This window comes from Vicugna pacos, chromosome 25 (assembly GCF_048564905.1).
Source record: "Vicugna pacos chromosome 25, VicPac4, whole genome shotgun sequence".
Taxonomy (NCBI): Eukaryota; Metazoa; Chordata; class Mammalia; order Artiodactyla; family Camelidae; genus Vicugna; species Vicugna pacos.
Genome location: NC_133011.1, coordinates 33,325,970 through 33,468,787, shown reverse-complemented (window position 1 = coordinate 33,468,787; position 142,818 = coordinate 33,325,970). Strand labels below are relative to the sequence as shown.

At 50.4% G+C, this 142,818-nt stretch overlaps 1 protein-coding gene and 1 pseudogene across 2 annotated transcripts; one reads left to right on the top strand and one right to left on the bottom strand.

Moving 5' to 3' along the window:
- Positions 1-14,700: 14,700 nt before the first annotated feature.
- LOC116285427 (small nucleolar RNA SNORA11) lies at positions 14,701-14,791 on the bottom strand (annotated as a pseudogene).
- Positions 14,792-58,065: 43,274 nt separating this feature from the next.
- ST3GAL1 (ST3 beta-galactoside alpha-2,3-sialyltransferase 1) lies at positions 58,066-142,610 on the top strand. 2 transcript variants are annotated; one of them, XM_072949751.1, is made up of 9 exons: positions 58,066-58,355; positions 76,204-76,355; positions 107,597-107,650; positions 125,767-126,686; positions 132,453-132,649; positions 133,635-133,814; positions 135,040-135,085; positions 136,203-136,322; positions 138,126-142,610. In XM_072949751.1, exons 4-9 carry the CDS (start codon positions 126,375-126,377, stop codon positions 138,297-138,299), a joined length of 1,029 nt encoding a protein of 342 aa, XP_072805852.1. In that variant the 5' UTR covers positions 58,066-58,355; positions 76,204-76,355; positions 107,597-107,650; positions 125,767-126,374; the 3' UTR covers positions 138,300-142,610. The 2 variants fall into 2 exon arrangements, with proteins under 2 accessions (XP_072805852.1, XP_072805853.1); XM_072949752.1 differs by lacking the exon at positions 107,597-107,650.
- The last annotated feature ends 208 nt before the right edge of the window (positions 142,611-142,818 follow it).

Sequence of the window (142,818 nt, the reverse complement as noted above, 5' to 3'; positions counted from 1 at the left end):
CAGGAACAGTATTTTAGAGCAGGATGGAAGAGGCGGCTGACGGGGAAAAGGGCCTGAGTTGGGGAGGCTGAGTCAGTCCTGGATCTATACCAGGGAGGCTCTCACTTTAACTGAGCTATGTGCTAAATACCGTAATAGGTGCTTTAAGTGAGATGCTCTGTGAAAACGATAGTTCCTTGAGAAAGCTGTGTGGCCTTGGAGTTGTCACTGCCCCTCTCTGAACCTCAGTATCTTCTTCTGGAAAGTGAACATAATCCTCCATAATCCCCAGAGTGGTTGAGGATGTATTGGTTCTCTAGGGCCATCATAACGAAGCACCGCAGACTTGGAGGCTTAAAGAACAGAAATTAATTTTCTCATAGCTCTAGATGTTTGAAGTTTGAGATTGGGGGGAAAGGGGAGGGTGGAGGGATAAATTGGGAGTTCAGGATTTGAAGATACTAACTACTACATATAAAATAGATAAACCACAGTGTCCTACTGTATAGCATAGGGAACTATATTCAATAGCTTATGATAGCCTATAATGAAAAACAATATCAAGAGGAATATATATATACATATACCTGAATCACCATGCTGTATACCAGAAATTAATACAACACTGTAAACTGATTATACTTCAATTAAAAAGAAAAGAACAGAAAAAAAAAAGTCTGAGATCGAGGTCTCTCCTGAATCCTCTTCCCTTGGCTTGTAGATGATCGTTTTCTCTGTGTGTCTTCACGTGGTCCTCCCTCTGCACACGTCCACATCCAAATTTCCTCTTCTTGTAAGGCCAACAGTCATAGTAGATTAGGTCTCATCCATGGGACCTCATCTTACCTTGATTATCTCTATAAAGGTTCCAAACGCAGTCACATTCTGAGGTACTGGAGGTTAGGACTTCAACAATGGGGGGACAAAATTCAGACCATATCAGAAGTTTAGGTGAGATATTATGGTTGAAAATTCCAAGTCCCTAAGAAGGAAACTATGTATGGCAGCTGGATGTAAAGAAACATCACTGAGCACTCATCATCGTGATAACATTTACTGAGAACATGTTACACTCTGGCCACTGCGATGAGCGCCTGACATCATGCATTATGTAACCTGTGAGTTAGGCAACAGTCTAATCTCCATGTGATTAATAGAGGCTGAGGTACATACAGACTAGGACAGGACGTTGTCCAATTCCACAGAATAAATAGTGAAGCCAGCATCCACAACTCCATCTGTCTGGTTCTAAAACCCTGTGAGCCTCATCATTCCACTGGCTGGCTTTCTAGAATGATTGAGGGCCAACGTTGGAGTAACCTGAAGGTGGCACAAGCCCTCTGCTCCCCAGATCTCTTTTTCGTGCCTGAATCCCTCTGAGACCTCTTGCTGTAACAGGAAAGAACAAATCTGACTCCTTATTGGACCTGTTTCTTTTACTTTAACCTCTGTATTCCATTGCTTTTGCTATAAGAATGTTGCCTCGGGCCTGAAACGTACAGGAGAGCCCATTCTCAAGGCTCTGACCTTTCTTTCTTTCTTTCTTTCTTTTGATTTTATTGAGTTATAGTCAGTTTACAATGTTGTGTCAATTTCTGGTGTAGAGCATAATTTTTCGGTCATACATAAATATACATATATTCATTTTCACATTCTCTGACCTTTAAAGGTATAACACATTTCCGTTTATATAGAGATAAGAAGTTGCAGAACTGAGAATAATATTCGCCTTGTTGGAGGTTTGCAGGAACACCATGACCTGACTTAAAGCCACAGGAACAAAGGAGTCTGACACCAAGAAGTTTGCAACAACCAACAACAACCCCTCCCCTTTTAATATACAAGAAGCCCGAATCCTAACTTGGGTAAGATGGTTCTTTGGGACAGTATTCCACCATCGTCTTGGTCTGCTGTCTTTCTGAAGAAAGTCACTATTCCTTGCCCCAACAATTTGTCTCTTGATTTATTGGCCAGCTGTGCAGTGAGCAGCGGGAGCCTGGAGCCGGGAACCGTGCCGACCAGCCAACCTGCTCCTGTCTGCGCTCTTCTGGCAACAGGGCACTCACTCCCTGACGAGGCAGCCTGTCGAATTTCTGGACAAGTCTCGTGGTTTGAAAGTACTTCCTCCTCCAGGCAAACAGATTGATTTCAGATTCAAAATCAGAACCGAGGAGACTCATTCTCGATTGTCACTTCCAGGAAGGGACTCTTTGACAAGTTCCCACTGCCTTTAGAGGTAAGATAGTCATAACTTGCTCTTCTTAAAAACTGCCAACAGCGCGAGGAGAATCAACACTGAAGACCGAAATTGCTTTTCTCTCCTCTTGCTAACACTGTCAGCAGGGAACAGGCTGGCTGTGGAAGAGCTTCAATCAGGGCTAAATTTATATTCATTCTGGTGTCACCGCACTGTGCTTTCTTGCGTCTCTTCTCTGATCAATGCACTCATTAAAGACCAGGTTTGGCAATAGATTCACCTTAATGTTTGTCACCCTCGGGTTTCAATAACACAGGCTCTGAAACTCTAACAAGGAACTGAAGAATGAAAAGCAAAAAAAGCCTTTCATTCCCTCCTTGGATGGGAGCCCTGAAATTGTTTCTCTTTGTCTTTTAAAAATGATTCTGCTGACTTTATTAATTTTACTGAGGAGTTTTGAGGGGTGCACGAGGGAAGAAGAAGGTTGGGGAATTTTTATGCATAGCGGAAGGTGTTCATGGGACCCTTGTGTATTTATTCCAAAGCGTTGAGAAATACACACAACATTTGTGTCTGTTTTCCTTAATGTGAAAGATTTCCCTGGACACTTAAAATACAAGAACGTTTGTTTGCCCCTTATCTAATTATTTTCTTTGTCTCTTAACAGAAGCACGTTTTCATCTTTGTGCACCCCCTTCTAGAATCTGTCCACATGTGCGTGCATTTTCACAGTTCCAAGCATGATGTACATGTCACGTTCTTACTGTTATTTCCACTAAACAATCGTAAGTATTTCATACTTTGCCTCACTCCTTATAATTAGCATCTTGAGGCTGAATAGTTTATGAGGTTCTTAATCATTCTTATTAGAACATTTCCCTTTCTTTCATGATTATATATGAGACAACAATAAATATCTCCAGGCACACTGCTGTTTTCTTCCGTTAAGCTATTTCTTTAGATTTGAGCCCCATGGATTGTCTCGCTGGGTCAAAATATATGAACAGTCTTACGACTGGCTGACTGCACTCATGTACACATTTTTAAAAAACAGAGTTTAGCCATTTACATCACATCTGCGTGTAAGGGTGCATCCGTTTTACCGCTGCTTTAATACGTACCTACATGATGAGCTGTACCTGGTGGTCTTTGCATTAGTACATTTATTTAATTTTTATGAGGAAATGCTAATCACTCTGCAAAGCCATCATGTCTATTTCTAGTATGAAGATCAACTACATTATTGGAAATCAAACCACTGCCATGGACTCAGCTAGCCACTTTGGATGCCACGGTACCCAATGCCTTTCAAGAGTCAAAGCTGTGTGCACCTCTGTTCTTTCGCAATAAGCAGTTTATGAGCGGTAAGCCAGCTGCTGAGCTCAGGAACTGGATGTTCACCATGTGGTGGTCGCTGAGCCTGGAGCTGCCACGGTCATGTTTGTTTGACAAATGAGGAAACTGAGGCACAGCCTGGCAGGCATTCAAGGCCAAGCTTTCCACCTGACGTTCCAAGCGAGTTCTTCTTTCTTCTCCCAAGCTGCAACTGTGCAGAATTCAGCGGAGGAGCTGGATGCATGCGATGCTCTTAGGCTGCTATTATAGGTGTCAACAGAGCCGGAAGAGGATCTGAAGTATTTTTCAAGCACATGGGCAGGGAAGTCACTATACGAACTCTCTTGATACCATTAAACAGCGACTTCAACTAGCCTATTTCTGAGCCTCCGTTTGGTCAAACAATAGCTGAAAATTACCGTGTGTCTTTACAACAAGCTTTGTGCTAAATGCCTTACGGGTGCTATCTCAGTGTCACCATCACTCCACTTTATAAACAAGGCAACTGAAGGCTATGGAGTTTAAGAAACTACGTATCTAAGGCCACACTGGTAGCATGTGCTGCTGCTGGAAACTCATCTTTCTAACTGCAAAGTCCACTGTCCTAACTACAGTCCAAACACTGGGCTCTCAAGCTGGGCAAACCACAGGATATACCTCATGAACCCTCCCATTTCTTAAAAAACACCTTTATTGTGGCATAATTCCTGTACACATATTTCAGATGTGCAAAATTTGATGAATTTTGATAGATGTATATATACACTTGTGAAACCACCGCCACAATCAAGACAGCCGACATTTCTGTCACTCCCCAACAGGTGCAAATTTCAAACTCTTGATCTACCTCTTCCCACCCTCTTTACCCTCTGGTAACCTAAGTTTGTTCTCTATGTCTGTGAGTCTGTTTCTTTTTTGTAGATAAGTTCATTTGTGTCCTTTTTTTTTTTAAGATTCCACATATAAGCAAGATCATATGGTATTTTTTGTTCTCTTTCTGGCTTACTTCATTTAGAATGAATCCTCTCACTTTATAGAAGGGAAACCTGAGGCCAAGAGAGCTTGAGTTACTGGCATAACATCATATAGTAACAGATCTACCATTAAGGTCAGGCTTCCCAAATCTTCCTTCCAAAATTCCAAATAATGTATCATATCCCCCATCGGTAGGCAGAGATTAATTCCTCTCCTCTTGATTGTGGGCTAGACTTAGTGACTTGTTTCCAAAGAATAAGGTATGTAAAGGGGAAAACAGTAACTTTATGCTGGAGAAACCTGGCAGACGTCACCTCGACCAAGCGATCAGAGCTCCCATCACCAGTGATAACTTATCTTGACATCACATCCCCTCAGTAACATGCAGCCAGAAGGACACTTCACCTCCGTGATACCTTCTCAAAAACCCTTGACTCTAATCTCATCAGACAAATCCAAATAGAGGAACATTCTACCAGCCCTACATGAAAGGGCATGAAAGAAAAAGAAAGATTAGGAGTTTGGGATTAATAGACACACATTACTGTATATAAAATAGACAAACTACAAGGACCTACCGAATAGCACAGGGAACTATATTCAATTTCTTGTCATGAACTATAATGGAAAAGAATCTGAAAAAAAATATATATGCATGTACATGTAAAAAAAAAAGAAAGAAACTGTCTCAGATCAGAAGAGACTAATGACATGACAATTAAATGTACTGACACCTGGATTGAATGGATCCCGAGACAGAAAAGGAACGAGTAGAAAAATAGTTAACATCCGAATGAAGTCTGCTAATGAAGAATGCTCTACCAAGGCTAGCTTCTTAGTTTTGATAAGTCCACCAGAGTTATACAGACGATGTTTCTACACACCAGACTTACCCATACGTTAGGGGAAGATACGAAAAGTACAAAGAAACTCACTGCAGTATCTTTGCAACTTTCCTGTAAATCTCAAAATATTCCAAAATGAAAAGTTTAAAATACAATAAATACATACAGGTTTCCTAAATCCAAGCTACGTGTTTCATGGACATTCCTTTATGATTCCCCCAAAAAGAGGGGTTCAGAAGGATGCCTGGGGAACACTCTCCATTCTAAAATACTTACAGAGGTTATTCCTAGAAGGTAGACAGTCTTAGAATGTAGACTGTCTACACACACACATGCACGCATGCGCGCGTGCGCACACACACACACACACACACACACACTCACTCACTTCAAGCTGCTAAAACTGGTTCCACACATACAACAACATTCTCTCTTCAGGCTGAGAGCCTAGGGTTTCATGCGGTACTTTGAGGGGAGAATTGTCCCACATTTTTTTTTCCTTTCTTTATAGAGGCAACAATGCTGCAGCTGAGCTTCTGCAGAAAAAAAAAATGACATTTTTTTCCCACTAAAAAAAAGAAACAGTTAAAAATATGCATTGGTACATGCTGCAATTATCGTTCAGAATAAATGCAGGAGCAGTGACATTAACTAATGGGAGTGCGGTGGCTGCCCGCTAACTGACACCATCCCTAGAGGCGTCCAATGCTAATTGCTCATTTAGTCTGTCTGTCTGATGTCAACAGGGAATCCACAGAGCAGGAACCGAGGCTCTTCCCCCTTCTCCCAGCACAGCCTAGAGTTGGCTTAACCGCAATAAGGTGTTTGCTGGAAATGAAGGAAAGGTTGTAACATGATCATGATTTCATAAACTTAATGTTTGCCTTTGATCATGGAGATTCTCCAAAGGAAGTGGCTCCATGAAAACTGGTAACAAAATGCTCAGTAAAGGGGCTGCTAACATTAACAGAAAACTAACCACAGTCTAGACAGCCCTGAGCACTAGATCATGTCTTGCATCCTCCAAGTAACCTGCTGGCAGGTAGCACTAGGCCCTTCTCTAAACAGGGCCCAGAGCTGTGAAGTGACTTGTCAAGTTGACACCCTGAGAAGTAGGAGGCACAGACATCTGTTCTCCATCCCCGCCTCTCTCACGGCCTCAGAGCACTTATGAGTCAGGCATCATGCTTGGTACCCTGGGTGCTAAGAGGGCTGTTTCCATCACTTACTCATTTCTGTATACCCCCTTATTCCAGAAGGAATTGAGATGTTTGACAGAGACTCAATAAATAAAACTGGATAGAAAGCCAGTTGCATCCTTCCAAGTATCTGTTGGTGGGGAGCTGGGTGCTGGAGATTTTTCTGAGCATCTAGTAGTCAGTGTTGTGAGACCCTCGATGTCCATAAGGAAAAACCAAACAGGTGACAGGATAGGGGAGAGGACAGCGGAGACATGGTGAAGACATGTGTACCCCCGTCTTTAGAGCCTGCCTTATGCTTTGGGATGTTTTCTTAACCCTCCATTGGGTTATGTGTCTTTGAGAGCCGTAGACCGTGTCTCCAATCATTTTTTCATTCTCCATGGTGACTTGCACACACTGCCTCGCACGTGACTCCTTCACTCATCTATAAATGATAATACTCACTTCAAAGGAATACTGTGATTTATCAGACAACGCATGTCCCCTACTGAGCACATGCCTGATGCACGTGAGGTTCAAGGATGGCAGCTGGGGCCTCGGTGTGCGCTTAGTGAAGGGGTATTGATTTGAGTTAAATTGCTTAAGGCAGGTGAAAATTGCTAAAGATTGTGCAGTAATGGGAGGACGTATTTCAGTGCCGCCCACCTGGAGGGGGGGCAGGGGAGGGGAGAGTCAGAGAGGAGGGAGGGGAGGGGGATGGAATTAGGAAGAAGGGAGGGAGGGGAGGGAAGAGGGGAACAGAGAGGAGGGGGAGGAGAGGGGTGTGGAAGAGGAAGAAAGAGGCAAGAGACTAAAGGAAGCAAAGACAAAAAGCAGAGGGGGGTCATCAATCTGAACGGAAAGAATGGCCATCGCACTGAAGCATCCCCGGGGTGGGGTGGGGCTGTGGCGAGGGAAGTCCCGCATCTCCCCTGGGCCTCTCCCCAGGGTCGCAGGCCATACCCCTGTCCACTCCTCTAGGACTCCATTACCCTTCCCTTGAGCACTGCGTGAGCGTCTCTGCACGATCCGGAAGTCGTCCTGACCGCTGCTTCCCCAAGGCTCGGGACGACCAATCCCCAGCTCTCCGCATCTTCACTGACTCAAAAAATGTCCGTGGGGACTATGGAGAGCACACTGAGAAACTGGGCCTCCCAGGAGAAGCTACAAGTCGCTGAAGTGCCTTGTAAGGAATGTTTAGGGCAGGTCCTCTGCTGGCAGGGTGGAGGAGGACCTGGCTGGAGCGAGAAGACCCTATGAAGGCAGATGCAAATCCAGAGAGAACCTCTGGTGGGTGTCGCAGCACTGGGCAGGACATCCAGCAACTGATTAGACAGGAGATTTGTAGGACCAGATGGGCAGTTGGGGGATGGGTTAAGGGGAGAAGCAAGGCAGGTCAAAGATGACTCTAAGGTTTCTGGTCTAGACCCATGGATGGACGGAGGGGCCTCTGAAAAAGAAGGATGAGAAGATAATTTGGCCAGTGTGGGGCTGGGGCTTCTTGGGAGGGACAAGTAAACTGGATAGAGAACTTGAATGTTTGGATCCAGAGCAGGGATCAGAAAACTTTTCCTGAAGAGGCCAGGTAAGAAGCATGGCTTAAGAGATTTATCGGCAAATCTCAAATCTGTAGGGCAATCCAGCAGGCCAGAAACTCAGGCAGGAGTTAATGCTGCAGTCTTCTGGCAGACTTTCTTCTTGGGAAACAAGATTTTGCTCTTAAAGCCTTCAACTGCTTGGATGAGGCCCACCCACACCATCAAGAGTAAACTTTATTGCTTAAAGTCAACTGATTGGAGATGTTAACTGCATCTACAGAACATCTTTCACAGCAACACCTAGATAAGGTTTGATTAAATAACTGGATCGTATCCCCTAGCCAAGTGGATGCCTAAAACTAGCAACGCAGGAGTCGTCTTGAATTCTGTCTACTCCACTTTTACAAGCAGCTGTGTATTCTACTAAAAACCCATGTTGCAGCTGTGATCAACCAAGACCCCGGGGGTCCTGGTACTGTTGCTATTTGTGTCACCTGTGTACACTTCAGTATGCCTGTGTGACATTATATGTCTTTCCAAGAGCAGAAGAGCCCTCCCCTTGCCTGGAAAGTCCCATTAAATGCTTCTCATAGAAGCCAGCATAAGGTAGAGTTGCCACCTGCTAGAGGGTATACACTGCCCTACCTTACTCGCATCGGCGACAGGGCTGGCAACCAGCTGGCCTTTCCCGGAAGACAGTGCTGTGTAAACTACTGGGCACATACTTTTTACTGCAAATTACATCTGAGCATCGAAGCAGATAAGACTGTCACTCTGGCTCGCATTCTCAGCCTCCCCTTGGATTTCAGCTGCAGCTGGTGTAGGCATTTCTCGGGGCCTTTGGCTGCCTTTCTGCCCGCAGAATCTGGCCCACATGTCGTAGGTGCACTGGTCCTGGGTGACACTCTCCTGGCCTGTGTACAAGAACAGCTCAGACACGGAGGGCTGTGGGCGACCCTGAGCAGTAGCCTCCACAAAGCCCAGAGCCTCCTGTCCTCCCTGCTGATGATTCTCATCGGCATCCTGGATGTTTCTCAGAAGGTCCTGGAAGAACGGAGCCCCCACTGCCCACAGCAGCAGCCTCGCAACCCCCCTTTCATGCTTTTCTTTTCCCTGGTTCACTTCCCCTGCCTCCTCACTCTTGCACCTTGAGATCAGCTGCCAAATAAACCAAGCAAATACAATTCCCTGTTTCAGCTCCTTCTGCTCTGGGCAGAACCCTAGCTAAGGACATCACTGGAAATGATACCCTCTCACTAATGATCCCAACATCGGCTCAGTCCTTTCTGAATAGTTGGTGCTAATTGTCTGCACCCCAGACTCAATGAGAACAACCTTGATGGTGAAAAAGATGAGTTAATAAACTTGACTGTGGAAAGGCAACACGTCCCTGGGAAATTCTTGTCTCCGGAAAATTAAGAAACCACAGTAATCCCTTTACAAACTCCAGCTCCCGTGGGGGAGCTTATCATCCGTGCACCTTTACTTTTTTATGTTCTCAGTGAAACTGGAGGTCAAGTGAATTGAGGTGGATGCATTTACAATACTTACGGTACTTACAAAGCTCACTGACAGCAGTGACACTGAAGAGACTGAGGTCTGGGCTGGCAGGTCAGACAGCTGCAACCCTGTATCAGCTGCACACCTGTAGCCTTCCAGTATCCTGCAAAACAAAAGCTGGAGAATAGGAGGGAGGAAAACATGTAAACTTCCGAGTATGTGTAAATAGGGGGCAGTGACAATGCTCCCGAGGAGACCAAGGGCTCTGCCAATAATGGTGATGGCGTTGGGGTCTCCACCCTGCCCCCTTCTCACCTTTGCCCTCTAAATCCTGGAGCTCCCCCACCCAGCAGCAGGCCTGCTCTCCCGCAAGAAACAATACTCCACCCCAGCAGACGGTTTCTAATTTCACCTTCTTGGAGTTTTCATTCCAGCAGTAAATCTTCTCCAATGACTATTGCTCCAGAAGCATTTTCAAAGAAGAAATGAAAATCGTGATCACCGGGGTGAGGAAACAAATGCACGTTATTCGGTTAAGAGGTAAAGAGACCCAGGTCATCCCCACACAGAAAACACGCTCCTCTGGCTCCAGTCCCTGCCGTCTGCGTGTCTTTGACTTCTGGACCCAGGCTGTGGAAGGGTCTGTACCCAGCGCTTCCCAGCCGCCCTCTCCCCACACCCGGTGTTGGTCCTCCTCTCTCTCTCTCTGCCCCCTCATCCCCGGAGTGCGTGCCCTGGAGGAAGGAACGTATCTCCCAGCCTCCATCATTTCCTCCGTCAGAGGATGATAATAATGTCTGACCCGTGGGTGGTCACGACCATTAAACCTAGGTGCCCTGCAAAGCCCACCGGCGAGCCTGGAGCCCTGGAGGGGCACCGAGGATGCTAGCTGACTTCAGATCCAAGTGGATCTTGAGAGTGAATGTGTGTACTTAATGAGCACCAATAGGGCGAATTCTGGGTACCCTGTGTTGGGTTAGATGCAGCCTGGGGCGAAAATGCATCCCTTCACTCAGAGTTTACAAACTACAACAAGACAAACACACATCAAACTAGTCCTAACTCAGACCCAGGCTGCCTTGCCTTGTTAGTTCGGACACAGACAACCAGAGTGGCTTCTGCTGTGTCTGCTGGACCCCTGGCAGGCCCTGTGAGGAGGCGTGAGGACTGTCTTGAAGGGTCAGGTGCTTGGAGAGGCTCAAATGGCAGAATGCAAAACTCCAATGGAACCAACGCACACAATTACACAGTAACAATTCCTTTTTATAGAGCGTCTCCCACGTGTCAAAGACTGTGTACATATTAGCCCCACACATCCCTGTTGGTGTTAACCTTATTAAGTTTCAGTTGCAGAGAGCCAAGAAACAGAGCCTTTTTGTCCAACAGTTGGAAAAGTGGTAGATCCAATGTGCCTGACGTTCACTCCATGTGACAATCATTGGTGCCTTTTCCCAGGTGAAGTGGCTGGTGTGGTCACACCAGGGTGGTGGCATCTGGTCCATGTATTAGGTCCTGCCACCTCCAGCCCCCACTGTATCAGCTACTTCTCATCAGCACACTCAGCCCGTGACGCAGTTCCAGGACCCTAACACGTGCGTCAGTCACACTTCCCGCAGCCCGGTGGCTTGGAGATAGAAATCTGCCACCAGAAGTCAGCAAAGATGCCACTGTGCATCCGGGAGCCCTCCTCACAGATCAGCGATTAGGAGTCCTGGTGCTGCTGCAGGAAGAGGGACACATCCGAGGGGCCCCAGGAATGTAGAGGGAAGAGCCGGGACCGAGGAGACCAACGCGAGGGATGCAGAGATTGACCTTGAGTGGCACGTGTGGGAATGCGGACTCTGGCTCCTCCTCCGTAGGGAGCCACGTGAAGCAAGGCCTGGTGGGGCTGGACTGTGGTCTAGAAGGAGTTCTCTGCTGGCTCTTTGGAGGATGGACAGGCTGGAAGGGAGGGAGCTGGGTTTGCATGGAAAAGTCTCGGTGACCCCAGTTTGCAGGAGGTGATGGGGAATGAAGAGCTTAATGTTGCCTGTCACCAATATGTCACTCACTGCACAGACATTTATTACTCATCTAATTTGCTACTGATGTATCCCCAGTGCCCAGAACAGAGTCTGGTCCAGAACAGATACCTAACAAATATTCATTGAATAAACATACAAATAAATGGGGACCCACTGAGGGCCAGGTGGGGGTGAAGTGTAAGAGAAGCCAGTGACAGGGTTCCAAGTTGGAGCTTTCCGAGGGTTTCTCCTGGGGCCTGGGCAGGCCCCACTCAGGTGTGGGCAGTCAAAGAGGCCTGGCTCCTGAGACCTGTCCCCAGAGACAGGGGGCCGGGGATGGATGGTGGGATGTCAGGAAATGCCGTCTCTGTTAGCGCAGATCAGTCAGGAACCTCTGAGCTTTTGAACTGAGAGAAGGTCCTCCCGGCCAGCCTCGCTGAGCCGATCTCTTCCCTGGGGCTCTCTGGAATATGTGGAAATGACCCTCCCTGGCTGGCTGAGCCCAGGCCCCTCCAAGGATGTCTTTGTCCTAATCCCCAGAAACTGAGAATAGGTCAGTCTATGTGGCGAAAGTTACTTTGAAGGGTCTTGAGATGGAGACATTAACTTAAATTACCCAGGTGAGCCCAGTATCATCGCAGGGTCCTCACAAGAGAGACAGGAGGCTCTGAGTCAGAGGAGGCAGGCTGACAGCGGAAGCTGAGGTCAGAGCCATGGGATTATGAGCCAGGGAAGGCAGGTCACCTCCAGAGGATGGAAAAGGAAGAAAATGGATTTTCCTCCGGAGCCTCCAGGAGGAACACAGCCCTGCTGACACTTTGATTTTAGATTTTTCACCTCTAGAAGCATAAAAGAATAAATGTGTGCCTTTTAAGCCACTAAATTTGTGGTAACTTGTTATAGCAGCCGTTGGAAACTGTGAGGCATCCCCTCTGCCGTAGCTTCGCTGCCCACCTGCTGGCCTCAGGGGAAGACTGGGAGCCCCGCCTGTGCTTCCCTCAAGTGCTGCTGGGACAGCGTAACCAGGAACTAAGAGGGGAAACAGAAAATAAACAGTCTGACTTACAAGGGCCGAAGGTCTGCTGTCACCACGTTCTCTTTCCAAATACTGTCTCCAGGTAGTGACATCCTAGTGAATTCCGAACAACTTTGATGCCAAGTCCAGTTCACGCACAAACGCACGTATGCACACACACCCCTGCACACACACACTTCTGTCTGACCCCAGGGTCCAGGGGCCTGCCTCACTCCCGACCTGAGCCCGAGTCCCCGACTCTTTTCTCTGCTGCCATCAGAACGACCTGGGCGCAGACACTCTGGCAGAGGCTTTAAGTGCTTTCCGTAATTAATTTCACTGACTAGACACATTTTCTTATCATGGCTCCATTATTAAATACGCAATGGACCCAAAAGGAAAAAGATCCTTTTTCTCTAGCAATTACACTCGCAGAAGGAAACTCAACAGCCGTTAAAGCGACATGTCAATTTCTGGCATGTCTGGCATAATGGCCCAGATGCCTTGCAGGCAGGCCTGATTTCTTCCACCTGGTGATGTTAGGGGGCATTGGAAATGGAGTGGATGGGGCTGGAGGAAATGGAGAGGGGGATGCCAACCAGCCCCGGGGGCGGTGCCAGTCGGAACAGGCACAGGAGGGCAGGGGGACGGAGTGCCCGTGGGGCGAAGGCACTAACTCCTTCTTCCATGCCTCTTCCTCTCCTAGGAACTGGAGGAAGCTAAAGCAATGGACAACAAAGAGGAGGAGAGGGGCGGGTATAGCTCAGTGGTAGAGTGTGTGCTTACCATGCACGAGGTCCTGGTTCAATCCCCAGGACCTCATTAATATATTAAAATAAATAAACCTAATTACCTTCCCCTGCAAAACAGTCAAAAAAAATAAGCAAAATTTTTAAAATCACCTCCTCCCCATGCTATTAAAAAAAAATTGGACAGAGTCCAGCTATCATGGGGATGGCAGAAAGTTCTAGGTGCCGATTTCCTAGAAAAGTTGGAACAGGAAGAGGTTGAGGTTTAGCGGCTCTTTGCTCTGCGAGTCAAGTCGTGTTACAACAGGCCCGTCCTGTCCCACTGCTGTCCTGTCAACCCTGCAAGTCTTAAGTCTCCCCGCCCCCCGGTGGCCCAGGGGAGGCACTTTTACTGCAGCATTTACTACCCATTAGGTATTTCCCGATTACTCATTCCCCTCCCCTACGAGGCTGTGAGCTCCCAGGGCGAAAACGAGGGGGTTTACTCATTTCTGTACCTCCAGCACCTATCACGGTAAAATTGTAATGAGAGAGGAAGTAACTAGATGAATCAACTAGCTTCAGTCAGATGAATCTGCCTAGGGTTGCAGATGGAAACAGGTCAAAAGGACAAGGGCACATTACGCTACATTTACCGCGTCAACGAGTCTGGGTTTTATTCAAGGGTCAACAGAGCTAATGAGCGTGGTGGCAGGATAAGTTTCTGGTATTAGAGATCCCTTTATATAAGTATATGGACTACAACTTTTTTAGGTTAACTTTTGCTTTTATTTGCCAGTGTAACTTAAGTACAGTGGCTTGCAAACTTTTTTGACCTAAGAATAAATTTTTCATCACAATCCAACACACACACACACACACATATGTGTATATAATTGAAACCAAACTTTTGCCAAAAATGTCTACCCTGACTTCTCTTGTTTTTAAGACTTTTCTTAACAGTTTTAGGTTTACAACAAAATTGACAGGAAGGTACAGAAATTCCCCCACATACTCCCTCTCCACACATATTTACCAAAGTGGTACTTTTTTTTTTTTAATTAAGGATGAACATACTTTGACACATCATAATCACCGAAATCCACGGCTCACCTTAATTTGGACAAAAGTATAATGACAGATATCCATCATTATAATGTCATACGAAATATTTTCACTGCTCTAAAAAACTTCTGTACTCCAGATTGGCATATGGAATCTCTTTTTTCCCTTGAAAAGAGATTCAGAGACTTCATGTCTACAAGACCACTCATGGCCCAGCCACGCATGGACTGGACAGGCTTTAGGTGGCAAATTCCCCTACTAAATACTGTGGCTTTTCTTCCAATATTGCACCCTGTCCCACTGGTCCTGCCCAGCAGCCACGTGGAGGTGCAGGGGGACACGTGTAGGGCTTGTGCTCATAGGGAGGCCCCAAGTTTTGTGCCCCTCATCACAATGAACCCAGATTCCTGTTGGGTGTGTAGTGCACTGCGATTTTTAAATTCATATGCAATGTCTGGAAGTTTTGTGTTTTGCTTTGGGTTTGGTTTTCAGTGAAAAAAAACTCGGTGCTGAATATCATCTGACAGTGAATTTGTCTTCATAGCATCTCCCACCCAAGACCTAGAATTTACCTGTGCTTAGTAGGTGTGATACAGTCTCAAACATGTAGTAGCACATGGAAAATGCAATAAAGAAATGTACCACGATATTCCAACTGGTTCCCTCTGGGAGGCAGGCCTGTCTGCCGTCTCTACATCTGTTCTTACCGCCTTTTGTCTTGTCCACATATTCTCTGGGGCACATGTGTATTGAAGCTTTATGGGATTGCCCGCCCTGCCTTTGGTACTTCTTCTGGAACCTTCCACCTCATGATCCAGAACTGCTGTGTGTATGAAACAGGACCCCGCCCCAGGCTTCGATGTGGACCCTTGAATAAAATGCACCAGATCACAGTTGTTTCCCAGAATTTTGGAAATGAAACTAAGCTGTCTCTCTCCAAGTGGCTGGAACGTAAGATGTGGAGTCTTGAGAGTTGATGGCAACTGGACAAGGCTGAGACAGGGAAGAGAGGACTGTTTTCCAGAGAGAAATGGAGCCAAGAACAGGCTAGAAAGAGCCCCTGTGATCAGACTCCCACATTCCTGGGTGGCGCCATATTCCCCTCTCCTGCTTCTGGGAACGACCCCGTCTCATCCCAGTAGTTCTCCCTCTTGCATAAACTGGTGCCACCAAGATTCCTCTCACTTGCTCTCCAACTAATTATAATTAATAGGATTTACTTTAATTTTTCAATCAGGAAAAAAATCTTGAGAATATGAGTGGATATAATTTAAATTTCTGTACATTCTTCTGTCACTTCAAATTTTATATCTATACTTTGGTAACTGTGACAAACCCATCAAACTTTCCTTCCAGGGCCTTCCCTAAGAATGACAAAGGGAAGACCAGTGCTTCCTGGGTCTGCTGGAGAGTGATTTGCTCTAACAAATCTTACCACTACCATCTCCCTCTCCCGGCTGTCCACGCCAGGAGCTACCTTTAGATCAGCAACCCTGCACGTAGCTGGCCAGGAATCCACTTGTATGAGTTAGAGTGGGCAGATGCTGATGTGAGAGACACATGTATGAATTATAGCTCTAGTGTGTGCAAGCTATGTGAGTGAGCAAGTTACTAACCGCCCTGCCCACAATGTCCTGATTTTTAATGTGTACCTAATAATGGGCATCTGCCTTCTAGAACCTGAGGGAATCTGACTCAGCAGAGCTACTGGCACACAGGAAGCACTAGGCAAATCATGGCTCCATTGTCAATAGTGTATCTCATGCTCTTTTTTAGCATGTTCTGCGCTTGCTTCCCCACAACAGCCACGTGTCCTTAAACTTCATAATTTGAATGTTTTATTATGGTTTTCCTGATCTTCAGCTTTTAGATCTGCCCTGGGTGTGTATATGTGTCTGTTTCGCATTACACAAAAGGTGTATTAGTCAGTATAGGTTTATGCTGCAGTAACAAATGGCACCCCCCCCCAAATCGTGGTGGATTACAAAAGCAAAGGTTTTTTTCTTCCTTACAACCATGTTCATCTCAAGCTATGAGTAGGGCTTATCTCTACTCCATACCTATTCATCCCAAGATTAAGGAACAGCCCCTATCCAAGACAGACCTGACTCATGACAGAAAGAAAAGAGAGATAAACACCTGAAAACATTCACTAGAATCTGTGCATATTACTTTCACTTTTATTTTATTGGCCAAAGCACATGGCTAACCCTTCTATTAGAGTATAATTTTCTTGCATAGATGAATTCAAGAAAATATTTTGAAAAATTGTAGTCTTTTGTAGACTTTAGTAGTCTTTAAGTCTTAGGGGTTCTCTGGAATCCTGGACATGATGGGAAACATTTGACTTTGTTGTTGGAAGTCCTGATTCCCTCTGGGTAGGGAGGTGGGAAAGACAACTTAGTCTCTCCATTTGGCCCTTTCCTTTGATGTTGTACCTCTTTGGGTTTCAGTGGCCCTCCCATGCTAGTAACAAGTGATATTTAATTCCAGCTATCATAAAGATGTTCACATCACAAAAAATGGGGAAAAATTGCCCAAAATTTAATTTTTGTTTTTCTCTGGGATGATTTTTTTTGCATCTTTCAGCTTTCCTAGAATGAGTATGCATTTATGGAATAAGAAACTGAAAAACAGATTATTTTTTAAAATTAAAAAGTTAGACTAGCAGCAAAATGGAAGACCAGTTTCAGTGGAGAGATCCTGCAGGTAGAGAATCAGGGAGCAGAGAGATGAGACTGAAGCAAGTCAGTGGCCTTAAGAACCTAGAAGAAGAGTCATATCTACTTGGACTTGATAGGACTGGTGGGGAGGGAGGCTTCTGTTAAGCACCTACTTCGGGTCAGCACCAAGGGATGCGGAGGCCCTTTCTGACCTGCAGAAGTAAAGGGCATCTCCCTGTGAGAAGTCTGCAAGCATCATTTAGGGGTACACAAAAGTCAGAAGGAGTTGCTTCCTTGAATTTCACTCCAAACACCATTATCTCACCCCGGTTCTGCCCTGGTAAGTAGGTCACAATCTAATCTTCATATATTGTTTTATTATTTGGAGACCGTCATGGAACTGCCACCATACTGCTTTTCGAAAACAGAGGCTTGATGGACAACTGATGGGTCCGCACCATTCAGCCTCCTGTCATCATGGGAGAAGAGTGCATATTCACACCTTCCTGACACCACAAAGAGCACACGTTCTCAGGGCAGAAAGTTGTATTCAGCTGATATAAACTTGAGTAAATCTATCGGTGTCTCTGAGATTCAGCATCCTCATTATGTAAATGGAAATTTTAATACCTACTCCAAAGAGATTGTAAGAACAGAAAGAGCTCCTCTTTGAAAACATCTAATATGACAATGCCTAGCACATAATTAGTAATTATTATAATGACAGAGCTGCACTGGTACCACAATGTACATAATGGTACAAACCATTTTGCAAGGAAATGGCTCTGGCAAATCCCTATAGTCAAAATTAAAACAATAAGTAAAAATCATCTGTAATTTAACCATACATTCCGCCATTTGCATCCAACCTAAATTTCTCCACTGCAGCTAAACCCATAAAGCAACCACCTGCCACGTCAGCGTAATGGCCCTGGTCTGGAATCAGAGTCCAATGTCATGAAAGAGCACTTACTGCAGAGAAACAACCGCTTGGCCCCTGGGCACGTCACTAAAATCTCTTAAGTTTAAATTTACCCCTCTTTAAAATGGGAGCTATATAATCTACCTTAGCATCTTATTTTGAGAATCATTTTGAGAATTATCTATGCAATGCATCTATCCCATAAAAGGTGTGCATCGAATGTGAGCGCCTTTCCATTTATTTCTAATGGATTTTACCATTTAAGGAAAAACATATTTTTTAAACTAAAGAGTTGTTTTTTTGAAGCTCATTATTTTTATCCAGGACCATTATAGCTATTAAATATTTGGGGCTTCTCTCTCTCCAGAGGCTTCTTTATGATGCCACTTACAAGTGTGAGTGTACTCAGATTACAGAGTAACGACTACCAAAATGAACAGTGATCTCCCCTCGTGACACCCAGCTTGCTGCTCCTGAAGCTCATTTCCAAATATCTAACTCTCAATGGGGGGGGGGGGGGAAATGCATTTCTGGGGTCAGGGGAATATCACGAAGCTTTTACAATTCAGGATCATTTGAAGGCCGTCAGGGGAAAGGGATGCGCTATCTAAGCAGGGAAACGCGTTTACATTAACACCGCACGGACCGTATTGCTACTGCTTGTTAGGATGGAAATCTGACAACATGAAAGGAATAGTCACATCTTAAAGAATTGGAAAGGTTGGATCATTGATGGAGAGACAAAGACTGGATCCGATTTTCCATGCATGGATCTCCCCACTTTCATTATTACATGCAAAGATGGTTCTCAGCAAATGTGTGAATTCACTGATGAATCCGTGCTTATCTTCATGAAATTGTATTTCCATTGTCCTTCCAGATTTATTCTCTTCTGCCTCTTTGGCCCCTTTTTACCTCCTCCTCCTCTCCAAAGACCACAAAAATAAGAAGAATGAAATGATCTAATTTAATTGGGGACCACGGATAATTTCCTGTTCTTTCTGAAAATCACATGTTCCCCTCTGCAAATGGGATGAGTAACGCCTGCTTCTGAACCTCATCTGTTCCGTGCCCATTACCACCTCCTTGGCTCAGGCCCATTCTCCTTTCCAGATTAACGCAGCTGCAGCCCATCTTTTTTCCAGACTCTAGAATTAGCATCATTGCTCTCCTCCCCAGCCCCCGCTTCGTTCTCCAAGCTGTTGCTGCTGTGTTCTTTCAGCCACGCCATCTGAGCACGCCAAGCACCTTTATCTTTCTGTCTATGATAGAAAGGACTAATCTACCTTCACAAGAAGCAAGTCTTGAGCAAGGCCTAAGGGAAGCCATGGAGTCTGCCCCATCTCATCATTCCTGCGCCTTCTCATTTCTTTTCCCTACGTATTCCATTCCAGCCATGTGGTGTACTTCTCCCAAACCTTCCTGGCCTCTGCACCTCCAGGTCTATGCCTGTGCTCTGCTCTCTTCCCTGATAATTCCTCCTTGTTGAAGAGGAATCAGCTTAGGAACCCACTCTTTCGGGAAGCCTCCTCTGCCCACCCTACTTTTGGTTCAGGACCTGTCTTCTGAGACTCAAAAGCACTCTGCCCTTACAGGTGTCCAGGTGCTCCTGCCTCCATTGGATTGTAGGTCTCTCGAGCCAATCTGAGTTCAGTGGGACAGACACTGCTGCTCTCACCTCCGCATCCCCAATGCCTAATGCAGTCAGTTACAACAGTGAGCGCCTAAGTCATGGTTCAGGAAAGAGTAAAAAATACACACTTTGCAAAATGATGCATGTTTTAACAGAAATACTCTAGAAGATTGCATATCTCAGAGTCTAAAACTGGAAGCAAACAGCAAAATTGCTCTGGGAGGATGCTTTTATGATCATCACTTTTTCTTTCTTTCTTTTTTTTTTTTTTGGTAATTACTCTATTGAACGGCTAAATTTGGTAGGGTACAATTACAAAACAGCCTGCCTCAGACAGTTTGTCATCTGTCCCTTCCCCACCCCCAAATGATACCTCAGATAGAACCATATGCTTTAAGGTCACTTTCTGGAATAATTAGGGACCCAGAGTATTTCAACTTCCATCCCACACCAATCCAATCAGTCAGGGTCGCCCCCTGACTTGGGATCCATTAGTAAGAAAACAGAACCAGTGAGTTCTTGAACTCTCCAGGCTATGCCCCCGACTCTCTCTGCTGCTCCTGGACCCTCCAGGATCAACAGTCAAGAGGACAGAAGATGGACACAGAAGCAGAAGTCTTTACACTTAGCTGATGCTGCATGTGTCCCTCTGCCCTCCAGGCATCCAGTGCCGACTCCTGAACTGGTTCGGTAGAGACCCTTGTAAGCACGCCTGTACCCAATCATGCCTTCAGCTCCTGTCCCAGACAGACCCCTGCAGCCACATTCCTCTGGGTTCCACGCACCTCCCAGGTGACTCTGGAATGGGCTGTTACAGTCCTGTGACTTCCCCCAGGGAAATCCATCTGTCCTTGCCTTGCGCAGCTGACCCAACACCTCCTCTCTCCTCCTCACCGCTTCAGTCTGTCTTCTACCTTCTCCAGGTGAGAGGCTGTGTCAGCTGGGGACACGTCGCAGATCCTCTTGGTCTTCCTGCTCTAGCAGCTGTCCTTACAGGGTTTCACAAGCATCTGTCCAGATGGTAAGCTGCCTCCCTCCTCTTCCTACATGCTCCTCTCCCTGGTCCCCGCAGAGTGTTCTCTTGGAACCCAACTCTCTTGACCTCTTAGCTCCAAAACCCTCATCCTGTTGACCCTTCTGCATGAGTCGCCAGGTCATGGAGGGGAGCTGTACTTCTGTTTAGAATTCGAGGGTCCTGACCATCGTTTTCCTCAGCTCTGGGGTTTCATCCAGATTCTGAGACAACAGGGAAAACGCTTCTCTTGTTATTATAAGTCACCTTTCAGTGACATCAGGGGGAAATAGACACAGAATTTGTTTTAATATCAGGCATTTCTGCCAGCCCCACACTCCTGTGAAGTCCTCTATCTCTGTGCACACAGCTTCCACCAGGTGCATTTCCACTGAGGTTAGTGTCGTAGGGCAGGTGATCAATGACCCTTCTTGAACTGTGATTGTGTCCACCTCATGTAGGGCCTCATTGTCCCAGAACTTAACTCCATCATGTCAGACTTGAACGTGGGGGAGTACACTGGGCAGAGTCACTTTGTGAAGGGCTTGGACTTGGTCTTTCGGGCCATGGGGAGCTATTGATAATTCCATGGTCCGCTTTGGCCATAGACTAAACACTAATAATGGAGAAGAAGAGATGCGTGTCCTTGATCTCCAAGGCTAGGGAGGAGAGACAGCTCATCACTGGTTCTAAATGAGTGCACAAGCCCCTTGGAGAACCTGTGGGGCTAATTAGTATTAGGAATGGGTTTGGAGGACAAGCGGATGTTCACATGCTCTTGAAACATTCCCACTGGATGCATCCTTGCTTCTGAGTGTTAATTAGAGCTTCTGCATGGCAGCTTGGAATTTAGTGAGAAATAAGTTGATGTAGGTTAATTCAGTGGATGAAAGAGACTGTCCCTCCTTGAAGACTGTCCCTCATTTGCTTCCAGATTTCAGCAGCTGGACAAGTTCTGGGGGCAGCAGCTAGAGATTTCAGAGTGCCTTCTCCATATCGGGTAATATCCCCGCAGTCTCTTTCCAATTAACAATGCTAGTATTTCCCTCCCAGCTCCAAGATCTCTTAGGTTAATTGAAGGGCAGAGTGGTGAGGTGAAGTTTGAAGATGGCTTCTGGAATTCCTGTTTTGGCCTTGACTAGCTCTGAGACCTCAGGGAAATTACACAACCTCTCTGAGCCTCGGGGTCTCCATATGGAAAATGGGACTGAGAAGAGTTAGATGCCTCACAGAGTTGTTGTGAGGATCAAAGGACCGAGGATGGAGCATGGGATGGGGCCTCGGGGAAGTCTTGTTTCAATATGCAAAGCTCTTGAGTGTGGTTCCGTCACTGTCGTCTGGACACACCTGCTTTGGAAACATGCTCCAGCAGAAGACACAGGTGTGTCCCCAGTGCCCTGGGGCTGGGTCTCTGGGCTGCAGAGAAATGAGGTCTTCTGTCACTTTGCCAGGGGAGCCTCTCCAAGAAGAAAGTACCAGACGCCAAAGGGAGAGCCGGTGGGATGAGCTGGGGATTGGACTTTGCTCTTTGACTCGGTCCACAAAGGCACAGGTAACAAATACAGCCCACTTCTAAACCATGCCAGTATCTTTTGCAGATCATCGCATATTAGAATTCTGTAGCAGCCACTGCCAGGGTTCTGCTTACATCCCCCAGGGAAACTTAACCATTTCCAGGCACCTGGCTCCTAGTGTATTTTCACTCCCAACAGCACCTGTGTCACTCCATCACTTTGTTGGAGGGCTGCCCTGAGGCAGCTGGAGCCCACTTGGCTGGTGTGTGTAGAGAACAGAGTGCATGGGAACAGTCTGAAGCTGCTGGGTGCGGGAGTATCAGTGCTCCAGCTCCCAGGCCCCAGGGCTGGTCAGCTCTGAAGTATGACCTGCACTGTCCCCGAAGTTCTCCTTCAAGGTTGAACTGAAGCCATGCTCTGTGGGACTTTGCTTGACATCGCAGCCTGGTCTGACTGGACTTCCCTCCCCAGGGCCACTTTTCCACAACCACACGAACGCTTTAAGGCACTTACTTCCTAATACACCGCTTTCACATGGCTTATTCCAGAGTCTGCTTCTGGGGAACCCAACCTAAGACGGAGTCAAATTCAGATCCCCAGTATTTAGCACCAGGCACTGAGTTAGGAAGGTTTGGGTTTGTTTTTTTTTTTAAATACACTATCTCATTTAATTCTCACAATTAACTTTGAGGATGTTAAAAGTAAGGAAAGCAGGACTCAGAGATTTAAGCCACTTACTCCAAGTCACCTAGCTGGCAAATGATGAGTCTCTCCACCTGGGAGTCCAGTGCTCTTACGTCTGCCTCTTTCACATGGGAGCGGGGTCAGGGGTGCGGTGCTGAGGGAGGTAGGAAGGCAGAGGTCACCAGGTCTGCTGAAACCACACTGCAAAACTTTCATCTGTTCTCGATATTGTAAGTTCCATAGAATATTTTATTTTCAAAGAAGGTTCTGTTCAAAAATTTTAAAAAGAGCACACTGAAAACCATTGCATTGTATCTTCTCTGTGGACTAGCTATGAAGATGAAATGAAATGCCAAATGTAACGTGCTTGGCGCACTGCATACAACAGAAAAGCGTTAGCAGGCAGGATTACATATTTATAACATGCACTCACAGTTTATATGTGCTTGTTGTAAGTATACCATCTATAATTTAAAACAACAGATAATTTATATCTTTTCAGTGGCTGCGAAGAGTACTCTCAATGTCTAGTTAGTAGAAATAAATTATAGAAACATACATATATGCATTAGTTTCATGTATATATTTAGGGTGCGTGGATACAAATGATTTAACACTAAGCCGAATGCCTGTGGTTTCTGGGTACATCTTAAGAAAAGCAAAAATTAGTTTGATACTCCCACCCCATCCCTACATCGGCCCCAGCTCTACTCTCACCCTCATTGCCTGCGGTCTCTGCATTTCTCAGGAAGTGGAAGGAATCTAGCTCCCCATTATCAGCGCATCCCAGCCCTTGCGCTGTGCATCAGCAGAAAGGAGCAAGAGTCAGCTATCACTGCCCACGCAGAGGCCAGGTGCAGGCGACACACGCCCCAGTCCCAGAGCCTCCCTTCTCATTCATTCCCTGCACAGTAAATACTTGGGAAGACCTACTATGTGCCAGTTTCTGTGATAAGGTCTGGGACAGATATAACAGAGAAACAACAATAACAATTAAACAGATGTGACCCCTGTCCCCATCATGAGGAAGAGTGACACTAGTCAATCAGTTGGACAAATAAGTGTATAAAGGCAGCAACAATAACTCTACGAACACTCTGTAGAAAACTGCATCAGAGTCTGAACAGACAGAGATTTCTCTGCAAAAGGGATGTTCGAGATGAAATCCAAAGGACGAGCAGGTGTTAGTCCACTAAGTGAGAGAATATTCAGGTGGACAAAGTCCCCAATGCTGAGACTCTAAGGTAAACAGAGCGCATAGAATTTCCAGGGCAGTGAGAGTATTACCATGATGGATACATGTCATTTTGCATTTTTCTAAACCCATGGAATGTACATCACCAAGAGTGACCCCTACAGTAATCTATGGACTCTGGGTGACTGTAATGTGTCAATGCAAGTTCATCCTTGGTAAAAACTGTACCATTCTGGTGAATGATGTTGATAATAGGGGAGGCTATGCACGTGTTGGAGCAGAAGGTATATGGGAAATCTCTGTACCTTCCTCTCAATTTTATTGTGTACCTAACACTGCTTTAAAAAAAATAAAGTCTATTTAAAAAATCAATTATCTCTTGTAACTGAATTAGGAAGCCTGCACTTATAAGAGAAACCATTCTCTTTGACGGCCTGGGCTGCTCTGTTGCTTCTTTAACAACTTCATCTTGAAGGGCCAAGAATTTGAGTGCCTTCACCTGGGTGACAAGAGCTGGGGTGCTGAGATGATTAGCCAACCCCTTCCCACAGGAGCTCACAATCCAGGGAGGGACACGGATCACGTTTAAGCAGACATTTGCCATTGGGTATGCTGGGCACTCTGGCTCCCCCTGACTGGTGACTTCCCCCACCGTAGCCCTGGCCATACGGTGCTGTAACTGTCTATTTGTTTATTGCTCTAGGAGTGAGAACCATTTGGTTTTTAATATATCTCTATCCTCAGTGCCAAGTTGTTTTCTATGAATATTTGCAGGGAGATTAATGGCCATTTGGGGATGGGTAGAGGGTCAATGGTGAGAGAGAGGATAGGCAGGGGGCAGTTGGCACAAGGTGCGGTGACAATAGACGTTGAATATACTTGGTGTGCCTGGAGAGGTCAGAAAAGACATCCTAGAGAAGGAGTTATTGGAAATGGCTCTTGCAGACTGAGTAAGAGTTTGTTGATCAGAGAAGAGGAGAAATGGTGATACAAGCCAAGAGACCGGCATGTTTAAGGGCAGAAGTCTGAATGATCATGACTTGTCTGGGACAGGGATGTGGGGAATGGCTAGAAATGAAGTTCGGTTGGAGGCAGGCTGCAGCCAGCTAGGGAAGACACTGGTAAAATAAGGATAAACGCTGAAACTCCAGCCTCCAGCCTGCAACAGCAGTGGCCAAGAAGGATTTGCTGCAGGAGATTAATGACTGGTAGGGAACTAATTAGGTTAGCAGGTTGAGGAGCTAACGGGGATAAGTCAGGCCATAATCCCTGGGGCCGAGGACAAACCCAGGCCAGTGTTCATCATCTTTCTAGCTGAACAGGTCACAGGTGCTCCCAGAGACAGGCTGGACCAGTCAGCTCTCTCACGGCAGGTTTACCAATTATCTCTCTCTGTTGCTGACAGACAAAATCCCTAATTTTTGTATGGGTCAATTATGACAGAGAGAAATCGCACAGTAGGGGCATGGCAGGGAAGGGTCTCAGAAGTCCCCAGCCATTGCAGCATTCCACCTGACCAGAGTCAAGAGTCTCATGGTTTTCCCAAGAACACACCAAGTGGGTGGCAGAGCTGAAACTGGGACCCAGTCTCAGGACCCCCACTGTGAGGGTCCTAGAGCTCTTGCCTCACCCCCTGTCCCAGCCACCTGTGCTGAGGGTCTTAGAAACAGCGCTCTGGACTTGAGTGTGGAGGGCTGGGGCTGCTCCCTCCCCATAAGAGAAGGGACAGATGATGGTGTTTGCTATCTTTTCCCTAGAGGCATAGTTCAGTAGAGGATGCCCTCATTCTGAGACCAGCTAGTGGCATGAATTAATTTCAAGTTCTGCTGGAGGTTGTTGATATCCATGCACCCCTGCTGGACTGGGCTGGGAACTGGGATGCCAGGGACCGAAAATGGGGCCATCTGCCCATTGAGCCATGGGAAGATGGGAAGGTTTCCAAGCCAGGAGCTGCCCGTCATTCTGCTGTTCAAAACAGAAGAGCCTGTCCCATCACTTGCTCATTGATCTATGATTTAGGAGATTGGAGCCCCCACCCCTGAATCATTAAACAAGACCCACTCTCAGTCCCAACTGGTGCCATCCAAATGTAATTCACTAGTGAATACTTAGTGGACAAACATTAATAAATTACTCCCCCACTCCCAGTTTTCCGTTCATTATGCTTTGAAAAAAGTGAAGTCAAGTTCAGAACATGGAAGAGCTTATTAAAAACATAAACTCACTCTTTGGCTCTGTGTGTTTGAAATAACAGGCATTTTTTAATCAAAGGGAATTTCTAATTCACTGCAGGGCTCAGCTGGCTGAAGTTAATCTGTTTGAAATGCCACTTCTCTAAATGACGCGGGCTGGTGTCTGGCAGAGAGCAAAGCAGCCCCCTCAGCCTGCCCTGCATGGACTCTTCGAGAAGCCACGCACACTTGGAAAGACGTCAGGACTGGAGAAGTCCGCTGAGGCCCAAAAAAGGCGTCTGGGTGAGGTGTGTTTGAGAATAGAAGAACCCACAGGAAACTCACCCAGGGGGATAAAGTGAGCTGATTTCATTCATTCAACTGTGCAGGCAACAAATATTTATCGGGTACCATCTATGTACCTGACTTTGTTTTGGGGATGCAGTCTCTGAAAGTGACTCATTTGTGGCGCTTTCCTCAAGGAATGCCCAGACTGGTGAGGATCCGATAGGCCGAGATACATTACCACGCAGTGATGAAAGCCATCACGGAGAAATTTGTGAGGGGCAGGGCAAAAGGAGAGAGCGAGCGAAGAAAGCGGATGAATATGTGCCATCATAATACGTGCCAGTGCATCTTGACTCCAAGAGGGTCTCTGGGGAGATGGGGAAGCCTCGCAGAATCAGTTACTCTTCCTAATCTTCCTTCCCAGGAAACTTGCAGATATTAAAATGACCACTCAGGGGGAACGTGATTTGATTTCAGTTTTAATTGAAGGGCATTGTGCAAATGTGGTGAAGTAGAGAGAGAGGGGGAAGAGATGTTTCCCGGAGATGGTTTAATTTCCATTTCTTTTTCAAAACACGGCAAGCTGCATATTAAAAACGCTGATAGAGGATATTGCAAACAGATAACCATTTCTTTCCCTTTCCGGGAAAGGGCAGATGACATTTGGGATTCCCTTGGCAGGTGATAATATTAGCAAATGTGGGGGAAGCTCTAAAGTTGGCAAAGCACGGTCCACGTGTGTGTATCATTAACACAGCAGCAGCAGCAGCAGCCACAATGCACTGGAGTTTTACTCCACACTGAGTGCGAGGCCCCAGCGTCTTGGGGAACCAGTCCCACCCGGAAGACACTTAGGCAACTCAGCAAGCATGCAGGGAACCCCAGCAGTGTGCCATACACCTAGCCAAGCTTGGGGGTGACTTGGCTTCTCTTATATACCGGGGTGGCCTTAGAAGCCAGAGGACATGGACCCAGACCTCTAGGCTTGAACCACCATGACAATGACCATGACCACCAGCTCTGACCCCGCTGTATGTTTGCAGAGCCTTTCACGAGGTGTCAAGCATTTTGTCACGGACTAATCCTTCTTGCACTCACGGCAGCCCTGCCCAGCGGGGACCGAACCACATCTATGTGACTTTGGTGTTTTGGGGACTAGGACTTGGCCCTTGTGTTAAAATTCTGGGCCCCCCTATAATGCACCTCCTCCTACCATCCTTCTCAGCTTCTACTCTTGGGCTGAAAACTGTGTTTTCCAGGCACTTAGTTCTCAGAATAGCCTGAGAAGTAAGTAACGTTACTATCCCTGTCTTCAGATTAGGACACTGGCTTAGATTAAATGAAGTGTGTCAAGGTCACTGACTGGACTTGACCCCAGGCAGCCTGGTTTAGGAATCCACAATTAATCTCCCAGCTCTGTGCCTGGCATCTGAGGTTGAGTGAGTGTGAATATACACACTGGAAGATTACTTTTTGTCCTCACTGCAATCACTGCTAAGCTTTTATTACAGCCCCATTCTCAGATGCGGAAATGGAGACTTGGAGACACTAACCCAACACGGACGTCAGGCCTCCCTCACTTAGGGGGTGCCAGAAGTGGGATCAGAACCCAGCTTACCCACACTCAACCCGCTGAACTGGTGTCCCCCACGGGACCTGGCACCCACTGGAGGTTCATCATAATACGTGCCAGCGCATCTTGACTTCTTTTCGCCTCCAAGAGGACCCCACCGGTACCTCCCTGAAGTTCTGGCCACCAACTCCTGCTGATCCTTCTTGACATCCACCAGGTCCTCCAGAACCTAAAAGGCGCTGGGAGAAAGGAGGTCACCAGGATGTCTTCATCTGCACAGGCACAGCCAGTCAGAGCGCAATGCAGTTAAGTGGCTACGGTGTCAACCAGGGAAATGACAGCTGAAGAGTGTGTTGATGGAAGGGACAGCCAAGCTGGGGTAAAATCAGCGCGGCTTGAACAACCGCTCAGCTCTGTCTGGATGTGGGGGGAAGATGCTTCCTGAGGTGGAAAGGACGCAGGACACAGAGTGGAGCACTTGGCTCCCACCCTGGTGGTGCTACTTGTTTGCCCAAGTAACAGAAACTCTGCTCCCTCAGCTGTAAAACGGCCATCACCCCGACTGAACGGAGGTCACGAGCCTCAGTGAGGATTAACGTGCGAAAGGGCTTAGCACAACATCTGCTCTCAGTGTATGTTCACAAAACACTAGTTAAGTCTACCAGCTGTATCCGAACATAACTGCTAAATTTTATTAGCTCATGAGGGAACATGCATCAAAGTGGCCATTACCACTGTGTAGATAAGAGAAGCATTGAAACATTTTTTTTTAACTGTCCTTGACTGTCCATGTTTGTAGAAGGGCCTTGTGAAACCAAACTTGGCAGCCGTCTCTTCGGCTGTATATGTGGTTGGCTTGTAGATACGGCTTTGAAATTTCACGAGGAAGCTCCACTGCAGAAATCCCAGAAGCCACCTGATGACTTGCCACTTCCCAGTGGGCTGTTTTGAGCCCTTTAGATCCTTGAGCTCTAGAAGGAGGAAACTACTGCCAAGAAGGGGACCCAAAGGGACCCCAGGCTGAGTGGTGGGAGCCTTGGGAGGGGTCGGGGTCAGGCAGGACCACCTGAGACAGAAAACGCCCTCTTCCACTAAGTGGCTGTTTGGCTTTGAGAAGCCACGTTCTTTTTCCCTCTAGACGTTCCCAGTGAGGAGAAGACATAAGTTAGAAATCTATCCACCACAGTAATTAATTAGAAGAAAACTTTTTGAGCGCAGAGAAGCCAGTCATTGTTTCAAAGATGTTGCATTCGCCATCTGGTCTAATTTTTAGGACCATCCTGCAAATGGGGTGGGGGGATCCTCCCTATTTTATAGATGAAGAAACCAGAAGGGAGATTAAATGGCAAGTCCACCATCACAGTGACTGAAGTGGCAGAGACTGCCCTGGGGGCTAATCTGACTGGGGTCCAATGTCTGCGCACTTGACCACTTCCTCCCGGTTCTTCCATCAGGATGATCTCTGAGGGCCAACTGTGACATTTTAGGAGCCGATGTTTCTCACCAAGCTTGTGTCACAGTGTCTGCAACACTGAACACATTGGTTCAGCTTTCCAAAGATGACAGGCGTCAAGTGCCACCGCCTTCTCTCCCCCTCTTGGAGAATGGCCCCATAACCCCCCCAACCACCCAATCAGCGTCTGCCCCACTCCTCCCTCTTTCCCATCAAATCCAGTGGACCCCTCACTCTTTCCCCGCCATGGGACCCCATTCCTACTGCCCCTGGGAGGACCCCCCCACCTCCGCTCTCGCAGGCTCTTACTGATGTCCGCTCAGCAACTGCCCGGCCCCTGGTTTGCCCCGTAAGCAGATCGTCCCTTGTCTCCAAGGTATTCCTTAAAAAGGTACGTCAAATATTATCGCACCCCTGCTAAAGCCCCCCCCCCAACGGCTCCCAAAGCCCACAAAGTAAGGGGCCAGCTCCCAGCGGAGCTTCCAGAACCCTCCAATAGTCTGGCCGCCCCTCCATCTCCAGCCCCATCTCACCAGACAGCCCCAACTGGGGGCAGTGCGGAGCTGCTGTCTGCAGGCCTCACAGGCTTCCTGCCTCCAGCCTGCTCTTCCTCTTCCCAGAACACTCCGTCTAGCCTGGTCACATGCTCACCCTTCTTCAGGACTCAGCTTGGCCTCACCCCCCAGGGGGCCTTTCCTAAGCTGGGGTGGGGAGGCGCCTCCTGTGTAGATGGGTGAGGACCTGAGGACTGCAGGCAAGGCACCCACCCTGAGGTGACGCCTTCACACGTGTCTCTCTCCCATCAGCAGTGATTTTGAATTCAGTGTCGCCACCAGGGCTTCCAGAGTGGAGCCCGGAATCTGTGCTTTTAACAGGTGGTTCCTGTTTCCTCTGGAAAGCATTGTTCTAACCTCGCAGGGGTTAGAACCAGGGACCCCTGGTTTAGACCAGGGTTTGGCTCAGAGTAGGTTCTCAGCAGTGGGCTGTGAATAGGACTAAACCAAACTGACAAGTCTCTTTGGGTCCCCAATACCTTGCACTCTGGCTGTACCAGGTTCTCGCCATAAAAAAATAAATAAAATTTAAAAAATTTTTTTAAAGGAGGACTGGCTTTTTTCCTTCAGGTTCACAGTCTCCACTGAAGGGATAGAGCCGGTGTGAATAAGTGAGGAAAAGAATGGAGAAACTCAAAGCCCGGTGATTATGTCATTATTGCGACTTCCTGCTGTCTGTTCCTGGCCCTGCTTGTTACTCGTGTTGTCCTGGGCGGTTCTGACGCCCACAAGCCCTCTCCTCGTGGAGTCAAGAGGGCAGATGGAAGGACAGCAGCCACAGAGCCATCTGGTCCATTTAGAAGGGTGACTCTTGTTGGGGGAAGCACAGCTCGGTGGTGGAGCATGTGCTCAGCATGGACGAGGTCCTGGGTTCAATCCCCAGTCCCTCCGTAAATAAACACATAAACCTAATTACCTTCTCCTGCTAAAAAAAAAAATTAAAAAGAAGAATGACTCCTTCTACAGTCGGTGATTTCAGGAAGGAGAATGCAAGTTCTGTGGCCACAGAGACGCCTGTGACTAATTGTTTTTTGACAAGTCTGAAACTGCAAGGTCAAGTGGAAAATCTCACTAATAAAACTTGAGGTGCAGTGAGGAAGAAGCAGCAGGCTTTGTCAAAGACCCACTCAGTGCCGGCCACGGGCTCCGTGCTTGACAAACACTGTTTCACTGAAGCCTCTCAAATGCCCTCATTTGATAGATGACGAAACTGAGTCTCAGAGAGATAAGTATGTTGCCCCAGAAGACATGGCTGTTACATCACAGGAGGATCAGGGTTAAAGGCTGCTTGCTCAGCTCCTCCTGCCTGTGAGCTTTTCATCGATCTTGTCTGAGCTGGGGTGGGGGTCAGGGGGCAAAGGTCTAGAACAGGGCTCACCATCCAAACCGTTGGGGGAGAGGCCTCAGTCGACTTCTGGGACCACAGTTTCTTCTCTTGCCTGTTAAGAGGCTGGATTTCTGGGTGCTTTCAGGAAAAGAGCCTCGTTGTAGGGAGCAGGAAGTTAGGATTTTCTGCTCCATTAAGTCACTTGGTGAAGTTTTCCAGCTATGTTCCTGGGAAGTCCCGAAATACCATGAAAGCTGTACTGAGGTTCAAGGTAGATGAAGCGCGTGGGGTCCTACCAGGTTCCCCTCCTACTCCGCTTTGTAACTCCACTTTGGCTGGTTGACATATGGCAGTTACATAAGATTCTTTATGAAGGAGGTTCACTACTACGTATGAACGAGTGAATAACTGACGAAAAGAATGAAGAAACTCAAAGCCCAATGATTATGTCGTCTCTAAGACCACATCTCTCTTAAGTTCAACAGCTGGGGCTTTTGTTGACCAATGGCAAGCTCTACACACGACTGCGGTGTCAAGAGTGGGAGCATCTCCACCCACAGCCACACCCCCATGGACGGGCTCAGAGAGCCGGAACGCGCCAACGTGCAAGTCACTGCTTCTCTGCTTGGTCTTCTCGTTGGTCGTCTACAGGGTGGGTCAGCTTCTAAGGCACGTTCATACCCATGGTCGTAATGTGATGTGTTTTACCAAGACTGAGGTTTCAAGGTTTGGGAAGCTCCATTTGAAGGGCCCCACTTTCTCCCTAATTCTCTTTGAGGTTCTAGAAACTTCCATTTGCCCCTAAAGGCCAACTCAAGTGCCACCAGCTCTGGAAAGCCTCACAGCTTCCCTTGTACTGCTGGGCCTTTTCCCCTCTGGGGTTCCTCCCACTCTGACCCTCGTGCACCACGTTCCGTGTGTGTCGCTGGTTAGCTGTTACTCATCTGCCCGCCCTGCCGGAGCATGTGCCTCTCAAGAAATAATGACTCTGCTCACACCCGAGGGGAAGAATGAATAAATGAATGAATGAATGAGTAAATGCCGGACTACCCAGCTTCTTGTATTAGCCAACTTCCTCCACTTCCCTAGTTTCCCACATAAAGCCAGTCCCACCCTCATGCTCAATATACAGCATGTTTATGAGGTCCTACTACGTGCCTGGGGCCATACCAGGCACAGGGGACACAGGGGTGAACAGGAAAGTCAAGGCTTCTGTCCTACTGTTTCTGCTTTCCGTCTACACAGGCAGAGCACTTCTCGCATGGAACGGGCTGCCCCCATACTGACGTGTGCGTCTCTGAATCTCTGTGGGGACCAGGACTACGTCTGGCTTTTCTTCATACCCCTAGCACCTACCTCAATGCCTGGTGACTGTTGGGTGTTCAGCAAATGATGGATGAGTGTGGCACCCATCCCAAGCCAGGTCCTTCACTCGACCCTATTTCTGGGTCATATTCAGGACCTATGACTTACCTGTCAACACACTTCCCCTAACATTCTGGAATCCCAGGCAGCAGCCTGAGACGTGAACACTTTAATTCTTCAATACTTACACTCTTCGCCCTCAAGACGGGGGCATCCATAACACCCATTCAACATGCTGTGTGCACTCACACACACACACACACACACACAAACCCCCACCATTTGAAAGCAGTTGTCACCTTATGGTCTAAGACAAACATCATTTCATGCCAAGGAAATAAAAACGAAATATGTCTTCTCCTTTCTCAGAACTGCCCTGGAGGCTGCGGAGGCAACAGCGGGAGGCAGTGAGAGGCTCGTCAGGCCAAGGGTTTGCTCAGTCACCTGCATAAACTCCGGGAAGTCACTCCACCTCTCTGAGCCTCAGTCTCCTCACTAATCCTCACGTGAGCAGCCCTTTAATCCAAACGGGAATGAAAGAGAAAACCATTTTTCACCCATTTGCCTTCACTGAGAGTTTTATGCAGGAAAGTGAAGCCTGGGGCCAAAAATCTTAAAGGCAGGCAGGGGAACTCAGGAGCAGCAGACAGCGGGGCAGCCCAGGAGCAGAAGGGAGAAGCCGCGTGTCCAGCCTGGAGCCACTGGGGCTTAGGGGTCGGAAAAATCTCAGTCAAATCCAGTTCCTGCCTCCTACTAGCTTGTGGCCAGAGGCACGTCACTTCAGCTTCCCGGGCCTCACTTTCTTTGTCCGAAATAATAAAGTTCTGTCTGCCCCCTGGTCTGTTAGGATCTCCCCCCACCTCGCATCTGATTCCCCACAAGCCACGTTCCTTCTGTCACTCAAATTGCTCCGTGCCTTCCACGGTCACCCAGCATCTCCAGCTGTGGGAGTTGCATCTTTGCCAAAATATCAGTGAACTGAGCTGGGGTTACACCTGTTCCCTGACCCCTACTTCCTCAGCCAGAGCAGAGGGCAGCCTCAGGAGCCACGGGAGCAGGGCCTCACTGCAGCCGGGCCGCAGAAGGAGGGGACCCACAGAGGCCCCTCTGATGTTCCAGACTACCCACTCTTTAGTTGTGTCCCCACGTTCCGCCCCTTTCACACGCCCGGAGCGATCACGGAGCTGTGTCTGCCGAACCACAAAGTGCTACGGTGCAAAAGCAGGGATCTGAGATTCAGGCAAAAGCTGGGTCTTCTTGGCCACCTAGAGTTTCTAAAGTCACCTCAACCCCTCTAAGCCCCAGCGGCCTTCGCTGTGGGCAGAGGTGTAACTCCTGCCTCCTGGGGCTGCGGCGGAGATCTGTGACGTGCCCATGTCCGGTGCGGGGCAGGCCCTCAGGAAACGCCAGCATCCTGCCCTTGTCCGCGCTGAGTTGTAACAGCAGCAAACACCCAGCGCCTCACTTGCAGCCTCCCGGCCTGAGGCCCAGGGAAGGAGGTGCTTTGGAGAAGTTCAAAGCCCAGCGAGGGCAGCCTTGGGGGTTAAAATCGCCATCTGTGCCTTGGAACTGATGCGGCTTCTACAAAGACAGAGCAGAAGGCTAGAAAAAAAAAATAGGAAAGAAGACATTCAAGGATATTAGGCCTTCTGTTTGCTTCTTGGTTTGATAGGATGGTGTCTGAATCTCCAGCCACTGCGTAACCACTCCACTTCTTCTATTTAAACTGCTGAACTTATTCTGGAAGAGTCTCTGTCATTTGTTCATTCATTCCTTCATTTCCTATTTGTATATTTAAGTGAGCATTGATTGACCAGTAGCAATGTAAGGTTGACACACTATTGCCATCAAGGGCGAGACACTAAATATTTCAGGCTTTGCAGGCCGTGGCGTCACTGTCAAAATCACCCAGCTCGGCCGCTGTAGCAGGGAAGCAGCCACACAGACAGGATGGAAATAACTGAGGGAGGCTGAGTGCCCTGAAACTTGATGCACAGAAGCAGGTGGGAGAGCAGGGGTGGCCACGGGCCACCCCTGTGCCGGGACAACCAGTTCCCCTGGAGAAGCTCACGGAGGAGGAAGCAGACAAATGCAGGGCCCCGTGATCAGGCCCCTCACACAGAAGGTCCTTGGAATACAACAAAGGAGGAGGGGCAGACACTTCCTGAGAGGCTCAAGGAGGACTGACATATGGGATGACTTTGACCGGGGCTGGAGAGGCAAGTAGGTGGTCACCAGTCGAAGGGAGAAGGAGCACAGTGTACACAGAGGCTCTGGAGGCCGGAGAGAGGGCCAGCGGCTCCATCTCAAGGTCACCATCTCAGCACCGTGGTCCTGCCCGCCTATCTTTGGGCGTCTCTGATTAGAACTTTGGCACATTTTCTGCTTGTTTTATTTAACTCACTCGCTGACGGGTGGGCCCATCACTGGAATGTGACTCTTCTGAGGACAGGAATGACCAGAAACCCGGGATGAAGTGTCTCCTTTATGTTTTCTCAGCACCATGCCTGCTCCCACCCCGGAAGTCACCTACCGGGGACAACTGTCTGTGCACAGACCTACTGTCCCTCTGCAGTGAGCCACTCCAGGACAAGACGCAGGTCTTCTTAATCCACGTGTGTCTCCCTCACACCCAGATCCTTGGCTGGGGCTCAGAACATGCATGCTGTGGGACAGACTAATGGAAGTCACTCAGCCGGGTGGAAATGAGGTGTAGGGGACCAAGGCAGGAGAGGAGATGATGCTGGGGCAGTCAACCCTCAGGCCATGGGGACCATGTGGGTCACAGGAAGGTGCTGGGATGTTGTCCTGGACCGAGACACAGATTAGTTCCTGTGCAGAAGGAGCACACGGTTGGGGGACAATCCAGTGCAGGTGACAAAGCTATGAATAGCACAGAGGTGGGGCTACTATACCACAAAGGAGGGAGCTGGACCGTTTTGCGGGGAGGGTGTTGCTATAGGGGTGCTGTAATGCTGCGGATGCCTGTGAAAGACTCACTACTGAAGAACGAGTCTTTAGAAAAACGTAAAGGTGATGTTTCACCCCTAGTGACGGGTCATCTCTGCCCTCACAGAACCCACATCTAATTCCCCCTCAGCTAGGAGGCCACCCTGTCCCTTGGGGACTGAGTACTTGCAAGCTGTGGCTTGGGGCAAATCACGTCACTCTTTAGCCTCTCTGTTTCTCGTCTGAAAAACAGAAATAGCCATGACACCACTCTCCTAGCCTGGGCTCCCTGGGGAGAAAGCTCTGAGGAAGAGATTTGGGTACAAGAGTTACACTGGGGCGTGGCCCCCATCCATCCCCTGGGGATAAAGAAAGGGTGGGGGCATCGAGGAGAGCCGGACTGTGATGCCATCACAGTGAAGGTCTCAGGGTCTCTGGGCTGCATGGCCTTGCAGGGCTGAGCTGAGCCGGAGTAAGGGGATCTGGCTTTGGGCTCCCACATGGGCGAGTCCTTGGGTGCCCCCTCTAGCCTGGGGGTGGGACCACGACCTTGGGAGAGGCGGATCCACCTGACCAAGGACACTTCTTGGGGAGGGATTAAGCTGGGAGCTGAGTCATGTGTCTTCCCCCGAACGGGTCCTGGGCAGCTGGCAACCACACCCCCTACACCCGCCTCAGGTGTGCTGAGTGGAACACAGGGGTGGACGTGCTGTGACTGACCCCATCACTGTCAGTTGGGGGGATTTTGTCATATTCCTTGTCTGACAGTTTTTTAGGTGACCTCGTGGGATGGGGCTGTTTTTCAGATAGTGAAATGATACCCTATGGTTCCCTCTTTAAAAACAATGGGGATCTCCAAGAAAACCAGAGAAGCTTAAAGTTCTCATTCTTCAGTAATGGGTCTTTTACAGGCACCCAAAGCATTTCTAGCAACCAAGCAATCCAGCCCTCCCATTGAACAGATGGGAAAACTGAGGCCCAGGGAGACAAATGGCAGAGCTTGGACAAGGGTATCAGTCTCCTGACTGTCAAATGACTGTCTTTTCATGTCTGCCTGCTGTCTCCTTCTGCCAAGATTCTCTCAAAGCTAACAAGCAATCGTGGAAACAAGTCAAACCCAATCCAGCAAGTCTTTTAAAAATGTTTAGGGTGTGGTCTAGGGACTGAGCTCTCTGGTTTGGGTCCGAACAGACCTTCACACAGATCCCAGCTCATTCACCCAGATCCCAGCTCATTCACCCACCAGCTGTGTGACCTTGGTGAAGACCCTCACTTTCTGCATCTGTCTTCTCATCTATAAAATGGGCACAGTAATACATACCTGCATCACTGAATTGTTGCAAGAACTTAACAAAATACTGTCTGGATAATGTGCTTGGTCTAGAAACCCATTCTCTAGAAGCACCTCAAAATTATTTGGGGGTTGCTGGCCAGGGACTGGGAAGCTTGGAACACATGATATGATCCCTCCCTCCATGGAGTTTATGATAGAAAGCTAAGATTTACAGTTTAATTTTTTGCAGTTTTTACAAATATTATATTTATTTTCATAAAGCTGATACCAATAATGTCCATTTAAAACCCATATCCCAGGCCAAAAAGTACATATAAAATAAAAAATAGCAATATTCTATTGGGGATGAATACCTGAAGGCAAATTTCAAGGGGGGTGTAATTAAGTGACTAAACGTGAGATAGTGAGTAACACGGAATTTATGAGAGAGAGGGAGGAAGTGTAGAGGGTTGACTTCAGACTGACATAAAATGTACAACTGACGTCAAGCAAGGGCTTTCCTTTGAGAGTAATTTTGGACCCAGTACATATACAAATGTGCTGTACATCTTTACACACGTCTCATTTAATCTTCCCGCTAGCTCTGAGGAGCAAGTATTTATTTTCTCTACGAATAAGGAAACAGAGGCTGAGAACCAAGATCATTTGCCGAAGTCACACTACCGACAGGGGACAGACCCAGATTCAGACTCTGTAAATCCCAGAGGTCATTTAGCTGCAGGGCATTGTGCACACGGGTGTGAAACAGAAATCCTTGTGACTCAAAGTGTGGCCCATGGACTCTGCATCCCTTGGGAGCTGGTTAGAAATGAAGAATCACAGGCCCTGCCTTAGACCTGCTGAATCAGAATTTGCATTTGAACAAGACTCCTGGGCCACCTGTGTAACAGTCTGGGAAACATTTGTCTGTGATGTATCATTTCAGACTTCCAAGAAGAATTTTTACCGTCAAAAATTAAGATAATAAAAATAATCATCACACTTAAGCTTAGCATCCTGAACCAACCACAAACTTCCCTGAACTTTTCAAAATATCATTTAACCGGAAAAGATGATAATCTGCTTTGCTTATCAGCGAATGGCTTGTGCGTAAAACCTTTGACAAGACAAAATGTTCTGCTCCCCCCGTGAGATCAACAGACCGTTTCTGGTGGTGTATTTATTTAGTTAGCATATCTCACATATATTATGTAAAACCACCCCCTTTGTTTGAGCTATCTCTGATTTATTTGAATTTCTGACTTAGCTGGACCCGAGCATACACTGAAGCTCGTGCAGCAACCCAAGTGTTTCTCTTTGGAAGTCCCCTGGGCCCCCGCGGTGGCCTTGGCTCCCGTCCTCATTCCATAGATAAGACAGCTGTGTCCCGCCTCCAGTTCTCCAGGTGAGTTGGGATCCAGCACTGGCTGAGTCCACACCGCTTTCCATTTTTTGATGATTTTCTGGGCTTAGCTAAGGCCCTTTTCAGATATTCTTTCTCAGCTTTGCTGGGAGGAGAGATGCTAGGTAATTAGAGGCACCTGAATCAGAGTAAGTGCAGGTAATGCCAGGCAGACTCTCCCCCCCATCCATGATGGCAGAGGAGGAGGGTCGCTGGTGGGCTAGGACCCAGGATGGGACCCCAGGGGTCAACTAGGGAAGGCAGAGGTCAGGAGAGAACAGTGCTGAAAAGCCAGTGCTCTAAGGTTGGACAGAACTGAGATCGAATCTGGCTCTGTTTCTTATTTGCTGGGTGATGTTGTGTAAATTACTTACCCACTCTGAGCCTCCCTGTGCTCATCTACAAAATGAGATTATGATGTCCAACTCTGGAGGTTGAGCTAGATAATATAAGCAAAATACTGGACGCCAGGTCTGTCCTGTGCAGGCGTCCAGTAAGAGAGAGTCTGTAATTTGATTATAGAGTAGGTCACTGAGGGACAGAACTCACAAATGTCACGAATCCACCAATTCTTACAAACAGAGAGAGAGAGAGGGAGAAGGAGAGAGAGATGTTTCTCTGCATGAAATTCAATAAAGGATAACTGAAAAAATTAAAAGGTATATGACTTCTTTGGATATTTAATGCCATAATGGCCAAATCCACCTGAGGTGTATTTTTCTTATGGTCCACAAACAAGAATACACTTTATACTTTTAAAGAAAATTTAAGAATAAGTTTGCTGGTCCTGGATCAGAGAACAGTCCTAACACCCCCTCATGTCGAGTGTGCGCCGTGTGTGTAGTTACCTTCACAGAGAGCCGGGCCGGTCTTCCCAGTACACCAGTAACATGTCCATCTTTGTCTCGTTTTACAGATGAGGAAACTGAGGCTTAAAAAGCATGAATAATTTGACCAGAGTAACACAGCTAACGAGCGGCCGAGCCAGGATTGAGTGTCACTGCTCCAAACAAATTACTTTCTGTGGATCTTCTGAACGGATTTGACAAAGAATCAAAATCAGGAAAGGAAAGTCCATGAATGCCAAGGGTCTGCTTGGCAGCCCGAGGGAGAGGACGTGGCTAGTGGGGAGATCCACCCCTGGGGCCCCGTCAGGGAGGCTAAGTCAGCGGAGTGGGGTGTGAAAAAGTCTGGGTCATCCAGGAGCAGAGAGCAGGGGAGACCTGGCAGGCTGCTCCACACCTGGGCAGGCAGGTGCGCAGGGATGTTAGGAGACAGTGGGTCCCTGTCCACCTGTAGTGTGGTGGGCTTTGTGGATTATGTACTCAACTCGATTTATCTCCACTCAGTTATCAGTGGTGGGGCCCCGCTCACGTGTGAGGAAGCACCAGGTGCCTTGGGACTGCAAAGGTAAGGAAGACTTACTCCCTGCCCTGAAGTCGCACTAGTGGCTGGAGGGGAACAGACTGCAGACAGGAGGTCTGTGCCAATGAGCTGCAGTTCAGGTGTGATGGGGACAGTACAGGTGAAGCCTGGCTGGGCGAATGGGGAGGAGAGGGATCCACGGACTTGCTCGTTGGCGCCTACGGTCCTCCCTTTTGCTTCTTTCCTTTCTTTCTTCCATCTTTTCTTTCCCCTGCCTTCCCTTGCCTTTCTCCCTCCCTCACTAATATTTTTTTGAGCACGATCAAGAGCCCAGCACTGTGCCAGGTGCAGAGGAAAACATACAGAAGCAGCCTACCCATTCTCTACCCCCACATCTCATGGAACCCTGAGGGGAAGACGTGGAGCAGGACTCCGGAGCAGCGAGGTGGAGGGGTGTGCAGGCCCTGGGCAAGCTGGAAGAGCCTTTGGGTGGGGTAGTCCCTAAAAAACCATGTCAGGTGGAGTTGAAAAGACTTTACTAACAAGATCCCATGTAATCTTTATCTTAAAATAACAGAGTCAGAGCAAGGACTCTATTAAATGCAAACACAGAGACAGCAGCAGACTCTGTGCGGGGCGGCCATGCACAGTTCTGCAAGATGCGCACTGCACAAAAGGGCTGAACTCCAGCTTACCCTCTTCTGGCCAACTTGTGTGCTCTGGTGCAAGACTTCATCTGTCCAAAGCAAGTGGGCTTTTCTTCTAACAAAGGGGCCACTGCTCCCCCTCCAAGCTGTGGGACTGCACCCACCCTGCAGGTGCACCTTTTTCAAACCACATGGAGACTCCATGTGAGCTAGCAATGTCCCAATTCTTTCTGAGGATTTGGGGGAAGCCAGGCCTGAGTGGTCTTGGGGACTGAGGCATTTTCACCTTTAAAGCACAGAGAAAGACAAAGCAGGTATCTACCCTGAGGTTTTACAGACGAGGAGTCCTAGGCTCTGGGAGTCAGCCTGAGCAGCCCGGGGCCACACAGCTTCCTAGTAGCACAATTCTGAGCAGAGCAGACCCTCATGCTTGGCGGGCTGCCCTCTAAGCCCTGCAGTCTCCAAGGGTGTCTCCCCAAATGCAGGAAATAGTACAAGGAGAGATGGGGCCAGGGATCTTTCCCCAGCTTCACAAACAGTGCCTGGGCTGTGGGACGGCGCCATGGCTTTATGGTTTCTTGGAAACTCGAATTCCCTGTAGTCAGGAGTTTCCCAAGTTCTTTATAAATAGCGTCATATTATTGATGACAACATTCAACACATGCCCAGTGAAAATACTAACAGCAGCATCAGTAGCAGTAAATGGGGGTCATTTTCTGGTCAACCTCTATGTTTCCAATATGGTGTTATATTTTAAAGGTCTTTTTATTCCTGTAAGTTGGGAGCCAGGGATTATGTGTGTTGGGTGAAGAGCAATTAAAAAAAGAGAGATTTACATTAAGGGTCCCTAGAAGGGAGTGAGTGGGCTGGGTGCTGGGAGCATCTGATGGAGGGGGTGTTTCTGAACACAGATGTGTGCACATGGAAAATGCATTGAGCTTTGCACTGAAGATTCGTGCACCGTGTGCAGGCATATCATGTAAAAACGGTAAGCGTCCCTTGGTTGTGTCTTTCCACCATAGGCTGTTTACATGCCTTGTCTGACTTCATCCTCACCGCACTCCTGCATAGAATAGGTGATGGGTTTACAGAGGAGGAAGCACAGCTCTGCCACTCGTCAATGCAAGCTCAGAGCATCTCCCAGAAACGCCTCGTCTTTACCTGAAGATGGTTGCTGCTAATTTAGATTACTTGGGATTGGCTGTGAAGCCTTGGTTGGTCCCCACGGAGGTGGGCACATTGGCGTCCTGTCCTCCCTTCCAGCCCTGCTCTGCCTGCACATCCCGCTAACAGGTGGATGCCGTTGTGCGCGGATGAACTGGACCACAGGCTGGCTGCTGGGACTTGAGAGCGGACCCCACCTGGAAAGCACACATGTCCTCCTCCTGCCTTGGCCCAAAAGCAGCTTGAGCACTTAGGAGGGTGTGCAGGGCACGTATCTCTTGATTGTGTGAAATGTTCTCTGGCAGACCTCAATTCAGCAGTCATAAAACTATCTACAAACCCCAGCTGGAGGGACGAGGCAGACCCACTATTCCCATGCTACTTGAAATGAGATCGCTTCCTCGTAACCCTGGGAAATGTCACATGGACGTACATGAGTGAATGTGTGTGCGAGAGAACGAGAACGTGGTATGCAGACATCCCAAGTTCCCTTTCATCTCGGAACCCATGAGCTTTCTTTTTCTGCTGAGTTGTCGGTACAGGCAAAGGACACGGACAAACGTGTACTCATTAAAAATGCTTCTCAAGTGGCTAATTTGTGCGGGGCTTTGGAAGAGCTGGCATGATGAGCCCAGAAATGAGGACAGGGCTGTGCCGAGAGCATCGGGCTCTGCCTCTTCCCACTTCAAGCTCATTGTGGATGTAAATGAAATGTTTGTTGAATTGAACCGAGTGCAGAGAAGCTGAGAAATAATCCTTCTCGACTGTGTTCCCCTGGAGACCAATCCGGCACGTACAGGTACGACCAAGTCAAAGCTCAAGCCACCGAGTCATTATTATGGATTATCAGGGACCAGAAAAGATTGCATTCAGCTCTTCACTTGTTTATTCAACAGACATGTATCTATTAAGCTCCTGCGTTTGTCAGAAACCATGCTGGGCTCTGGGGTTGTTACAAAGAGGTAAACCCAGAAGCCCCACCCTCAAGCAATTCAGGAAGAGGACACGTTCCGTGATAAATATAACACAGTGTGCTCACTCCAGTGGCTCTTGGGACAGGCAGGAGGGGCATTTGGCTGGGGGCACGTGGGAGGCGTGCAGCTAAGTTCCAAACTAATCTCGCTTGAAAGTTCAAAGAGGAAAGGGAAGGAAACGGGCAATGGCTAAATTCCACCGTGTTCCTGGCGTTGAAATGGAGGTTTTTACACAAGTTGTCTGGTTGTATTTCACAAGATCTTGCAAGGAAAGGGACTTTTCCCCTCATTTTGCAGATAAGGACATGGAGTTTCAGAGCAGTTCAGATGACTAGTTCAAGGTCAGAGAAGTGGAACATAGCTGATCAGGGTTTGCAGTGTAATCTTCCAGGCAACACAGAGGGTCATAGAGTGGAAACAGTTGGTGAGGCTGGGGAGGCCGGCTGGGTAGTCCACCCTGCAAAGAGATGGGCTCTTTAATGTACAGACAGGGCTGCTGCTTGGCAGCCCAGGGGCCAAATTTGGGTCGCGCTGGGTCTTAAATGGTAGCGAGTTGAAGTGTGGGAATAGAAGTATGGACCACGACGTCCAGAGCCAGATGCCTGATGGGTAAGGTTAATTTCCCCTCGCACAAGCTGTGTGACATGGGGTCACTTACTCAACTTCTCGGAGCCTCATTTTCCTCATCTGTTAGCATAGAGATATTTACGCCGGTTCCCTTCTCCCAGGGCTGCTGGGAGGAATGAATGAGTGGCACATTACCCTGCATTAAGCCGTCCCAGGAACACGGAAGTGCATAATGTATGTTAACAATTCTAAGGGATATTCAGCACCAAGCACAGTCTCCAGTACCTAAGAAGTGCTTAATAAATGATCATTTTTCTAACCTCGTGTTTTATCAAAATTATCAAATATCTTCCATGCTTAATTGACTTATATCAGAATAAGGCAAAGAAGGGAGTATTGGTCAGATACTGATGCCATCTTGAGGCAGAGGCATCATTTATAAATTGAAAATAAATCTATTTTTTGGACAACTCAGGAGTTAAGGGCCAAAGAGGACTCACTTTCTTGACTTGCCATGTATTTCCATGTGTGGCCGTGACGTGAGGGACATCTAAGCCTTGGTGTTCAGGATGTGAAGAGTGGGCTGGCTGCATTCCTGGCAATGGATAGATTACTGAATGGGTGTCCTTCTGAATACTTGATGGCTCAGGATAAAAAAGGGTGACAATTGCCCAGTGTTCTAGGGGCAGATTGTGAGATGAGATGGATTGATAGATGAGCTGTAATTTAAGGGTTTAGATAAGGAACAAAGCATGAGTTTTGGAGGGAATACAATTTGGTTAGAATTCTCTCGTTCGTTTATCTGCCAGATCACGTGTTGAATCCGGGTGGTGGTGGATGCCCAGGACAGGTTTCCCGGGGGCTATTTCAGCTTTCCCAAACAAATTTGGATAGATGAATGATTGGTTTGGGGTTTAAGGGAATTTTTTTTTCTTTTGCAAGATGTTGTCTCTGTGTTACTATAAAACATTCCATATTTTATTAAAGGAACAACTGCATAAAATAAATAAGACATGGTTTCTTTCGTCACCTTCTTAGAAGAATGGCAATGGCAGAAATTCAGAGCCTAGCCTTGAAGGGGGACAAGCCTTAGAGGCCATCAGGGGTGGAGAGGCAGGCATGGGGGAGGGGAACCATGCACCAGGGAGACCTCCTGGCTTTAGGTCTCATTTCTGCAGAAGCCCCGGCATCTCCCTTCAGTCCAAGCTAACAACGGTTGCTGTGAGTTTATTTTGACATTGTCACACCGTCCCCAAAAGGTGGCATTGACATGCTTTCTTTTCTTTTTGCCTTGGTATCACAGAGCCTGATATACTGCTCACTGAGTATCAGAATCATCTTGACACCAAACCCTGGCATCTACAGATTCCAAGGAACATGCTTCTGCCTCTTGAAGAAGCTCAGATAGGTCTTTGAGCTGGGGTGAACAGGACTTGACAGTCCATCTGCTTGGTGGAGATTATTTAAGGGCAGGGTAGGCTTGGACTCAGAAAGACACGCAGAATAAGTGGATGGGTTACTCGTTGAGATAGGTGGTCAGAGCCGTTGCCGTCCCCTAGTGCCTGCAGGCTTGTCCTAATCCACTGCTTGAGCCTGCTCCCAGGGAGGCCGGGGAGACTTCAGCTTTTCTATAAACAAGAGGCAGGGGGTGGGGCACAGGGTCCTGCTCCCTCTCAAAAGCACATCAGAGAAGGACAGCGTGGTCTAGGGTAGACCCTGTTCAGTAAATCTCCAGGACCACCAGCTCTGGGTCAGGGACCAGGCTGGCAGTGGGTAAAAAATGATGGAGAGACACACACCCTGCCCACAAGGAGATCCCATCTGATGAGTGCAAAATGGGGTTGTGTTGAAAGTGCACAGGGCAGTAGGAACAGATATTCGGCAACATGCTTGGGGGAGGTCAGGGACTGTTTCAGGGAAGACACTGTGTGATGGGAGGCTTGAAGATGAGTGGTCAGTGCCAGCTGGACAAGGTGGCAAGGAGGGAAGGACATACACAAAGATATGGAGGTGAGAGAGAACACGGAATAAATAAGATGGAGAAGCAGTCTGGTGCTTATGAAAGATACGCTACGATGGGAAATGGAGAGAAGGCGCAGAACTGGAGATGGGGGTGCAGCTAAAGGCAGTCCCGGCAGGTCTGCACACCAGGCTGAGCAGCTGTCACCTTTATCCCGCAGACGAGAGGGGCTCCTAGGAGATGACACTGAAGGGGCCAGTGGAACTCAGGCAGTCATGAGATGCTGGTGGTGCTTTTCTTCTTCCCCTTCCCCATCTCCTTCTCCTCCTCTCTACTTCTACATCTGATCCTTGTTGAGTTTATTGTAAAATTATGAGTTTATTCCTCTGTCTTAATAAGAAGAGACTCTCGTGAACATCATAGACCTTCATTAGATATTTGTCCAGAATTTGAGGTCACTATTCAGCACATGATCCTTATAGGCAGGATGGCAGGTGTGACCGAAGAAGGAGCTCGGAGCACACAAACTGGAGGAGGAGCCCTTAACACGACCAGACCCGGTGGGTTTCAGGTATGTCGCTTGATGCCTGTGATCCACTGAGGTGACCTTATGCTGTTACAGCAGGTACAGGGGGTCCAAGGGGCCCTTCCCCCTGCACTGAGGGTATCTTTTTTTCACACTGGGTTTATTTCAGCCAGAAAACGTTGTTTGCCAGAAACAGAAATAGTCCTTAGTTAAAAAGTAAGGAGGACAAAATGAATCTGATGGAAAAATGTGGGTTCATTCATACAACTGAAAGAAATCTAGGCAACTAGGTAATAATAATCATAAACATATATTGAGCACTTACTGTATGCCAGTCACCATTCAAGAGATTTACATGGATTAATGCACTTAATCTTTACAACAATACTAAATACTAAAGGGGACACTGTTATGATGTTAATTTTATACACTAGGAAATTGAGACTCAGAGAGGTTAAGCAATGAACCCAAGGTCACACAGCCAGGTAGCATGAGAGCCGGATTTGAACACACAAAATCTGGTTTCCGAATCTGCTTTTTACTCCTGTGCTAAAAAACAAGAAGCAGGGAGGTAAAATGGAGTCTTCCACATAGAAGGAGAGAAAGAACGATGGGTCTCTGCAGAGAAGTGGCAAGTGCGGTGGAACCAGCCTGCTGTCCTGAAACTGAGGACGGGGAGGGCTCCCTGACCGAAAGGCTCCCCAGACTGCTTGGAATGCAGGGGAGTCATTTCTCAAAGGCCAACACTGGATTCCACATAAGATTTAATTTGAAGCAACAAAGAAACAAACTGAAAAGAGTTCCACTACTAAAAGAAAAAAGAAATGATCCCCAGAGCCTTCTCATTTGTATATGAATAAATAAAATTTTTAAAAGTTGAAGCTGTTAGTGTTTTTTAAAATTATATTATTATTATTATTATGCAGCTTTTGCACACAGAAAAATATTTAAGGTTGATTAGTTTTTAGTATATTAATAATTTAGAAATCCATTTTTTCCTTAGGTCTTTCAATTCAACTTACAATTCTCTTTAAACATAGACTATGTTTTAATAGTTATTTTCAGAGACTCCCTTGTTCATTGTTTAAATAAATCTAAATAACTTTAAACAATGGGCTCAGATAACGGCTCAATTCATTAAAATCCTTCCAGTATTTATACTGATATGATAAGCAAAGCCTTTCTAAGTATTTGAAACATCTAGTGAAGCGATAAACTTACAACCAAGTTTAAAGACTCTTAGATTCTTCTAAACATGGCAAATTTTCTTAAATTTTCCAATGAAAACTTACAAGTCTATATTAAACTGCTACTCGGTTACATTTTCAAGTGGCTGTATCAGGCTCTAATACGTCAAAAACATTTTTTATTATACCACATACTTCAAATACCAAACATACGCTGATTTCCTCACAAGTATTATTTCTGTGATTTACTTTCCCATCACTCAGTATATTTCTAAATTTTCCCAGCGAAAAAGTGTTTAGCACCAGGAGAATAAACAAGTCATTTTAACATCACAAGCCAGTGCCGTCTTCAGTTTAAGAGCTTATCAGCCAGAGGTTTCCGGCTAGAACACAGGGTCTGAGGTGCAAGGACAATTTTTGTCTTCATGCCATTTGGCATGTTCAGTATTTTCTAGTTACTATGGCAACAAGCAACTTCAAGTCCACACTTTGCACATGGGATTAGTTTCTACACTCCTGCCCCTCGTCAACAGTGAGTGATCTAACCCCTTTTAATCCTGCAGCACAGACTGCTAATTGTCCCCAAAAACCTACTCTTCTTAGCACACATTCCCAAGATAAAGACTGCATTACCAGTGTCTCTTGTGAGGTAGCTGGAAGTGGCCTAGGGGGTGAGATGTAAGCAGAGACTGGTTTGGGTAATACGTTGGAAATGTCCTAAAAGGTAGAGGGCATGCTTTTCATCTCTTTCTAAATGCCTGGAATAAAGATTTAATGGCTGGAACTGCAGCAGCCTACTTGGACTAGGAAGTAAGCTTATAGACAGATGGTGTGTACTTTTGTGGAACAAGGTTGATGAAGCCTGGGTCCCTGAAACAGTAGAATGCCATATCAGCCATGTCTACCAGGACTTGTAAAAGAGAGAAATTAACTTCTATCTGATTCAGCTCCTGTTATTTCAGGTTTTCTGCAGCCAAGCCTAATCCTAACTGCTACAGACACTACCATCTGATTTGAACAGGTGAAATTCTGAATCTTTCCTCCAACAACAGAATTATTCACCAGTCAGCTATTTTACTGCCTGGTGGAATTCTGCCTTCTCCTAAGTTTGGCTAGTCCTAAGGCACCCTAGTGACAAATTTTTTTACCAAATTAGTAAAATTTGTAGTAGCAGATGTCACATCTCTTAAAATTGATGTCATTTTACACATTTACACAACCTCAAAGTAGATTAAGCTGCATCCGGGAATCATTAAATGAAGATCATTAAGTGCAAGAAGTTACCATTAATTTATATTTTATGCATTTACTGTTCAAAATATATGTCAACACCAAAATATTTAGTAACTTGATACACTACAAATAGCAGTAGCCAACTTACTGTGCACCTACTATGTGCCTGACCCATTTGATAATCACCTTATTTAACCTTCCCAACAATCCTAGAGGGTGGATCCTATTATTATCCTTATTTTAGACATAGGTATTCAGAAACTGAATGTTCTGCCCAAGTGCATGCACGCAGCTCCATTCCATAAACCACTGAGTTATAGAAGTCCTCCATCCCTTGTGCTTTCTCTGAATTGTTTTAACTACCGAAAGGGAAAAAAAAAAAAGATGTTTGCAGGTTTAGTCTCAAGTGAAGTTAACCTAATAAACTACAAAATATGCAAAGAAATCATGTCAGGGCCTCTTTTTTATTTCTCAACAACGTATATGAATCTCATCTTCATTCTTTTTAGAACATGGAACTCTTATACCCCAAACTTGAATATTTAGGTTTGGTTTCAACTGGGCAAAAATAACTTGCTCTCCTTTGGGGAAAAAAAAATTGGCAAATTCAAAAATTTGAAGGCTACCACCATGGGCATGTAGTTTAAAAAAGAATTACACGGCTTTCTTCCCCTAGAAAGATGCTGTTGGCCTGACAGAGCCCAGATATTGGGCAATTCTTAAACTGCATGACTTTCCACTCTCATTTATAGAACATTTTGCAGAAATGCTGACAAGTACCGAATGTATTAGAAAGATATTTGTTAATAACAGCCATCATTTATTGGATGCTCACTAAGTATCGAGCAGTGAAAAAGTAATTTTTAATACACAGTCTTTCTCTTTAAAACAAACCTGAGAGGCAGATACTATATACCCATTCTGCAGATGAAAACCAGAAGGCTCAGAATGTGTAAGTCACCTGACAAGCAGCTCCACCACACAAATCCAAGTCAAGAGTCCCTGCCCTGTGTCTCTGTGTTTGGCTGCCTCCTCCAACAAGCAAGGCTGCATTTCACCCTTCTCTGTCTGTTCAATTTCCCAGATTAAGGTGCTGGTTTTGAAATGTCATAAAACTATGACATAGAACATGTTTAATCCCTAAAGAGCTCCACAATTTCTTTTCAAGAATGAAGACATTAACCTTGGGGTCTTGGACAGCCTTCAAATCCAGTAATTGCGTTCTGCCTCTTTTGACTTTACTCAGAAGTAAATCATGCAAAAACATCCTAGAACAAAAGGTTTCTGTTTGCAAGGGCCCTAAGAGATCGCCTGAGCCAGTGGTTTTGTTACCAAAACTCAGGTCCGGCTGCTCACTGCTCTAAAGCCAATACTAGAAAGGCAAGTGTTCGTAGAAAGGAAAGTTTGCTTATTCCGGAGGCTGGCAACTGGGCGGGAGAGGGCAGACTTGTATCCAGAGGCATCACTCCCCTGCTGGTTAGTGGGCAAGGGCTTCTGAAAGGGGGTTTCAGGGGTACACAGGCGGAGGGAGGGGCTGCACGCAGAAGAGCTCAGGCAGCTCTGACAGTCATTTTGAAGTTAGTCATGCAGTGTCTGATCAGCCTCATCTTGATGTTTTAAGTACAGTTTTTTTTCAGTTCCAGGGCCAGTTTTTTTTCCCATTTCTTTGAAGCCAGTCCTCAAAATAACGGCAGCTTCTGTCATGGCTACAGTTTGGTCATCATGCAGTTAACTTCTTCCACCTGGTGGGGGTTTCAGTCGCTACAAAACAGCTCGAAGGACATGGCTCAGAATATCATCTACAGAACCTTGAGGAGGAACTAAAGGTCTTTGACTTTGTTGAATGACTGACTTTCATTATTTTGTTTTGCTTGACTGTTTCCCTTTGTTTCTGTATTTTCTTATTTCTCTGATTAAACTTATTCTTTGACTAAAGTTATTCTATGGACAAGAGGCAAGTGGAGGAAATAGGGGGTGGGTATCTGCCCTGGGTAGGCCCCATAAGGTCCTGCTCCATTTCAACTTCAGTCCTGGGAACGGCTTGTCCAAATGGCAACCCAAGGAAGAGTGCGCACAACAATTTAAACCACCTTTGTGGGTTCCCTCTCTTATCCCTTCTTTGCTTCTCTTTTGAGGTACCTCTCCTAACGATAATCAATCACTGATTCTGTCATAACCCAGTATCCAGGCCAAAATCCATCCCAGAGCCAATGTCCAATGAATATTTCTTAAATGGATCAATGCAGGTGGGAACCCAATGTGGAATCCCCTCATGTCCCATGCAGCACAGTTTGAGAACATTGTTTTAACTCAAACTCCTAATTGTACAGATGAAAATTGATATCAGTAGAAGGAAACTGTCAGAAGTCAGGTGGTTACAAAATAGCAGGGCCAGGACTTGGAGACAGGACATCTTGACAAAAAGACTGTGTCCGTGGCTTCACAGGGATTTACGGCTGAGTGGCCGAGTACTTTGTGGTCCACCCACGTCTACGGCTGTATTACAGACAGAAGTTGTTTAAAAAGGCAAACTCTGGGACCCTCCTGCAGGTCTGCTGAATTCCAGATCTCTGGGAATGGAACCCAGGAGTCTATGTTTCAAATAAGCCTCCTAGAGTCCTCCTGTGCACACTGAAGTTTGAGAAGCAAACTCTGAAGTTTCCTTATTTGGCTCCAGGACGAAGCTGAGACTCAGATAACTGCGGTCATTCTCCTGCCTGGAGCCAGACTGAAGAACCACTAACCTGGGAGGGCTATCAAAAGAGTCAGGTTCTTGAAGAAATTATTTATCCCATAAACATTTACTGACAATCCCCATGTCCTCGGGGCTCCATCCTCCTCCCTCTTGTCATTCCTCACAATGTCCCCAAGTGATCACAGCCACGCCTAGTCTCCACCACCACCCGTTGCCTGTGAATCTGGCATTTCCCGGGTCTTGCAACTCAGTCCTGAAAATGCGACTGCCCAAGGCTATGTGGCTTTGTAAAGCCAGACATAAAAAAAAAATGTTGGAGGAGGTCACTGAGAGGACGTAACCTCCGGCTGACCTGTGAGCTGGACCCAGGCAATCGAAGGCTCCTCATCCCCGCCCTCGTCCCTGGGACATACGCTCTGCCCGCCATCCCCACAGTGGGAGCCGTTTTCAAGGACACAGCCCTGAGAGTGCATGCGTTGTCCTGTCCCTGGGGATGGCATAGGTAACTGACCCCCGTTAAGGCTTCTCTATAAACTCTTAAGATTCTGGCAGGCAGGTGCAGAGATCTGCTCATCTTGCTGCCCGAAATGAGCCTCATAAGTAAGTTTCCCTGCTTGTGAAAGCTACCACCTATGAATCTGGAGTATCTGCCTCTTTCTTTGGTCTCTCCTTGTTTCCATGTATCGCACTGGTTTCAGGTTTCACCTGGGAAGTTCCCAAGGTTGCAAACCAACAACCCGTAAGTGACCTTACTACACCCACTCGTTAGCCTATCACAGCTGCCCAAGTGTGGTGAAACAACCAGCACCCCGTCCATGCCCCGCGGAGCATGGCTCCAACAGGACTGGAGCTGTGTCCTGCTCGTCCCCAGCCTGCAGCACAGTGTCTGACACGTAGTAGGCGCTCAGTACATTTTTGTTGAGTAAAGTAAATGATCATGCCTTTCCTCCAGGACCTTCCCATCTGGCTGGAAATGCAGCTTAATATGCAAATAAACTACAGATGTACAAAGGAATAACAACAGATTCTGAGAAAGACACAGTAGGGTTTCATAAAGGAAGGAGACAAAAACTGCACAGGGAACAACGGATTAGCAGTAACAGCTTCACATGGGGGCAGCCCGTCTACTCCACCTAGAAAACCGTGCAGGCTGATTCACAGCCTTCTCGGACACCAACAGTCCACAAGCAGAGCCTGGAGGCGGGTTTTCTAGACGACTGGCAATGCGTGCAGAACACAGGTGTGACGGGCATGGCAGGACACCCTATTTATTTATTTTTTATCCTTCTTTGTATTCTTTTTCATTATGGGTTACTACAGGATATTAAATATCCTATAATATGTGTTACATAGTAGGACCTTGTTGTTTATCTATTTTATATATAGTAGTTAGTATCTGCAAATCCTGAACTTCCAATTTCCCCCACCCCTTCCCCCCAGGCCCCACCAACTATAAGTCTGTATTGTATTTTTGGTTTGTTTGGTTTTTTGTTTGTTTGTTTTGTGGGGGGAGGGGGCAATTAGCTTTAGTTATTTATTTAAATAGAGGTCCTAGGTTTGAACCCAGGACCCGGCGCATGCTAAGCATGCACTCTACCACCGAGCAACACCCTCCCCACCGCCAGAAGTTTGTTTTCTGTCTGTAAGCCTGTTTCTGTTTCGTAAATAAGTTCAAGGACACCCTATTTAAATATTAGTTCATGGCTTCTGTCCCCTCTCTGTTCCCATTTTCCCCATTTCAAGCCATGCCTTGGATATTTCCTTTCTTCAAAACCTTTTAGCAAAGGGAAAATTAAAAGTAGGATTTCGTTGAAATCCACTTACATAGGAAAAGGAGAGAAGCGTGGAGAACACTAGGTGGGAAAGTGACAAAAAGGATCTCTGAGGCTGGAGGTCAGCTGGCGCTCCATGGAGGGTGGAGCTCTCGAGAGAGGTGAGCAGGCAGGTGTAGCACCCCTGCTATAGAGAGTTAGATGGGCCTCCCCCACCAAATTCACGTTCCCCCAGGAACCTCAGAGTGTAATCTTAATTGTACATGTAGTTAAATAAACTGAGATGAGATTATGCTACTATAGGGTGGGCCCTAAGTCCTGGTGTTCTTCTAAGAGGAGAAGACATATACAGACACACACACATCCAGGTGAAGATACGGGCAGGGACCAAAGTGATGCTTCTCCAAGCCAAGGAAGGCCATGGATTGCCAAAAGCCATCAGAAGCTGGGAGACAGGCAGGAGACGGATTCTCTCAGAACATCCAAAAGGAACCAATCCTGCTGACACCTTGATTTCAGACTTCTGGCCTCCTGAACTGTGAGAAAATAAATTTCTGCTGTTTTTGGCCACCCAGTTTGTGGTCATTTGTTCTGGAAGCCCTGGGAAACTAAGACATCCTGGGACACTGGACCGCAGGACAAGGGTGTTTAGGAACCACGGTCCTGTGTGGGTCTGGCAGAGGGAGACTGTGCTGGTATACTGAGTGCCGCTAAGAAGCAGAGCTCCCTCTTACCGGGCCCTGCATTAGATCTCTGGATCTTTGCAATCTCAAGGGTTGAAAAGCCCCATGCTGGATGTTAGGGAAATCTTCTCCAGCCCAGCCACATGGAGATCTACGTTGATTTCAAGGCCATACTAACACGGAATTTCACCAGAGCTCCTGGGCTGAGTCATGTCTGCTATGTGGGGTTTATAAAGAGGAACAGTGAAGGAAAACAAGTGATAAACATACATTGGGACCACATCAAGGAGGACTTTGATTGCTAGGCTCTGAAGTTTGGATTTACTTCCCAAAGCAATGGGAGCCATTGAAGGTTCAAGGGTTTTAATTTGGGAGTGACTTGGGGGAATGACTTTCCTTAAGGGGGACTTAGGGAAGATAATCCTGGCTGTAGTTGCATACAGGTTTATTGAGTGACTGGCTGCAAGTAATAGAACTATGATCTAAAGTGGCCTGAACAAAATAATTGTATTGACACATACAAAAGAAAGGCTAGAAGGTAGGCTTCAGACATGGTGTGATCTGGGCTCTGGATCTACTTAGCTTTAATTTGGGTTCCCTCATGTGCATGGGATGTCTTCCAGAGAAACTGAGTAAAAAATACTTTCTTGTTCATGTCCGGTTGGAAATAAAGAGAAGCTTCCCAGGGCTTACATTTAAGAACTTCTTTCCTTCAAGACCCAAGTATATTTCTCTCAATCTTGTTGATCCACACAGGGATTCAGTCTACTTACTCCTGAGCCAAATTCTGGCAAAGAGATTAGGGGAGTCATGATTGGACAAGACTCGTCAGCTGCCTCAGCTGTGGGATCTAATCTGTGACTGGTGTTGTGTGTGGCTGTTTATCGCCTCTGCTGACGCGAACGCCTCAAGATTGTCAAGGTTGGAAGGAGACTTAAGGACCGTGGGGCCCGCATTCCCTGAATTGCAAAACCTCCTGTACAGCCCTCCTTCCACATGTTTACTCTTGAGGTGTTTAAGGACATGAGGTTCTCTTGAGGCTGAGCACCTGTTGCCTGGGCACTTGGGTTATTGACCTCCAACAGAGCGAGGTCTGCCAATCAGACTCCGCTCCTGGAAAAACTAAAACCCAGAGTGGGGCAACAGTGGAAGAGAAGCTGATAGGATTATTTTGACCATTGCCACGATGTTGGCTGTGGTGGGGCTGGGGCCACAAACACGCAGAAAACTTTCAGGACCGATCCCAGGACTTAACAGAGAAAGTCTATGGGCTGGGAGAGAGTGGAGCAGAGTGAGAAGGGAGGGGGCAAGAAGAGAGACAGAGGGGCCAGAGCCAGAGAGACAAGCTGCCTTCCTCCTCCTGGCCCCCCACTTTCAGGGTCAGTCTGTACATCCCTACGTCACTTTTTTTTTTAAACACATTTTTTATTGAAGTGTAGTTGATTTACAGTATTAGTTCCAAGTGTCCCAGCAAAGTGATTCAGTTATACATATACATACAGATATGTATTTTCTTTTCAGGTTCTTTCCATTGTACATTATTAAAAGAAATGGAATACAGTTCCCTGTGCTATACAGCAGGTCCTTATTGTTCATCTGTTTTATACACAGTGGCGCACATCACTTCTTTTTATCTAAGGGAAGCTGGGCCAGGGCCTCACAGCCCCAAGAACCTGAAGTAAAATGCTGCCCAGAACAAAACACCACGTGGCCAGCAGCTCTGGACTCACCTTCGACAAGCAAGGCAGCTCTTGCCTTTTCTGCACAATCACCCAGATGGCATCCAAACCCATTAGGATCTTTCCACTCTGGTGTGCCAAGAAAGGGCATGGGGAAAAGATGAAATCAATTCCCTTAACCATTCATACTGAGAGCTTTGCTGTTGCTCTGAAAACGTCGTGGGGGTGGGGTGGGGTGGTGGTGAGTGTTAAATCAATGTCAGAGCTCCCCCGGGAACTCACTGTGCAGGCACTCCAGCTGCGACTGTTACCAGTTGGAGAGACACACTCAGGGAGAGAAGGAAGAACGTTTGCAGACACACGTCTTTGACACGGAGCCCCAGATCTGACACGGAGCCCCAGATCTGGGGTCCTGGAAATGGGCCGGGGCATCAGAAGTGCTTTCCTAAAATATCACATCTCTAGAAAAAAAGAGGAGAATGAGAGAGAGAAGACTTCTCTGCTAGCTGGTGAAAAATATATCGTAAAAAGAAAGGAAGTGGGGCTAGAAAGAGTCTTGCCAGGTTAACCCATCAGCGACTGGGGGAAAAATGTCTGCTGTTCATATTTTATATCGATAAGGTCATGTTTTAGGGATGTTTCACCACAGAGTCACTTAATAAGAACTTTCCACCTCACTGTAGAGTCATCCAGGGGAACTGCCAAGAACCCAGGGCTGAAACTGAGGACTGACTTTTGAGTCTTGGCTGCAAAGCAGAACAGCGGATGATCTGCAGTCACTAACTTGCCCAATCTCGTCCTCTGTCCAGAATCTACTGGGATGTAAGAGGATATGACTGTAGCATTTTCCATTTTTCAAAGTGTTTTTCTGTCCATTACATTATTTGATGCTTGCAATAAATAACGCTTTTTAAAATTAACTCATCCAGGAACTCTTTATTGAGAATTTAGCATGTGACTGGCATGAGATGGGTGCTATGGTCAGCAGGGAGCAAAACCCAACGCATTCCCTGTCCACAGCTAGCTGAGTCAAATCAGAAGGCAAAGGCCACCAACTATATAATCACGAAAATCAACAGGGCACTGCAGGCAGTTGCCCCTGTGAGGACAGCAAGATGACCACTCTTGTATTTTGGATGATAATTTGGACCCAGATGATGCTCTGAGCCACCCCCCATGGTGCTGAGTCTGAGAGGTCTATGTCAGAAGGTTCCCTTGTCTGGAAGATGCTTCTGCAGGGAGAGTAGTAGTTGATGCTCCCAGGAACCCTCTCTGCTCCCCTCATTCCACACACTAGAGGATTCTGGGGAACGGCAAGTGTGGTAAACATCCTGATTCACGTATCAGAAAGAGCAAAGTGCACAAGATGCTTTCAGGCAGGCCAAAAGGTTCACCTCTACCCCCTTCTACAAATGAAACAAAAGCGAATGGGATCAGGCAAGAGGTCTCAGAATCGGTCATGAAACACCCAAAATTTTCCTCTCAAACTCACGGAGGGTGGGAAACTTAAGACAGGCGGCAGGTCCCTGGTGCAGACTGGCAGGGCTCCTTGAAGAATTCTTGCAGATCCACATGCTTTTTGTTTTGGCTCCCCCGCCCCTCTCCCCCGACTCTTGCCCGTTGCACATCTCTGCTCCCCTCCTAGTAGTGAACTGTCTCACTCTCTCCCCTGCCCCTTTTCATTGTTATCTCTTCTACTTCTCTGAATAGCTCTCCTTTGCTCCCCCCAAGTCCCAGGGGAATTTCCAACACGGCCACCTCACCCTCTGGGACAGGCCTCCCCTAGCTGTGGGCAGGAACCTGGTGCTAGAGGAGTCTGCCATTGGCACAACTCACTTTTCTTGAGCACTTACTGTAGGCTCTGTACAGTTTTTAGGATTGAACATGTCTGAATTCATTTACTCATCACAGCAACATTTCGAGACAGCTAGTCTTAAAGCCCATTTCCACAGGGCAAGAAACTGAGGCACCGAGCTTATAGTAAGCTTAGGGATTCTGGAAGTAGCCTAAGATCACACATCCGGTGAGGGGCAGTGCAGGGTGTGAACCAAGCCTGGGGCAGCTGGCCCTGGTCTGAAGCAGGTACCACACATCCCTCCGACGAGTGACGGGTTAAGAAGCTCTCTCTACTTCCACAGCAGAAGGCTGACCTCTCCGACTGAGGCAGTGGAAGCTGGAAGAATTAACTGGCCCCTAGGCCAAGCTGTGCCTCTCTCCTCTTAGGATTTCTCGGAAAAGTTGAGAAAGAAGGAAAGTCCTAATAAGGAAATAAGAGCTGTAAAACCAAATTTTTTTCGGTAATGCCTCTAAAATCGTGCGTGCAGCTCTTAAGCCTCTAAGATGGCATTCTGCCACTGAGCAAGATGTCTCCACCGTCCCTACCTCCCTATAAAGGAGGAAGGGCAATAAAACCCCGCAATGCTGACCCCGAAAGGGGGCCCAGCCCCCTAAGCCCCAGTCCCAGGCGGCCTTGGAGCTGGCTCCTGCCTGGGGTCCAGCTGCCGCGAGCTTGCCCAGCTCTGGACGGCGTTGCAGCCTCTCCATCTGGGAGGAAAATACCGCGGCGGGCAGGCGGGCCGGGGCGGGGGCCGGGCTGCGGTGGCCGCTCAGCGGCTCAGAGTTGGGCCCCGGCCGGGGCCTCACCAGTGCTCCAGCTCCGCTCCTCCCCTCCGTCTCCCTGAATCCCACGGCCAGTCCCGCTCCCTTGGAGGAAGTCGGTGGCTTGGCCCAGCCACCGGCAGGGGGATCGGCCCCTTCCCGCTACCGTGCACCCGATTCGGGCTCTTCGGAGCACCGCCACGTCCTCTCGGTGGGCGCCCGTCACCTCCTCCGCGGGGCTGACCCCACGGGGCCCCGGGCCACCTGGCCGCTCTTCCCTGCTCTGCCAGCTTGAAGGCAGCGGCCTCCGCGCGAAGTGTCGTGGAGCTGTCCGCGCAGAGCCCCTCTCCGAGCGACGATCCGCTCCCCGCGCCGCCTCTGGTGTCTCCCGGGCCGGGCCTCCGCCGAGCCGGCAGCAGTCCACGTGGCTCGGAGCTCTATCTTGGGCTCGCAGGCAGCCCGGAGCCAGGGGAAAGCCGAGCCGAGCCCGGGAGGGAGGGGGGCCGGGGCGGGGGGGTGGGGGTGGGGGAGCGCGGGGCAGCGAGGGGCGGGCACTGGGCGGAGGAAGGGGAGGGCCGCGCGCAGCGGAGACGCCCGCCCCGCTCTGGCGCGCCCCAGCCCTCGGCCCCGGCGGGCCCCTCCCCGGCCGGCCCGCCTCCCCCTCCCGTTACACCCGGGGGAAGGTGTTCCCGAGACCGCTCCCATCCTCACCCCGCCTCCCCGCTTCCCCGGCTCCAGCCTCCGCCGGCGGAGCTCCACTATGCCAGACAGTTTCGACACTTTGCAAAGACAAAGACCAGGGGGAGGAGGAAGAGGAGGACGGAGAGGAAGAGGAGGAGGAGAGAGAGAAGGAAAGGGCTATGTGAGCTGGGAAGGGGGCGAGTATCCCGGACACCCACCTTTTATTCTTCTCCGAGTCCTCTCATCGCCTCAAGCCCCGGAAACTTCCGCGTGTCTCCAGCCACGGTGAGTGAGCGCGCGGGGCCGGGGGTGCGCGGGGGGCTGCGTCCGCCGGAGTTGGGGCTCGGGCAGTTCCGTGTGTGTTCTCTGAGTGGAGGAGTGATTGCCCGGAGCCGGGGACAGAAGTGGTGGGGAAGGATCCAGGAGGGTGTGACAGGAGGGTGGAAGTAGATTGAAGACCCCGGGCGCCGGGAGGGAGGAAGACACACGTAGGGGAGACCTCTTAGCAGCAGCGCCGCCGGGGTTTTGGGGAGAGGACGAAGGTCGGGCAGGAGGGTCGGGCTCAGGGATCTTCAGTGGTTTCAAGAAGAGCTGCCAGGAGCCCAACGGGGAGCCTACCCTGGGTCTAGGGCAGCGGTCCCTGCGGTGGCCCCAGTGACATTGCACCCGGCGCCGGCCTGCATCTCTCGGGTCGGGGCCGCCTAAAGGTGGAGCCGCCAGAGGGGCCGCGGGTGGGATGAGACCCCACCAGGCGGCAGGGCTCTGGCTCTTTAGAGCGGAGCCTGGGGAGTGTGGGGGCGCGCGGAGGCCACCAAGTGATCCGGTCTAGCGGCCACGGGATGGTATCCGGAGCCAGCTTCCAAATCCGCTGCGAGCAGCCGCAGATCTGGGAGGTGGCCATAACCCCCGGGGACACCGCCGGCCCGCGTTGCTCCGGATATGGTGGAGAGGTTGGCACCCGGGACGGGGCAGCTGGACGTGGCGTGGTGGGCAGGGAGGGCCCCGGGTGGGCGAAGCGGAGCGTGGCGGGGGTGGTGCTCGTGGCAACTCGAAACTCCTGAGTCCGCCCCAATCCCGTTAGGCGCCGCAGCTGCCGCGAAATAATCTGACAAAAGTTAGCAACTTGTCTGCGTCTCGGGTGTGCGACCTGCGCGGGACAGGGGCCGCTCCTTGGGAGAGCGCAGGAGCGGGGGAGCCGTGTGGGTACAGCCAGATTCGGAATCGGGACAGTGGCGCAACTTTGAGCTCCTTCTTTCACTGAGCGTGAGTGTGTGTTTTGAGCTTGACCTTGCGGGAGGAAGCGCGGCTGAACTTGAGATGAGGATTGAGGCTGCGCCCCAGCTGGGCAGTTATGCCCCCGGGGCGCCTTCGCCTCATCCCGCGGCCCGGTCTCCTGGGAAGCGTGTTGGGATCGTCCTGGTTCCTCTCGTCCGCTAGAGACCGAGTCTCCTCTCCCTCCTACCCGAGGGTCCCAGCCAGCGCCTAGCACGCGCCAGGCTCGGTGCGGGCGCTGGGCAAGTGGACACCAGCTCGCCCAGAAGCGTGTGAGTGGGTGGGGGCTGGGCGTGTCACTGCGTCTCGCGGGCTCTGTGTCCCAAAGAGGGAAACAACCTTGACCCTGAGGACAGTAACCTCCTCGCTGCGTTACCGCATCAGTCATCCTCCTGGCTTTCACGTGCCCACGGCCGGGGAACTCCTCGCCTCTTCCAGATCACCCCCCTCAAGGGCCCCACGCCACGCGGATTTGTGCCGAGATGGTTCCTCAGGGAGACAGCGAGCATCCACTCCCGCTCTGCGGCTGCGTGTGTGTGTGTGTGGGTGTGTGGGGGGGGTGTGTGTGTATGTGTTGGCAGCGGGAAAAATGAGATAGGCGGTGAACGACGTTGTCCAGCTGTCGTGCCTGGCACACAGTAGGTTCCGAAGGCTGTTTGAAAAGTCCCCTACAGGGGAAGGGGCTGGCCGGGGTCTGGACATCCCTTCCCTCTTTCTCCTCACGTTTAATATTTAATTCACATCCGTCTACCCGGTCAAGCCCTTTTGGTTTCTGGACATACCTTGCGCACCTACTACGTGCTGGGCTCAAAGATGGGCTGTTTTTCGAAGCTGCAGGCGGATCCGCCTGGGTTTCTTTCTCGGGAGCTGCGGGAGAGCTGTCCGGAGGTTCGAAAAAAGCAAGGTACACTGCCCCCTACCGGCTGCCGTGGAAACTGCCGCTTGATTCCTACGCGGGGAAGAGGCACCAGCGGCTGGGTGCTTAGGGGTCGCTCACTGCCCTCCTCACACTTCTGATTCCTCCTCCCCAAAACAATGGCCCGCCCGTTTTCTGAAATCCTGCGGTTGGCTGAAAAGACCGACCCGAATTCACCGTGACATGCCCAGGTCTGGGGGCAGAGTGGGGAGCCTTTCTAGTCTCCCATCATCTCTCTCTGACTTTGGAGTGAGATGAAATCTCTCCGAGTCTGTTTCCATATGTGTAAGATGGTGTCATTACTACAACATTACAAATATGTTACACAAAATAAATACTGTATAAATTGTGTGTATGTGACCATATCTGTATATACGCACATATTGTCACACACCGTATATGTGGAGAGAAATTTCATCACATAAAAAAATGTATTTTGCTGAATAAATATCAGAATAAGTAGGGAGCTCCTTCGCCAACCTTTGAACAATGCTGCATGGGCTGGAACTTGCTATCTCTGAGTTTTACTAGGCCCCTATCTACTGTCCAGGTTTACAGCTGGGACAAGGCCAGGGCCTGGGCCCCAGCAGTTTCTTCCTTCAATTTTGCTCCACTGGCGGGGGCAGCACCTCCTTGGAGCCCTGGGCTAAGAGGAAGGAAACAGGAAGTGTGGCCTGAAGTGATAGCCGAGGGTTTCTTTAGGGGGTGCGGGTTCTCATCCTTTAAGCTCGGCTTCAGCAGGCACCAGTTAGCATGTAAGCAGCCTCCTGCTGACCTCAAGACTGTGTTTCCACTTGGGGGCAAAGGCCGGGCACTCCGGGGTTGGGCTGGCCAGCACCTCTGCTGAAGTCGGGGACCTTCCCGGAACTGACCACCAGAGCCTTTGTGCTCCAGTTTTGGTGGGGTGGGTTCATCTGTGGGTCTGGCAGTGAGGGTCCTTTGGAGGTCCTGGGGCCTCAGGAGTGCATGGGGCTTTGTGCCAGTTGAGTCTCCAGCTTCCCGCTCCATCACCAGCCCCAGGAGCGTCCCCTGGAGGTAAGCTGTGGGCAGCCCCTCAGGAAGGGGCCTCTTTTCATCTTCTGGTCAGTTAACCTTGCCTGAGTCCATTGCTGCGTAGCAGGCTGCTGACCAAAGGAATTTTATTTGGACAAGACTTTGCCTTATAGGATCTAAACCTTAACCTTCTCCTGGGCCCCCTCTCACACCACAAAAAACATCCAAGAAAGGGAGAAATAAAATCCACCAGTCATCTCATCCTGTGACCACTTCCCAGGGAGTCCTACGTGCATATCTGCACACACATGCCACAGGCGGGTGGAAGAGCTGGCCTGGTCACAAAGAATTATTCTCCAGTAAGGCTTCCATACACTTGGTTCCAGTGCAAAACCATGTGGAACCTTCAGCGCCCCCTCGCAGACCAGAGGATCTGGGCGCTCTCTCCTGCTCTAATCTGGTTCCAGGAGCCCAGCCTTGGGCCCTGGCGAGAGCTTGTGTTCTAGCTCTGGGGCCAGCATTTAATTGCTTGGCCACTTGGCACCCAAATTGTTTCAGGCTCTGGGTCTCAGTTTCACTCTCTGTGAAATGAGGGGCTTGGAATTCTGCCTGTGTCCCCCTTGGGGCCCTTAGAGGCTTTCTTTGTGAAGACAGCCGCCCCCACCCCCGCGCCCTCCCCACATTTGCTTTGCCTCCAGTTCCATCCTCAGAACTGTCCAGACGACACCCCAGCATCACAGACAGCCCACCCCACCCCGGGGTTACTCTCACTCACGGAACCTTGAGGAGCCCACGCTCAGTCAGCCAGGTCGTTCTCCAGAAATTTCCGCCTGGCTATGGAGACGGGGCCCAGAAGTGTCAGCCTCTGGGGTCTGAAACCTGACAGAGTTGAGGTGACCTCTGTGAGGACGCCCCAAAGATGCCTACTGCAGATAGGAACCATGGCGACCTCTCCAGGAGGTCCCCACGGTAAGAGCTGAGAAGATGTTTTTAGAAATTTTGTACAACTCTTTCATTTTACTCACAAATCCTGAGGCCTGGTGGAGAAGTCACAGGGACCTTTGGTGACAGAGCTGATCTAGAATGCTGGCTAGTCTCAAGCTTTAAATAGATTAATTAGTCCTCCAGGTTTTCCCTCCCAAGCCCACTCTGTTCCATACGCTTCTGTCTCTGTTTCTTTATTGGAGACCGGCAAAGCCTGGGGTTCTCTCATTTCTTTAGGTGGAATTGTTGGTTGGATGGTTTAGATTATGGTTGAATCAACATTTATTAGGAAACTCTTCTGTTCCAGGCACCATGCAAGGTGCTGGAAGTGTAGAGATGGAAGGACACGTATTTGGTCTGCGTCCCCCACCCCCAGAGGTCATGGTGTCATGGGGAGGTGCGTGTGGACGTACAGTTACCCTACAGTGCTGTTTGCACTAAAGCAGAAACATGCATGTGCTCAGGCAGGGTTGGGACAGGGGAGAGAATGGATTCCTCTGCCTTGGGGGACCCACAGAAGGGTCCATTGAGGAAACAGCCCCTGGGTAACTTGGGGAATTCTTCTAGACATCAGTCAGACTGCAGGAGAGCAAAGTTCTTTTCTTGAATGCGTAGAATTGATGTCTAATCAAAGTGGTCTGCGTGCAAGAAAAATAAAGTAAAAGAACAGATTGGCTGTAGGTCTCTTGTGCATGGTTCTGCAGAGGTGAGGGAACTGGGGATTTTAGGGGTTTGGTGCTTTGGCCTCCGGTTCCTGTACTACATCCTGCTCTCCGGTTTGCTTCTGTGGGATTCATCATTGTCACTCAGCCAGAGTGCAGGTCCCTGAACTCTGCGATCCTCTGAGGGCTCTGGGCTTCAGAGTGATGGCATGGAAAAAATGAGAGTGGCTGCTTTGCTTTGGTTTCAAAAAAATAAAATTCAATGCTTTGTCTTTAGTACTTGTCCTTATACTTCAGCTCCGATTGAAATAGCTGATTTGGGAGAGTGCGATTCAGTGGCAGGTGGTGTGGGGTCGGAAGTGCCGCCGTGGTCCAGCTGTGTGAGCTCGGGCAAGCGCTGCACCCCTTATGGGCCAGATTCAAGATACAGTGGGCAGTTGTCCCTCAGGATGTGGGCCCCTGTGAGGATGAAATTAGAGTGTATGTGAGAGAGGACTGCACCTGGGACCATGCTCCTGGAGCCTCCTGGGATCCCACTTAAGAGTCTGGTTCCAGAGGGTTATAAGAGGATGTGCTGGCCGGACAGAGCATGTGGGACTAGAAGGGTTGACTGCAGGTGTTAAGTTTTGGAAAGCTCTTGGAAAAACACGTGAAACACAGGCTGGTTTTAATGGTACATGGTTGGTTAATAACCCACCCTGGCAGGAGCGAGGCAGAATGGTTGGGTTGGAGTAGTAACATTCTTTTCTCCTTCCTGCAAGTTGTATGAAGTTTTAAAGTTTCTTTTCTCCTAGGGCATGACCCAGAGAGGTACCAGGAGCAGGGACACCTGGGCTGGGGGAGGGAGATGCTCTCTGCCCTGAGTTCCTCCTGTGTGGCTTGGCTGGTCAGCAGGGGGCGTGGCATATGTGGAGGCTGAAGGTCCTGGAGTGGACTCTGTCGTGGTCAGCACTGGGGCAATGAGGTGGCTCTGATGTCAGGATATTTCCTCCGGGCAGGGGGACCTCCTGGGTCCTGGTCCTGCTCCTGCCCCGTGACCTTGGGTACATCACTTAACCCGAGTTTCCATTTCCTCAACTAGATGGCAATATAAATCCCCCAAGACAGGATGGGGCATGTGAACAGGCCTTACTGCTTATAAATTAAGCAGCATTTACTTTTTATTATATGGTTAGCGTGTGCCCAGTATTGTGGCAAGTATTTTAAACTTCAGATCCTTCTGTATTCCAGTAGAAAACATATGAACTCAAGCTGAGTGGAGAGTTTAAGAGAGAGTGTTTACAGAGCTGGGAGTGGTATTTAGATAAATCAGCATGGGATGTGACAGTACCTGGGCCCAGTGACCACGCCCCACCACTGCCATCCCCCAAGAAAAGGCAAAGGGAGGCGTGGAGGAGGGGAACCAGGAAAGGGTGGCATTAGGAGCTGATACACTTAGTTTTTAGAAAGGGCCTCCCTGACCCCTGGCAGGAGAGGGCCAGGAGGATACACTCTGCCACCCGCTTGGTTCTGCCTGCCCCCACAATCCCTGTGCCAAGAGCTGAGCCCACCCAGCAGCCAGAGGTCAAGGGCTTCCTTGTTGGAGCCTCTCAAGGTCAAGACAGGATGGAGACAGCCGGGAGCAGGCCTGGAGGGGAGCAAATAAAAGCCTGTCATCTTCTGTGATGACACAGGAATCCCAGAGGACAGGGAGGAAGCTGGAGGCGGAAGAGGAACTCCTCGCCCAAGGCTGCACGGCCGGTGGAAGCCCGAGTTTGAACCTGTCATGCTCTGTCCACACTAATACAAGTGCGTCGGGTGTCAGATGTTATGAAATCCTTATACTATTTTTAGTAGCATCTTGAGAGAAACAGAATAACCCAAGTATTAAGGTTTCATTCCCAGGTTTATCACCAGGTGATCAAATTACTTACCTTTTCTGTGTCTCCGTTTCCTCCTTTGTCCAGGCGATGGTGTTTTGGACAGTTGATGTGAAAGATACACAAGAGAGGGGTGGGTGCAGCTCAGGGGTAGAGCGCATGCTTAGCACGCACGTAGCCCTTGGTTCAATCCCCAGCACCTCCACTAAAAAATGTTATTTTTTTAATTAAAAAAAGAAAGATATGCAAGAGTCACCTGACAAATTTTAGCTTTTATTCCTGAATAGGTCAAGATTCAGACATGTTGGTATAGGGGTGGGCTGAGCTCCACCACATCCTTTTAGCCTATTCAATATTCAATTATCAAAGAATCCTATTTGAATAGTCTTATGTTAAGGGGTTTTTCCTTCTAAGAACATCTGGAGATGTTTAGACCATTTCTTTTGCCTCTACATATGTGTGTGTCTGTGTGACTATCTGTGTGTATGTATGTGTGTGTGTATATATGTGTGTGTGTATATATATATATATATATATATATATATATATATAAACATAGTTATTCTCTAAAATACTTAAAAGCTATCTAATTAGGTCTGATTCTGGAACCCTTAGGAGAATATAAAATACAAATTAAAAATCATTTGCAGTAATGCAGAGAAATTGAGAAGAAAAGAACATTAGTTCCAAATTATTTGTCAGCATTAAAAAAAGAGGTTGCAAATGACTTCTGGGAGGTCCACACTTGGATGTGACAAGAAAATACTTTCTCTGACTTTCACCAGATACCTTAAAAAAAATCAAACCTACATAGTTATCATTGTGATAGATTTTGCTGCATTAAAAAAAATCCATTTGAATTCATACTGAACTAACAGACCAGAGTGACTAAAAATTCCCTTCATGCATATTTACTTAGCAGAGAGCTCTTGAGAAAAACCCAACCAAAAAAACACGACCAAAGCAAACCCAGCTACTTCTCTCACTGAGAGAGTGGAATGACTCCAAAATATTGTTTCATGCTCCAAAAGCCTAAAACAACTCCACATAAAAGACGAAAATCCGTCTAATTGGGCATGTACCTTTTCAGAAATAAAAGGCTCAGTGGAAAGGATAGAAAATTAAAAAAAAACAAAAAACAAAAATGTCTTTCCTTGGAAGACTAGACTGGAGCCCAGAATCAATCCCCTGAATTTGGCCGAGTAATGAAGGGCTGCATTCTCTCTCCCTGTCGTTTGCCTAGAGCCCCGGGGAACTCTCAGCGGTCTGAGAGCTAAAATACCCTCTGAAACCCGCCTCAGTACACACAGCCATTGGCATCTGCAGCTCTGACCCTGTTTGGACCTCAGTGTGACTCCTCCATGTGCTATACTAGGTTGGGGGTCCTCCCATTTTGCAGAGGTCACAGGTCTCCCCTGCAGTGCCTAGAATTACCTTTATGTAAAGTTGGTAACTCCTGAGGAAGGAAGCAGCCCACACTTCCAGCCACCTCGCAGCCCCATCACATCTTCTGCCTCCGCTCACCCCTAAGAACCCCCTCCATCCACCCTTCCCGTCCTGAACTGTACAAGTGAGGCAGCTGACGCTCAGTCAGGTGATCTGGTCCACACCCGGCACTTGCTCAGGAAAGGGCCTCTGACCCTGGTGGAGCCACCTCCCTGCATCCCAGCCCCTCAGGGTCTTGCTGTCTCCACCTCACCCCCTGCTCCCTCCATCTGCTTGGTTGAGTCTGAGAACGGAGGCCAAAAAAACGCATAAACTAAGTCTCAGCCTCCTCCTTAGATCCTAGCGTCAACTTAGGAAGCCAGAACTTTATCACTGTGACAACATGACGCAGCACAGCACAACCTAACACAGCACAGCACCTCGCAAACCACGACCACGACTGCCCTTCACGGTTCGTGTGAAGTAGGTGCGGAGGGACCGCAGCCAGAAGCAGACCTGACCGAGAACCAGCCTGAGCATTAGCAAGCCGCCCTCCGGGGGAGACTTGCTGGGGGGCAGGCGTCCTAGACCCCGGTAGGCAGGTCATAGTGGCACCTCCGGAGAGGAGCCGTCAACCAACGAGTCAGACGTTTCACTCGGGAATTTCCCTGATATTTCGTTTTTTGCCTTGTAAATCATTTTCTCTCATAAGACAGAAAGTCAGCCAGGACATGGAGTCGAAGTCAGAGAACAAAGGCAGGAACGGGGTTTGTGAGAAAGGAGAGAGGAGAGGAACAGCCTGCAGACCCTCCGGGAGCAGGGAAGATGCCCGCACGTTTGGGGGGAGGAGGTGAAGTGATTAACTGTCCGTGAGCAGAGGGGTTACAGTGTGTGCTCTGTGCTTGAGCAGGACTTTAAAGGCTACAGTTGACGGTTTTTGAAGGTTTCAGTTGATGGATTTTCTAGTAAACCCGAGAGTTTACCTGTGGAGCCTGCTCTCTGGGCTTCCTTGTGCCCATCAGCACCTCCACCTCCACTGGGCCAGGGTGTACACTTTCCCTCATTAGAGTTAATTATTAGATCCCTAGTCTTTACAACAGCCCTGTAAAGTCACTGTTTGTACTTTTTTTTAAAAAAAAAAAAACTAATCCCATTTTACAAATGTGGAAACAGGCTCAGGGAAGGTAAACCACTTGCCCAAGGTCACACAGCTGGCTAGAAAGTGACAGAACCAGAATTCATAACTGTCCCATTTCTGCCCGAAGCCAGAGATCTCAGGCCGTGTGCTGTGTAATTGTCAGGATGACCCTGTGTCTCTAGATCAGGGGAACCGGGAAGGGTGGGGCAGCCTCCCTAAGAGGTGCAGCTGTCAAACACATTACACTGGGTGTCTGTCCCCAAGTAGCCCAGGAGGTGTGCCATCCAACCTGATGCGTGGTACAAATGGACCCAAGTTCTGTAACATCCTTTTTGGAAGGAGGTTTTAATTTTTCTCCCCATGCTATTGGCCAAAGGCTCAGATTCCAGGCCTTGTCCCCGATTCACTGTTTGGGGCTGGTTAGATGGGTGTATTCAGCCCGTGGTCGTCTGGCTGGATTCTCAGATCAACACGTGCATCCCTGCCTTGCTGACTGCAAGCTCTCATCCTTTGGCTCATCTGCATAGATGCAATTCAGAGAGCTCCATGGTGCCTGGGGATTGAGGAAGGACTGTGAGCTGGAAGCTTAGTATAAAGTGTGTCATCAGGCTTGGACACCTACCAGATCCCTAGACAGGTGTCTCTGGGGCAGTCTGCTTCAAGAAAAATGAGCAGTAAAAGTCGCTGTTGCAGCATCCAAAAATTCCCTCTTAATAACATCTTCACAATGGAGAGAAAGCTGTGTTGTTCTTCCTGTTTCTTGAAAACCCTGTTAATCCTACCACCTGGTGGAGAGTTTGTTGAATAAAGACTGTTGCTTGGGAAACATTAGCTGCCGCAAACAAGAATGTCTTAATTGGTTGTTTCTAAAGCATATTCTTTAAATTTTAAACGTCAGTCTTTCAGCAAAAAAAGGAAATTAAAACGAAAAGGAGAGGTGAGAAGGCAGGCTGTGCACCACCACCTAGGAGAAATTTCAAGCCAAAGGCATGCCTTTCAGAATGGTTTGAAGAACTGGCTCCAGTGTAAATGCTGCTTCTATTTTTCTGTCTCAAACCTATGACAGGAAACAAACTGAACTAAGCAAAAATCATCCATGAACTACAAGATTGTATAAATTAAGCTGATGCCTATACAATACCAAACATCCAAACAAGGAGAACAAGACGTACTGGCTTTGGGGACAGTTTTGAATATCGGAATGCCTCTGCATTGTCAGGGACCTGCCCCTGGGGTGGAGTAAAGGGATTTTCTCTTTTTCTCTGCGTGCGAGCCGTGGTGTCATAAGCTGTGACCGTTATAGGAGGGGCTGAGAGGAAGCTGTGTGTGCGTTGGCTGAATGATAACAAGTTACAGAGGCAGCACGTGTAAAAGAGCATGAAATCGGAAAGCACTGTAAAATCCCAGCATTTGCAAAAATCCTTAGCTGTGCCCTTGTTCAGCCTTCCTCTCCTCCAAGACTTCAAATATCCATCTACTGAGTCATTCGTTGCTTCACTCAATACAGTCCCTTGCTTTGCCACTTCCTTGCTGTGTGACCGTGAGCGAGTTACATAAGCTCTCTGTGCCTCCATTGCCTCATCTATAAAATATGGATAGTAATAGTACCTACCTCCTGGTGGAGTCTAAGTGAGTTAATATTTGGAGCGTGTTTAGAACAGGGCCCTGCAGAGTGCCTCCCGTATCAGTGCTTGCTGAGTACGTGCTATGATCATCATCTTTCAAGTTTAGAAATCCCTTGCTCAGCCTCTCACGAGTTAGGTTTCGTCTCTTTGACTCTAGCGTGTTGTTACCCTGCATCTGCTTGAATGCTGCCAGTGAGAACCGGATCCGTGCCCCACACAGTGGCCTTTTGACTTTCGGGCACCTCTGTGGACTAGAAAGCTCTTCCTCACACAGAGCTTCCAACCCTGGAGGGCTTCCTAGAGGAGGTGGTAGGGTGAGGGTCTCTGGAGCTGTCTACATTTAAGGCCGGGAAAGTTCCCTGGGCTCGAGAAGGTACAGTGTGGCCCCTGGACACCAGTGGTAGACACAGTCCACCTGAGACTTGGGATGTGATATTTTAGACATTCCCTGCCCGGTTTTTCATCGCTAAGACAGCTCAGCTGGAGGACTGACCGGTGTGATTCCTCAACCTTAGCAGGCGGAGCCTCAGTGAGAAGCCAGCCCCATGTTCAAGGCTGCCATGGCCTGCTTTCACTGTGGGCTTTCCTGCCCGACTCGGGCAGCTCAGTCTGTCCTACAGACGAACTTCCAGTGCGTGGACCCCGGTGCCAGGTCTCCTAGATGAACCGCTGCCCAGGTCCCCTGTGCTCATGATCCCCATCGTGTACACCTCTGTCCCACAAACACCCTCAAACACACAGTCTCTTTTAGACCCTCACTCAGCAAGTCTGCATGCATTTTTGTGCCCTTCTGTCTCTCTGCCCTTCCATCCTTTCTGAGTTTCTGCCCAGGAGACATCGCTACTGAACCATACTAAACTCCTTCACTAAACCATACTTGAAAAGGCTATAAATAGGACAGTTAAAGGTGGCACTCTGGTCACATTCACCGCAGACAGCCTCTGCATGATGCCAGTGTGGCCTCCTGCCCAAGGTTTTCATTTTCAGTACAGGTTTTCTTCCCTCCTTTCCCTCCTTCTTTCTTTCCTTCCTTCCTTCCCTCTGTCCCTTTTTTATTTTCTTCTTCCTCCCTTATTTCCCTTCATCCACAACATCTTGTCCAAAAGTACCTAGTGATGCCTCCTTAGTTAGGCTGTGGTTGCCTAGAAAAAAGCCCTTACGTGTTTCACGATTCCTCCCGGTTCCAGCAGACATGCAACAGTGCCCATCAGGCCCCGGGGAGGCCGCCCAACCTGCCAGCATCTCCCTCCTCTGAAGGCAAATCCAGGTGCCCAACAGGGAAGGCCAAGGGGGCACCTCGTGTCCTGGAGGCCTCAGAGGCGGAGGGGTCAGCAAGGGTCAGGGCGAAGCACGGGCCACTTTGCGTTATCTCTTGGGCCTCTGTTTCCCCACGTGTGCTCTGGGGACACCACCACCCAGCTTTCCAGCTGTGATTTGGGATGAATCAAGCAGGAGCGGGGTGTAGGAGAAAGATCTGGAGAGCAGACGGTCTTCAAGCTGGAAGACGAGTGGGAGGATGGGAGAGACAGTACACAGGGGGCGGTTCCAGGGGGGAACCCACAGACAAAGCAGGGGCACATCCCCAGCGTGCGATTGGTGGCAGGAGCAAGAGAGGAAAATATCCAGGTGCCACCCGGGTGGATCCTAACCGCCCTGCCTTCTTTCAGTCATGAGGTCTGATCACAGTGACTTTCCCTGTGTGCAGAACGAGACTTAGCCAGACCCACATTTCAGGCAAACCAACGAGTGGAGTGTGCAGCGGGTGGGAGGCAGAGGCCTAGCATCTCAGAGGTAGCCCACAGGGGAGTCTCTGCATTGCTCCAGGGTGAGAAGGACTGTGACTTTATCTCTCTGGGGTTTGAGAGCTGTTGGTACTCGGATGCTGAGAGATTAGACATTGAAAGCCACCTGGAGATTCCCAGTCTGGTCACTGAGAGAACTGGGGAGCCGTGGATGACCACGGCCGCAGCAGGACAGACCAGTGAGCCCCACTGTCCCTCCCCTTGTGGTCCTGAGACGGGGGCACATCCTTCTAGAGCCCACTCAGGCTGGATAGGGAAGAGAAAGAAAGCCCCGGCTTTGAATCACACCTCTGCCAATTTCTAAGTGCATGGCCTGGGGCAAGTGATATAACTCTTTCAGAGCCTCAGTTTCCACATCTGTGAAGTGGGCTCGAGACCACCACCCTCAGAGGCCGGCTGTGCAGATTGAATGAAATCATGTGCAGGGGACATTAGCGTTGTCCAGACTCAGCGCACAGCAGCTGCTGTTGATGATAACATGTCCCCGGCAGAGCAGCTAGAACTCAGCATTTGGGCTCCAAATTCAGAAATCCACTCATTCTCAGGACCCCTTTCAGAGAGGGAGGGTGCCCATTCAAGAACAGCTTTCCCAGCCTGTTGAGGACACCTGCTTGCTGTCCGGGTTTCTTCTTCAGACCCGCAGGGCTGGCTTCCTCAGTCCCTGGGCCGTGAGGGGTGGGGTGGGGGTACAGCAGCACCCCAAAGGGGCTGTCGGGGCTGCCCCCTCAGCTTCCTCTGTTCTCGGCATCAGCCCTGTCATCCCTGGTTCCCACACCCAGAATTCCTGCCCCCTACCCCACTGTCATCCCACAGCCTGGCCAGCAGCCCTGCTCTGGACGTCCTAACACTGACACCAGGCTTTTCTAGGGCATCTCACCATCATCTTCTGATTCTGCCCCTGCACCTTCCTGCTTCTGGGTCACCCGTCCCCTCTGCAAACTGATCTCTCCTGACAGCCTCAGTTCTAGACCTCACTCTCCATGATCGTCTTGTGCTGGTTAGGAGTTTGGATTGAGAAACCACCCACGTGGATATGTGCCATCTCCCACTGGGTACAGAGTGGCGTGGTTCTTACTGGTATGCCTGCGTCCCCTTCCTCACACAGGGGCTTCTTACGAATAGAGCCCAAGAGTGTACTGCTGTCCCCGCCAGGGCAGAAGACATGCTCGCACAGCACAGAAGAGGCTCTGTAAATGCTGTTGAAGTGAACTGTGTTAGCCCTGGGCTTCAAAAGAGCCCACTTAGGAATTTTGTTTCTCACTCAGGCTGCACTCTTTACTATGATCATTTAATCTCTGCAACCCTCCACTTACTCATCCGCAAGTGATGCAAATAATAGTGCACATATCTCACGACCGTTGTGAGGATTAACTGAGCTTTTTGGTACAAAGAGCTTAATTTGAAAAAGTGTTAGTAAGCACTTAAAAATGGTATCATCCAAGAGAGGAGAATATAGCTCAGTGGTAGAGCACATGCTTAGCATGCACAAGGTCCTGGGTTCAATCCCCAGTACCTCCATTAAAAAAAAATAAACCTACCCCCCCAAATGGTATCTTCCACTATACTTACTGCTGGCCTTACCTTATAATTATTATTTTAGCAATTTCACGTTTCTTATTCTCTTGCTTTGCAGTCCAACCCCATAAAGCATTGGAAGAGGTGTAAGTTCTATTTTACCAGTGAGTAGCTAAGACTCAGAGGAAGGCTGTTTTCCTAAACTCACGCAGCTGGACTCAACCGGCCTCCCCTTGCTTGGCACACTTAGCAGCCAGCCACCCTGGTTTGGAACAAGACATGACCACAGGCCTCTGAGAAAAGATTCCTGTAATTTGAAAGTGCAGCCATATTTTTCATCCAGGCCCAGTGTTAATGATTATCCAGCTAAACATTTTTTTGCTTAGAGGAGAAAAGTTATGATTTATTAAGCAGACAGGCTGTGCTCCTCCAAGTGCGATGTCGAGTTTCACTTTCAGTCCCCTGTTCTACCACAAGAGGAAAGAAAACTGGAGAACAAAATCTCTTATAAGATTTATTGCACGTTACTGCACAGGAGAAAAGCACTTCAGATGGCGGATGCGCTAACAGGGGCAAAGAAGGAATGATTTCTGGCTCCAAAACAGAAGTGAAAACTAACTGTGATTGATTTGACTGGAATTTGTCCTAGTCTTCTGTGCACTGGTTGGAATTAGTGGACATTTTTCTTGCCTCCAGGTCTCCTGGTTTAAGCCCAGCAGTTTGCTGCTAACGGCCTGGTTGGTACCTGGTGGCTGCCAGTTGGATGGGGAGAAATAAGGGGGAGAAATGGGCTGGGATGGGAATGAGAGCGAGTCAGCCTGGTCGCAGGAAGAGCACTGAGCCTGGAGTTGGATGCACTCAGCTCACGTTCCCACAGCCCTGATCTCCAGCCTTGTGACCCCTGGGCCCACCTCTCTGGGCCTCAGTTTCCTCATTTGTGATCTTAGAGAGGCATAGGGGCTTGTCTGGGCCTCCCCTGAAAATGGGGATTATATCTGATTGTTCTCCCATGTATAGCACTTCACTCATTTTTGACAGTTTAGTTTTTGTTCTGAACGAGATGCAGTTGCAGGAGGGCTGGGGAATCGGGAGAGACACAGGAAGATGCAAGACAGCAGGCCATTGGGAGGGAAGCTGTGATGTGGAGTTTCAGAAAAGGATTTTAGGACCCACGTGAAAAGCAAAAGACAGGAGAGTCAAAGTAACTACTGAGGCTGGCCCGCGCTTGCAAGCTTCCTCCTTGGGGTTGGGAATCCCATGCAATGGTCAAATATATATATAAATAAACCAACTGCAGATGAATGCAAAAACTGGTTCAGGATTATGCTTTGCTCCAAGGCAAGTCTTAGGCTTTAACCAGACTTCACAGGCAGCCACAAGTGCCAAGCTGTGGCATCAGAGACCCGGGGCTGAACTGGGAGCAAGGCTCCACGTTTAATGTAACTCACAGATTTCCCTCCTATGTCTTTCGGTAGAGCACAAGGACACTCTAAGTCCCTGCTGGTGCATGTGTACGTGTAGGTTGGCATTACGGTGATTATCAAGTCTTTAATAAGATGTAACATACATAACACTCAGATACAGGCTCCTGCTATGTTGTAAGTCAGCCGCATCTCAACTGATGCTTAGGGATTTATCTGCTTCTTCACTCATTCATTCATTCACTCATTCACTCAATTGTTCATTTATTCAGCAGTCATTACTGAGTGCCTCCTATACCCATACACTGTCCCATGTGGGACAGTGGGGAAACCTAGGAGATGCCTGGTGCTTAGTAAATTCTTGCTAAATGAAAGAATAATAAATAACCCCAAATGAATGAAGAGAAGCACAGGAAGCCATGGGTACCCCAAAGTAAGGACCCTAACCCATTTGGAGGGCAGAGAAGGCAGCATGTCAAAGCAAACATCCTGAAAGTGTGGTCCATGAATTGCTTTGTTCGTTCTCTCATTCAGGAGATAGTACTTGACTTTCTCCCACGGGGAAGCAGTGTGCTGGGTGGTGAGGGCCGAGTGGTGTGTAGGACAGACACACTCATGCCTCATGGCATTATTGGGCTGTGACAATAGGAGCGCAGGGGATTGTGGGAGTGTGTGGTGGCTGTGCCTGGCCCTGTTTGGCCAGTCAGCAAAGATGTCCCTGGGAAGCTCGTTGACACTGAGATCTGAAGGGTGAGTAGACAGTACAGCGGGAAAGAGGATGGTGTGAGCCAGTGGTGGGAGGGAGGAAGGTGTGGGGTGCAAGGTACAAGGACCCCTCTGGCTGCTGCTGAGATTGGGGCTGGCATTGGAGGACGTGGCAACAGCAACCTGGTTAGGAGGCTGTGGCAGTGAGCCCCGGCCTTGATTCTTTCAGGCATCTGAGGCTGAAAAGGAAGTTTCATTTCAGTAGCTTCCCTTGACTGCTCTGGCTCTGGCTCCTTTGTGTTTCTTCTGTGTAAACATCCCACCCCCATCAGGAGCTCCAAATAGAATCTGTTTATAGTCAACACCAGACACCTTCAGAGAAATCTGGGGTCAGTTGGTCATGAAATCCTTAAAATAACTCCTGCATCTTCCACTCTTCCTCTCGCCCACAGCCCAGCCTCAGCCCTGGCCCTCATCATCTCTTGACCTTTCTTTCTAACAAGAATTTTAACCATGTTGTATCACTGCCAGCAGTGTAAAGATAACTTGATGGTTGTATCAGCTAGCTTCTCTGCATAACAAACAGCACCAAACCTTAGTGCTTCCAACAACAAACATTTTTTATTTCCCCTAATTCTGTGGGTTTACTGGGCAGCTTGTCTGGGGCTCAGCTGACTCTGATGGTCTCACCCACGAGCCTGGGGGCTCAGCTGGGAAGACTGGGATGCCTTTTGCCTCTCTCCATGTTGTTTCTCATCAGGGGGCTAGCTCAGGCATGTTAGTGTGCAGCAGAATGATTCCTAGCTGCAAGAGAGAGAAAATTCTGCATATAAGCACTCTTAAGCCTTTCTTTGTGTTACACTTGTTATCAGCTTATTGTTCAGAAGGGCCAAGTTCAGGCTCAAAGGGTGGAAAAATGGACTGCACTTCATCATGGGAGGGAAAGCAAAGCCACACCACAGAGGGGTGTGCTACAAGGTGACAGGAGCAAATTCGGGGCTGTTACCACCGTCGTCTCTCCCAGTAGCTAAGATGAAGACTTTGGAACCAGACAGAGGTGGGGGTTCCTGCCATGGTCTCTTCTCTCCCCTTATGGCCTCTGTCACGCTGGGCAAGTTTGTTCACGTCAGCTCTGCAAGCCTCAGCTGCCCATCCACGAAATGGGAATAATCAGTGTGGTCATCTGGGTCATTTCATGAGCAGATCCGCTGAGAAAACACATGGTCTGCACATCGCAGTTCTTGGGACTCAGAGCTCCACTGAGGGTCTCCGTAACTTCTCAGATGAAGTCTTCAAAAGTCCTCTCCTGTCCGGCCCCTGCCTGGTTTGTCCTAACTTTGATCTCATAATTTTCACTTTCAAGACCCGCATATTTCTGTATCTTTATCCTTAGCAATACTTTACCCAAGGCTTTTTCTTTCGCCCAATAGCATCTCACTTGTACTTTGATCAAGGGGCTGCTAAAAATGTCTCCACTTCCAATTCATCTTTGTGACTGAGTTGGCTGTTTTTTCCCCGACTCTCCCAAAGCTTATCCACATCCACAATCGTATTGCTCTGGGTTCTTTACTTGTTTTCTCCACCAGGCCGAGCTCCTCGAGGGTGTGAACGACTCTGTCGCTTACCTCTGTCTCTGGCACTTGGCTCTGTGTGTGAAACAGAATAGGGGTTTATTGACAACGTATTTGATGTATCAGTCACTGGGTGAGTGAGTGGGGAAGTGGGTGAACGTCTTTTATTCAATTGAGTCATCTTCAAAAGGCAGCAAGTGATCTAAATGTCAAAGCTGACAGATTCTTCTCCTCTTCCCTTCCAGCTGGTACCATTTTCAGACTCAATCTTTCTGACGTGGAAATGCCCGCGGAAGTAATTAGCATCTCCAGGAGCTGTGGTGAGGAGACGGCTTGAGGTCTGCGGCCGGGACAGACATCTGGGGACCGGAGATGGACACTCCCTCACCCCACTGAGGTAATGACCAACTAACCTCGCGCTGCCCCGGAGAGAGGTGCTGCCTTTCTGGTCTCTTCCTTGGATTCTGTTGGGTGTGGGTGGGGAGATGTCCCCTGTATCTCGGTCTCTTTGTACTTGGCCTGCTGTCCCGGGATATATCCTATAAAGACGAAATGCTTTCTCCCTCTGGGAAAAATGCAGACCTCTTAGAGTATCAGGCAACCTCTCTTTTTCTTAAAAGTCTTCTGCGCTTTCATGAAAACTGGTAAACCCTTCCATGACAAGGGCCTGCCATCCCACAGAAGGCCTGCAGTGACACTCTGGTGTGTCCCGGAGTGAGCACTCAGTTACCAAACACTGACCCACACGACAGATCCGGCCTGGTCGTGTTTGACAAAGAAAGTTTTATTGGCACCGAGCCACGCTCATCCGTTCAGTGTATCTGTGGTGCTGTGACACCGTGACAGCAGTTGGGACAGACGGTGCGGCCTGAAGCTGGAAGTGATGACCGTCTGGTCTTTCACAGAAAAAGCATGCCAGTCCCTGGTCTGGAGCTGAGCTGTCCACATGTATCCACTCTGTATACGGCTGTTTAAATTTTCATTAATGAAAATTAAATAAAAGTAAACATTTAGTCCTCGGTCACACTCACTACTTTTCAAGTGCAAATAACCACATGTGGCTCATGGCTGCCATTTTGGAGCGAGCAGACTGAGGACATCTCCATCTCGGCTTGGGAAAGCGGTTGTCACCCCGGGATGTCTCTCCTCGCTCTGTCCGCCTCCAACTCAGCGTGGGCGTGATTGGAACCGTCGTGAAAGAAGGAAGGTTCTTTTGAGTGTGTGTGAGTGTGTGTGGATGTGTGTGTAGCTGTTCTGTATCGTTGGCAGGACATCTGTGTATCTACCTGTCTACCTCCTCGTCTATAAATAATAGATTTGCTTTTAAAGTTTCTTTGGGCAGCTGACCTATGGCATCTGTATGCCAGCCTATGTAGAAACTAAGGCGCTTGGGCCTTGGGGTCTGTTAGTTTTAGGTGCAGATAGAGAGATACCGCTGGGAGCTTTGTCCTCGCTATGGTCACAGGTAGGTGGACACAGTATGGGCCTCCTGCAAAGGGGAAGAAGCAATGGCCACGGCATGCCTTGGTCTGAAGATAAGGACAAGGGAGATAAGAAACAGAGCAAGAAAAATGAGCTGAAGATAGTGGTGAAGATATCATATATATATATATATATATACATATACATATCTCCAGATAAGATATCTGAAAGAACGAGGAAGGGTGGAGACAGAAAATGATAAGAAGGGATCTCAGGTTTATGTTCAAGAAACACATTGAATGAAGCAGTGGGGTTGGGACCTTGTCACACCTCAGAGCTGGGCTGAGCACAGCCAGTTCTATACAACAGACCTTTGGGGAGCGCCTTGGACTTGGCAGCAGTCCCGCCATCTTGGATGGGTCAGGATTTGGGAGCAAATAAGAGCCTCCACTTGTTGTTTAAGCCAGTGTGCAGTGGGGAGTAACAAGGGCCAGACACCGAGATGCCCACTGATTATAGATGGGTTTCGAGAAGGAACAGAGAAAAAGTTCTAGGTGGCCAAGAGGCCTGGGCAAAGACCAGGCTGTGTGTTTAGGAGCTGTGCTTTTTCAACCTGGAGTTGCCAGGAACTTGCAAGAACAAAGCAGAGGTTCAGAGGATGACAAAAGACCCAATGCACGTGCATAGCGTGCATCCCGGTCTGCGAATGCCTTCCGCCTCTCTTCTCGTGGTTGGCCCTCAGCCTCCTCACTGTTGTAGGTGCGTGTTGCATGCATTTGAACAGGTGGCAAGTGTTTTGGTAACAAACCCTCAAATAATGCAGTTTAATGCAGACGTTAAGTTATTAGAGGTAACAGTAATAAAGATACTAATTTTTTGGTTCTTAATTCCAAGCACATCAAGACTGATGAAAGTGGCGATGGTGATGAGTGACAGCGATGATATTATCCACTTCCTGCTTACAACATGCCGGGTGTGCTGTTTTGCAAATAATAATAATTACTATTATTATGATTGCTTTAAATCATTGGGCACATATGCATAATGTGCCAATCATCGTGCTAAATTTTATATTCACTTTTTCTGTCATCTGAACCCAGAGCATTCTTTTCAATTAAAAATTGTTTTCCCAATTATTTTATTTTTATATAATTGCAAATTTATAGATAACCTGCAAGAATAGCCAAAGAACCAGGGCTACACTTTACCCAGGTTTCTCAAGTGTTCGTATTTTATACTCTACTCCTGAAATCACAGAATTCTTATAACCACAATACTGCTAAGTCAGAAACTTAAGACTGATTCGCTGCAAACATTGGTTTGCATCTCCTGACATTAACCTTTTGGATACATTGAAGCCAGTTATTTTCCAGAAGGTCCCTCAGTTTGTGTTTGTCAGATCCTTCCTCCCGTTAGATTTAGACTGCATGCTTTTGCCCGGAATCCCACAGAACTGATGCTGCATCCTTGGTGCCTTGTGTTGGGAGGTGATGCTGGTCTGTCCTGAGACTGGTGATGCTCCTTTGTCCCTTGGTTAAGGCGGCATCTGCTGGGTGTCTCCATGGGAAGTCACTGTTTCACCTCTGTAATTTCTAGGTATCTTGTGGGGAGATGCTGTGGGACTTATCAGCCCTTAATGCATCACCCCCTAGTCTTAGCAACTGTTACTGCTGGGGTAGCCTTGCTTCTAGGCCCTCTGAGCAGACAGCTGAGAAACGTGAGAGGGGTGTGCGTGCGTGTGTGTGGGGTGGGGTGTGTATGGATATTTATAGACACGTGTGTGCACATCCAGGTATCCATCCACATTATACATACGTGCACCATCAAGGTTATTTCTAAATCAACCTGTCTGCATTTAAAACCACCATGAGTGCACACTGATGCTGCTGGAACATTCTTGAAATTCCTGTCTGTCTAAATGATGCCGAATAACCACTCCGCCCCCACCTTCAATGCCACCACCCACCACATTTGTTAAGCTATGGACCAGGTCCTGTTTTGGACCCTTGCTGCTGTCACTGCTTGCAAAAACCCAGTGGCCCAAGTACAGAGGAGGAAACAGGGTTCTGGCAAGCTAATTCAGTGACGCAGCTAGTGAGCGTGGTGAGCATGCACTGACCTCCTGTCTGCCTTTTGACATTTGATCAGATGGCCCTGGTACTGCCCCAGGGAAAAAAGCACAAAAGGTGGGGAAGTGTTTGTCCCCCTGGACCTGGGGCCTCTGGCCCCCACAGCAGCAAGAAAGCCCAAACATGTTGGTGGTTGCCCACCTCCTTCACACCCAGGAGCCGTGCTCGTGGTCTGCATCACGTAATACATGGCAGGGTGTGCAGAGGTGGTGTGGAAACGTGCATCCGGGTCTAATTGCCTGTGTGTGAGTGTTTCTATGGGCGAGGGCGGGGGTGCATGGCTGCAGTGTTTGCAAAAGCCTTGGTCGGGTGGAGGTGTGATCACGGAACTGGGCCTCTCTGGGGAGAGGGCATTCCCTCTCTTGCAGTGGGGGTTTTCTGGCTGACCTACTTAAGCACAGAGGCCTGAATTTAAACACATTCGTACCCCCAGCTCCCAGCAGAATATACATAGAATGTGCAGTTGGGAAATGCTAGTTTCATTCATGTAGCAACAAATATTTCTGAGATCCCTCTCTGTGCCAGGCTCTGTTCTAGGCGGACGAAGACCTAGGAAGTTCACATGCAAGCAGAGAGCTGGGGAGGGGAGAGACTGATGGCGAGCAGGAAGAGATTTACGTGAATACGTGTATGCTCGCAGGGCTGGTGGCAGGCAGAGGGGCCCAGGGGAGACCACAGTGTAGGTGTGGTGGTCCAGGAGGGTCACTGTGGGGAGATGTTTATGGAACCAAATCCCACAGACAATGAGGGGTGGAGAGAGGAGGGGCTGCTGATCAAAGGACAGGCAGGGGAGTTGTTCGCTTTCCTCCGGGGGCTGTGGCCTCCCCGGCCCCGGGGGCCAGGCCTGTTTTTTCCAATGCCTCCTTTTCAGTCCTGAAGAGTCACGTGCACCGACATTCTTCCTCAAAACTCAAGCATTTCCTCCCCCCCAAAAATAAATGTTATCAGCTGGCCCACAGGCAGTCTGGAGGCCAAGGTATCCTGTGTAGATAAAGGCACATCCTGGCAGTCATTAGATGTTGCAAGGAACAGCAGCGAAATGCTGGTGGAATTTCTGTCACTGATAACCTTTAAGAAAAGAGCCGTAGTTGCAGGAACAGGAGTGGTTTCCCTGGAAGAGCGGAGACTTGGAGGAGCCGTCTTTGAACAGCTGAAAGGCCGTCAGGTGAAAAAGGATTAACTTGTACTGGACGATTTTGAGGAAAAGATCCAAGTGGAGCGAGTGAAACGAACAGATTTTAACTCACGAGGTGTTTTTTCCTTCCTGCTTATCCCCTCATTCATTCATTCATTCATTCATTCACCCAGCAAACACATCCAGGTGCCTGGCATGGTGCCGCGCATTGGAGGTAAAACAGAATAAGACAAGCTCTCTGTCCTCAAGATGTTAATAATTTAATGGGAGAAACAGACAGATTAACAAATCAGCGGGGTGTACGGTTGCAGTTCCGAGTTCTGTGAGGCCTGAGGTTAATAGAATTTGGGGCTTCTCTTTAAGAAAAAGGATACAAGGTTATGTGTTTAAAATACAAGCCCCAGACAAGTGGGGAGCCACCGAGGGGCCTTGGTGCTTAAGCCTCCTGGACGTGGGCCAGGCCTCCCCTGGGGTCGGTGAGAGGGATTTGTCGCGTGGGTACCTGGAGCCGCCGGGGCTGGCTGGGCACCAGGGTTTGTTAACTGCAGGAGGCTGGACAAACACTTGGCAGAGAGGCCCGCAGTGGGAATTCCAGTGTCCATCCAGGAGGGGGTCTCATCTTCTGAGTCCTCTGAGCCCTTGTTCTTGGGCTAAAGACTTTTTCCTTCTTCATGCTGCTACGATTTCAAAGGTACTTTCCTTACAATTCTGCAGGCTGACCTTACGGTCCCACTGCCGGGACTGCGTTTTATGGACTCACGTGGACTTCTGGAGTACAAAAGTGCCGGCGGGGTGTGTGTGAGCCCTTTCGGAGGGCTGACCGGGGGTCATACACTCTTCTGACAGCCCCAGATCTCGACAGTTTTAACCCCACAGCTGCTCTGGAAGCTAGCTGTTGTCATTCTCCCGTTTTACTGATGATGGAGCCAAGGCACAGAGTGGTTAAGTAACGTATTCACAGATGCACAGCTAGTAAGTGGAGGGGCTGAGCTTTCAAGGTGTATAGCCTGCCTCTAACCACTTGCTGCGTTACCTCTCCATGATTCTCGCTGCCTGATTCTCCTGGAAACATCCTGAGTGGCTAGTATTGGACAACGGCTAAAGTGCATCCAGAGAATGGGATACTATGTGTTGGAACCACACAAAGAGTTCTTACCAGCACGTTGAAATGCTTTCCTAGGGGTGAAGGCTGAATACATAGAAAGTAGCACTAACTGTCAACAGTAACCAAGTGTTAGCAGTGCTTAAACCTTGTCTTAGTCTTAGCCGATTATGCCAGCTCCTTTGTTCAATAGGTTTTAACTGATCTTCTGTTATGTACCTGATACCAGGGGTATGGTGGTGACAAACTCAAACACGGTTCTGCTCTCATGCAGCTATGACCCAGGCTTCTGTCTGCTCAGTCTGTCTTTGTTTTCTCCCTCCACGCTGTCCAAGACGTACCTTCCTCAGGCCCTCCTTGGTCCCTGGCCCTCAGATCCAGCCCCTCGCTACATCCGCTGCCGTATTTGTAAAATGGACCAGGGACCCACAGATGCTCCCTACGTCAGGGTGTGGGCGGGCTCTCTGCAGTTGTCAGCAGGCCCACCTCAGGTCGTCACCATCTTCTAGAAGGGTCAGGCTCCTGACAGCTGCAGTGACTGCCCGTCTCCCTGAATGTTCAAAGATTCAGCCCCAGTTGATAGCCAGGCCGGAAGGGAGAAAGCAAAGGCCTTGGATTCCAGAGAACAAGCTTCAGGACGGCTCTCCACTTGCCAGATGTGCATCCTTAACCTGCTGTGCTTTGTTCTCTCTTTTTTTTTTTAACATTTTTATTGAGTTATAGTCATTTTACAATATTATGTCAAATTCCAGTGTAGAGCACAATTTTTCAGTTATACATGAACATACATATATTCATTGTCACATTTTGTTTTCGCTGTGAGCTACCACAAGATCCTGTATATATTTCCCTGTGCTATAGAGTATAATCTTGTTTATCTGTTCTACATTTTGAAATCCCAGTCTGTCCCTTCCCACCCCCAACCGCCTTGGCAACCACAAGTTTGTATTCTATGTCTATGAGTTTGTTTCTGTTTTGTATTTATGTTCTTTTTTTTTAATTCCACATATGAGTGATCGCATATGGTATTTTTCTTTCTCTTTCTGGCTTACTTCACTTAAAATGACATTCTCCAGGAGCATCCATGTTGCTGCAAATGGCGTTATGTTGTCGGTTTTTATGGCTGAGTAGTATTCCATTGTATAAATATACCACATCTTCTTTATCCAGTCATCTGTTGATGGACATTTAGGCCGTTTCCATGTCTTGGCTATTGTAAATAGTGTTGCTATGAACATTGGGGTGCAGGTGTCTTTTTGAAGTAGGGTTCCTTCTGGATATATCTGCTTTGTTCTCTTGATAAATGGGGCCAGTCCTGGTCACCAGGGGAGATGAACCCCACAGGGACACCTGAGCTGTAGCAGGTTCAAGGCCCTGGAGTGGGACCTGCCCGGTGTCCACCTTGCTTTGTCAGTTGGGCAGGTATCTTGCTTCTCTGCAGCTCAGATTGTCCTTCTGTAAGAAAGGGGACAACCACAGGGCCCACTTGCAAAGGACTGTGAGGATTAAATGAGACGATGGTTCAAAAACCTGGGCACGGAGCCTGGCCCGTTGCAAACGCTGGGTATGTTACAGCTGTGTTATTATCACCGTTACGTTACAGCTGAGCCGCACTGGTGGACGTGTGTGAGCTGTGACGGTGGGAGCGGGGCCTCCCTCCTGCCAGCTCGGGGAAGGTGTCCAGCTGCAGCACAGACATTTCTTCCATCAGAGGTTGGACATGCCAGAGGTGGCTGCTGCGGCCGGGTCTCGAGCCCTCAACAACCCTACGGACACAAAGAGAGGGCGTCCACCACCAGCACGCATGTTTATTGTGTTCTTTTAGGAGCCAAACCCACAGAATGAGTCATCCTCAAAAGAAATGATTTTTATTCTAGTCAGGCCCGGCTGGTAAGAATTTGGGCAGTAACCTTTGCTCCTCAAGGGCACCCAGTAGTGCCCTTCCTGCTTTCAGGCCTCTTGTCCCTTATGGCCCTGGGACGGGGTCCAAATTCCAGATCAGGGTGGACAAAGCCACTGAGACCCAGGTCCTGCCCAGAAAGCCAGCCTTATCGCTGCTCTCCTGGCCCCACCCCAGTTTGTGCTTATCACAGAGTAATTTAATTGATTTAATCAGTTTAGTTTTAATTGAAGTGCAGTCAGTTTACAATGTTGTGTCAATTTCTGGTGCGCAGCAGAATGTTTCAGTCATCCATACACAGACATAGATTCCTTTTCATGTTCTTTTCCATTATAGGTTACTACGTACTGAATACAGTTCCCTGTGCTCCGCAGAAGAAATTGGTTGTTTATCTGTTTTATACATAGTAGTTAGTACAGTAGTTAGTATCTGCAAATCTCAAACTCCCAGTTTATCTCTCCCCATCCTCTTCCCCCTTCCAGGTAACTGTAACTTTGTTTTTTATGTAAGTCTGTTTCTGTTTTGTAAATAAGTTCTTTTCACAGAGTAATTCAGTTTATTTTATTTATTTTGCTAAAGTAAAATCAGTTTACAATATTGTGTCAGTTTCTGGTGTACAGCACAATGTTTCAATCATACATATACATGCATATATTCCTTTTCATATTCTTTTTCATTATAGGTTATGACAAGATATTGAATATAGTTCCCTGTGCTGTACAGTAGGACCTTGTTGTTTATCTAGTTTATATATAGTGGTTAGTATCTGTAATCTCCAACTCCCAGTTTATCCCTCCCCATCTCTTTCCCACCCTGGTAACCGTAAGTTTGTTTTCTGCCTCTCTGAGTCTGTTTCTGTTTTGTAAATAAGTTCTTTTCACAGAGTAATTTTAAGAGTGATATTAAGATCATGGACTCTAAAGACAGATGGCCTGGGTTTATAGCAGTCCCTAACAGCTAGTGTGACATATAGCTTGCTGTTTTGTGATGCTCTGGGCTAGGAATGCCTGGAGTACTCGCCGGGGCCCCACCGACATTTCCCCAGCCCCACTGAGAGCCAGTGCTATTGTTGGACTGGCCTTTGTGGTTGCAAAATGTAACCAGCAACAACTATCCAGGAACTTGTCCTAAAAGAACAAGATTTGTCACTGGGGGGTACGCAGGGAGGTGGGGTGTGCACAGTCGTGGGGTAATGCCTTCATTAGGGTCAAGGGGGTTGCATGAACTTTCACAGGTTCATTCTTGACTGGCAACTTGAAACAGAAGCGCAGAAATGTAAGTGTGGGAGGGGAAGAGCAGGACCACTCAAAAGGTCAGCTTTCTAGGTCACCTGCGGCTTTCACGGGAACTTCATGGGTGTGGCCACCTGGCTCTTTATCGAGTTTTGCAGCTGTGGCAGTGTGTTTATTTGACATGAGTATCTTTGAAATGGATGCCTTGGTGATTAAAAGCTTAGTATCAGGGACTTACAATCAAAAACAATTGTCAGGCATTTATAGTTATACAGTAGTAGATGTGACTGTGGCTAGAGATACAGACACTGATACAGATACATCCTATGTTCTCATTACCCAAAATAATATTCATTCTAAATGAGGTCACTTTTCTGTCTCCAGGACTTAGGGTACGTGGCTTGCATCTGCTCGATCCTGCACGGAGGACACCCTTCTTGCTTAAATCATCCCTCTTTTAAAACTCACCTCAATTACCACCTCTACTGGGAATTCTTCCCCCATCTGCCCTCCATCCCCCCAAATACCCCATTTGTGTCTGGCTTTCATCCCACTGACCCCACTGCCTGTCCATGTGCATGTTTGTTTTCCCGTTGGACTGGAAGCTCCGTGGGGAGCAAGCACGTGTGATTCATCTTCACGGGGACTTACTGAGAACTCACCTGGGCCGGGTGCATCTCTGCAGCTCTAAGGCCAAGGATCGGTGTCTGAAAGCGGGCACAGTTTGTCTCCTTAGCCGCCCAGAGCCAGCCCTGGCCTCTGGTTTGGTCAACATGATGTCCAGCTAGCTGACCCCTCTGCTGGGCTGCACGCAGGCCTGGGCCTTCTTGGGGTTACTGCTCTCTTCTTCGGCCCGCTTTGGGTATCAGCCAACCTGCCACACTTCTGCCCACTTCTGCCTCTAGCTTTTGGAGAACTAGAAATGGGGGATCCCATGCCTGGGGACTTACGGCCCTTTAACTTTGGGACTGGCCACCTTCTCTGTATTGCTCACAGGTCGGCCTGCCTGCTTGCAGAACACCTGCTATTTATAGATCTGCAGGCCCCAGCCAAAATTAAGCAACTGGCCCGGCCGAAATAGCCCACCAGCCTTTTGGATCTGGATTATCGGGGAGAGAAAGAAAGACATGGGAAGGACCAAAGCCAGCTTGTCTGAAGTCCATTTGGCCAGCATGTCCCATGTATGTGTCAAGGGCCATGTGGGAAAGACACGTCACCATGTGGCTCCAGTGCCTTCAGGCACTCCAGTGCTTTTAGGCACTAAAAATATCCTGTATACTGGGGGATTGGCTATCAGAAAAAGAGAAGGAAAGGAAGGCCTTTGGGGCAGGGGAGATGGATTTGCTCCTTCTAGTGGTTGGATGTATGGCACTGGCTCCCTGTCTTTGAAACCACAGCAGAGGGACAGTTACTTAACTGAAACCTCCTTGAGGACAGGGGCCATCCCATTCCCCATTGAGTCCCCAGTACCTGGGTCAAGGAAGGGTCACTGAAGAAGTGTTTCAGGGGTTGCTCTGAACAATTGTCATCCTGTACAGCTGTATAATGTTTCACCAAGTGGCTGTACCATATGACCTAATCATCTCCGTGACTGTATATTTCCATATGTCAGTGTATTTCATCATCATTATTGTTATAAACAACACTGCAGTGAACATCTTTATGCTTTTATCATTTTCCTTCATTTGAACTGTGTCCTTGGGATGGGTTCCCAGGAGAGAGATCCTGAGGATGTTTTTAGGGTTTTGGGCATCTGTTAATGATTGTGACTTTGTCATGAAGCAGAGACAGAAGGGCAGTCTTGGGGAACTGGAGCTGGAGGACCATCCCTGCTGGGGATCCCGACTGGGACTGGGACTGGGAGAGGGATCAATGCAAAAGCTGGAGGCAGCAGCAGTGGGATCCTGTGATGACAAGTGGATCTGCTCTCAGCTGGGCCAGTGCCCACTCCTCAACATACACACATGCTCACACACACACACTCACGCATACAGACACACACTCACACATACAGATACACTCAGACATACAGACACACACTGACACATACAGGTCACACACACAGAGGCATGCTGGCTGTCACAGCACCTGGGGGGTCTTCCGGCATTTTGTGGTGGGGACCAGGGATGCTGTATGTGCTGCACCATGACCAGCCCCGCGCTGGGCAGGAAAGCAGTCTTCTCCAAGTTGCCAAGGTGCCCTCCTCCAAAACCCCCAGGGACATGTGGTGTCCAGGAGCACAGCCACAGTTCTTTAACTCGTTGTTTTCAAGACCTCTTCACACTCTGAAACGTTACTGATGATTCCGGGTAGCTTTTATGTCTTATCTCTTTAAATGTGTATCAGGTTAGTTATTAAAATTAAGAAATTCTTTGCATATTCATTACTTTATTTAAAAATAGTAAGTCCATTGTGTGGTAACGTAGGTATAATGAAAAACAGCTACTTTCCCAAACGAAAAAGAACATTAGTGAGGAGAGGGAGCAGGGCAGTGCTGTTTTACAGGTCCCTTCACTGTCTGGCTTAAAGGAAGGCAGCCATTGCCTCATTCTGTTCTGAAATCCCAAATCACCTGCCTCTAGGAGGCCCCCCGTACATTCCTGAGAAAGTCAGACTTTAAAAGCAAATGCTGTCTTACCAATCATATGCAAGTGATTTTGGTGTCATGGACTCCCTGGAAGGGCCTCAGTGGCCCCTCTGGGGTCCCTGCAACATAATTTATGAAGCACAGGTATAAGGTTGAGAATATGGCTTTTCAAGCTAGCTGCCTGTGGGGGAAGGTGGGGGGTCGTATCCCAGGTTCACTTGCATCCATCTGGGTGACCAAATCCTCTGTAAAATGGGATTAACAGTCCCTACTTAACAGGATTGTTATGAGAATTAAGTGAGCTAATATGTATAACGCTCTTAGAACAGTGCCTGGTACATATTAAATGCTGTGTAAATTATATGCCCATATGCACATATGCACACGCATGCTATATGTGCATGTATACAATGCATATGTTTACATGTCATGCTACACACATATGCTGTATATGTGGACACATGTATGTATACATATACTGTATACACAGTATATCTATATACTAAAGCCAATAAAAAACAGTTTTAAGTTACTACAGAAAAAGTCACTCATTCCACCTCATTTCTCAGAATCTGACTCTTAAAAGAGCCATGTCTTAAGGCAGCATTTCTGTCCCTCACCAGGGCAAGGGATACTCATGGGACTGTCACACTGTGTTCAGGGAGTGCCTCCTGGAACAGAACCATAAATGTGGGACCCAGAAGAGAGCTCAGCTCTGGAGTCCCAGGGGCCCCAGGTCTGCCTGGCTCATGGTCCCTGGAGCCCCGATTAAGGGCTTGGTGACATCTCCTGACTGTCCTCATTTTCTCTTCCTCCCTTTGCTTGTGAAGTGACTGTCTTCATTTTGCATCCTGATCGAGAACATCTGGCTGCTGGGGCAGAAATCAAAGCAGGGTTCCCCAGTGTCTGGCGCCCGGGATCCCCCAGACACCCCAGGCTGCTTCTGCTCCTGCTCCTGCTTGCGGGGCGCTCTTTCAGCGGCACAGCTCACACCCAGACGATTTTCCTGAGACGCTCTCAGTGTGAGCTTTCCAAAAGGCATATGCACTCCCCTAGCCTTTGAAAAATACACATCCACATTGGTTCAAAAAAAAAAGGACAAGAGGTTGGCATGCATCATCCAGGCACAACATTAGAACACGTGAAGAGGGATGGGGGTCTCGGTAAAGCCTGGCTCCTTCTCTGCTGCCTGCTTTATTTGTTAATTCCACTAACAGATCATCCATGAGACACCTCCTCAGAAAGCTGGGGGTGCTTCAGTGAACCAGCTGATGACAATCCTTGGTGAAACAGACATGTCAGTGGGGGGAGTGTCTGATAAACTACAGAGTTAACACATAGATTCAAGGATTTGTGGGAAGATGACTAGGGCTATGAGAGCGAGAGGGGAGGAGAGGATTTGGAAGTGATGCTGGCAGAGGTGATGGTCTGGTCACACCAAGAAGAGAAAGGTGAGCAGGACCTTAGTCAGGTGGGCACCTGGGGAGACAGCCACGGCTAAGCCCTAAGTGGGGAGGAGGGTGACCAGCTGAGAACTCAGGAGGCCCTGCAGAGTGAGCGAGGGGCCAGTGAATGGTCCGAGAAGAAAGAGGAGGGCTGATGGTGGGGGCCTCAGTGGTCGTTGGGTGACACTTGTCTCCAAGGGTGACCCTGTGCCTCTTGATGGATGTCAGTGACCTCCTGTGGTAATTCCCCCAGCTCCCCGCAGTACTTAACCTCACTTCCTCTGGGAAACCACCCCTGAACCCATGACTGGCCTGGGCCCCTCCTCCAGGCCCCCATAGTGTCCCATGTTGACCTCCAGTCCCACATCCTCAGCCTCAGATGGAAGTTAATCCACCTGCCAGATTAAGCCCCGTTAGCTGCATCTTTCAATTTTCTATCTGCCAGGTGGGCAGCTGGTCCTGGGGTTCGTGACCTCCTGTCCTTGTTCAGGACCACCACCCCCCAGCCTCTGAGCCCCAAGGATCGTTCTCAAATTCCAGCTCTCCTTCAGGACTCTGTTCATCCTGTCCCCAAATGGGCTGATCTCTGTCCTTCATCCTCTCCGGGCCCCCTCCCAGGCACTCAGCATGATCTGCCTGGCATTTGCCTGTCAGATTCCCCCACCAGATGCTAAATTCCCCAATACTGTGTTGTTGCCTTCTCTGAGAGTAGAGAGAGCCAGAAAGTCCTGCATGGCTGCTCCATTCCATCGGGATGAGGACCTGCCGCTTCGCCCCAGAAGCCTGCGATGCCTGGTCATGTAGTGCTCCAGTGCCCGCCGCATGCACCCTCCCGCACGCGTCCCCCGCTTGCGCCCGTCTACCCTCTTAGACTTTGCAGCGCCCATGTGTCCAACAGGGCCTGTCCTTCTGTCTGGAGAGCATGTCTGTCCCTTGTTTCTTCACCCAGCAGGTCACCTGTCGGCAGTTACTAACTCCCCAAAGGGGCCACTTCCTTGGGAAACTGTCCCCGATGCCCCAGCCCCATCCCCTTTAGTGCCTTTAGCGCCAGCCCTTCCCTATCTGGGTGGCTGCTTTCCTCTCGCCACAGCGGATGGGGAGGATTCATCTGGCCCTGCCCTCGGAGTCCTCGCCTTCTAGAGCAGGGCCAGCGAACTTGTTCTGTAAATGGCTGGAGATGGGAAATATTTTAATTTTTGTGGATCACATCCTTAGTATTGTGACTGCCCAAATCTGCCATTGCAGCGTAAAAGCAGCCACAGGCGATACATAAATGACCAAGCATAGTTGTGTTCCAGTGAAACTTCATTTACGAAAACTGGCGGCGGGCCAGATTCGGCCCGCGGGTGGTCATTTGCTCCATCTTGGCGCTGACTCAGGCTCGGCTCTGGAGGAAACCCGCTTGACAAGCACACGTATGCACTGTCTGCATTTGCCCTGGGTCCCCCTCCCTGGACAGGGGCTCTCCCGGAGCACAGAGTGTTCGCACCCAGCATCGCGCCCTTGGTGACTAGCGTGTGCTTGACGCAGGGTGGGCCGCCAGGATTTGGGAAGCAGTCAGTGAACGAGGCAGTGACATTTCTGCAGGTCCTGAGCCTGCAAGCTGGGCTGGACGCTGCTCCTTTCCTCCCAGCACCAAACGTTGGGGAGGGGCTGCGTGTGGTCTCTGGGGCTCCTAGGCATTAAACCAAATCTTCTCCTCTGGGACACCATTTCTGCATGATTTTAATGGGATAAGGATGGGTGCCTTCCCCTCGGGGTGGCCCTGGGAGGATTCAGCTCAGCCCTCCAGACATCCTGGGAATGCCTCCCTCCTGGCAACAGCCCGCAGACTTCCAAGCCCCCGGCCTTAACCACAGAGCTGTGATGGGGGCTGGGGCACCTGGAGCTTCCTGTCTGCTGTTCATCCCTGAAAAGGAGGCATTGAGGTGTGAGACCCACCGGGAGGCAAGCGGTTCCCTTCCAGCATCTGACCATCCTGAGCTCTGCGTGGCCCCGGCCTGAGTCCTGACATACACTTGGGCAGTGCCTTGTATGCTCCAAGTAGCAGCCACACACATTAATTGTCATGACAACTTATGCTGTGGGTATATTATCCTGGTTTTACACAGGGCATGCTGAATCCCAGTGGTTATGTGACGCTGGGGCAGAGCTGGGGTTTGAACCCAGCAATCTGACTTGGGGTCTTTGCTCATAACCCCCACGCCAAGCTGACATGCAGGAGAAAGGATTCAGTGCTGGAGGGAACCAGAGTGGATCAAATTCACCCACCACCCCAACCCCCTTTCTCCAGCTAGGACCCTGTTGCACAGAGAACTGAAGTAATTTGCCCAGGGTCACACAGCATTGGTCGTAGATGCAAGTTTTGAAGCTGGGTGATTCGATTTCTAATCCAATGCTTTATCCACAAGTCCAGACCCCTCCGTTGGCTTGGGGCCTGTCGGAAACCAAGGCAGGTTCTCTTCCTCAGCCCAGAGTAAAACAGCCTCTCACCGTATCCTTTGTTAAAAGGCAGCCCCTTCTCCAGGAAGTCACAGTGTAAACATGCATCTCAGTTAACATGGTTGGGTACCTGGGCCTGCAATCAGCCAGGTCCGGGCTCAAGAATCAGTGTTCAGGTGGATTTGGGCAAATCTCACCTCTCCCACCCTGTGGTTTCTGATCTGGCCAACTGGCGCTTCAGGGCCCCACTTGGCTGAGTTGTTCTGAGAACCAAAGACAGCGATGTAAGTGATGTGTCTGAGCGTCCAGCCATCACGGAGCCCGTGGCCCTCAGTGAATGTGGCCTCTCGTCCCCACTTCCTCATGTACTGTCTGCCGCTCCCACACCCGCTCGGCTGCAGGGAACACCCTGCGCTCAGCTGCAGCGCCTCGTCCCATGGTTCCTCCCATGGGCGGCCGCTCTGACCTCATCTTGGGCAGTATTGCAGGTCCAGGAAACCACGCTGGGCCGTTCCCGCCCCAGGGGCCGTGGCTGCTCACTTTTTCGTTCTCGCCCTGTGACTGCAGGGCTGTACAGTGGTTTCTCTGTTGCCTGAAAGTCCTGGTATTCTCTCCATTTCTCTCTGACATGTAATTGCATCTCAGGAACCCACAGCAATCAGGCCCCTGGCCCCTCCGAAGGTGCCTTTTTCTATGGAGACAGATGTCTGGATGAAAAGGAAGGCATTAGCTGGTCGAAGCAAACTATGTGCTTAGACAAACCCTTTAATGAAGTCTCCTCATGGATTTGCTGGCTCTGGGTGGTTGGGGGAACCTTAACGTCTTCATCAACTCCTTCTGGCTCCCCTCCTCTTGACCTGGAACAGTCTGCAGGAGTCCAGACCCCTGGGTGCTGGCTGAGGCATGAGTGATGGGGGAGGGAAGGGGGAGGGCGAGGGTCTCTGGTGTCCAGGGCTGAGGAGTTGCCATGTCTGCAAAAGTGGCAGGGAGCGGAGGGGGCTCAGCTCAGGAGGTGGGCAAAATGCAGGCTGCCTGGGGCCTGGACCCTCCAACGCAAAGCTACGAAAAGAAGTGTCAGGATCCACTCACCTGCAAAATGGGGATGTCAGCTGGAGGTGGTGGCGTTGCCTGGTTGTTAAAGCTCTGTCCTGGGGGAACCGCCAGGGTTTGTGTCCTGTCCTACCACTGGGTGACCTCGGACCAGTTCTTAACCTCTCTGTGTCTCAGATTTTCACCTGAAAAATTGGGATGATAATAACTTGCTCCACCTTCACTTAAAAACAGATATTTTTTGAGCAGTCGTAAATGTTACCTGGGAAGAGCACTGACCCCAGCGCAGACCTTAGGGAGGTCCTGGGAATCCCATGAGAGTTGACTGTGCATTTGACACAGAGCGGGCGATGTGGCTGGGCATGCTGGCCTCCGTCTATGGCATGTCGCTTCTAAGTGCTTTACACAAACTCCTGATCCATCCTTGCAGGACCCATTTGAAGCAGGTGCTAGTTTTAGCATCACCATCCCTACTTTGCAGAGGAGGGGGAAAAGACACAGAGAGGTTAAGAGACTTGCCCAGGAGTGCCCAGCACAGATTTGGCAGAGCTAGATTCAGACTCAGGCAACCTGGCCCTGGAGTCCATGTGCTTAGCCACCAGGCTTTACTGCCTCTCAGCACACTGGCGTGGCTGTCGCCATGTGACATGTGCTGTGACAGAGGCGTGCACAGGGCAGGGCAGGTCTGTTTGTCCTTTGGCTAGTGTGGGCCTGGATCCCTCAGACCCTGCCTCTGTGGTGTTTGGAAGACTGAGCGATCTCCCAGGGGGCCAGGCAGCTCCCCTCTGGTCTGACCAGAAGGCAGGAGGCCCCTGGAGCGGGTGCGGGGTGACTGGGCAGGATGGGGGCCGGGCACAGATGCATCTGTTTGGAATTAGACTCGAACTGAGCAGAGTTGGCCAGAAACCCGCTCCATTAATCCAGAAAGCAGTTTGGAAACACTCGGCCAAATGCCTCAGCAGAGCCGACTCTCCTCTTGAATTCCATCCCTGTCTCTTTACCCAGCGCTCATTTGCCCGGCACCGTCTCCATGCTGGGCTGGGGATGGACACCAGGAAGCCCTTTCCTCGGGCTGGGAGGGTGGAAGGAGGGGGACAGTGTGCAGCGAGACCTTACTCCAGGGAGGACAATGGTGATCAACAACAAGGACAACAGTAATAGTACTTATAATGTGCTCACAGGGTGCCAGCAGCTGAGTGTGTTACCTTTTGGGTCGGTATCAGGTTTGTCTCCAGTTTACGGATGGAACCTGGGCTCCCAGGGGTTAACTCTCAAGACCCCCACAGCCACTGAGCGACTGCTGGGATTTGAACCTGGGGCTCCTGGGCCAGCTGCGGTGTGGGGTAAAGCGCTCTAGAGGGCAGAGCAGAGGCCTGAGTCCCATTTCTTGCTCTGTCTCTTAGAGCTGTGTGGCCTCAGGCAAGTCAGTTGACGCCTCAGGCAAGTCAGTTGACTTCTCAGGCTCAGAGAGTTCTCAGCAGACCGTCTGCTATGATGTACACTACATGACATTGTAGTAAGTTCCCCCAAGGGCAGTGCCAGGAGATCCACCCACACTGAGCCTGCGATGGTGCCCTGAAAGGCCAAGAAGGACCTTTTTGTGCTTCTGGGTGAAGTGGTGCTGTCCCCACAGGCTTTCACTGGGACTGGAGAGGGGGTTGCAGGGCTGGTTGGGGCCGTAGGGAATCCAGGGTGCTCCCAAGCCCTGCTTCCTGGGAGCCGGGTCTGCCCTGGCTGGGTCTGCATCCTTACACTCCCTTGTTGGCATCCTGTGCTGGTTTCTATTTTGCCTTTCCTGCTTGGGCCTAAGCCTCTGGAAATGAAACCCAGATCCTGGGAGGCTTTCTTGTTAAACACAGCCCTTGGGAGATTGTTCAGTCAAGGTCCTGGGGCCGAGCACTGGGTTGTGGAGGCTTTAGAGGTGCCACCATTTTTTAGGTTTTGGGGGGGTTTTTGGTAGTTTTATTTCACAGTCATAAAAGTAGCCATGACCACTGCAGAAAAGTTTGAAAAGAGAGAACTCTAAGTCTGGGGAAAACCTCCACAAAACCACCCCTTCCAGAAAAGTACTGATCTTAGCATTTTAAAGTATTTCCTTTCACCGAATGTATTTCAGTTTCTATGGTGTAACAGATATTTGCACAAGCCACGATGCACTTAATAATTTCCTTAAGGTGGAGTGTGTCAGAGCTCTGTTGTATTTTGCTATTAAAAATAACATGATGATGGATAAAGAAGATGTGGTATCTATATACATGGAATATTACTCAGCCATAAAAAAGATCTTGCCATTTACAATCATGTGAGTGGCCCTAGAAGGTATTCTCTTAAATGAAATAAGTCAGGCAGAGAAAGACAAATTCTGCATTATTTCATTTATATGTGGGATCTCAGCAACAAAATAAATGAATGAATACAAAGCAGAAACGGAGTGATAGATACAGAGAACAAACAGGTGGTTGCTACAGGAGAGGGGGTCAGGGGAGGAAAGAAATAGGTGAAGGAGACTAAGAGGTACAAAATTCCAGTTGCAAAACAAATGAGTGATGGGTATGAAACATACAGTGTGGGAAATATAGTCAATAACTAATGTTTTTGCAGCTATTTTGAAATATATATATATAAATTGCTATGTTGTGCACCTGGAACTAACAGTGTTGTAGGTCAATTTTAGTTCAAAAACAAACATACAAACAAATTCATAGAAAAAGAGATCATATTTGTGGTTATCAGAGGTGGGGAGGTAGGGGAGGGAGAATTGGATGAAGGCAGTCAAAAGGTACAAACTTTCAGTTATAAGAGATATGTGTACTAGAGCTGTACTGACAAATATCATTAACGCTGCTGTATATTATGCATGAAAATTGTTGAGAGTAAACCCTGAGTTCTCATCACAAATTTTTTCTGCTTCTTTAATTTTGTGTCTGTACGAGATGATGGATGTTCACTAAACTTACGAGTATGTAAGTCAAACCATTGCACTGTATACCGTAAACTTATACAGGGCTGTGCCAATTATATCTCAGTAAAACTGGAGGAAAAAAATAACACGATGCTAAATCTCTTTGGGCACAAAACTGTCCTCACCTTGAGTTGTTTCCGGGAATAGATTCCTAGAAGGAGATTCCAAGGAGCAGCCCAGCACTTGTTGAAGCTGTTGGTGCCTCCTAGGAACGTCCTCTTATTAGAGGCTGAAGGCTGTGGTGAGCAGAGCTGGTAGGAACAATGCCTTTGCTGCAGGGGGCTCACATTTCTGCTGAAAAAAGATCAGAAGCCACTGAGAGGGAAGGTCCCAGGTGGACCAGACAGCATCTCTTCTTGAGGACCGCAAAGCAGCTCTAAGTGAGCTGAAGTGTTTTACTTGAAGCCGGGATGAGTTGGCACCGACAGAATGCAGAAGTGACAGGAAGCAGGAGTTTTTGTGCTGCTGAGGTAGGGGGCTGCCTCCAGCAAGACGGGGTTCGCTGCAGAATACCCACAAAACAGTGCAGCTGCCTGTGCACACACACACTCTCCACCCGCCTCCCGTTCTTTATCCTCCATCACTGGCCTCTGGACATCTGACCTTTTATGCATTTACTTCTTTGTTGATTGCCTCGTGCACCTAGAACCTCAGATCCCTTCATCGGTTTTGCTCCGTGCTGTAGCCCTGCCGCCTGACATATTACCTGACGTGTAACAAGTCTTCAGTAAATACGTGTTGAATAAATGAATGAAGGAAGGAAGGAGAATGTGAAGACCAGCTCAAAGGTGCCAAAAACATGGTTGCTAAGAAGTAACAGACTTGACAACATTGATTTATGGAATTCAGTGTGCCTGGCACGTGATCCCGACACTTCCCAGGTTACCCTATGCGGCGTCTCTGTTAACGCCCATGTGTTTCCTGACGCCTGCCTCCTTGATACGACAACAGAGACATTCCCCCGTGTTTTAAAAAATTCTTCATGAGCCAGACTTTTTCTTCCTTTAACGTATAAAAATATTCCAGAATTTGCTTGCCCTTCCCGTCAGCAGGGCGTGAGTTCCCGTGTCTGCGCACACCGCCGGCACGTGGCATCACAGCGCCTGCTGATTTTTGCCAAGCTAATAGGTGTCAAGCGATGTCTCATCCTGTTTTCATTAGCGTTTCTCTGATTGCTAATGAGGCCCCAGACTTTTGCGCCTGCCCCGCCCCGCAGCCTGGCCCCTCTCCCACCCCGGGCTCGCTCTCTCTTCTGCTTGTCCTTCAGGATTCAGCATAGACATCTGTTGCTTCTGCAGGCTCTGGTCCCCAGGCTCTCCTCTCTGCTCCCCAGGCCACCCTCCCAGAATAGCAGGCTAAGGTCATGTTTACAAACCTTGTTCTGGAGCCTCAGATCGCTAGGATCAAAGCCTGCTCCAATACCTGCAGGCTGTGCAACCTCCACTGAGGGCCCTAACCTCTCTGAGCCTCAGAGTCCTCACCTTCCAACCAAGGATTGAAAACAGCACCTCCTGGGAGAGTTTTCTTGAGAATTAGCTGAGCTTATTTATGTGGCATGTTTAGCACATAGTATGACCAGGTTCCTGGTGGCTGTTGGGTGTTAAGGCCTGTGACATCTTGCCTCGTCATTGTCTGCTCACCTGACCGGCCTCTGCTGCCTGGGAGGACTCCCCGGTGGGGCTGTGTTTGCTGCATTTTTGTATTTTCAGCTCCTGGCAGTGCTGGGCAAATAGTAAGAGCTGGAACGAATCTTGTCAGCCTCCCTGGAGGGGGTTCCAGCATCAAATGGTGGGTTGGTCAAGACGCTTTTTAAAAAATTCCTTCCAACCCTGAAATGCTGTGGTCAGGAAATTACCCAGGAAAAAGTTCTCCTTGTGGGGTCCTTTCTAAGCTTTCTAAATGGGGCTTTATTACACTCTGCAGGTAACTATAGGAGGCTGCAGTGGCCGCAGGGAGCTCCACGTGGCCTGATGGCTGCTTGGTGCGTGTTGGAGGTTATCGTCTTTCCGCTGACCAGGGGATTGGAATCTTGGCAGAGACAGGGCCTCCACCTTCAGCTGGGCAGTGGGAGGCAGCCCGGGAGGCTGCCTCAAACTGGCAGCCCTCCACTCTCTAGTCCAGGGGGCTGGCAGCGCAGGGCAGTGCGAGTGGTGTGTGAATATCAGGAAAGCCATGCAAAGCAGGAGCAGAGGAGACCTTTGAACATCCAGCCTAGGGGTCACTCCTTATGTCCATAGGGGCCAGGTGGGTAACATGATTGGATAAAGAGACCTGGGTAGGACAATAGGGAGTAGTGGGGCTTATGGCAAACTAGAAAACCAACCAGCTTCTGAACAAAGGAGAGATGGCTGATGCTCAGCCCAGGGGTGTTACTATGGCAACTGTGAGCCCAGGATTCCTGGATCTTCCCTTCTTTTATTAAAAGAAGCTAGAGGTCCAGACTTTTATGTGAAGCTTTCTGATTTTAGAAAGTTATAGGTAATTCCAAGTTTTGTCAGTTGCCATATGGAGCAGGCAAAATAGACAGGATAGCGTTTCCCTATCTTCTGATTTAGCGCAATATTTGACAGATGGGGAAACTGAGTTTCAGAATTTGAAACTTGCCAGAGGTTCCGGTGGAGGTGGAGACCCTAAGGGATGTAAAGCATGGTCCTTTGTAGCTTAGTCTGGGCCTGCTGTCCGACACCCTGATAGGCTCCTAACCCCACATTTTCCCAAGGCAAGAACTAAAGCCCAGAGAAGGAAAGGGGCTCGCTCTGAGTCACACAGCTGGTGCTGGCAGAGTCCGGGGAAGGCCAGGGCTGCTGGCTGCCTGTGCAGTGACTGTGCAGCCAAAAACAATTCTGGGATGCTTTCAGTGAAAGCCTGACCACAGGCATGGCGCAGGGCAGATTCTCACTGGGTGCCAGCCAGCAGGAGACGGCTGGCACTCCAGGAGGCAGGAATGCTTTCCTGCTGCTCAGGAGAGCGGTTCTTGTATTTGCTGAACTAACGCTTTCAGCCCTGAAGGTGCAGACATCAGCTCCGGCCTCTCTCTGAAGGGTCCCTCCAACTGAGTGCTCGGATTCTGATTGAAGGGCACGTTCTTACTCTTGAACTGGCATCCTTAGAGTCTGCCCATGAGATCTCGAGTGGAGTGGGGGATCTTTCCTCCGCTTTGTGGTCAGCCACATGGCTCAGGGAAATGAACCTGGGCCTGGAGTTAGGAGAGTGACTGCAGGTCCAGTTCACGACGTCCTACCTGTGACACTGGACTGCCCATTTTAATCACTGCTGCCCTGCCGACATCACAGTGCTATTGTGAGAGTGTCCTCAAGCAGGTGGATCTAAATTGCCAAAGAAGAGGCTAGAGAAACGTAAACTATTTTTGCCCTGAATATTCCACCTCCCTGAAGGGTGACATGTGAGTTGGGATGAGAAGGCTGGGAAGGCATCAGCACGGTCAGCAAGTGCAAAGGCCCTGAGGCAGAATGAGCCTGGGGAGTTCAGGCACAGATAGGGTGTTAGCAGGACAGGAACAGAGAGGGTGGGGAAGAATCTGTGAGGGTGAAGCAAAGAGGTGGCTGAGGACTCTGGGAGCACATACGGTCCCTGGAGGGAGGACCAGCTGCCTGGCCTCTCACAGAAGGTATTCTCCTCAGAGATGGTGGCAAGGAGGTTACCCTCTGAGATGAGCCCTTCTCCCAAGGCCAGGATCGTGGGTTGGGGAACAGAGAGGAGAAGACAGTGGGGAGGAGGAGGCTGCTTCACCTCCAGAGACATCAAGGAAGGGAGGGTAGTTCATCCAGGCTGTGAGTGTGCGTAGGGTTGGCTGGACAGTGAGAGGGAGATGGATTTTGCTGATAGGACTTTGGATTGGTCTAGGGGCCACTGTGGAAAGGAGTGGCGTGGCCCCCCTCTCTGTGAAACTGTGCACACACCGCAGGATTGACTAGAAAGGCACAAGGCATCCTGGACGTGCTACACTGACCTGCCTCCTGGGCAGTCTTAGGTTCCCCAGTGGAAGTGGGGGGGGGGGCACTGCTGCAGCTGGAGGCAGGAGGCTTGGTGGGACCCCGGAACAGGGTGGCTGGACTGGGGACGGCACTGCGGAGGGTTTCCTCTCTCTCTCTGCTTCTCTCCTGACCTTGAAAGCTGTGTCCTCAGTGGACACTGGGCCCGTCGTGTCTTGAGAGACCTGTCCAGTCAACCAGCCAGTCTTTGGCAATAGGACCCCAAGTGAGGTCCCCCTACTGCCACAGAAGCCACCAGTCCCTTTCCCCAGTCTGGATCCTTCCATGGCCTGGGTTGTCAGCCCAATCATAAAGAAGCACATGCAAATTTTATGCTAAGCGAAAGGAAATCCTCCACCTCCTCTGCTCCTGTTGCAGAGGTGTCCTTACACCCAGCACTGTGGGTGAGATGCACATTTCCTGTCACAGATCTTCAGCAGTCACTTAAAAACCCAAACTGGTTTGGCAAAGGGTGAGCAGGGGGATGCATTTGGTTCTCTGGTTTTGAAGAGGCTGAATGGCCTTGTCCTCCTCTGCTCCCAGCTCACGTCTCCCCCCCCCCCACTTGGTTAGCCTGGGGACACGCTGCAGAAATGAGGCTTGGGACCTGGACTGTCCCTGAGTTGACTCACAGCTGGCCTGTGACTTGGGAAAGCCCTTCACCTTCTGCAGCTCGATGGACTCTCCTTGAGAAGGAAAATGCTGATGTGTACTGTCAGAGTCTGTAGCAAAGATGAAGGGAGCTACCATCAGGTAGTTTGTCATTATTGGCGTCAGCTCCAGAGCCTGGTGATCTGGATTCAGGTACCAACTCCACCACCTGCTCACTGTGTGACCTTGGACAAGTGACTTCACCTCTCTGTGCTTGTCTAAATACGGGGTGACAATGAAGTCTCTAATACTAGGTTGTTTGGAAGATTGAATGGCTTTATCCACATAAAGTTATTGAAACAGTGCACATATAAGTAGTTAGTGAATGTTCTACTGTATGTAGAGGGCTGGGCACACAGTAGGTGTTCATTAAACACAGTCACCCTTCTGTCTTATTAGATGTTCCAGAGCAATGCCTTTATGTTAGTCCTTGCTGCTCACAGGGGCTGCAGATTTCATGCGTATCTACCTCTCCAAACACCGTTAATGAAAGTCTTGAGCCCAGATAACCTTGCTTTTCTGTCCTTAGCTTTGGTTTGATAAGAATTTTCAAAATGTGTTTGTTGATCTTTTAACACCCCTGAGATGAGTATTTACTGCCAAAATGTGCAAGTGTGTCAAAAGGACTTAATTCAGGTGCTGGTAATAAGGCTGGAGACTCTAAGAGGGAAATGACAAGGTTTTCCTTTCTTTGTCCGCTATCTGTTGTGCTATAAGCACTTCTGTTTATCACTTAAAATCCTATTTGAAAAGGTCACTGGCTATTTTCATGAATCACACAATGTGGGGATTCAGGAAGGAAGAACTGGAGACCGGCATCCTCAGATTCCTTCTCCATCTCCTGTCCTTCCCTGATGATGGATTTGTCCCACGTCCCTGTGCTGCTCCCAGCTGTGGTGGTGGCCGCCTCTGGGCAGAGAAGGACCGCTGGGTCGAGGCACGTGATGCTGTCAGTCACAGTAAGACCCATCACCTGTGCTCAGAGTGTGCCCAGTTTGCAAGCTGCCTTCAATCCACAGTCTCATGGTTCCTAGTGTTCCCATTTTCCAGAGGAGGAGACTGAGGCTCCAGTTTCTTTCAACACTGGCTTCAACTTGCCCAGCCAGTGAGCAGCAGGGCCTGCAGCTGCCTTCAGACGGCAGCGAGCCCCCTCCAAAAGCCCACACCCTGCCTCGACTCAGCTCTCACTGCGTCCACCCCACGCCTCCTGCAGCCCGTTCATTTGATGTGAGATGAAATGAAGGGCAATGAAATATTTATCGGCCACGTGTCTGCCGGGCACCTTCACACGAAAGCCCAGAGAAATGCTCTGGGAAGTGGAGCTGGTGATCAAAAGGCCACTAATTGGTTTACTCATGAGGCTTAATCTCTGGTTTTGAAATATCCGACCGGAAAGACGGCCCTGGCCTGGGACAGGTGTATGGCCAGTTCCCCAAGGACGGATCTCACCCCAAGGAAGTGCTGCGGAAGAAGATCTATCCTAAAGGGTCTCCGCTCTGCTAATCTGCGGGTGACAAGCCACTGCCCTCCTGGGCGACACACTTCCCTCTCTGCCCTCAGCCTGTAAAATGGCCCCTTTGCTCTGGGTGTTGGCACTGCGCTGGCCTTAGAGCTGAGTACGGCCAGTTCGCTTCTGCCTTCTGACCTTGCAGGGACTCTCCCTCCTCGAACTCCGCTCTCCTCACCCTGTCTTTGGGCGGCTGCCTCACTCAAGAGCTCAGCTTGGCGTTACCCCGGTGCCACTGTTCCCATCACGCCCCGCCCTTGACTTCTCTGCAGAAGCGTTTTCCGTGATCTGCTCTGTTTGATTTGATGCATAAGTTTCCAAAGCAGAGGGATGTGTCCCTGTTCACGTTGTCTCACCAGCATCCCAGACAGGGCCGGGCATGTTCTGGCCCACAGTTAGTCTTTGCTAAGTGACCGGAGGCCTCTGCTGCTTGCTGTAAAGCTGAGTTTGGACCAGACGGTAGCTGAGGAGCCTCCCTACTCTTGAAAAAGTCCTCTGAACGTGAGAGCACGTCACTTGGAGATTTTCTCTTCCGGATGGTCACTGCTCAGATCAGCCTCATGCCAGAGTCTCAGTTCCCTCCCCGCAGAGCTTGAGGCAGAGATGTGGTGCACGTGGATTACTGAGGAAGGGTTCCAGGAGAAGCAGGGGAGGGAAGCCAGACAGAGGCTGGGCAAGGAGATGCCTTGAACTAGAGTCACCCTTCAGCCTGACCCTCCAGGACTCTGGAGCACACAGTGGCCCCACCACAGGGCTGGTTCCACATTGAGGCACAAGGGGCCAGTCTAGTGTATCCCCGATTCCCTCCATCATAGTCTGGGGTGGCCCAGGGTGGCAGGGGCCAGGGTTGGCAGCCCCTGTCTGGCTGGGACAATCCTCTGGAGCACAGGGCAGCTGTGAGCTGGTAGCAGCCAAAGCCACCGTGGCTGAAGAGTGGCACCCAGCCCCCGAGAGGCTCTCTGGGCTGGATGCCAACAGCGTCCGCTCTGCAGGGACCCGGCCCCTTCCAAGTAGCCTGACCCCAGAGGAGGAATTTAAAACCTGAGACCTGCCTTTCCAGGTGGAGTGGCTTTGAGGGTCAGCACGGGTAACCTGCTACCTTAGCCAAGGCAGTGGCTCTTGGTTACCAGCCCTTGCCCCTCATGCCACTCGGGTTTCCTGCTTGCGCCTGGGCCGGCCCCAGGAGGAAAGAAGGAATGGATATTCGTTTCTTCGTGTACCCACTTCTTGCTGCCTCTCAGAACTTTACCCTACAAGACTCTGGAATTCTTTTTCTCTTCTGCCTTGTTGTATTCTTCCCATCTTTCTGGAACCAGTGCCGGCTTCCCCTCCTCCTTCAAGCCCTCCCCATCCAACACAGCCTGCGCCCACCCGTCCTGTCTCTTCTCTGACATAGAACATCCCGCCTCGCACTCTGGACCGGCAGCTCTGGAGAGCAGGGCCTGTCCCTTCCCGCACCCCGTCTCCCCGCCGTGCCTACCTCAAGGCGTGGGGCGGGGGGAGCAGACCAACAAACAAGGGCCCCAGACCAAATCCAGAGCCCACCAACTCCTCCTTTATGCCCCGAATTGAGTTCACAGCTGACGACCCCACTTCCCATTCCCGGATCCATGGAGTGTGTGAACGGGACTGACTCCTCCAGAAAGAGAAGGAGATGTTTTGAAGTGACTTAAAGAAAAGCTTGTTGAATTATACTGAGTTTTGGCAAATCTGCCCATGAAGGTAGAGAAACTTGACGTTTGCCTTCCAAGCCAGCGTAAGGAATGAGTCTCGCTTCCTCCTGAAGGAGCAGGAGGCAGCGGAATGATGCCTGAGCTTGTCTCAGGGGACTGAGGTTCCATTTCAAGTTCCAAGGCTCAGTGGCTGTGTGACCTTGGGGAAGGCACTCACTACTTCCAGGCTCAGCTTCTCATCTGTGAAGTGGGACTGGAGAGGGGGAAGAGGGGCCAGACCTTCCAGGTGCCTTCCCAGCCTTCCTTCCTACCCACGCTTCGGGGGGAGCCCAGCTTCACCTGCACAAGAACCAAGTGCCTCCCTGCTCCTCTCACAGCCTGCTTCCTGCTGCGCCCCCTGAGCTGGGCCAGCCCCCACCCACCTCTTGTAGAAGGTCGCCCTCCATACTGTCTATACTGAGGAAGCACTTGCTGGACAGATGTGCTGAAAGAGGAACACTTGGTCTGAATTCAGCCCTGTCCACCTTCAGCCTTAGCACATCACAGCAGCATCCTGCCTAGCAACCCTGTTGAGCACTTAGTATGTCAGGCACTGTGGTGAGAAAGTTTATCATCTCTTGCTGAGTCCTGCAACAACCCCAGGATGGTGGGGGTGGGGGGGTGTTGTTCTGCCCATTCTGCAGATGAGAAAACTGAGGCTCAGAGACGTGAAGTGGCTTATCCAAAGCCACAAAGCTGGTGGAAGGCAGAGCCTGGTGGGAAGTCTCCCGACACACCTTCTCAGTTCTTCCAAATCGATTGTTTGTTGGAAGGAGGTGGGACAATTGCCAAAGGAACCCTGAATGGTGCTGCATGACAAAGAGTCCCCAGATCTCAGCGACTTACAACAAATGCTTATTTCCTGTTTACATGACAGGTGCACCGCAGTTCAACAGCAGGGTGACTGCGGCTTGGTCCTCTTCCTTGAGTTTGCTGGGTTTAAGTTCGAGCCTAGTCATTACCTAGGACATGCCGTGCTCGTGCCAGGACTGACAGAGCCACACAGTCAAATTAAAACTGTCCACTTAGAGGGGGCACACTCATCATGTCTGCACACACTCTGGTGGTCAAAGCCAGGGGCATGGCCAAGCCCAGCATCAGCAGGTCAGGAAGGCAGTCCAGCACAGCGAGGAGTGGGGGTAAGGGGAGAGGGAAAATGCTTGCATGATATGACTGGCCACAGCCATCGGGCTCTGCAGCCAGACGCGTGCGCCTGACTCCCGGCTCTACCTCTTAGTAGCTGTGTGGCCTTCAGTGTGGGACTCCACCTGCTCGTCCCTCAGCTTCCTCATCTGTGAAATGGGGGTGAGAATTACAGCCCGGTCTTGGTCTCCGAGGGCTGCCGTGACAAGGGACACGAACAGGGTGGCTTACTCAGAAATGTTTATTTCTCACAGGTCCCAGATCAAGGCTCTGGCAGGGCTGGGGTCTGGTGAGGCCTCTCTTCCTGGCGTGTAGATGAACACTTTCTCCCTAGGTCCTCCGACAGCCTGCCTTCTGAGTGCACTTCTTATAAAGACACCAGTCCTATCAGATTAGGGCCTACCCTTAGGACCTCATGTGGCCTTAATTCCTTCCCTAAAGCCCCATTTCCAAATGCAGTCACACTGGAGGTTGGGGCTTCAACACGTGCATTTGATGGGGGACACCAGTCAGTCCATAACAAGCCTGTCTTCTGTAGGGCTGTGTTGAACGTGATGGGTCAGGCCCTTAGGACAGCATCTGACCTGGGAGCACTAGCTAGATTCTGGTGGTAGTTTGTCCCACGTTAAGACTGACTGGGAGTTCCCCTGAGTGCATGAGCCCTCATTCCACTTATCTTCTGATCCGTGACCCCTATTCCAATTCCTGGCACAAATTAGGTGCTCAGAGATCACATTTTTGGAATCCTACAGCGAAGCATGAGGCAGTTGAGGGGAGCCATCCAGGGTTGGGAAGACCTGGGCTGTGCTCCCAGCAGTGTAGACTGCTGTGTGGACGAGCCTGCTGTGTGGACGAGGCCCTGTCTCAGGCCGACCAGGATCCATCACATTGGCTTTGTCAGGAAAATCTCAGCATATTTCATTTTCCTGTGGCCTCTGTGCTACCTCGAGGTGGCTGGGCAGCATTCAGAGCCAGGGTTGACTCAGAGAGATCCTTTTCCACGAAGATGTTGTTATAAACTCCAAGGTGGCAGTGATTCTCTAAGCCCCCTCCCACAGATTCTGTCCCCCACCAGCAAAGCACCATGACAAAGACCCCATGTGACAGGACTGGGTGTGGATGGGCATCAGGGGAATTTATTCTGGCTGCCTTGTATTTGGAGATGTTTCTGACACAGAACCACCAAGCTTGGACTGACCTCTTGGGATTCCATGGCGGCACTCAAAAATTCCGTGTTTGTCTCTCTTTCCTAATTCATGTTACCTTTCCCACATCTGGCCTTGCTTGGGAAGGACTATGTCTGAGGATGTTTATTTAGCCGGTGGCTCTATGACCTGGGGATGAAAAGATGAAAGCACACGTGGACAGCTGGCCTTTCCAAGCTCCCTGCTTGACGTGCTCAGCCCGGCAGTGGCGGGGAGAAGAGAGTTGTAAGTGAAAGTTCTGGGCCTCCTCCCAGCTCCCTGCTAAATTACTTGTTGGCGTGATGAATCATTTAGTGTGTGCTGACTCTCTCAGGCTCAATTTCCTCATCTGGGAAATGGGAGTGATGACACTTTCTATGAGATGTGCGGCAGCTGGCCCAGAGCAGGTGGTGATGGTGATGATGATGATGATGATGGTGGTGGTGGTGGTGGTCGTGGTGATGATGTGATGACTTTAAGATAATGATGCTGACGGAGATGATGATGGTGCTGCTGCTGCTGATATAATGACGATGATGACATGATGATGGGGATGATGACATGATGATGGGGGTGATGTGATGATGATGGGGGTGATGTGATGATGATTCGATGGTGATGATTTAGCCCTTCGAGAGCACTTACTTCTTACCAGTTTATGTACGTAGACCTTAATCTTTTCAGCAGCCCTAGGAGGTAGGCACTCTCAATATTCCTACTTAACAGATGAGTGAACTGAGAGTAAGTGACACTGAAGAGTGCACGGCCAGGAGTGGCAGAGCTGGCGGTCTGGCTTCACAGCCCATTGCTCTTGCCACTGCAGAGATGGCCTTGAGGCTCACCCAGCATTGCTTCTGAAGGACTGTGTCTCCCAAAGCTCCCCTGCATGTGGCGGGAACAAGGGTGCAAGCAGTAACTGCTGCTCGTTCTGGAAAGTACTTTAATTCAACTATTTTATGATTTTTAAAAATTCCTCCTTCTATGTTGTTTCTGTGGAGAGTCAGAGGCAGGCCGGGCCCATCATGGGCGCCGACTCCCTCCTGCCGGCCGGAGCGGCCGCTATGTGACACTAACGTCTGCCGGCCTCCGAGTCATCCATTATTGACGGGCACAGGCCCGCAAGCGCGGGGCCGCCGGTGCAGGTGCGCTCAGGTGAGAGCAGAGAAGGAGGCCCGGGCGGAATCGACCATTTGGAAGGTTGTTTTCATCCCCACCGCCAGGGGGGAACGTGTTTTGCACACTCCATGTTGGCAAGAGCTAAGGCAGCATGAGGCTGAAGCTGCCACAAGCCCACAGGCTTGTTAATAATAATAATACCACGGGGTGTACTGTTGTTTAGGGAGGGCCCCTCATCCACTCCGCATTTAGGAAAAAGGCTAAAACACCATTGGTACCTCCCTAAGTTTTAGATTCAAGTACTCTCTTCCTTTGCAAAATTCACAGCTGTCTGCTGGCTGCCAGTTAGAATTTTCTAGAATCAGATCCCCTCCCTCACTGCTACACATGACCTGGGACTTGCCACCAGTTCAGTGGCAGGTGCCACCTGCTCAGGTCTGCCTTCTGTCCTGTGAGTTCAGCCTGGCAGATGGGCTTCCAGCCCCGCTCTGACTCTGCCAGGCCCCCTCCTGACGAGCCTCGGTTTAGCGGTTTAACCCTCTGTGTCACCGCGCACTGGCGCTGCCTCGGGGCTGCCTGCGAGGCCAAACCACGTGAGAAGCTCCTGAGCTCAGTGTGAGGCGCGTGGCGGTCTCAGGATCGGAGCACGCCCTCCTCTGTCTTCTGTCTAGAGCAGGAAGTGTTCTTAGCTGTCGGGCAGCCCTGTGCTTTCATTTACAGTTTGAAACAGGAAGCCTCCGCACTCAGGTCCCCTAGCTCCCCACCACCCCTCCCTGGGGCCCTGAAGGTGATGCCGTTCCCTCCCCGCCGTGCTCCGCTCCTTCACATCAGCACTTGCTCTGTGTCTGAGCTGCACCTGACACCCGCCTGCTCCCCATGCCTTCATCCTCTCTCTGGGAAGTCTCAGCAGTTTTTTCTATTTTCCAGATGAAGAAACTGAGGCTCAGAGAGGTTAAGGAACTCCCCAAGGTCACACAGCTGGTAAGTGGCAGAGCTGGGATTTCAACCCAGCTCTCTCTGACACCAGGATCTGGGCTCTTAATTGCTTCATTTTCTGTGCCTTAAACTGTTGAAATGATCATTCTCGTCCACACAAGTGTGGCGGACCTGTGGCTTGGTTATCATTGTATCTCTCCCTGTGCCTCTGATAGCTTCCAGAACACAGAAGGCTCTCCGTCCATTTAGAAGATAGCCTTTTCAAATCCTCTGTGGTCGGGCAGTGTTCGGGGAATGGGGTGTTCATCTGATTATTGGCAAGTTCTGGTTACCAAAGTGTTTCCCTCTTTGGCCACATTCACATGCTTCAGCAGGTCGCCAACACGTACCAATAAGAAATGCGTTCTACCCTCATTATAAAGATCGGATACTCCACACGCAGACCGTATCCGTAGACTGTTTTGAAGATGAATGTGTCTTTCTTTGTGATTCTGGAAATAGATCCTTGACTTTGTAGTGGGAAGGAGGGCAGGGCAGGCGGTGGAGATGGGTCCAGCCTGGGACCCCCCGACATCCATGTAGGCACCCATTGGGTGCTGACCCTCTGCACCAGCCTCTCTCCTGCATCCTGGCTGTCGCTCTGACTGTGTCCGGTCTCTCTTGGTCCTGCTGCTGTCACGTCCCCTCTCCCCCATCTCTTCTTCATCCTTGAAACCTACTCCTCTTTGGGAAGATTTCCTAGAGCCCATGTTTTAAAACCCTTTGAGAATGAATGAGCCCCATTTAGTAACATGACCACAAATTAACTGCCTGATTTGGTCTCCAAAGTCTTCAGAGAAAACCCCAGGGTGGGGGTGGAGGAGAGTGTGACATTCAGAGGCCACTAGCATGGACAGTGGGTGTGGTCTTTTCAGGGCTTTGGTTTTCAAACCACCGTAGGGGTGATGTGGAGGCCCAGCAGCCGTCCTACAGGTCCCCGCCCCCGTCTCAACTGGAAAAGCTCAGTTTCAGTAGCCAGTGTCTGCTTGGATGAGATCTAGTTTAAAGAAGATGTGAAAACCACAATTGACAAATGTTCTTACCCAGAAGTCTAGAAAGCTGGTTCTAGGTCTGGCCCTGCCACATCACACTGTGTGGACTTTGCCAAGCCCCTCCTCTTCACTGGGCCTCAGTTTGCCCATCTTCTTAGTGGGCTATGGACCACATACAGCTAAGGCTGACCCCGGGCTGTGGTTTATCAGCTAGGGCAGCGGTGAGGCATTGACGAAGCTCACGCAGCTTCCTGGGTTGACAGGGAAGAGCCACGGAGGCAGAGGGCTGAGGAGAGGGTGGCATTTGATAAAAACAACCCCATCCTCTGTGCGTGCCGTGGTCAGGACAAACCCAGAGCCAGATACACACGTGGGTTCAGGAATGAGCCCCCCGGGGCTGACAGTGGCCATTCCACTATTCCAGGTAGTCAGTCTAACGCTCCAAGATCTCTGGGAACCAGACCCCAGGGCCCCACAGCAGGACCAGGTGCCTCCTCACGTGCTGTGTGCCCTGGGTCCTGCCCCAGCCACAGAGGACCCCAGCAGGCAGGACTCATGCTTGCTTGCCACAGTTCTGAGCACAGTACAGATATAAAGTGTGGTTTTGTAGTATTTTTAGTTTTGCTGTTTTTGCAAAAACCAAAGGAAGTCAGTAGGCTGAGCTCTGACTTCCTCTCCCTGAAGATGGCTGATGTTTTGGTGGGGACATGCAGAGCTCAGCTAGGAGAGGAAACCTCTAGATACAAGGCCCAAAGATCAGGGGGCACCTGCTCTGAGCTGGCTGCTGTGACCGGCTGTTTGTGGGCAGACCTGATTGGAGTTACCATTGAAATCATCACATTCATCATATGAGGACACTGAGGCCTGAAAATGCCCAAGACCCCCCCTTCACTATGCACATGCCAGAATGAACCTCTGCTCCCTGAGCTTGGGGCCCTTTCGCTCTGCGCTCAGTCCTTGTGTATTTCTTGAGTTCTTCCCACCGTTCTCAGCCAGGGGGACACAGCAGTGAGGGAGCTGATGAAGCACCTGCCCTCCTGGTAGGGGCAGACAGACAGACAGACAAAGCAGGAATTCAGCATACCATGGAGTCATTTTCTGATTAAGGCTGTGAAGGAAAATGCAGCTGAGCAAAGGGATAGTGACATTGATGCTGTTTCGGGTAATCAGGGAGGACCTCTCCAAGGAGGGTAGCTGGGAAGAAGCATGAATGCAGTGAGGGAGCAAGAGTGGGTTCTAGGTGGCAGAAATAGCATGTGCAAAGGTCCTGGGGCAGGGGATGTACTTATTGTTCCTTCAAACCCTTAGATTCTGATTCTCAGTGTATTTGCCTTCCCACTTTCCCAGCAACACAACCACTAATCATCCCCATTGTTCCCTTCATCTGTCACCTCCAGGTGTCTAGGGATGTGGCAGGGAGGAGTGGTTGTATAGTAAGAAAAATTAAACAGAAAATGAATGGAGCAGAATTGAATAGGTGCATCTCTAAGAGGAAAACTCCTTGTCTCATTCCTTAATCCTCTTCGCACAGTTCATTCTTGGGTGACATTTGAAATAGTTTCACATTCTTGTCTGGCATTTATTCTCAAAATGCATGTTTAAACCAAGACTGAGTTTTCAGCACTCCGTTATGCACTCTTTCAAGCAGGGCAGGAATCTGGATTCCAAAACCACAGAACAGAGCAAGAAATTGGTTTGGTGCTGCACCACTGACCTCAGGCTGACCGCAGGAGAGGGGGCTCCAGCACCTGGAGCCTGGGGTGGGGGTAGGGGTGGGGGCATTAGCAGGCTGTGATTGGGCTGGCCGCCCCAGCCAGGGCTGTTTGCCCTGCCATCTGTGTGCTACTGATGTTTGCATAGCTCCTGCTGGAGCGGCTCATGGGCTGGGTGTGCTGGAAAGGACCTGGTTTTGGAGTTAGGGACCCTGGGTTCTAATATTAGTGTCACCACGGACTCATTTACAACCTTGGGCAAGTCACATCCTCTCCCTGAGCCTCAGTGTCTGCACCTGGAAACCAAAAGCGGACAGATGCGACCCTCCCTATGATCCTCTGTGATCCTGAAATGCCACAAGCCTTTGCCTCCGAGGCAGACAGCAGCCAGGCCCAGGGACAGAGCCTTCCAGCAGCTCCCCTTTGATTTCATAGACAGGGGCTCTCAGCAGAGAGGTGCCCAACAATGGCCCTGCCTCAGGCATTCTGATAAGAGCTTCAAATAGTTCTCACCTCTGCCTGGTCTGAGACCTGGGGCTGCAGAAACTCACTTCCGGGAGCAAACGAATGTCTCTCTTTCCTTGGAGCCCAGAAGGTCTGCATCCATGAACTGCATCTCATTCATCTGGAAAAATGATAATCAGCAAGCTGTCCTGTCTAGGTGCTGTGAGTTCCTTGGAAGTTTCCATAAGAAAGGGTCAGAAAGCTCCTGTCCCATGAGGCTCAGAGCCCAGCCATCTCTGTTTCCTCCCCAAGGAGCAGGCAGCCACGTGGTCGACCAGCAAGCCCATCAGCTTCACGGGGCTGTCCACCTGCCCATCTACCCACTAGCAGGCCCCCATCAGGGGCCAGGGCCGAGGGCACAGCACCAGAGACACAGAACTAAATAAGACACCGTCTGTGCTCTCAAAGGCAGTTCAGGCTCAGACTCACCCCTCTCTCCATTTGGTCAAACTCTGGGGAGTTTATGGCTGAGCTTGCTCTCAGGGCCACAAAAATGTAAACATTCAGAAACTTTCGCCTCCCTGTGTTACCTGTTTTCGTCACTGTCTGCCCCAAATTCATTGGCTTAACACTGGTTCTTTGTTTACTAACTAAAGCTAATGTCTCTCCTTTAATCAAATCAGATTTTCTTCTGGTCCATTCTATGCACTACATCCCAGTCTCACATGAATTCTGGGTGTAAGTGGGGGGAGGCGGCCAGGGAGGTGCTCCTGGGAAGAAGAGGCTGGAGACATGAAACTCACCAGCTGGGGGCTGGACGTTCTGTTAGTAACAAAACACGTGAAGATGTGGAGAGTAGAACTGCAAGGGTGTAAGTTCTGCGATTTGGTTTTATTCTACTTACAAGCTAAGAAGCTAGCGCGTTAGGGTTTCAGGGTTGCTGGCGAGGACAGGAGACTGGGGTCAGAGACTCGGGGCTGCTGTGAAGTGGGAGAGACCCCCTCCTTTCATGCTTGGAGCCTGAGCTCTTCTAGATCTTGGGGAAGATGACAGCTCAGTCAGTGCCCTCAGAGGCTGAGCTCAGGAAACAAAAGGGAGTAAAGGCTCTTGGGACCCAGTCCAGGCCCGGCTTATCAATAAGAAGGCATTTATTTTCTAAGCTTGCACGTCTACCTGTAAAATAGGGAGGGAATCAGCATCCGGGCATGCTGTGGGAATCTCATACAGACATGGATCTGAAGACAATGTGCTTATTATTTACATTAGTAACAGGACGCAAACTCATCCTAATAACTCAGTCTTCTGGGTTTTAGATCACTCCTTTTCTTTACCGAGAATAAAACTGTTTGATGTGTAGCTCTAGTTCACGACACACACACAGACGACCACGCAAAATTTACCTGCCAGTGTCGTCCCTGATAAAAGTATTGCTCACTCATAAAAAGTATTGATTGGGAGGAGGAAGGAGAGGAGGTGAAAAGATCAGGATTGCAGGAGGCAAAAGAACAGAGCCAGAGAAAACAGCTGGGCCCCTCATTAGAACTTGTCCCTGTGGATGAAAAAAATTAAGCAACAATCCATCTAAGAAAGAAGTGAAAGATTTGATTTGAGCCAACCTGAGGGTCAGAACCTGGGAGACAGTCTTTCAGAAAGCTCTGGGGACTGTTGTACCCACTGGAGGTCAAAGCACAGTTATACACGTTTTTGAGACAAAGGGTTATGTGTCAAAGGATATGTTATTGACAGTTTGCACAAGCCATTTCTACACGTACAAAGCGAGGAGTGAGTCATGGGGCACCCTGACCCCTTACAAGATGAAGAAGGAACGTTATTGCCTAAGGAGTAGTGACCCTTTGTGAGATTAAGAAGGAATGTCACCTCTTAAGAAGGTCTGGTTGGTGCAGGTGCATAACAGGCACTAAAATGGAAAGAGGAAGCCCAAATGGACAAAGAAAAATTTTACGTTTAAATTTTTATTGCCTTGCCATAAAATACGAATTTCATTTCATCATCCCTCGCTCCCACCCCATGCTGTGCCATAGTTACTATAGCATCTCTCCCACAAACTCCAGCGGTCCCCGCGTCAGCCCAGGATGCTCAAAGAATATTTGTGCTGTCGCATTTGCAGATCAGGAAGGCTTGGCGAGGTTGCCCCTCTGGCCAAATAGGAGCGCTGGAACTCTCAGATGGAGACCCTGCCTGGTGTCAGGTGTGCTCCCAGGGACCCGCCTGGACTGGCCACCTGGCAGCCTTGGTTTCTCTCTCCGAGACCCTGGGACAGTCGCCAGCCTCTTCAAAGCCCACCTCTCACCCCCACATTTTAGGAAAAGATGAAAAGACACCTGTGTGTTTTAAAGCAAATTAGGTAGAACAAGAGGTTTTGAAAGTGCTGTGTTCCCCATGTGGGAGGCCCTTTGATGGGCAGCAGGGGACAAGCAGTGCCGTCTCCCGCCCACGGCCCTCAGGAGCTGGGGGCAGAAAGGCTCTGGCCACAAGGGGGGCATTCGCCATCCTGAGAGTCAGCGTAGCTCACTCCCTCTCTTCTGCTCGACTTACCTCCTCCATTGTATCCAGGGTGAGTAGCAGCTGTGAGCACCTCGCGGGAAGGGGTGGAGGTGGGAGTAGGGCTGAGTGGGGGCGCACGGTCCCTGAGCCTCCATGGATGCGCCTGCAGGGGAGGTGATGGGCTCCAGCCAGGACCCGGCTGTGAGACCAGCTCAGGCTGAGGGGAAGGTACTTGGGAACAGAGCCCAGTCTCTGCAGCTCCACTGCCTGGCTCACCCTTTAACATCGCTCTTACAAAATGTACGGCCCTAGGCCAAGTGGCTTAGCCTCTCTGAGCCTCCATTTTCTCATCCCAAAAATGGGCATATTACTGGATTGGAATAAAGCTCTTGGACCAGCTCTTACAGGTGCACTTAGCCCAAAGTCAGTGCACAGGACACATCTGCTCTTAATAGAATTCATACAGAGGAGGGATCAGATCTGGAAGCCAGAGCTGTCCCTGCCTCATTCCATCCCCTCAGGACTCCCAAGGCTTGCATTCTTACTGTTTCGATTTTGCACACAAGAGCGAGGTGTGGCTCAGTGTGGTTGGATGCCCGTCCCAGGTCCCACAGCTAATCTGACTTTGGAGCTGCAGCACCATCCTCTTTCCACCTCCCCCACAGGAAATGGAAGCTGGCCTGAGTCCTCTGCCTCCATCCACAGCTTGCCTGATGGGTAGGGTTAAATAAGCACTTGGAAGGTGAGGCACCTTCATATCTGCTAATTACAGGTGAGAAGCGAGGCCAGAGGAGCCCAAGGGAGAGGGTGAGGGTCATTGCCCAGTCCCTAACATTACCCTGCGGGGACTAAGATGCAAACACTCACAGGGCAGTGCCCCCCCCCGCCCCACCTCAGCACGGCAGCTGCAGTGCAGCTTTGACTCAGGGTTGACTCTCAGGTCCATCACTGGCCGTGTGCCCTTGAACAAGTGCCATCAGCCTTCACTATGTGAGGCAGCCTCCCCGCCGGCACCCTGGGAGAAGCGCCCAGCTCGGTACCCGGTGCACAGCTGTGGACACTGGGGACAAGTCCCTGAGTCTCCTTCCTGACATACATTAGCACAGATTTCACAAGCTATGGGGAGATGCCAACGTGGTTCTCACTCTCTCCCGTGGCTCCAAGCCGCCCTGCCCCTCGGCTACTCCCGGCTCTGGGGACGTCTGCCAAGTCCCCCCACTGTGAGATGGTCATCGCTGGCCTGTGTGCTCCTGCCCTGCTAGCGGGGCGTCTGCTGCCCCAGGCTGCCCGTGTTTCCTCAGACTTCCCGCCCTGAGCCCGGGCAGGGCTGCCTGGTCTCAGCTGCCCTGGGAGCTCCCTGGTCCTCGTGACTCCATCCTTGCACACCTGCTCTGGGCGCCCGTGTTCTCAGTGCTCCCAGTGGACTGCTGCACCGTCCCCTGTCAAAGGGGCAAGGTCCCCTTCCTTTCCCAAGAGGGGGGCTTGGAAGGGGGCCGCACAAGGATGGCCTGGCCCCAGGTGCCGAGGGCTCGAACCGGCTGAGCTGCCCTTCCTCTCCTCCCGAGTGGGGCTCAGACGGGTGGTGGGGAGGGCTGGTTCAGGGCAGTTTTATCCCAGCGACCCCACTGGACACCACAATGCCCTTCTGACCCTTGATTCCTGGGAATGGTTTATGCCAGACACGTGCTTGTTGTCTGGGCCCCCCCCCATTCCCAGAACAGTGGTGGGTGCTGGGGTCCTCGCCACTTTAGCCGCTGGGTGTATCCTGCAGTCTGAACCCCTCTTCTGGGCATCACCAGAGATCAACCTCCAACCCCTTCAGGAGCCTTCTGGATGCCCCTGTGCATAATTAGAGTTAAAATCTCCCCATGGAAGTCAGGGGGCCTAGGGGGAAATTATCTCTGTAAGACAATTCAGGACTCCAGCCCCTCACTTATGCAAAGCTCTTTAGAACTAGCTCTCCAAGGCGGGGATTGGGTGAGGGTTTCATCGTTCTGAATTGTCTTTCCCTCGTCATGACTTCTGCACCACCCAAATCAGGGAAACCCCTCTCTCTTCTGGGGGCGGGCATCAGCCTGGACGGACGTGAACACGCAGTGTGACTCCTTGAATTCCCGACCACGTCACACGCTTCCGATATTGCATGGATGTCTTTGGACTCCGAATGGAGGACCCCTCAGTCCACACCCGTAAGAAGATTTGTGGATTTAAATTCCTTTTGTGCAGTTCAAAATATGAAAATACATCCAGTTCCTTGTCATATGACCCTAATCCTGGTTAATCGTGTTTCTCGGGGGCGCTTCCCCGAGCTGCCTGTTCTGAGGCACTGACGGTGCTTCTGGGCGTCTGCTTTCTCTTCCAGCCCCCCAGCAAAGCAGCAAGCAGGTAGTACTTGGGTAAGGAGAGGAAGATTTTTGCAAGCACAAGAGAGGATTCTCCCAACTGGCTGGCATTTCTCAGGTGTGACGGAAAGGGGTAAAAGGTCAAGCCAGTGCAGGAAGGAGGGGGGAAACTGAAGCCCCCAAAAGACGGGCTTCCCAAGCCACAGGGTGGAGGCAGGGCTGCAGTTACAACCCAGAGCAGCCAAGGGCTAAAGCTGCCTTGCCCTGCTCAGGACTCCCCTGCGGTCCTGTGATCCTGTGGGAGGTCCTGCGAGGAGGTGCCTGGTGGGTGTCACCAGGGAGCCTGAGGGGGTGCTCGTTAGCACACCCCCTGTTGGGACCCGGGGTGAATCTGGAGCCTGAGTGGTGCCCACTGGGAGCCCCTGGACAGGGAAACACAACACTCCAACACCACTGGCTTCTGTCCCTGCCATAGCCCATCTCAATGGCACAAGGAGGACCAGGAGGCCTCCTGATGGCTGAGTCCCAGGCAGTGGTGGGAGCAGCATTGGGAGGATTCCAGAAAGAGCAGCTCCCGAGGTGGGAGGGGAGCTGGGGCTCAGGGCCGTCCAGCTGGCCTAGCAGCTCTTCCTGCAAATCCTCTGAGGCTGCCAGGGCTGTTCCTAGAGCAGCTTGTTCCTCTGGGGAGAGGAGGGGTGGAGAGGCATGGCTCCCTGCGGGCCCAGCCTCCAGGGGCTGCTGCTTGCATAGACCTCAGAGTTTTGCAGCAGGCAAGACTGTGGGGCCACTTGCCCCCATCAGCATCCTGGCCGGATGCAGGTGGTGGACTCCAAGTGGGTCACGAAGGCAGTTTAATGAAAGGGTTATCCACAAGGGCAGGGTCTGTGGTAGGAAACCCGAGGTCAGTGTGGTCCTTGGCGATGAAAACAGTGGGATGTCGCTAACCCTAGGACTAAGAGTCAAGAGGACGAGGACAGAGGTGTTCCTGGGACCCCAAAACAGCCATTACGTGGAGAGGGCCACTTGACAGGAGCTAGAGGTCACCTGGTCTCGGCTGCCCCCAGGGAGGTGCCCAGGGCCATAACCACGTGACCTCAGCCCCCTTTCTCCCTCCAACCTCCTTTCTGTGTCCCCATGTGTCAAAGCCGACCAGAATCCAGCCAGCGTGGAAACCCCGAGTGCAGGCCCTCAGGCAGCCCGGGGTGCAGAGCAGGGTGCCAGAGGTGGAGAGACCATCTGGAGGGAACCCCGAGCCCCTAGAAGGCCTGGCTGCACACACTCGGCCCTCCCTGGCTGCACACACTCGGCCCTCCCTGGCAGGCGGGGGTGGGATGGTTGGGGATGGCGCTGCAGGGCGTGAGGTTCTGTCAGTCCTGATTTTCCTCCAGGAAAATGTGACTTATGCAAGTCTGGGCCCTCCTGGGCCTGATCAGGAAACCCCACAGTTTCAAAACCCAAAGGGGCTTCCCATGGCTCCATGGAGATGTGGCTCCAGACCTTATGGGACCGCCAGCCCTTGCCTGCCCCACCCCTACCCCAGCCCCCCCAGCATCTTCCTCTCTGGGTTTCTGCCCCACGTAGCCTTATCTTTTTCAGTTCCTTGGGACTCACTTGGTCTCCTGAGAGGCCTTTGCACCGGCAGCTTCCTCTGCCTGGAGGCCCTGTCCTCTCTGAGTAATTACCGGACGTCCGACACTCTCCCCTCCCCGACACTGAAGGAGGCTGTAGCAACCGGTTCTCCAGAAAACCAGCACCAACAGATGTATTGGTATATTCAACTGTATATGTGCATTCAGAGGTTGATTTTGGGAACTGACTCACGCATTGGTGGGGTTGGTAAATTGAAATCTGGGTGGCAGGCCTGCAGGCTGGAACCTTCACGCCAAAAGTTGCAGCCTGAAGTGTGCGGTCTGTAGGGCAGGCGGGCGGGTGGGCTGGGAGGTCGGGCAGGGTTCCCGGCTTACTTCCCGTCATGGCCTGCTTGCCTCTGCATGGCCGGGACCTCCCCTCAGGCCTCACCTCACCCAGGCTCGGCTCCTCTCAGTGGTGTGTTCTGGAGGGATGTGGGTCGGGCTGTAGCCAAGGCTGGTCCTTCCTGACCCCGGAGAGGAGGGAGGGCCAGGTCCGGGCTGGACTGCAGGAGCCTGACTGCTAGTTTTGTGTGTGACTCAGAGGGTGGAGCTGAGCTGGAGAAAACAAAACAGGGAAAGGAGGGTTCACATCCCTACCCCTGCCAGGCCCTGAGCTGGCCACACGCAAACCCTGTTCAATGCCCACACCGCCACCGCCACCGCCACCGTGCAGTGGGGATCATCACCATCCCTCTCGTTCAGCACAGATGCCGCAGGGCTCAGGGCAGGGCCTGACTCGACAACTCGGAACCAGACACCACCCTCTGGGCTCTCCCTTGCCCGGAATCCCAGCTCCTTGAGCAGGTCTCTTGACAGCTGTGGGCCTCTGTTCCCGCCTCTGAAAGATGGAGATGGTACCGAGTACCAGCACCATGACTGTCATGGGCTCCAGCAATTTGATCCAGTATCGTATTTAAAACAGGGTCTGGCAAAGAGAGAGCCCGCCATGAATGGAGGTGTCCTTACTGTTAATAGATTAATTAGTGCTCTGTGTGGCCCCCTGAGAGGCAGGGATGGTTTTTAACCTCCGTTTTATATATGAGGGACTTGAACCTCCAGCAGCCTGTGTGACGCCTGGGTCCCACCGCAAAGGGCTCAGCGCCTTTAGGTTTTCCTGCAGGACCACACCCCTGGCTGTAGCTGTTGGATCAACTCCTGACCTCTCTACCTCAGCCCCTTCTCGCTCCTTCTCCTGATGGATGAAAATCTCACCCCAAGACCCCTTCCAAGCCCCTTCCCCTGGGGAATAGGGAAACAGCCACACTGGGGCAGCTGCTGAATAGAGTGGGTTCCTTCTAAGGAAAGCCTGTCTGGGAGTCTGGGGCCTGGTTCCCCCTCAGCTCTGGCATTTTCCTGTGTGTCATCGGTTGAGTCACTTCCCCTTTCTGAGCTCAGCCTCCATGGCAGAAGTGAGAGCGGGCGGGGGTGTTAGTGGGTGCTCCCTGCTGGAAAACACAGACCTCTGGAGGGATGTCAGCAATAAAACCTAACATCCCAATATTCTGTTGAGGATTTTTGCATCTATGTTAGTCAGTGCTATTGGCCTGTAGTTTCCTTTTTTGTGTGACATCTGTGTGAATGTCTGGTTTTGGTGTCAGGGTGATGGTGGCCTCATAGAATGAGTTCAAAACTGCTTCTTTCTCTGCAGTCTTTTGGTGCAGTTTGAGAAAGACAGGTGTTAACTCTTCTCTGAGTGTTTGGTGGAGCTCGCCATCTGGTCCTGGACTGTTGTTTGCTGGGAGATTTTTAAATTACTGATTCAATTTCATTACAGCTAATCTGTTCATATGTTATATCTATTTTTGGTTTAGTCTTGGCAGATGTCTTTTTTTTTTTAGTCTCTATTTCATTTATTTCTGTTCTGATTTTTATGATTTCTTTCCTTCTACTAACTTTGAGAGTTTTCAGCTATTATGTCTTCAGATATGTTCTCTGCCCCTTTGTCTTGCTCGTCTCCTTCTGGAACCCCCTATAATGTAAATATTAGTATGTGTGATGCTGTCCCAGAAGTCTTTTAAATTGTCCTCATTTTCTTTAAATTTTTTGCACTATTTATTTGTTTGTTGAAGTATTGCAGTGTTGTGTTAATTTCTGGTTACAGCATAGTGATTCAGTTATATATTCCATTTCATATTATTCTTTATTACATAGGGATTTGCAGATACTAACTACTATATATAAAAAGGATAAACAGCAAGGTCCTACTTCATAGCACGGGGAACTATATTCAGAATCTTGTAATGACCTATAATAAAAAAAAGCACCTGGTGGTTCCTGGGGCTGGTGCCCTCCCTCTGGCATGCGAGGCATGGTCCTAGGCCGTCTGGTGGACAGAGCTGATTCCCGGGGTGACTGTGGGCTTAGGGGTTCCTGTGGCCGTTGCCCTGCTGGTGGCTGGGGCTGTGTCCCTGCCCAGTTAGTTGCTTGGTCTGAGGCGCCCCAGTACTGCTGCCCAGAGGCTGTTGGCTGGGGCTGGGAGCTTGAAAGCTGGAGGGAGGATTCCACCATGGCCCCGGCCAGCACCAGTGCGAGGGCTTGCGTGCTCCCTTTAAGAGCGGCGCCTCTGTCTCCCTCTGCTTCTCCCGAAAGTAGCCCCACTGGCCTGCAAAGCTAAACGTTCAGGGGCTTGTCCTCCTGGCGCAGGACCCTCGGGCTGGGGCGGCAGACATGGGGCTCCAACCCCTCACTCCTGGGGGAGAACCCCTGCAGTGGTAATTATCCCCCTGTTTGTGTGTTGCCCGCCTGAGAGTGTATGGGTCTGCCCCTCCTACCCCTTTCGTTGTGGTTTCATCTTTAGATCTTCACTTGTAGAAGCTCTTTTCTACTAGATGCTGGTCTTTCTCATCAACAGTTGCTCTGTAAATAGTTGTAATTATTTCGTGCCCATGGGAGGAGGTGAACTTAGGGTCTTCCTCCTCTGCCGTCTCGGCCACTCCTCCAGAATTGTTCTTCTTTGGTAGAAGGCTTGGTGGGGCGGCCCTTCACCAGTCGGTTCTGATTTCATTACACCCTGGGCTACCATGTGAAACCCGCCAGGACCCCGAAGGCCAGGGCATGCTGGGATTGATTCATCAGTGGTCAGAGGGTTCACAGATGCTGATTCCTCACGACTGCTCACCGTGTCCTCAGGACGGGCTGAGCCAGGAAGTCATCCTCACAGTGTAGCCCAAAGCTGGTGTGGGAGGAGGCAAAGCGAAGGCAGGTGGAGCCGGGCATCTTTGGGGGCAGGGAGATGGTGGCAGGCGAGGGGCTGCAGCTGGTGTGAGGAGACTTGTCCTGGGACCTCCGGGGCCTCTCTGCCCCTCCCCCTTGCTCCAGATTTGCCAAGCCCCTGACATGTGCAGGACGCCACGCCAGGCACACGGTGAAGATGGATCCCGTGGCTTCCCTGCTCCGGCTGTGGCTGAAGTGTCAGACTGCTTATCCCACCACGGACTAGCAAAGCTGGATGAGATGGAAATTCAGGCCTTTGAAGGTGTGAGAGAACAACCAAGGCAGCCAGGACTTGAGGAATGTAGATTTCTGAGAGAAGGGAAGTGAGTGGGGTGAGCCTGATATTTCCCACCACCTTCCTGCATGAGGGATGTGCTGGCTCCTAGAAATTCCGGAGGACAAGCAGTCTCAGGAGGTCAGGAGTGAAAAATAATAATGATGGAATGAAATAAAAATGGAATTCAGGACTATCAAGTCAGCTGTAACGAAGGAGCCAAGAACCTCGAGCGACGGAAACCACAGGAAGGGAGTCATTATTCTGCACCTCTTTTTCCTTTCAAAGCATTTGCCAGGATTTAAATTGCCTGGGCCCAGAGCCTAAGGAAACAAGCTGGAAACAGCAGCTGAGAGGCTGAAAAGCTAGACTGAGCTTTTGACGATCCCACAGTGTAGGGGAGACAGAAATTAGAAGTGAGAGCAGGGAAGAGGCCCCTTGGTGGGTATCTCAGCTTCCTCTTCAGAAGGGCTCTGCCCGTAAGTCAGAACAAACCAGAAATAACCAGTCATCACAAAGATTAAGTGCAGCCCCGATTATCCCACGTACCAACTGGAGCAAGGCCATGGGCCCGTGCTTTGCCTGCCTCCAGGAGCAAACAGATTCCTCCCTGAGTGAGACAATCTTATCCTCATTCTCCACCTTTACCAGACATGCCAGGAGACAGAACCAAATGACCAAAGAGAGAGAAGAAGAGAAAACAGACAATAGCAATAGAGCCACATCTCATGCAAACGTCACAAGGGTTAGACATGGTCTGTAAAATACCTGCGATGGATAATTGCAGGAAAATCGATGTCAAGGTGGAGAGTTTCACCTGAAAACTAGAACTTACAAAAAAATGACTCAGATGGAAACTCTAGAACTGAAAAAACAATTCCTAAAATGAATGTAAGATATAATTCAAACAGATGAGACACAGCAAAAGAGAGGATGGACCAGGTAGTGTCTATCTCAGGAAGTTGGAAAGATGACAAATTTCCAACCCAAAGAAATGACAAGGAAGGAAATGATGAAGATGAGAGCAGGCCCTGAGAAAGTAGGACAATTAGCTGGGTCTGCAGAGGAGGGCCCAGGAACAGGCAGAAGCCTGGAGCAAAGTGCTGGCTTTGCCACTGACTTGCTGTGTGACCTTGGACAAGTCACTTGCCTTCTCTGAACCTTAGTTTCCCATTTCAGGAAAACAAATGTGATTGCTCATTTTGCTCAGTTGATGTGTGGGCCCCATGGAGAACAGTCATGGCAGCTCTTTGTTAGAAGCGCTGGCATTGCCGACAGCGTGCCATGTTCACACAGTCATTTCACCAACAATGAAGGTACAGGAGGCTCTGCAAAGAGTTCAGAGGGCATCCTAGCCTTTGAGAACTACTGTGTAGTTCAGCGGGCGTTAACCAAACATTCACGAACCCATACTGTTCATTCATTTGGTTTTCCCAGGATTTGAAACCACTCTTCTCTCAGTGGCTGGCAATTGCCCCCGTCTTCCTACTGCCGGGGGAGTCTCTGTCTATTAGGGACCCCCCTTCGGGAAAATCCTTACTTTCTGAGTCCTTGAAAGGACACTGACATGTGTCAGCATCATGCTGGTGACCCCATTAGACTGTCACAGACACGTTCTCTGTGCCTTCTCCAGTACGCCAGTCTGTGGCTGGGAGACGACTGTCTCTCCGCACACAGGACGGGGAGCTGTGTCCTCTTCCCCTCCCTCTCCTCTTTCTCTTTGTTTCGGTGAGGCGTGGCCAGCCTCCCTCACCGTGCAGTTGGCATGCGGAGATCTTTGGCCCATGGCGTCTTGGCCGAGGTTCCGTCTCAGGGAGCCAGGGCTGGCATTCCCCGTGTGTTGCAGGCTGCCTCGCTCAGTAAAGTACAAGAAGTCACGCTTTCTTCATTTCTTCCCTGGGGCTGGGGAAGAGGTAGAGGGCTGTTCCTGCTTTTCCACTGCAGTGTTTTCCAAGGCTTCCAAAAGTGCTAACTGATACCAGCCTGGAAGTGTCTGCTGGGAGGTGGGATGAGAACGGGCATTCTGGCTTTGGAGATGCAGCTACCACGTTGTGCCAGATGGGTGGGAGGAAGGTGTCACGATCCCCCGGCTTCTGCAGCTCAGCCTTGTCCTCTGTCCCAACTCTTACCCCTCCGCTCCCCTTCCAGCATTCGCGTAGAACATTAACATCTCTCTCAGGGAGCTGGGACATTGTAGGGAACCTAACCTCTCCTTTGGTATTTACTTGATCAACAAGGCTCAGTGGCCATCCATTTCAGTGAACTTGTCTCTGCTCTTGGCATCAGGATGGAGTCAGTAAGAGCAGCAGTGGACCCTGCTTATTACAAAGGCAAGTGTAACGAGACCATGCGCCTCCTCTGCTCAGACCCTGCAGTGCGTCTCCACGTCATCCAGAGAAACTTGGACTTGACCGTGGCTTCTGCAGCTCCGCACACCCTCCAGCCCACTACAGACAGGCCTGCTCCGCTCTGATCCCACCACCTACTGCTCCCCGATCCAGGGGCACCGGCCTCCTTTCTCCCAAAGTCACTGGGGCCTTGCGGATGTCAGGGATGCTCCCACCTTAGAACTTTTCACGCTAGATCACAGCCACCTCGCCCAGAGCCTGGCACAGCACAGGGCCCCAGCAAATACAGAGTGCGTCAATCAAATGAATTGACAGACCTCACTCAACTGACAGCTCAGAGAAGTAGACAGAATCCATGCTGTCAGCCCCATTTTCCAGTTGAAGGAATGGGTCAGAGAGGGTAGGTAACTTGTTCATAGTCACACAGCAAATGGGTCTTGCAGCCTGGTGAGAATCGGAATCTTCCGACTCTCAGTCTGTGCTTTCTTGCTCAGATCTCACCTCTGAATCAGTGGCCCTTGCCTTTTCCATCATTCACCTCTGCGTTCCTTCATGCCACGTGTGATGCAGGTGACAGGGCAAGGGCAGTGAGTGAGACTGCGTTTCTATCCTCACAGAGCCCGCAGCCCAGGGAGGAGACAGATAAGTACACAGAGCATGTGGAGCAGAGTCAGGACCCCGTGGAAGCCAGAAGAGGCCTCAACTCAGGCCAGGAGTGGGCAGGCCTCCCTCCAGGAGTCAGCGCCAGCTGAGCCCTGTAGAAGGAATCCAAGCCAAGCGGGGTGGGGTGGATTTTCCAGACAGCAGAGCAACTGTGACCTGTGGGTTAGTCATGTTGCTTCAGGTTACGAGCAATCTGCTTTAAACAATAAAGTGGATTTATTCGCTCATGTCGCCAGAAAGTCAAGGTGCAGGGTGGGCTGCAGGGACGGCTAGACAGGGGATTCAGCACCACTTGTCTGGCCCCGTTCAGTCCTCACCTCTTCTAAGGAGCTAGCGAGATGTCCAGCGTGACCATGACCTCCATCCACATCCAAGTGGCAAAGTGGCCAGGGCCAAAGAATGTGTCGAACCTCCCTACAAAATCAAGTGTTTCACTCTGGATGAATCAGGCTACGTATCCATCCCTGGACCAGTTACTGGGGGAGGAGGGGTGGGAAGGCTCTGCCTGCCAGGTTGAATCAGAGCCCGCCCTTGAGGATAAGCAGGGTAATCTAACTCAGATGGCAGAGCTGCTGCTGCTGGAGGAACAAGGGCGGCTGGAAGGGACAACTCCAGACACCATTAGGCTGTCGGTACAAGTCAGGTCGTCATGACAAGTAGAAATGAAGCAGTAAGCAAATGGAAAGACCTTGCCCCTGGGGCTGAGATGCTGGGGAAGCAGTAGGACGTTGCAACACGTCTTGAGCCCTGGGCCTCTCCAGGAAGGCACTGTGGATTTCATCTGATTTTTGAGCTGTCCAGAAGGTAATCGGTCTCCCTCCCATGGCCACTTTCCTGGTGGGGGCGGAAATAAATTTATATATATCTCTCCTGCCCATTGATAAGTCTGCATGTTGAGGATGGGGAAGGAATCGATCAGACAAACAGAGACGCACATTCCAAGCCAAGGGCGAAGTGCTCATGTCCCAGTGCAGGGGAGGGCCCGCAGCTGCGCTCTGCAGAAGCCCAGAGAGCCAGCGCAGCGTGGGGACCTGTGTTACGGGCATCTGAGGAGGCCTCGCTGGCTTTCTTTGATTAAATAACCTCCCCTTTCTCTATATCCCTCCAACTGTGGTCATGTGGAGACCAGTTAACAGACAGGGTGTCCTGTCCGGGGCAGAGCCGCTGCCCCTGTTCCAGGTGCACATAAATCAGCGATTGTGGATCTGGGTTCAAACCCCGCTTCTCCTTTTCCCCATGACCTTGGGCGAGTCATTTAACCTCTTTGAATCTTAGTTTCTTCTAGGGACAACCTGGGAAACTCCTATCTAACTGACAGTATACTTTGTCCATTATCTAAGGAAATAGACAATATATGAATGTACCATCCTGTCTGGCTCTTAGTGGGCCATCCAAGAATATTCATTCACACCTTGAAAATGGAAAATTAAAGACTAGCAATTGCTTCGTGAATACTGGAAACACGGCATATATCATTTTGTCTTATCTTTATAATCATTCTGTAAGTGGAGGTGTTATTACGTCATTTTACAGAAGGGGAAACTGAGGGTGCCGAAAGTGAAATAACTTTCCCAGAACTGTAGAACTTCTAAACCAGTACTTGAACCTAGGCCAGGCGTAAGCCTGGGCCACCTGCTAAGCAGACCATTTTTGTTGTTGGTGAACTTCAGAAAATCCAAGAGGGAGAGGGAGAGTGGCACACGCTCGCATCTCTGTGTGCCCAGCACTGTACGTGCATCATTTACTCATTTCACAAATTTTAGTTGAACGCTTAAAGGCACTGGGTTCTGGCTGTGGGAAAGATGTCCCTGGGCAATCTTGCAGAATCGGCATCACCATCCCATTTTAGACATGCATATACTGAGGCTCAAGAAGGTAGAAAATTGTCCATAGCCACCTGCCACATCGGCTTGACAAGAGAGCAAAAGATGATGGGAGGAAGTGGAGAGAGAGAAACATTAGAATTTCATCCTGTTTTCTTCCTCCTTTTCTGTGCAGATGACAGACATCCCTCGGTGCCTTTGTCAAGCCAGCCACTTCGGCACCACACCTCTGGTGACAGCACGGGCAAGACCAAGTCCTAATTAAGGATCATCCCGCACCATCGTTTCCAAAGGACAGTGGCAAAGGCAGCCTCCCTCTGTCCTGCACCGTGACGCTTCCTTCGAGGTCCTCACCTCCGAGGGACCCTAGACTGTCACAAGGATTAATTACACTTCAACCCCTTTGGTTGGAAAAGGATATCACTGTTATTAAGTTTGATTAAAGCTTCATCAAGAGACATTATCGGCTGTTTAAGAGTTGCTGACAAAGCAAGCATCTTTATTTCCCAAAAAGACAAATTGTATGTCAGCAGAGCCAACCCACCACGAGTGGTCCACTTAGCCTTTGAATGGCACGGGTGGTGTCCAGCACTGCCAGGTGGCTGTCGCCCCATGGAAGTGAAGTTGGCTGTGTGAGGCTTTGAGGCTCCCTGGGAGTCCCTGCCTTGCCTTGTGATCGAGCTTCTGTCTCTGGGCTCTTTCTCCCGAGCTCCTCCTCAGTTAGGTGTGATTTGCTCCAGCCCATCCCTGGGAGGCACCCGCCACCCCATCGGGAAACCAGAAATGGCGGCCCCGAGGAAAAAAACTCTCAAAGTCCTCACCTTCCTCGTGCTCTTTATCTTCCTCACCTCCTTCTTCCTGAACTACTCCCACACCATGATGACCACCATCTGGTTCCCCAAGCAGATGGTCATCGAGCTCTCGGAGAACTTGAAGAGGCTCATGAAGTACTCCAACCGGCCCTGCACCTGCGCCCGCTGCATCGGACAGCGGAAGGTCTCCTCCTGGTTCGATGAGAGGTTCAACTGGTCCATGCAGCCGCTGCTGACGGCCAAGAACGCGCTCCTGGAGGAAGGCACTTACAGCTGGTGGCTGGTGAGAGCTGGGGCTGAGTGTGGGGCTGGGGGCGAGGGAGCGGGGTGCCTGCTGCCAAACACTGGGGCCGTGGGGAGCACCTGGGGCCCTGCCAGGCGCTTGGCAGGATTCAGACTACTGGTCATTCATACATTCACTTATTCAGCATCTACTTTTTATTCTTATTTTTTATTGAAGTATAATCGATTTACAATGTGAGTTTCAGGTGTACAGCAAAGGGATTCGGTTAGTCATATGCGTACATACATAAATTTTTTTTTCAGTTGCTTTTCCATTACAGTTTATTACAGAAACTGAATATAGTTCCCTGTGCTATACAGTAAGTCTCTGTTGTTTATTTTATGTACGGTAATGTGTATCTGTTAATCCCAAGCTCCTAATCTATCCCTCCCCCTTCCTTCCCCGCTGGTAACCGCATGTTCAGCACCTATTTACTGAGGATCTGCTCTGTGGAAATCAGAGCAGAGGGCTGTGTATTAGTTTCCTGTGTGTCTGCAGTAACAGAGGCCCACAAACCGGGTGGCTGAAAGCAACAGAAACACCTTCTCTCACAGCTCTGGATGCAGAAGTCCGAGATCAAGGTGTCAGCCCCTTGGTTCCTCCCCGAAGCTCTGTGGGAGAATCTGCCCCTTGCCTCTCTCCCGGCTTCTGAGGGTCCCTGGCAATATATGGATTCCTTGGTTCATAGACTCCAGTCTCCGCCCCCATCTTCACATGGCCCACGTCGCCGTGTCTCTCTGCATCTCAAGCTCCTCTCTGCCTTTCTTTATCAGGACACCTGCCATTGAGCTTAAGGCTCACCATATATCCAAGGTGACTTCATCGCAAATTCCTTAACTTAGTTACGCCTTCAAAGACCCTTTTCCCAAATAAGGTCATGTTCACAGGTTCCAGGGTTTAGGACTTGGACATAGCTTTTTGGAGGCCACAATTTAACCCACTACAGGTATTGAGAAGCAAAAAAGAGACAAGATCTTTATTCTTGTGGAATTATATTCTGGCAGAGAGAGACAGATAAGAAACAAATAAGGAGTTGGGGATTAACAGACGCATATTACTATATATAAACTAGATCTACAACAGGAACTACTGTACAGCACAGGGAACTATATTCAATTTCTTGTAATAATGTATAATGGAAAAGAATCTTAAAAAATGTATGTATGTGTATATATGTATAATTGAATCCCTTGGCTGTACATCTGAAACTAACATTGTAAATCAACTACACTTCAATAAAATTAAAAAAATAAATAAACAAGATAGAATCAGCTAGAACTGTTCCAAGGAAGACCAAAGAGGTTTGGGACAGGGAGATGTTTAGGTCAGGGGCCTCTGTAAATGGGGTCATCTGGAAGATCTGTGAGGAGGCAGGGCTTGAGCTGATACTCAAAGGTGGAGAAAGCATCAGCCATGGAAGGATCAGGAAAAAGTCCTGCAGGTCATGGAACAGCACGTGCAAGAGCCCTGGGGCAGCATCAGCTTGGTGTGTTGGAGGAGCAGAGAAGCTGTGTGTGGCCGTGAGTGGGAGGAGGCTGCTAAAAGAAGGGGTCCGGGAGTGGGCAAGACCCATGGTTAGGAGTCTGGGGTTGGTTCTAAGTACAACAAGAAACCACGGTAGAGTTTTAATCAGAGGAGTCCCATGATCTGATCCAGTTGTTTGGAAGGTCATTCTGGTTGTTGATTGCAAAACAGATTGAAGGGGAGTGAGAAATATCCATTCGTTCAAGATTTATTGAGAACCCACTATATGCCAATATATTGAGATGGAAAAGACAGCCCTCCCTTTCCGGGTTGCAGAGATGATGAGGAGAGAAGGGAAAACAGACAATCACAGGCAGGGTAATAAGCGACAGGGACCTGGGGTCCCTGGCTTTTGCTCCTGACTTTCTATATCTTATCAAGAGTGATTTGGAGGAATGGCTTCATTTCACTGAGTCTCAGATTGAGGTGAAAATCGTCACCTCACCAGGTTTCTCTACAACACTGGAAGCATTAGGTTTCAATATTTTTATTCATTTTTGCTGGTTTGATGGGTAAGTAATAATGAATTTGCATTTTTTAATAGTTATAAATGCTGAACATTTTCCCGTGTGGCTGTTATCCTTTTATCAACTTGTCCTCTCACGTCCCCACCCCCAGCCTTTATCTGAAGTCCTTTTCTGGAATTTATTCTCTGGTGGCCACTTGGAAGGGATTTTGCTGGGGAGGGGAGAAGAGGTGGGGCCTCGTGAATAGCAATCAACAGCAAGGAGCAGGGGTTTAGAGCTTCTGGGTTCTTTGATGACACAAAGACCACATGTTTTGAATAAAGAATTGGGACAGTGCGCCTGACATGCATTCCTGTTCCTCCAGGCAGAGGCACAGAATATTGAAATCAGAGCCATCCTGGGAATTCCACGGCACACCATAGCTCTGCATAAAGGCCCCAGACAGCCAGCACGACCTCTGACAGAGCCCAACCCCAAACACAGAGCCCCTGCCTTTAAAATGTGACAAGCCTGGTGGGAAGCCCTTGCAAGACGGTCAGCTGGCAGGGAGCCAACAGAAAGTGACCAGTGCCACGTGTCAGAGGGGCTGGCCCTATACACGCTCTTCCCCAGACCTACCTGGAGCCTTGGTTTGGAGCAGACCTCTCAAGCCTGCTCCCTCTTCTACTTCATCTCCACGAGGAGGTGAAGGACTTGACCGAGGTCACTCAGCCATCAGTACAGAGCCACGCCTGGGACTTGCCCACTTGCCCCAAGGCACCCTTGTTTCCCCATCTTCTTGTCCACAGCTGCCCCTCTAGACCCCATGGGAGGGAGGAAAGGGGTGGGAGACCAGGAAAGAAGCTGGGAGGAGCTGGAGGCTGACAGCTTAGGTGCCTCCCAAGGCACCTGAAATCCCCGGCATCCTGTAGCGTGAGGGTGATGCTGGCTATCACCCCATTGGGCACAGACCCCTCCCCCTCTGTCTGATCCTGGCGTGGAGCCCGTGGCTGAGCCAGGCTCATAGGAGTCTTCAGTCCTTCCCCAGGGCTTTGAGAAACAACAATAGGTCTGATATCAGGGCCCCTAGCTGGCCAGGGGGCGAGAGGAGTCAGGAGAGGACCACGGGGTTCCAAGCTCTCATCCTTCTCTGAGTTTCACATTTCTCATCACTTACGTGGGCATCAAAATTCCACTTAGCAGAGGAGACCGTGCCGGTGAGAGCTCCGGCAGGAATCGGAGGACAGGAGGCATCACAAGGGATCGCTGTCAGGTCGACTTGCAAATCACCAGCACGCCCCGCAAGCAGGGCAATTGATGGCTTCACGTGGTGCTTCCTCCAGGGAAGGGCTGGACCTGTGGTCCTCTGTCAGCCTGCCCACCCTGTGGCCCTTGCCTCCAGTCTCTGCCCCAGACGCCGGGACGCGGGTCCCTTCTCCTCCAGCCAGCGTTTCCAGTTTTGAGACCGCAGAATGTTGAGTTCCCTTCTCCGCCTGCCCCAAACTCAGGAAGCCCAGGGGAGCATTGAAAGGGAGAGGGAGCCTGCTGCCTCCTGGCCCTCGTGTCTGCCCACTGCGGGCGTCTTTCCGCCCGAACGTCTGTGCTCAGCCCACAAATACACGATAGCACCTCCTACCCCACGCCAAGTGCCAGCTCTGCTCGCCTCCCCTTCACCACAGCTCCTTGAGGATGTAAATATTTTGGTACCTTTTGTACCTCCTGGGGTTGCCTCGCTGGTGACAGGCAGAGTCAGGTCACGTTCCAGTTAAAGGACCCGCTCTGCTGTCAGGCCGGGGTACTCAGGAGCCCGGAGCTGCCCCAGGAGATTTTATCAGAAGCAGGTGTTTAATCTGAATATTGTTTTGATCTTATTGTGATAAAATATACACAACATAGTATTTATCACCTTCCCTACTTATAAGTGTGCGATTCTGTGGCATTAAGAGCATTCACCACATTGGAGGACCATCACCACTGCCTATGCCCAGCACTTCCATCTCCCCCAGTAAAACCCCACACCCCTTAAATCATAACCCCCCTCCACTACTCACTCAGCCCCAGCAACCTCCGTTCTACTTTGTCTCACTGAATCTGGGGGTTCTAGTACCTCCTGTAAGTGGGTCACACAATACGCGTCCTTCCGTGTCTGGCCTATTTCACTTAGCATATGTCTTTTCAAGACTCATCCATTTGTGGCATAGACTGAAATCTTCCTTTTTTATAATTGAATGATATTGCATCATATGTACATTCTACATTTTGCTTATCTATCCATCCACTGATGGACACTTGGGATGTTTCCGCCTTTTGGCTGTTGTGAATAACGCGGCTATGAACCTGGGAGAACCGACACCTGTTCATGACCCTGACTTCAGTTCTTTTTAATACTTAGGAATGGAATTGCTGAGAAACCACCAAACAGCTTTCCACAGGGACTGCACCATTTTACATTCCCACCAGCAAACCGTGAGGGTTCCAGATCCTCCAGGGCCTCACCAATGCTTGTTTTCCCTTCTTCTTTTATGATAACCATCCTGGTGTGATGCTTATAAGCAGAACTGTGTCTATGGTCCTAGTATTGCTGCCTGTAGCGTCCCCCTGGCATGCGCAGTGTCTGAGACTAGAGGAGAAGTGAAGCAGTTTTAACTAGAGGACCGTGTGGGTCTCCTGGGGTGCCTGTCTTTGGGGGGTGCTGATTCCTTCCCTGCTGGCTAGGCCCTGGGTGCCCAGGGAGCTCCCTACACCAGTACCCCTGCCACTCACCTCCTGGACAATGGCCAAAGCAACTACTAACTTCTCCTTTCTCTCCCAGCCACTCCCCTTTCCTGGGGCTGAGAGTGACTGGTGGGACTCACGCTACAGCCACCTCCCCCGCCCCAACCCCAGGGACTGGGCTGTCCGAAAGTCAAGGTTCCAAGGGTGTGAGGCAGGCGTGGTGTTGTGGGGGGAACTCTGGGTGGGTTTATAAAAGCCCAGCTGCAAATCCTGCTTTGGATTTGGGACACGTGGCTCAACCCACCTGGGTCCCAGAGCATCCTTCCTCACCTGTAGTCGAAGTGACACAGCCCTGGTGTGGGACATGGGCAGATGCGATACTTCTTAGGAAACCTCTCCGGGTGTCACTGCGCCAGCAGGTGGTTGCCATGCAGCGTGGCTGAGCTCCACCTGGGGTGGTGGGTCGATGTGGGTGTGCAGGGCTGGCCTCAGTAAGATGACCGACTTGTCCTGTTTTTAGCTCTGAGAATCCTGCATCCAGGGAAAGCCCTCAGTCCTGGGCCAACCAGGTGGCTGGTCACCCTCAGATAAACCCTGTCTTTGTCCCCACCTGGTGGGTCAGGGAGGTCCTGGGGCAGCTGACCTCTGGCGTGGTCGTAAAGGATGAAAACAACTTGCTAGGCAAACGTCGGATGCCTTGGTGCATCTGGCAGAGGGCTCATTCTTGGGTCTGGCTGGAGCCCAGTGGTCCTGGGCTGCAGGAACTGAGGGGCGGGAAGGCGAGGGGAGCAGAGGCAGGGAGGCGCCCTGGAGGGTCACCCAACTCTAATCCCACGTGCTTAATCACTCCAGTCAGTCTCCTTGCCTCAAGAGGCCAGAGCTGTACGGAGCACATAGTAGGTGCTCAGTAAACATGTACAGAATGAATGAATATCTCCTGCTTTCCCATTTCCCTGAGCGGCCCTGGAGTTCCTGGCTGGGGTGCTGGCTGTCCGAGCTGCCTCCACCTCCAGGGGCCCAGCAGCAGGGACCAGAGTCCGCACAGCTCGGCCGACCTGTGTCCTTCATCCTCTGCCCACAGAGGCTCCAGCGGGAGAAGCAGCCCAGTAACCTGAACGACACTGTCAAGGAGCTCTTCCAGGTGGTGCCTGGGAACGTGGACCCCCTGTTGGAGAAGAGGTCGGTGGGCTGCCGGCGCTGTGCCGTCGTGGGCAACTCGGGCAACCTGAAGGGCTCCTGGTACGGGCCTCAGATAGACAGTCACGACTTCGTGCTGAGGTGAGCGTTGGCCCCCAGCCCCAGAACTGTGGGGCATCTTGGCTCAGGGTCAAGACCCCAGTCCGCGTGTGCCCGGACTTACCTGAGGACCCCAGGACCCCCACTGCACCCTCTGGGCCTGTCTCCCCATCTGCAATTGGCAGGATGGAGATGGACCCGCAGAGAGGAATCCGTACACAGAGGTCCCCGGTGGGCTGGGACCTTGGCATTGCGAGGCCTGGTGAGAGGGCAAGATAAACTTGAAGACTCTTGTGTAATCTTTAAAACCCATCCTTGGTTTGCAATCTTGGCCGTAATATAACTGTATACTTTTAAAGTAAAGTATATTTCCCTGCCACCAAGTAACAGATGTCCCAGGAAGACGTCCTTCATCTCTCCCGGGTGTCCTGTCACCCCCACCACTCACCCGGCCCAGGGCCACAGCGCCCCAGGGTGAGAAGCTCAGGCCCCCCCTACCCAGGCACCTTCTAGAATCGTCACCTGTCTCTGTGATCTCTGACGTTATGTCTTTAGACCACTCACCTGGCCTCTGGGAGCCTTGGTGTCCCTGGAAGCCAGTGGGAGTGCTCACGGTGAGGGGGGAAGAGTCAGGTTCAGAGTCAGACAGGCTGAGCTCACTCTGTGTCCTGGCACAGATTCTTGGCACTCATATTTCTTCGACCATAAAAACAGGACCACACAATACCTACTGGACACTTATCATTAAGGGCTAGCGCGGCGCGGCTCTGGGCTAGGACAGTGCCTCGCACATGGTAGGTCATCGCTGGTGGCGATGGGTAGGCTGACTTGAGATCATAAATGAGAAAAAAGTAACAAAAGCCTTTGAGCTGGGCCTTCGTTGCCTCGGTTTTACAGGAGTGGAAGTTGGGGCCGGTGAGAGGGGCGCCTGGGCTGAGGCCGCGCGCGCGCGGCCTCGCGGAGCTACCGCTGACCCTCAGGATCGGGGCCCATGGCGTGATGCATGTCCCCCCGCTTCCGCTCCCAGGATGAACAAGGCCCCCACTGCGGGGTTTGAGGCCGACGTCGGGAGCAAGACCACCCACCACCTCGTGTACCCTGAGAGCTTCCGGGAGCTCGCAGAGAACGTCAGCATGGTCCTAGTCCCCTTCAAGACCACCGACCTGGAGTGGGTGATCAGCGCCACCACCACGGGCACCATCTCCCAGTAAGTCCCCTCGGGGCGCCCGCTGCTCCTCCTTGTTGAGTGGGGGCCTCTGAGCATCCTGCTATGCTGTTCCCCCCAGCCCAGCCATGCCGGTGCTGTTCCTCCACCGAAACACCTCCCCTCCCCAAGCCTCCTCCTGGAAGGCAGAGCCTCACTACCCTGAGGCCACCTCCAGACCTCAGGTCTTCTTGGTCCCTCTCCTCCCATCATTCTAATGCACCCCAAGCTCCCGCCTTCCTCCTTCTCCTCACTTGCCCCCTGAATAGACCCCCCAGGTTTGCTTCCCAGACCCAGACACCCTGGAAACTCCTCGGTAAGGGAGACCCGCTGGAAAGGACTCAGTGTGTGTTGGTTCTGACCCCTCCCTAATCTCTGCAGCGCCCCCGCAATGAGGACAGCCCTCCAGCTTCTCACCCTGCCAAAATAGCCCCGACTTGGTTGGGGGCCCAGTGGGGAGTTGGGGTGTGTAGCACATGGGCTCTGGCAGGAGTCACCATGCTGCCTGGAGCATCAGGGAGCTCATGTCTTCTGTTGTGTTCCGGGCACTGTGCTCGACATTGGCACGTGTCTCCCTGAATTCACCATAGTCCTTCTCATTACCTCCGTCCTCAGGGAGACATGGAGGCTTGGCCTCTATTCAGAGCCAGGCTGGCCCATTCCAGCCTGAAGAGCAGGGGCTTCACTGTCTGGATGGCCAAAAGCCCCCTTGTCTGAAGCCCGGTTGGAAGCCTGGGGGATTCAGGTGCAGGAAACTGGGGGGGCTGTGCTCTCAGGAGAAGGGCAGAGAGGGAGGTGGGCATGGACAGGGGAAGAGCTGGGCCAGGCCAGGTGTCCTTCCACTGGGTCCCATGGGCTCTAGAGTGAGAATTGTTAGATGCAATGGGAGGCCAGGTGGCTGGGCATTTATTCCTTCATCTTGGAGGCACGTGCAATCTTGCAGATGGAAAGGGGGCCGTCGTGGGCCTGATCAGCCGGGGGATGGGTGCTGTGCTCCTGCAGAGGCGAGGGCTTGGAGCCATCCCCCTTCTTAACCTTCTGGGAGAAGGTGGCATAAAACAGCAGAAGGTCCTCAAGTTAGTCACGATCGCCCTCTGGTGTCTATGTTGGGCCAGTGCTGAGGAGGTGGAGTCTCGCCCCATCTGCCTCTCCAGCCTCGCCCCCAGAGCTGCTGCCCAGGCCGCCGGCCCCTCCCCACGTTAACCACCCGCTCCTTGTTCTCCTCCAGCACCTACGTTCCTGTCCCCACGAAGATCAAAGTGAAAAAGGATAAGGTGAGTCGAGGCTCAGGTGCCCTGTCCGCTGAGCTCAGGCTCGGTTTCTAAAGCTCTGCGTGATGACAGTGACATCTCCCCGCTCTGCCAGAATCTGGCTGTGGAGAGCCCCGGGGCCGGGGCTGGTGAAGGTGGTGGCCCTCAACCTGGAGAGTGGAGAGACAAACCCTGGAGAGGTTCCCCAGGTGGGGACCCTGGACTAACAGCTCCACCCGAGAGCTTACCACCAATGCACGTCCTCAGGCCCACCCCAGATCTGCTGGATCAGAAACCCCGGTTTTTACCAGGCCCTTGGGATGCTGATGCAGTTTGAGAACCACTGCCGTACTGTGTGAGCATCTCAGAACCAGACCTCGCCTCCCGTCTCTCCATCTCTCCATCTTCCCAATGGGCCCTGGTACAGGGTTGGCTAAGACACAGGCAGAGGGCAGAGGGATGAAGGAAGTAAAGTGTCCATCACACCAGACCTTTGCACACACTGTCATGGGAAGGTGGAGAGGTCAGGTTCAGAGTGGTTGGGTTACTCGCCCAGAGACACACAGCTAGTTCATCATGTGGCTGGAGCTGATGACCTCCATTTGCTGGCTGTGTGACAGTAAGCACGTCACTTAGCCTCTCTGATCCTTGGTTTCCTCACCTGTAACACAAGGAGAGGAAAAGCTAGCATGTGGGGTCATTTTAAGGGCTGGAGTTCATTCAGGCCCACATCAGGCAGAACGGGTACCTCGGTGTGTCTTTTCTTGCCATGTGACAGGAGCGTCCTTGTCCCCAGCTCATGCTGTTCCCTGGAACCTCCTCCTGTAGCCTCATGTCTGGTTCCCAGGCCTCTGATTGTAATTCAAATGTTACCTTGTCAGCGAGCCTTCTCACTCCACTGCTTCATCACCTTTCTCTGCTTTGTTTCTCTCCGTAGTCCCACCTTTTCTAGCATCCTCCATCTCTTCATGATTTCGGGTACCGTCCATTCTTTCCCACTAGAATGTAGCCCCTCCAGTGCAGGGGTGTTAGTTCCATTCACGGCTGGGTCCCCCATGGCCACAGCCATGTGCGGCACTGAATACGTGCTTGGTATCCTGTGCCAACCACCTTACTCGGTGCGTGTCCTCCCCTCCCGCAGATCCTGATTTACCACCCGGCCTTCATCAAGTACGTCTTCGACAACTGGCTGCAGGGCCACGGACGGTACCCGTCCACCGGCATCCTCTCGGTCATCTTCTCGCTGCATATCTGTGATGAGGTACGCCCACTGGCCCCCCGGGGACGGGAGCGCCTCATCCTGTGTTGCCAGGGGAGGCGGCGAGAGCGGCTGCAGTCAGGCTGACCTCCATCCTCACTCCAAGCCCCAGCAGAGCCCATCTCCTCTGGAAGCTCGGATCCCATCTCTACCGTGGGGCTTGCAATGCCCCCCGAGTAGAATGCTTCAAAGAGTGACGGTGTGCTCCTTCTCTGCGACCTCTCACTGCAGAGCCGGGTCTTACGGGTGGAAGCTCAGATCTGGGGGCACAATGAAGGAGCAGATGATAATGGAGCTGTCTGGGGCTGTGGTTTCAATCTCAGCTGCACATTAAAATCATCTGTGGGGCTAAATTCCAGCCCCTGGCCACAGCCCAGTCCACTGCCACCAGGGGTTCCACTGTTCACCAAGGCTGAGAACCAGTGATCTTGCCCAGCGTGTGTTTTGCATTGTGGACTCGCCTCGCTGTTGGCCAGGCTGTGCCCGGGTTTCCACGGACAATCTAGGGTGCTCGCCGCACCTGGGTATCAGGCACCTGGCCACAAGGCACCCCACTTCCTCCCGGGCCCTGGGTTCAGGCAGGACACTCAGATGTCCCTTCTTCTCACGTACAGCCCATTCCCGCCCCCACCCCACCAGGCTCAAAGTTGGAAATCCCAGGGCAGTGTTGGGGGGTGGGTAGCAAGTCCCACCCACCATCTCTGGCCCTGTAGTTCTGCCAACATCTCCTGTCCTTCAGCCCCAAACCTGGGTGTCCCACCCCCAAACCATGCCTCCCTCTTACCCCCCCACCTAACCCCGACCTCCCGTCTGCTGTGACCTCTCTTCCCTCCTGCTCTGGGGTGGGCCTGGGTCCACACTGGCATTTACTGGAAAGGCTGCACTTGCCGCAGATCTGTCTCCTGCCCCTGGTGGGTCCCCAGCCCTGAGGCCTGACCGCCATGCGGCAGCCCACGCAGCTCGCCCTCCCTGAGAGCCCTACCCCATGTCTCTCCCCGGGCATCCTGCACTTACTTTCCAAGACCCGACTCAAATGCCACCTGCTCGGACGAGCTCCCTCTGCCCTCTCTGGCCTCTGGCTCCTCCCTCCCCAGCCCTGTGGGAGCCCTGGCCTTGGCCCCTGTCCGTCCAGGTAGCCCAGTTGGTTCTTTTCATAGGTGAGAAGCTCAAGGGCTAAGGCCTGACTCCCGGAGCCCAAATTTCCCCAGCGGCCGCCTGAGCGCTGATGGATTTAATGCAGCACTTGGCACAGAATAAGGGCTCAGCAAATGCTCGTCCCTTGAAAGGAAGTCCCCCCCATCCTGCCTGCTGGGCTTTGAGGACCCCTGGGCCAGATGGATCTTAGTCTAAGGGAGGAGAAGGATCAGCACTTACTACCCACCTCACTGTGGTCATCACTCTTGGCCCCATTTTCCAGATGAGGAAAATGAGGCTCAGAGAAGTGGTTTGACACTTGCAAGGTGTACCAATGAGAGGCAAAGTTGAGGCTGGGGCAGCTGCTGGGCTTCAAAGCCCCGCTCCTCGAGCGTTGGAGAAGAGGTTGTACCTCCCCAAAGATGGACCCAGCACCTTCCGGGCCACCCGCACGCAGTAGCCTCCCATGTGCCTCCCGGCATTGGACTTGACTTTTACTTAACTTGCCTTTGCTTCACCACGCCCCCAGGGGTACCAGGGCCCTAGAGAAGCGCCGATATGTATCCTTAGGAGGGGTGTTTACGGATTCTGGGGGTGCCTGCGGGCTCCCTTTCCTAGCGGTTCCCCCTGCAGCCGTGCTCTCCGGTCCTCACCTTTGCTTTGGCCCCGCAGGTGGATTTGTACGGCTTCGGGGCAGACAGCAAAGGGAACTGGCACCACTACTGGGAGAACAACCCAACGGCAGGAGCTTTTCGAAAGACCGGGGTACACGACGGGGACTTTGAGTCCAACGTGACGGCCACCTTGGCATCCATCGACAAAATCCGGATATTCAAGGGGAGATGACGCTGTGAAGTGTCAAGGACTGATGCGCCAGAGCACGCCTCTCCGTGTCCTGTCCCAGCTTCTTGCCAGAGCCGTTCGGTTCTGGGAACTTTGAGGGCCAGCCCCAGGGGTGTGCCCAGGTGCCCCTTGAGCCTCTTGCACCCCAACATTTGGCAGCATCTACTCAGCAAGGTCGCCAAGCCCTGCCAGGGCTGCAGAGCAAATCTCAGGACCCGTCTCGGGTGGGGAGAACCCCCTCACTGCTGTCCCAGGCTGGGAGGAGGTGGGGAGACAGGAGACAGGTCCAATCTGAAGATCCCCACGTTCTAAAGGATGGTTTCCTGGGGAGGATGCGCAGAGACTCCTCTCTGCCGAGGGGTCCAGGGCCAGCACTTTGATTCTCTCTGGGAAGTTCCTGAGGGTGACCTCCAGGACAGCCACGGGGAGCCAGGTGGGCACTGGGGGAAATGACGGCTTTCTCTGCATGGAGCCCGGCCTCTCTCACCAGGCGTGGCCACTCCACCTCCCCTTTCTGCCCAAAGCTCATAGGAGAGGCTCCCCACACCAAAGGTCTTCAGAGCCACTAAGTGTTTCTGACTCCAGGAGACGTCCTCTTCCCAGCATGACGTTCTCCTGAGTAACCAATCTTTGTGGTTGTAATGATGGCCAAGAGCAGATCTGACTACTTCCATGTGCCTTTGTATTTGGGGGAGAAATGCATGCACTGGCTGAAATGAGGCAAAAGCCCTTATGTGGCAAAGGGGACCTGGCCATGCTGTCCCCTTTCTCTGTAGCTCCGACAGCTTTTCTAGTTTCCTGAGCCAGCGCCAAAGTTGCACCAAAGCTTGGATGATACTCAGCTCCGCGGAGAAGCCCGTCAACCGTGGACTGTCCATTCTTATTTTCACAGACTGTAACCTTCCAAAGCCACACAGAGGGCCTCCACCAGCCGGCAGGTTCCCCAAGGGTCGATGCTCTGGGCCAGGTCCCTGCTGGCCACCTGCGTGGCATCCCGGGGGTTGGGGGTCATCCTAGGAACGTGACCGTCAGAGGGGAGAAGTCATACCTCATCCTTCACTATCCAGCTGCTCTTTCTTCTTTGTCAGCCCTCCTGATTATTTATTGTTTTGTTTTGGTTCTGAAATCCAGCTGATGTCTGCACTTTGTGGCTCTGTTGATCTGGCTTCACCTGGCAGCCGGGGAGTGGGTGCTTGAAGCAAATTTTGTAGGAATTCTATGACTTGAGGTTCAGGGAGTCTAGGGTTTGAGGACAAATCCTGGGGTGTCAGGATGGGAGATTTGCAGAATGCTCTGTACCTCCTCCCCTTCCCGCCCTGCCTCTCTTCTTTCTCTTTGTGGACTTGGATTCAGTCTCAGGCTAGTAATCCCCAACCTAGTGGGACTTCCTTGGGGCTGGGTGGGGAGTAGCATCACAGGCATGAGAGGGCAGTGAGTGTTGGCTCCATTACCGATATTTAATCCAAACAAAAACAACCACCACCACCACCATTTTTCCTGTTGAGAGCCTTACCTAAAAGGCCCCTGATGCTCTGAGGGGGTGTGACTGTTTCCTGGTGGAGGGAGAAGCCGGGGCCGCCTCTGCCACTCCCTGCAGCCCTCAGGTGAGCCCTGCTCTCCTCGGCCTCAGTTTCTTTCTCTGCAAACGGGGAGGGGGTGATTGATGAGAGGTCGTGGGCCGCAGATGGCACCAGGCATTCACAGGGGTCCCTGGAAGCCACATGCCACGTTTGGTTTTCCCTGATTCTCTGTCTATGAGTATTTTCCTGAGGAGTCTTTTCATAGTTTTTATTAGATTCTCAAAGATACAGAATCCAGAAAGTTTTGAAAAACAAATAATCAAACAAACAAAAATCTACTCCAACTTTAAAATTCTCCAAAACTGAAGACCCTCTTGACTGATAAGGGCTCCTCAAGGGCCGTGAGGTCAGATTTTGAACATAAATCCTCGGAGGCTGGAGCTCAGGACGGTGCTTGACGTGACGAGCTGAGCGAGCGGGCGCCGGCTGGCTGGAGCAGCCCGGGACAATCTTTGAGGAAATGGACCCTGATGCAGGGAGCAGCTGGGCTGAGCCCTGAGCTCTGGCCTCTCCCGAAAGCCAAGTCTGTTTGGGGAGGACGGACTGAGAGGGAGGACTCTGCTTCTCTGGGCTGTGCCGAGTCAGGACCGGCCCCTGGAGTGAGGAGGTGTCCACGGCTGAGCTGCGGGCTGCCTGGCCGGTTGCCTGGTGCCCGTCCCATCTCTCTTTCCCTCCCACTCGGCTGTTCAAGCCCCAAGAGGCTTTCTGGCCTGCGGATCCAGCTCTCCCATTTTACAGGTGAGAAAAGCAAGACCAGAGAAGGGAAGTGACTTGCCAGAGTGAACCAATTGTGACAAACAGCACAAGTCAAACAGAATTTGAGTCAAAAGAGGACGCTGTTGGCTCCGTGTTTAAAACATCTAGCATCAGGCTTTCCCACCCGGGCTCATCCAGCCCCTCCAAGAACTGCAGGTCGTGTGGATGTCTGACTCTGCTCTGCCTCACCACCAGCGTCATTCTCACTCTGCCCAGGGTGGGCGGCAGCCGCGGCCTCCCCACCACCCTGCCCGGGGAGGCGGCGACGTCATGCTTCCCCATAGCCCCAGCAGACATCTCTGTGTCTCACTAGCTTAACAACAGCCGCCTCACCAAATAAAAGCCAGCCATTGTGGCCGGGATTCATACACCATTGCCTTAAACCAGGGAAGACCACAGCCGGGGTAACGGTGGCCGGGCACTGGACGAGAGTGTTTCCCATGTGGATCTGGCCATCAGCAGGAGGACGGGAGGCATCCATGCAGGGAGGCTCTCGTGTGTCCATCATATACACTTGGGCTTCCCAGGGCCCTGGGATCCCAGCCCAGGGCTCTTTCTACTCCACAGAGATCTCCTTGGAGCCCGGGCCCCGGGCAGGGAGCAGAGGCTTCCCTGCCTGCAGCAATCAGAGCCGGAAAGGGCCAGGACTGACGGAGGAGAGAGATGTCAGAGACGTCCCAACCTCCCGTCTCCCCCGGGGAGCCAGGAGGATGCTGTCACCTGCAGCCAGAGGCCCCGCCCTCACCCACCTGTTGGGGGAGAAAGGAGGACGGGTTTGTAGTGATCTGGGGCAGAGAAGAAAGTTCTTGAATTGATATCTTTTGATACCCTGGCTTCATCGGGTATCGTCTAGCAAACTATGTGGGCTGAGCATAGGGGGAGAAGCCAGAGACAAGAAAACAGGACAGAAAAGGAAAGCCAGGCAAGAAGGTGGAGCAGACGAGTCCTGCAGCATGAGGGTAGGTTCGCAGGCTCCGTGGCATCTACGTCTCTGCTGTGGCCAGAGGGTGGATTCTACCTCCAAGCACACTGGGCCTCTGGGACAAAGTGGACTGGAATCACAGAGGATGTTTAGAACTGTGATGTTTGCTTTAACTGTTCTCTTCAAGGCAGCCTGAATCCAAAGACGAAATGGAAAACTGAAAAGAACTCACTCTCCCTTGCATGGTTGTGGTCAGAAATGCTTTCTCCAGGGAAGCCCAAGTTCCAAGTGACCCCGGGCCAGCTCAAGATGGCTGGACTTCGGCCACATGCCATCAGGAACTGGCAACTGTCCTCGTCCTTCCGAAGAGCTCAGGGCTGTCACGATGGTGGACATCTGGTTTGTACCAGACGTGGCCACAGGCCACCAGCCAGTCGCCCTCTCCTAGGGTCTGGGCTAACAAGTTTTGAGCCCTCCTCGGGGGCTTTGCAAGACATGTCTGGAAAGAAAAGAAGAGGGTGTGGGGGGAACAGGGGGGCCAGGCAAAGTGGCATCGCTCAGTCCACGCTTTACCAAAAGCACCGCGTCTCCCACAAGCAGCCAGCCTGTCTCTGGCCTCCTGTCTCCCTCCCAGCCCACCCATTGAACTTGACCCCATTGCTCAGCTTCTGAACAGCCTTTGTTGCCCACCTGCCCCAGACCCTGGGCCAGAAGCCAGCTTTAACCTGGGCCTGTGTCAGGAGACCCTCCCTGGCCCTGGTCGGCGGGCCGTCACGTTAGCGCCTAACTGAATTCACGTCAAAGCCAAAGTTTCCCGAGCGCTTTTCCTCCTTTGCAGTCACGTTGGGTTGGTTGGTGACATTTTCAGACGCGCTTTCCCCCCTCTTGCCTCATCCCCATGTTTTGCAGCTGAGTGTTAATCTGAATGCTATTTGAATGAAGTCGGCAAGAGTATCTTCCTCAGCCTCTGCCTTGTTGTTTTTAATTTATTGTTGACCATTTCCAATGATCCAATGATCTGAATCAAAGTGAATAAAAGAGAGCTATTTTATTGTTCAGGTGTGTTTGTCGTTTTTCTGTAAGGGCTGTGCCTTGGTGCTGCCTCTTGGAGTGTCCACTCAGGAGACATGTTCAGTCCTAAAAAGATGCCTCCTGGGTTAGTGTCCGCCCCTACCGCGTGCCCAGAGGCTCAGGGACACGGAAAGTTAGCTTCTCCTCAGATGCAGCTGAGCCTCTCCCTGCTGTGTGACTGCAGCAGGTCACC

Coding starts and splice junctions, on each gene's coding strand:
- ST3GAL1 (XM_072949752.1), top strand. CDS start 126,375: ATGGCGGCCCCGAGGAAAAAAACTCTCAAAGTCCTCACCTTCCTCGTG. Junction 135,086..136,202: donor TCAAAGTGAAAAAGGATAAG/GTGAGTCGAGGC, acceptor CCCCTCCCGCAG/ATCCTGATTTACCACCCGGC. Junction 136,323..138,125: donor CGCTGCATATCTGTGATGAG/GTACGCCCACTG, acceptor TTGGCCCCGCAG/GTGGATTTGTACGGCTTCGG.